At 40.4% G+C, this 142,676-nt stretch overlaps 4 protein-coding genes and 6 long non-coding RNA genes across 31 annotated transcripts in view; 2 read left to right on the forward strand and 8 right to left on the reverse strand.

Annotated features, from left to right (window-relative positions):
• LOC112841680 (uncharacterized) overlaps nt 1-9,731 on the reverse strand; it is a 13,329-nt gene extending 3,598 nt beyond the window's left edge. Inside the window, exon 1 of the mRNA XM_025901448.1 lies at nt 9,367-9,731. Coding sequence (XP_025757233.1) covers nt 9,367-9,469 — 103 coding nt within the window. The 5' untranslated portion in view covers nt 9,470-9,731. The remainder of the gene's footprint in view (nt 1-9,366) is intronic.
• Nucleotides 3,900-7,512, forward strand: LOC112843244 (uncharacterized). The gene is made up of 2 exons (XR_003215461.1): nt 3,900-4,040; nt 7,470-7,512. It is a non-coding gene; the product is annotated as an uncharacterized LOC112843244 (long non-coding RNA).
• A 291-nt stretch (nt 9,732-10,022) lies between the features above and the next one.
• LOC102080846 (uncharacterized) lies at nt 10,023-15,503 on the reverse strand. 4 transcript variants are annotated; one of them, XR_003215448.1, is made up of 8 exons: nt 15,382-15,503; nt 14,681-15,031; nt 14,424-14,462; nt 13,530-13,631; nt 11,904-11,941; nt 11,669-11,824; nt 11,083-11,340; nt 10,023-10,993 (listed from the first exon to the last, which is right to left on the reverse strand). XR_003215448.1 is itself a non-coding variant. In XM_019349379.2 (8 exons), exons 1-7 carry the CDS (start codon nt 15,413-15,415, stop codon nt 11,100-11,102), a joined length of 825 nt encoding a protein of 274 aa, XP_019204924.1. In that variant the 5' UTR covers nt 15,416-15,503; the 3' UTR covers nt 10,023-10,993; nt 11,083-11,099. The 4 variants fall into 4 exon arrangements, 3 of the variants coding, with proteins under 3 accessions (XP_019204924.1, XP_025757244.1, XP_025757243.1); XM_019349379.2 differs by having other exon boundaries at nt 11,083-11,204; XM_025901459.1 differs by having other exon boundaries at nt 10,023-11,204.
• A 21,755-nt stretch (nt 15,504-37,258) lies between these two features.
• Nucleotides 37,259-121,541, reverse strand: LOC106097464 (uncharacterized). Of its 8 annotated transcripts, none has more exons than XR_003215444.1 (7): nt 121,435-121,541; nt 66,830-67,177; nt 66,444-66,602; nt 39,187-39,288; nt 38,399-38,424; nt 38,161-38,316; nt 37,259-37,579 (listed from the first exon to the last, which is right to left on the reverse strand). It is a non-coding gene; the product is annotated as an uncharacterized LOC106097464 (long non-coding RNA). The 8 variants fall into 8 exon arrangements; XR_003215447.1 differs by lacking the exon at nt 121,435-121,541 and adding an exon at nt 67,715-67,797 and having other exon boundaries at nt 67,055-67,177; XR_003215443.1 differs by lacking the exon at nt 121,435-121,541 and adding an exon at nt 67,715-67,797.
• On the reverse strand, nt 41,644-42,683 carry LOC112841739 (uncharacterized). The gene is made up of 2 exons (XR_003215458.1): nt 42,480-42,683; nt 41,644-42,073 (listed from the first exon to the last, which is right to left on the reverse strand). It is a non-coding gene; the product is annotated as an uncharacterized LOC112841739 (long non-coding RNA).
• On the reverse strand, nt 72,116-76,825 carry LOC102081573 (uncharacterized). Of its 10 annotated transcripts, none has more exons than XR_002057564.2 (6): nt 76,468-76,825; nt 75,828-75,904; nt 75,438-75,711; nt 73,877-74,044; nt 73,255-73,350; nt 72,116-72,697 (listed from the first exon to the last, which is right to left on the reverse strand). It is a non-coding gene; the product is annotated as an uncharacterized LOC102081573 (long non-coding RNA). The 10 variants fall into 10 exon arrangements; XR_003215441.1 differs by having other exon boundaries at nt 75,800-75,904; XR_002057566.2 differs by having other exon boundaries at nt 75,828-75,909.
• On the reverse strand, nt 88,197-104,141 carry LOC102081029 (uncharacterized). Of its 3 annotated transcripts, none has more exons than XR_001223700.3 (6): nt 103,937-104,141; nt 102,686-103,015; nt 102,304-102,468; nt 89,221-89,319; nt 88,795-88,832; nt 88,197-88,712 (listed from the first exon to the last, which is right to left on the reverse strand). It is a non-coding gene; the product is annotated as an uncharacterized LOC102081029 (long non-coding RNA). The 3 variants fall into 3 exon arrangements; XR_003215450.1 differs by lacking the exons at nt 102,304-102,468; nt 102,686-103,015; nt 103,937-104,141 and adding exons at nt 90,263-90,421; nt 90,640-90,969; nt 91,891-91,997; XR_003215449.1 differs by lacking the exons at nt 102,304-102,468; nt 102,686-103,015; nt 103,937-104,141 and adding exons at nt 90,257-90,421; nt 90,640-90,969; nt 91,891-91,997.
• Nucleotides 92,719-100,822, reverse strand: LOC109196131 (uncharacterized). The gene is made up of 3 exons (XR_002057587.2): nt 100,710-100,822; nt 100,024-100,064; nt 92,719-93,553 (listed from the first exon to the last, which is right to left on the reverse strand). It is a non-coding gene; the product is annotated as an uncharacterized LOC109196131 (long non-coding RNA).
• LOC112843240 (helicase SWR1) lies at nt 112,220-113,913 on the forward strand. Its single transcript, XM_025901438.1, has 2 exons — nt 112,220-113,351; nt 113,430-113,913. The coding sequence occupies exons 1-2, from the start codon at nt 112,234-112,236 to the stop codon at nt 113,911-113,913; spliced, it is 1,602 nt and encodes a 533-aa protein (XP_025757223.1). The 5' UTR covers nt 112,220-112,233.
• Nucleotides 118,261-120,756, reverse strand: LOC109196121 (uncharacterized). Its single transcript, XM_025901470.1, has 5 exons — nt 120,535-120,756; nt 120,161-120,307; nt 119,324-119,425; nt 118,624-118,661; nt 118,261-118,541 (listed from the first exon to the last, which is right to left on the reverse strand). Exons 1-5 carry the CDS (start codon nt 120,647-120,649, stop codon nt 118,428-118,430), a joined length of 516 nt encoding a protein of 171 aa, XP_025757255.1. The 5' UTR covers nt 120,650-120,756; the 3' UTR covers nt 118,261-118,427.
• Nucleotides 121,542-142,676: the final 21,135 nt, after the last annotated feature.

Here is a 142,676-nt window from a genome sequence, read left to right on the forward strand (position 1 = left end):
GAGAGAAAGTGACAGAAATAAGAAGAGAATTTACTCACTGAGGAAGATGAAGCAGACCAAAGTGTGTTTCATCTCAGAGCTCTGATGATTTAATGCTGCTTCTCTTTAAACCACCTTAATGATGAGGTCACACCCACACAGACAGACAGACAGACAGACAGATACACACACACACACACACACACACACACACACACACACACACACACACACATACACACAAACCTGCTCTGTAACCAGTCGGGGTGAATGATGCGATCTGTGAGGTGGAGCATTTTTATAAATCTTACTTTATGTGGATTTTTGTCATTTTGCCTGCAGCTTGGTGAGCAGTGATGAAGCCTCAAAGAAGGCGTGCAGGCCACTGTTACCGTTGCTCATAATTTAATTCTGCATGTACACATAGTTAGATTTCACACATCTTTGAAGGTTATGAATCTTGTGGTTTTGCCCATATCAGGAGTATAAACCTGCATACACATATTTGGCCACGCTAGTTTTTTTTGTGCAGATCAGAGTGCAGGGCGGTATAGAAATGGGGAAATGAAGTCTGGGGGAGGGTCAGATTGAGCACAGAGACGGGGACGTGTAACCAGGGTAAAAGTCGTCATACAATAATTGGCAGGTTGCTAACCCAGATGTGACCTGATGTCACCGGAGGGAAAGAGGGTTGAAAGAGATCGTGACCAGCCTGTCCATGTACATGTTTTGTACATTGATTGTACAAAACATGTACCAATCATGCTTGTGAGCATGTTACACACCAATCATTGTGCACGTTTGTAAATCTTACTTTACATTTGTGGATCATATCGTACACATTTGCAAACCTTGAGGCAAATTTCTCTCCATATTTAGGCTACATTAGCTAATGTTTCTGACACTATTTAGAGAATTAATTTTTCTTAAAAAGCAAACACTTTATAAGACACAGCCATAGCTGGACTGGCCATCAGGCATACCGGGCGATGGTGATTTTTCATTTTTATGGGCCGACGGGGTTTTGTTTGTTTCTTTTATAACGGTATAAACAATGAAAGGTGGTGGATTGGCCAGATGCTGGCAGATGGGTAAAATAACCCAGTAGTTTGGTGGTGGCTGTGGCGGAGCTTCCACAGAGGCCATCGGGTGGATGAGGGAAAGGGGAGGCAGGAGGAGGAGAGACCCGAGGCGGCCGCCGGTGTTGTGCCAAAAAGTGATTTCCAATGTTTCTGTGTATTTTTTTATATGTAATATCTTTACGTATGTTCGTAAATAGACTTCGGTAAACAGGGTTTACAAAGGGGTTATATATAGAATAAAAAATTAGCTGTTTTTCAAGTATCTTTACAACTCTGTGTTATTGTACTTACAATATAACCAATCCGGTCCTTTATCCCCACTTAAAATATTTTTACAGAAGTATTGTAATATTTGCTGCCATTTCTTCTGTCCTCTTGGCCAGCTTACTCTTACAAAAAACATTTTTAATGTTAATGAAATTTTTTTAACTGCATAAATAAAGGTTATATAAAAGTCACTGCCAAAAACTGATTGCAGCTTCTACCTTGTTACACGAATGTTGTTTGTGACTCAAGATGACTTTATGTCATCCATAAGGGATGCATTTGACATATGTTTCACATATTATAGCCCAACAAGTTACTTATAGCAGTTTAAATACGAGCAATCAGTTTTTGGCAAATACCGGAAATCAGTTTTTGGCAGACAGTCACTTTTTGGCACAACACCGGTCCGAGTGTGAACTGAACTTCAGGTAAGAAGTTATGACCTGCATTCTATCTGGGTCAGATATAAACCAAGTTTAGGTGGAGTTTATTTTCGTTGTGCTGACTTTTTACAGTCAGTTACAATAACTCGTAGACTCAACCAATAAAAAGGCTCTCAAAACAATATATATATGTGAATTTTTGCGCGTAATCATATAATTATTTTTTTACCCCTGGTTTTGTATGTTCATGTTCTGTTCTTTTGTATACTTCATCTGTTTGTATGTTGTATACTCATTGTGTGTTCAATTAAGTTCATTAAAAAAAAATACAATAACTCGTACTGCGTACTAGCTAGCATGACGGAGTTTCTATACAGCTGGGTGGAGCTATGAAGTTAGTCAACTTTATTTCATTCATAAGGTTAGTTAGTAGAGTTGCCAACCGTCCTGTAAAAAACGGAATCCTCGTGTATTCAGGGAAAATATTATACGTTTCTTGGACGCAGTTTCTTCTGTACTTTTACTAGAATGAAAAATACACAAATCTGGAGTTATTCTGTGTCATGGCTGTGTGCAGGCAGGCAGAGAGCAAGGACTCAAGATGCAGGACTCACGGAAGTGAAAGTGAATTCCAAACAAACAGCTTTATTGCAGGAGTTACCGAACAGAAAACTAACTATACTGAAAACCAGAGTGGCATGACGGCAAACAGAACACACAGGGAGTGAGGGCAGAAGACGTTAACGACGCGACACCGAGTAGGGGAAGACACAGGGCGTTTATCAATATGCGTACTTGTGCGTACTTGCGTTCTCGTGTACTCGTGATACGTCATCAGTCGGAGACCAAGTACTGTTCCAATTCGAAGTACGCATCACGCCGAGAACGCGAAAAAGTCCCGGATGTGTTCTCGATCCGCCCATTTTATCGAGCATGCATCGGTGTAGACTTGGGACAGCTATATATCCCAGAATGCATTTCGTCCAAAACTCAACAGCGGACTCCCGGCACATCGCCCCCCCCCCCTCCCCGCCCGCTCGCGGACTTCTCACTACTCAGGTTAAAGAAACTCCAGCAGCTGTCTATAGTATTGAGTGTCCACTAGAATAGAAATAAAAGCGTTCTAACATCTCACCTGCTTGTTTTTATTAAGGTATGTACACGTATGTACATGTATACTATTTTTATTAATAGAGGTTTCACTACTGAGGTTAAAAATGATATATAAGTCACGTAGATCACTTCTAAATGTTAATGTTTGGTTTATTTCAGTGTTTTATTTGTTCCTGAGTAAACCGGTTTGGCTGTGATTAAAGGTAAGCTTCATAACATGTTACTCACAGTTAAATTAGGAGGGGACGGCAGTAAAAACTCCGGACCTGTGATATCATCACGTACGCTGGTACAAATCACGAGTCCGTGCTCGCGTACTTGAGAATTGAGAGACGGCCCACGAGTCCGTGCTCGCGTTCTCGGCGGGTACGTACTCACCGAGCACGCGAGTACGTACTCGCGTACTTGGGCATTGATAAACGGCCACAGACACTAAATACAAGAGGTGAACGGAGCGAAGAGGAAACAGCTGGGAGACACAGCTGAAGCTGATTACACTGACGAGACAGGGAGAGCACAAAGCTGAACGCACTGACATAGGACGCAGACCTACAAAATAAAACAGGAAGCACACGACAGACAGAGACACAGACGCAGACTCATAAGCAGGCATAAAGACATCATGGACAGACAGAGAAGACTAAGCACAGGCAACCTAAACTAAACACGAGGGCAAGATAACGAAACCCAAACCAAAAATAATCATCATCATCATCATCACCAGATAGCTTAAAGAAACAGAATACAATCACAATCAAAACAGCATCACCCGAGAATAAGAACTAATCCATAATGCAGAGATAAACCAAAACCTAAGGAACTCAAAATGCTGGGTTGAACCGACCCAGGACCGTGACATTCTGTCTTTATGCTGTCAGCTGTTTCTTCTTCTCTCATTCTCTCCCCCTCTCTCTCCTGTTGCTACTTCAATCATGAAACTGATCAATTATCAGCTGATCGGCCTTTCTCTCTTGTTTGTTTATTGCCCACTTTGCGTCAGAAAGAGGAAACCAGCGGAGGTCGCGCTAAACAACAGCAGCATGTTTAAGCTTGATCAGCTGTTGTTACACTGATCTTGTAATGACCGTAAACAGGGAGCTAAAATTAATAAAAAAATGGATGGATATAAATAAATTATCATTAAATATAAGTAAAACTAAAGCAATGTTTTTTGGTAATTTAAAATATAATATAGAATTACCAATCATCATTGAAGGTGTACCAATTGCACTGGGCCCCGGTCCGGATGGGCCTGGGCCCCCCTTTCCCTGGCGGGTTGCAGAGTATGGGGGTGCCTACTGGGGTCAGCGGGGGAGCTGGCCCCAGGGAGGGGTCACTTGCCCCTCCCTTCCTTCCCTCCCCATCTCCAGCTGCCTCCCTCTTCCCGCTCCACCACAATCACCCACACATGCAGGGCCTTGGGGTAGGGGTGTGTCACCAGGGTGCAGAGGAGACATCCCCCCCCTCTGTCCCCTTCTGGCTGCCTCTGCCTCAATTTTATCCCACAACTTAGACATTCACATTACTCACACTCTCATTACACATACATATAGGATCTTGGGGGTGGGCACGCTACACGGATTCCAAATTACCATCAGGGTGTACACCTCACCCCTGGCGTCGTTGCCCACCTCTCAATTTTAAATACACGTAGACATTGAGGGCTAGCAGGAGGGGCTATACGCTTACCTGCTGCTCTGGCAGGTAGCTCCATGCCCTCCTGGGTTTTAAATGCACCTTAGAACACACATACATCAACACTACATAAGAGCGGGTGGAGGGAGGTTTGGAGTCTTCCTACACCCCCGTTCTCTGCGGCCTGCTGGAGCGGGGGGGCTAGGAGGAGGAGTTGGCCGTCCGACTGGGGTCTGGAATGTGGGGCCTCCCTGCTGCTGCGGAGTCGGGGCAGTCTGCTTCTCCCCACCGCAGGGAAAAGGGTAACATCACCTGGGTCTGGGCGCAGTTTCCCCCTCCAGGGGCAAGGGTACCTAGACCCGGGGCTTAGAGTACGCTTGGGGAGTGTGATTGTGTGTACAGCGTCTCTTTATGTCCGTCTCCACGTTGGGTGAGTGTTGAGTAATTGTATATGAGAGCATGAGGGTGGGAATAGATGTTTGTATTAGAGATGGACCGATCCGATATTACGTATCGGTATCGGTCCGATACTGACCTAAATTACTGGATCGGATATCGGCGAGAAATAAAAAATGTAATCCGATCCATTAAATATCAAAAAAACACCTCACAAAACTTGCGACACGGCGTAACTCGGCTCATAACCGTAGCACGTAGGAGCAGTGTGCTCACGTGATAGAGCGGCTGTGTGTATTTGTAGCCTGCTACCAAACCAGCATTTCATCTCCGAGGAAGTTATCCCAGAGAGAAGTAAAGCAAGTGTGTAAGTTCATCTCTGAATGTTTGTAAAGCGTTCCCATGTTAAGCTTAACAACCGATATATGGAGCGACTGACTCTCTCTCTCCCTCACCTTCCTGCGGCTACTTCAATCGTGAAACTGCTTAACGATCAGCTGATCGGCTTTTCTGTCGCGAGTCCGTCTCTCTTCTTTGTTTTTGGCCCACTTTGCACCAGAAAGAGGAAACCAGCGGCTGAACAACAGCAGCACGTTTAAGCTTGATAAGCTGTTGTTAGAATTTATTTAATATTACTTTCTACACCAGGATCCTTTTCTACGCAGCTGACGGCTGGTAACTGTGCAGGGGCGGATCTAGCAAAGTGTAGCCAGGGGGGCCGATAGGGCATGAACAGGGAAAAGGGGGCACAAAGACATACTTTTCTTTCTTATTCTCATTTAAAATGCCTAGCTTTTAATAAATAATTATCTGAATCTTACACCCAAAGTTTTAATCTGATTTAAAATGTATAGAAGTCCATTACTGTATATAGTAACTGTTAAGTCTAATATACCCTAGTAAGCAATAGTACTTTTTTCTTTGAGAAGGTACCATCTGTGAATTCTGCAATTCTGTTGAAGAAAGATGTTGAATCTATTTCATTATTCTTGAAAAATAATTTATTTCTGTGCATTTTTTTTTTCACCCTGCATCAAATTAAAGTTGATTACATCGATTAAGCATCATGAGGTGGAGGGTGGGGGGTGGTTCCCTATTTTTTTTTGCTGGGAGTTTGCAACCCTATTAGTTAGGTTGCTTAATATTTCTGCTAAGTACTCTTTAAAATACCAGAATAGGGAGGATTAAGTTTATTAGATTGATCAGTGTTCCTGAACTATGAAATATTTTGGGTGCAGTGTATTTTTTTACATACAGGTATAACAGAATAGCTTTAGTGTTGTTGTTTATTTAAACTTGAGTATGAACTTATACAAAATGCAGCAAGATATTAAAAAAACAGTTTTATTGATTAAAAAACACACTATATCGGATTCATATCGGTATCGGCAGATATCCAAATTTATGATATCGGTATCGGTATCGGACATAAAAAAGTGGTATCGTGCCATCTCTAGTTTGTATCTGTGTGTGCCTGTTTGTCTGTGTCTATATGTCAGGTTGGGTATCAGACGCCACCTCTCTGGGGACATCTCAGGCCCTCCAAGGTTTGGAGGCCCATCTCCCCCCACCACTCCCCCTGCCGGTGGCAGACGCCCTCAGACATCGGTGCGTTGGTGGTTCTTTGTGTCCGGGGGTGGGCGCCCAGGTACCCACCGGCTCACTCCTTGGCGGCTGCTTATCGGGGCCTGGAGCCTGGGGTTCGCTCGGGCCACTTCGGGGATGGGGTGCCCTCGGCCTCTCAGCCCGGGGCTCGGTCACTCAGGCACAGCTGGCTGCCGGCGGAGCTCACGGGCACGTCACTGCAACCCCCCCCGGCTTCTGCTCCGCGGCTGCTGAGTGACCCCTCATCTGGGACTCTCCTCAGCTCTTTCTGGGATAGTGGCGCGGCTGCCCCTCTGTTGGTCTTCCTTGGTCTCTTGTGTTCTGGGGGCCTCTGGATGTCTGGAGTTTTGATCTCCTCCATACCTGCTTCATGCCCTGGAGGACGGGGCAGTGGCCCCCCACACCCTCTAGCAGATCATTACATGAAGGAACCTTTTAAAAACAAGCGCGTTCATGCTCACAGGTGCACACACGGGTGATCACACACACAAACTACACCCTTTTTGGCTCCTACCTCAAAGCACACTGTGCGCTGTCGATCTTACGTGCTCCACAATAATGTTTAATATTTAGTATTTACTGTCATATTCCCATATATCATTGTGATGTTGTTTATTACTCTCGTTTTCTTCTGCTTGCTTTCTTTTTTTCTTTCTCAACAGGTGATCCAGGTGATCGATATATGTATTTTTTGTCTGCTTATTCTGTTGGTTTTTGGTTTTTGCCCTTCTCCCCCGTCCCTCTTCTCAGCTGTTTTTCTTTCCCTCTTTCTTTCTCCCCTTTCTTTCCACCAGTCAAGTCTGTCCCGTATTCAACAAGTGAAAATAAAATAAACAATAAAAGGTGAATCAAATGGACCATTACGGCAAGGCTGGGATGGTCCATTTGGTAAAGTAAATCCGTTGGGCATCTTTCTTCGCCTTTAGACAATAATTCTGATGGCAAAAGAACCAAACGGGACAGGTTAAAAAAAAAAATATAAAAAAAAAAAAAAAAAAAAAAAAAAAAGGTGTACCAATTGATAATGTGAGTGAAAACAAATTTTTGGGAGTCGTAATTGATAACAAAATTTCATGGAAACCCCACGTCAGACACATAAAAACCAAAATTTCCAGAAGCCTCGCAGTTTTGAACAAAGTGAAACCATACCTTGATAAAGATGCACTTCGTACTCTGTACTGTACCCTGGTTCTTCCATATTTCACATATTGTGTGGAAGTGTGGGGAAACACATATAAAAATACAACTAATCCATTAGTTACAGTACAGAAACGAGCACTGCGTATTATTCACAAGGCTGGTTATCTAGATCATACTCACAAACTCTTTCTTCAGGCAAAGTTACTTAAATTCCAGGATCTGGTTAATTACAATACAACCATAATCTTATACAAAGCTTTTAATAAACTTCTACCTGCAAATTTACAAACTATATTTGAAATTCGAGAAAGAGGTTATAATGTGAGAGGCTTCGGAAAATTCAAATTACCCAGAATTCGAACAACCCGTAAAGGTTTTTGTGTGTCTGTATGTGGTGTGAAAATCTGGAACAGTCTGAGTTTACAACTGAAACAATGCAAAAATATTCATAGATTTAAATTCCTCTACAAGCAGTTGGTCTGGTCACAGTATACTCAATAATGGTGTTAGTGTGCTCTGTAATGTCTGTTCTCTTACCATTGCTGGTATAGATTCAAAAAAAAAAAAAAAAAAAAAAAAAAAGGTGTGCGTGTATGTATGTATATATATATGTCCATGTGTGTGTAGATATATATGTATGTATGTATATGTATGATGCTTTGCAACGATGGGCGTAGCTGTGGGAAGCTTATTGTTTTTGTTGATGAGTGAGTATAGGGGTGGGATTTAATAAGTTTTCTTCGTCCCACTCCTTTTCAGGTAATTTTTGTTTGTTTTTTTTTGTTTTGTGCACTTTATGTTCAACATATGTATTTTGTGCCTGAAATGAACAAATAAATGAATGAATGAATGAATGAATTTATTTAATATTAATTTCTCGTATCAGCTGATGTTTGCTGGAGCCACAGCTGTAAAAGCTGCTGGTCATGATATCGGTTAGGTTATCTGGTGAGAGGGAAACATGAAGATGAAACCAGGAGATGTCCTTACTGAATCATCAGAGCTGAACAGGTGATGGAGAAACAGGTTTACCTTTTAGGTCACATGAATGAGTTGAAGGGAAGTTATGAACTGTTTCTGAGAGACAAATAACACCAGGATCCTTTTCTATGTAGCTGACAGCTGGTAACTGTGCAGGGGCGGGTCTAGCAAAGTTTTTGCCAGGGGGCCAGGTAGGGCATTAACAGGGAAAGGGGGGCACAAAGAAATACTTTTCTTTATTATTCTCATTTAAAATGTCTCGCTTTTCTGAATCTTACAACCAGTTTTTATCTGATGTAAAATGTATAGAAATCGTACATATATACCAACAAGACTGTACATCACTGTCACAACAGCGTTTGTTTTCATTCAAAGGCTTTATGGCTTTTCCTATAATACCTGCTTGGCCAGTGTCCTGCAGGTATTATATTAAATAATAATTCCCACTAATGGGTAAATACTCATGGCCACAGGTTCATGAGTGGGAACCCATTAGTTCCATTACCCAGTACCCATTACCCATTAGTGGGAACAGGTACGAGTGCAAATGATTATAAGACAGAAATAAAAACCAGGGACTTTTATCAAACTGAATAACAAATAAAACAAAAATCAAGATTGTCCACGTTCCCCAGAGTCCCTTTAAATGCATTTGTTTTAGTTTGCAACTTTAACTTCCAGGTTTTCCTGAGTTTAACAGAATCAGTTTGGTTGGACGAGGAGATGATTTGTCAGCATAAAAAAGTCTTGGCTTCTCTCTTTGAGTTTGTCTGTTCAGCTGTAACCAGTCGGGGTGAGTGATGCGATCCTACTACAAGGCAGATAAATCCCCGCAGTCTGAGTGTGTGTGCAGGTCTGGATCCTGGAGATCACGCTGGAAGGATCCATCTAGTGGAATCACTGGACTCTCTTCATGGAGCTCATGGCTCAGTAAAACAGCTGACAGAGACACGGAGCATCGTTGATCACATGAAACCGGAACTTGTGCGATTTTAGCGGCTTCTACCGAACATTCATCTGACTGTTAGGGGCCAGCTGATAAACTTCAACAGCTCCGACTCAAGGACAACTTTGATGGAGCTAAACTTCAGCAGACGAGACAGTTTCTGTCTCTAATCACGACCGTGTCAAGTTACTTGGAACAACACGACAAAGAACTTCCTCTAAATTTCCAAAATAAAGGCTCCTGAAGGATTTAGCAGGAAGTGCAGCAAATAACAGTTTCATTTTAGATTACCAATATGTATATCAAAACGGAAATAAAGAATAACTAAGTATTTAACCCAGCCTGTTTCCTGCATGGTTACAAGCTTTGTTCGTTATAATATAATGGCTGTAAGTCCTGCAGGTTCTTGAGATCAATCTGAAGAATTTTCCACTTCTGCTCTGTAAAAAAAGAGAAAATAATTTCTAAAGCAGAATTATGCTGGATTTTTGGGACTTTTATTAAAAAAAATTGCTTGATGAAACAAATATATGTAGGAAACTCAGAAACAGACAAAAAGTCAGTTATTAAGTACTTTTGAAATTAAAATCTTAAACTGACACACAGCAAAAGAACACCCAGGGGATGAAAGCATACGAACACACAGAAAAACAATATTTTTCTTTAAATAAAAAGTTTTACTGGTTCAAGATATTAATTTACAAAACAGATTTTATCACAAGTGAATTTTAAGCTTTCACATACACAGACAAAGTAAAAGGACAAAATTGAAACAACTACAAACAATCATGAGCAGAGGCCTGTCATGTCAGCTGTCATCTGGTTGTAGAACTGAAGAAGCCTCTCGGATGAGACATGAACCATTATCACCAAACTTAAACAAGTCCAATTGCTTTCTTTCAGAGCTCCTTAGATTATAATGACCTGCATGACTGAGAAGCTACACAGACGTGTGAATGGTTGTCTGTCTCTCTGTGTTATCCCTGCGACAGGCTGGTCACCTGTCCAGGTTGTGCTCTGCCTCACACTTTATGGCAGCCGAGAAAAAGGCTCCAGCCCTCTTGCGACCCTGATTTAGTTAAGTTGAAGGGAATGAATGGAGAAAATGTCTAAGACTTTTCTTTTAAATTGTGCATCATAACTTCAATCTGGTGTTCAGACCTTCATCCAGTCACTACTGAAACTCGAGCACTTGAGCACTGTAATGCTGTAAAGTTAAATATTAATAATTGTAGGTATTTCTAAAGTTTTTTTTACATTAGTCTTTTTATTGTGTTTGTTTCAGTCTGACTGATGACAACAGTAACAGGTGACACAGAAGTTTATCTGAGTTCCAGTGGTTTGATTAAAAGACACACTAACATAAAATAGATGAAGTTTGCCACCTGGAGCCTTTTTGCTGACTGCATTTAAGGATCTTGCTCCAGGAACAGCCTGTCAGTCATACCATCATGCCATCTGTTAAACTAAATTAAAAGTAGCTGTAATAAAAACAACTTTCAGTGTAACTGTTTGACAGCAAGTTGTAAAGATGATCATAAACAGAAAAATATACTGTTGTATGGATTCTGTTCATCTGTTAGCCACCAAGGTTCCATCAGCAGCATCACTACTGATGTTTTTGGACAGATGAGGAGGTGAAGCATCTGTGGTGTGGTCGGCAGGGCTGGCATGGACCTGGGGATGAAGTACAAACATAAATTGCATTACCACAGGGGGCGCTGTTGGTGGCACGATAGTGGGAGAAATCCACTTCAGTGTAATCAGCTGCATTCATGTCATCTTCAGTCCTAAAGGAATCAAACTTCAGTCTCTTAAAATATGATGCAAATGAATAAAATGTATACAGATACACTCTGAGAGAAGATAAAATATGTGTACAAGAAAAATTTATGTATGAAATCTTAAAAAACAGTTGCCCTCAGCTTGTTATTAAATAAAGAGTGAACATAATAACTAAAATATCTGTTAAACAAATGCAAAAACATAATTATTAAAGAGCAGCATGTTTAAGAATTAATACTGGCAATCGTATAGAATATCTATCAATGATAACTGATAAATCACTTTAATGCACAAACTGTGATCTAAATCCTAGTTTCTGACCTCAGAGCTTAAAATCAGACCACAGTTTTACTTACTTTGTTCTGAGGAGAGGTGGAGAGGCTGTGGAGGTCTATTGTTTTCATCTCCATGTGGTTGGAGGCTTTTGGTGTAGCATCTGTTGAAAACACTCCTGCAGGAGGTGAGCTGCTCTGTCTGTCCTCCTCTCTGATCTCTTCATATACGTTGTTGCCCTGCAGAAAAACAAACCAGCTGACTGATACAATTCAAGCTGTGATGAAGCTCAGGTGTCTCCCAATTCCTAAAACTCACCTGTGTGATGTCAGCATGCTCAGATTCCACAGGAGGTCCTGAAAAACATCAGAAGATAAACATCTGTCTTTAACCTGAGGAACTACATCTGAAGAACTGAAAGGATCAGACAAACAAGACCAACCAGGGATTAAAGCTAAAGAAAATGGAGCATGCCTATCAATAATGATAACTTGCTTCAACCCGTCTTTTTATTAGACTAATGAAAAACTGATGGTGTTGACAAAGAGGGAGGGGCAGACTGAACCTTAAGGTTACTTAATTCTAAATTTGGACTCAGCAGTCCATCTGAATCTGTCACATCTGTCTGTGCCTTAGACGTGCAGATGTTGTGTAAGTTCTTTGTCATTTTCTTTGTCATGAAAAAATCACAAGCCAAAGTTCAAATCTTTTTATTTTCCTTTCTCAAACTTTTAGTGGCAGGTAACCTTTATTCTTTATTTATTTTGAAAATGTAAGGACACTTGATAGTTGTCTTGGTTATCTGTAGTGTTTTGTAAAGAAGAGCAAAAACTATCAGTCTTCACAGCAGACAACTCTGAGCATGTTGAGCATGTTTAAACTGTAAATAAAATCAATGCAATGATTCACAAAAATAATTGAAAAATATAGAAAATAGAAAAAAATCACTTTTTAAAAATGAGACATTTTTATTTTAAAGTGTCATTAAACACAGTAGCTCATTTTGAATTTGATGTCAGAAAAATGCCTCAAAAAGTTGGTATGAGGGCAACAAAAGGCTTGGACAATAAGCAGTACTGAACATAAACAGCTGGAAAAATAACTCATTTGTAACAGGTCAGTAACATGACTCGGTATAAAAAGAGCATCTTAAAGAGGTGAAGTTTCAAAGAAGTAAAAGAGTCTTCTCTCAGCTAAAGATCAGTTTACATGGACTGAAGCAAAGTAAATGGTAAAATGGCCTGTATTTATATAGCGCCTTAACAGTCCCTAAGGACCCCAAAGCGCTTTACATATCCAGTCATCCACCCATTCACACACTGGTGATGGCAAGCTACATTGTAGCCACAGCCACCCTGAGGCGCACTGACAGAGGCGAGGCTGCCGAACACTGGCGCCAACGGGCCCTCTGACCACCACCAGTAGGCAACGGGTGAAATGTCTTGCCCAAGGACACAACGACCGAGACTGTCCAAGCCAGGGCTCGAACCGGCAACCTTCCAATTACAAGGCGAACTCCGAACTCTTGAGCCACGATCGCCCCACATGATTATGACACCTCTGTCAGTGCGCTCCAGGGTGGCTGTGGCTACAACGTAGCTTGCCATCACCAGTGTGTGAATGTGTGTGTGAATGGGTGAATGACTGGATATGTAAAGTGCTTTGGGGTCCTTAGGGACCAAAGTGGAAAACTGTTCTGTGCTGAGATGAACTGACAGCTGAAATTCTCTTGGATGTTGCATCTGCTGGACTAAAGAGAAGGACTATCCCGTTTATTGTCAGTTCTCAGGTCAAAAGTCTGCATCTCTGATGGTACGGGGATGCATGAGTATCTGTGGAATTGGAAGCTTAAATACCTGAAAAGTGTTTAAGGTTTTAAAAGGTTTAATGGGATGAATCTTCTAAAAACTTAAAAACACCATCGTGTGTTTCCTGTAGCCTCACCTCTGGGTTTAGCGGTCCTCCTCCTCATGTAGAAAATCAACAGAGTTGCTAAAAAGACGGTGATGATAACGACCAGAATCAGACGCACATAAATCAGCACATCTGCAGGAGTTTAATAGAGAAGATTTCTGAAGTATAACATGTATCTTTGGACAGAACACAGTTACTCAGACATTTGTGTGACAAACTGTTTCTCAAGCATGACAGAAAAACCAGAAGAAATGAGTTAAATTTCCTTCTGCATGAACTTATATAATGAAGTAGTTACTCAGAAGCATAGAAAGTATTTATAGTTTCACCAAGTTTTCTGTATTAAGTACCTGCTGTTGTACTTTGTGCTAAAACTTGAGCAGCTCCTCATTCTGCTTCAAACACTCAGTAACAACTACAGCTCCCACAATGCTTTACTCTGTCTGCGTCTGTTACACTGACAGTTGACTAATCACAGTCTATATCTGTCATCTAGCACAGATCTCATGTAGTGCTGCTCTGAGGAAGTCAGCCATGTTCTCTCTCAGCTGCTGACCTGCTGTGGTGGAAACTTATTTATTTAGCTGTTGTGCTTTTTACTGAACTAAACTCACTAAAATGATCAAACTGATCATTTTAGTGAGTTTCAAACTTCACAAAACAGAATTAAAATTTGAGGTACACATGAATTTTGATAAGACAGAAAGAAGTAAAATCCAAAAATATAATGTGAGATTTTTACTGCTTTCCCTTTATTTCTATTTTAATTCCAATACTTTTGTATGTTTACTTTGTTTTACAGTGTTTCTGTTTTACACAGCTCTTAATGTGTCATTCTTGTTTAGTTCTCTGATAAAGACACTCAGACAGTAATGGATCAACACCGCATGTAAATCTGCACACATATAAAAATATATAACGTACCTGAACTTCCAGATGAGGTTGATGAAGATGTGGAGCTTCCTGAAACCATCAGAGTCATAATAAGACCACTTGAAGCAGTTTATATATCTGCATGTGACTGACGTGGTTATGGGCTGTTTGACAGCAGAACTGATGAAACTTGATGTTTCAGATAAATATAACATCTGTAGGTGATTTGAAAGAAAAGTAGCTGCCTTTGAGACGGGAAACTTCTGTCACACCTTCAAAGACAAACACGACTGTTAGCAGAAACTCACCTGCTGTGACAATCAGCTCAAAATCATCCTTCCCATCTGGACTCCAGCCTTTGTCCAAAGAGCACCTGTACCATCCTGAGTCAGACTGTTTCAGCTGTGTGATGCTCACATACAGAGTAGGATATGAGGTAATACTTTTTTCTACATATTTAATGCTGTATCTGCCGTTCTGAGCTGCATCATCAAATGTTTCAACAAGAATGTTTCCATTTTCACATTTTTCCTTACAGAACAGTTTCCTGCTTCGAGAGAAATAAAAGCTGCATTTAACTGTGATGTTTCCTCCTTCCTCTGCTCTGTGGGTCCAAGTTTGTGCTTTGACCAAACCAGTGTTTCCATCCTGAAGTGCTGCTGAAAGGATGAACAATCATTAGTTACAATCTTAACATAGATTAAATGTTACAGGTGATTATTAATTTTAACCGATCACAGAAGTTCAGTTAACTTTATTTTTCTGTTTGTATTTGAGTTTGTCACTGATCACTGTGCTGTTGCTCTTCAGCTCATTAAAAGGTGAAATTGAAACACAGAGTGTTTTTAATCAGCTCTACTATTGTAAGTTTTGCTTTCAAAGAAGAGTAGAGGAAAAGGACTTGATTACAGGTTCAGCGTACAATAACAAGCTACAAATGAAAATAAAATGGAGACAAATAAGACTTAGAAGAGAGAAAGTGACAGAAACAAGAAGAGAATTTACTCACTGAGGAAGATGAAGCAGACCAAAGTGTGTTTCATCTCAGAGCTCTGATGGTTTAATGCTGCTTCTCTTCTTCTTCACTTCAAACCAGGAACTTCTTACTTCTTATAATGATGAGGTCACACCGACCCCGCTCCACACCGACCCCCCTCCACACACACACACACACACACACGCACACACACACACACACACACACACACACACACACAAACCTGCTCTGTAACCAGTCGGGGTGAATGATGTGATCTGTGAGGTGGAGCATTTTTATAAATCTTACTTTATGTGGATTTTTGTCATTTTGCCTGCAGCTTGATGAGCAGTGATGAAGCCTCAAAGAAGGCGTGCAGGCCACTCTTACCGTTGCTCATAGTTTGATTCTGCATGTACACATAGTTAGATTTCACACATCTTTGAAGCTTATGAATCTTATGGTTTTGCCCATATCAGGAGTATAAACCTGCATACACATATTTGGCCACGCTAGTTTTTTTTGTGCAGACCAGAGTGCAAGGCAGTATAGAAATGGGGAAATGAAGTCTGGGTCAAGGTCAGATTGAGCACAGAGACGGGGACGTGTAACCAGGGTAAAAGTCATCATACAGAAATAGCAGAGGCAGGTTGCTAACCCAGATGTCACCTGTTGTTACCTGAGGCAAAGAGGTTTGCAAAGAGGTTGTGACCATCCTGTCCACCAACGAGGGAAGGCCAAGTCTAAACCACAGCTTCTCCCCAACAGTTTTGACCAATCAGATAGAAGCACAATTCCATATATAATCGTGTGTAATGTTAAGTGAGGGTCATTTTCTTTCAGCTGTTGGCTACAGCTAACTGTTTGCGAACTGTAGCTTTTTGACTGAAGGAGAATCCACATACATGTTTTGTACATGGATTGTGCAAAACATGTACAAATCATGCTTGTGAGTCCTCAAAGTTACACACCAATCACTGTGGACTACCTTACTTTTCACTTGTGGATCATATCGTACACATTTGCAAACCTTTCATGCAACTTTCAATCCATATTCAGGCTACATCAGCTAACATGTCTGACACCATTTAGATGTAATGGGGAAGGCTTTAGGACCCAGGGGACCCAATGGAGGATATAAAAGAGGAAGTAGCAGCAGGTGCTCTTCATTCCCACTGACGAGCGGCTGTGAACAATGGTTGTGTGAGTAGGTGAAGAGCCTGAGAAGTTTTAATTGTCTGCTACACAAACAGTTGTTTTAAACCTCTACAGCAGAGGTTCGAGGTACAGGCTGTTTTTCTTTTAGTTCTTTTTTTACATTTGTCGAAATGTATTTGATGTTTATTGTATTTTATGTTTTTAGTAGTGATTTTTAGAAGACAAGCCAAGATAAGCCAGGTGTGCAGCAAACACAGTTGTCTGCTGGAGGTATGTTAACTTAATATATTTGACATTAAAAAAAGTATATTTATGCACTATAATCTAATTTATATTGTATTGCCTCCTGCAGGACAGGCTGCACATGTGAATTTGTCACTGTTTTTTCCTCCTCCTCTTTTTGTTGCGTTTTTTTTGGTTTTAGTAGGGTCACCTTTTAAAACTGTTTTTTATGCCGGGTTTGTTTTTATTTTCAATGGGCTGGTGCAATATTAGTCGGGCAACATGCAATCCCTGAGCTGGGCTCTTACCTTAGGGGAATTAGGTCTTTTAGAGGTGCTCCGTGTGGATTTGCTGTGAACAAGTTTTATTAAGAGTGATTTTAGTGCCACCAATTATTGCCTGGACTAAAACACTTAGTGCATGCGATAAGTGTTCTGTTGGGCTCGTATTTGTTTGGGGTGGATTTCTTTCTTTTAAAGTAACGAGCATCTGGGACCACCGGGGTAGAGCAAGCCCTCAGGTGATAGCTGCATTGCTGGCAGGTTGCACCAATAAAACTATACTGCAGTCGTTAGTGACTTTTTCTCTATTTTGATGTTTTAGGCCTTTTACAAACCCCTTGTGTTCTTTTAAAATAATAAATTTTGACATATTTGACTGATATTGACCCTCTTGTCCCGTTTATTCTGGGCTCGTTCCTGTAAGAGCTTTGGGCCTGAAAGTTTGCACAAGTCGTATAGAGGCCCTTAGCGAACACTCGGTGGCTTTTACTCGCTACATGGAGAACAAATTTGGAAAAAAAAAAAGCAGACACTTTATAAGTCACAGTAATGCCCCCTATTAACAGTCAATCGCAAAGATGTTGCCCGGCAGACTCCCCCGGCACACCATTGCCTGCCGGCAGAGACACTGCAGACATCCTGGAGTCAATTGCGAGGTTGTCCCAGGTGGAGATTTTACACCGGGAATTTAAATCTCTGAGATAATCCCTGGAATTCAGCCAGCAGCAGGTGGAAATGCCTGCTGCTCAAAACGCCACGCTACGGGACTCAGTCAAATCTCTTACTGAGAATGTGACCCAGGTAAACATAGAAAATAAAAAATATAAGACTGTTATCGATCTATCGAGCCTGTAGCATGAGAGATAATCTTGTGTTTTCACCGATGCCGAAGCAACGGTGAAAAGCTTAATTAAAACCCACCTGAAGCTGCCGGAGGACACTGTGAAGAACATCGCTTTTGAAAGAGTGCATGGTATCGGGGCCATGAGGTCAGGGACCGGGAGACCACATCCTATTGTGGCCAAATTTGAACGGACTTCAGCGTGAACGATCAGTTCCCAAAAGAGATCCTGGAACGACGCAAGGTCCTGTTCCCAGTCCGACGTAGCTTCATCCAGAAAGGCTCCTGTGCTGTCATTGCCATGGACCGGCTCTGCGTGGACAGACAGCTCTACCGCGACCCCGGCATCAGTCCGTGGTTGTATTGACTTCACACCAGATAAGAAGCAGCTACACTCACTTATCCACTCACATTCTCTTGCATTAACATCTGTTTAACCTATCAATATCAGTTTGCTAATTCAGTATGATGTCATAGCAGATATAACACCGTCAATGCCTTAATTGGAATGTTTTTTTTTCTTTTTTTGTCGCTCACCCTTCTCCTTGGTTCCTTTCCTTCTCTTTTCTTTCACTGCTTTGAGCACCTGCTCCCCTACTCATCCACAAACAACACCCTCTATTTCTACACATTCGCACAGCATGATCACACACACACACGCTCGGCAGCACATTTACAACAGCCTCACAGCGCACACAGATTTAGAATACGCACACACTCATGCCATGCTTGCTCATATTAGTTAATATGCACACACATAGTCAGACTTATGGAGCATCTCGCCACACATTTTTCTTTTCTCTACTTACAAACAAGTGATGTGTTTCCATTTTTCTTTCACAAATGTGGGGATTAAATTGTGTTAAAATGTACAAAACAGTGATGTCATGTTTTGTGACGAGGACCCAGACACAGAGAGACTTGATGAATTTAAGAATCTTATGATCTAATAAAGAAATTTGCAGACTTGCACAGAGATGGTAAAATTATAATGACTGATAATGGAGATGAAGACAACAGACGAGGAGGACAGGGAGGAACAGGGGTTTAAATGCACCAAGGAGACAGTCAGAGAGAACTCGGGACAACTGGAGACATTTAAGGGACTGACAGAGACAGGAAAGAAGTCTCATGACGAGTAAAGTTTATCTTGCCTGGCTGGGCAGCTCTCTGGGTGCTCAGCACCCTCAAAGCTCTGATCCTAGAATAGCTCCTGCTTAACAAAAAGCTATGTATTGTAAGTATATATGGCCCAAATGTTGATGACCTCTCATTCTTCCATGGTTTTTTTTTTAGTGCACTCTCTGAACACCTAGATTGCACACTTGTTCTTGGGGGCGACCTTAGCCTTGGACTAAAAGCACTGACTGACAGGAAGCACCATGTCCTCCCGTGTTTTAAATGCACTTCAGAACAGCATGCAGCAGCACTACATATGAGCAGGTGGAGGGAGGTATGGGGTCTTGACACATCCCTTTTCTCTTATAGCCATCAGGACGGAGGGGCTGGGAGGAGGAGTTGGCTGTCCGGTTGGGGTCTGGGATGCGGGGCCACCCTGCTACTGCGGAGCCAGGGGCGGTCTGCTTGTCTCCACCCCAGGGGAAAGGGTAACATCACCTGGGTCTAGGTGCAATTTCCTCCTCTGGGGGCGAGGGCACCTGGACCTGGGGTATAGAGTATGTTTGGGGAGTGTGAGTGTGTGTACAGTGTCCATTTCTGTTTGTCTCCACGTTGGGCGAGCACCGAGTATGCGTATATGTGTGCATGAGGGTGGGAATGCACGTTAGTATCTGTGTGTGCCTGTTTGTCTGTGTCTATACTTCAGGTCAGGTCTTAGACTGCACCTCTCTGGGAACATCTCAGGCCCTCCAAAGTATGGAGGCCTATCTCCCCTCACCACACTCCCTGCCGGTGGCTGATGCCCTCAGGCGTCAGTGTGTTGGTGATGCTTGGTGTCCTGGGGTGGGCGCTCAGGTATGTACCGGCTCACTCCCAGGGGCTGCTTGGCAGGACCTGGGTCAGTCTTCGGTCCACTCTGGCGCAGCTGGCTGCCGGCAGAGCCCGCAGGCACGTCACTGCAGCCACCTCTGGCTTTTGCTCCGTGGCTGCTTGGTGAAACCTCGTCTGGGGCTCTCCTCTGATGGTCCTCCTTGGGTTCTCGCACTCTGGGGGCCTCTGTGTGCTGCACACCAACATTCAATATTTAATATTTACTGTTCTTTAGACTTAGCTAGATTATTGCGATGGTCTTGTGCTTATTATGTTGCTCTCTTTTTTGCTGGTTTTCTTTTTTTTTTCTCTCCATAGTTGATCCAGGTGATTTTTTTTTTTTTTTTTTCTAAATGCCCTCTTCCACTGTCCCTCTTCCACTGTCTTTCTTTCTTTCTTTCTTTCTTTCTTTCTTTCTTTCTCCCTTTTCTATCCCCCATTCATGTCTGTCCCGTCTGTAACAACTGAAAATAAAATGAAATAAATAAATAATAATAATTAAGGTGGATCAAATGGACCAATACGGCAAGGCTGTGATGATCCACTTGGTAAGTAAATCCATTGAACCAAATGGGACAGGCACAAAAATAAATAAATAAATAATTGATTCAAGATATTAATTTACAAAACAGATTTTATTATAAGTGAATTTTAAGCTTTTATAGACACAAAGATTATAAAAGGACAAAATTGATAACAACTACAAACAATCATGAGCACAGGCCTGTCATGTAGGCTGTTATTCACATCATATTGACTTTACTGGATCAAATATATCTTATAGGACAACCCCATTAAGCGACAACACCCACTAGGGTTTAAATACCTGGGACTCTTCACCATCTGGGCCCTGTTTCAGAAAGCCGGTTTAGTGCAAACTCTGAGTAAGTATACCCTGAGTTAACGAAAACTCTGGGTTTTCGGTTTCACAAAGCGAGTTTAGATTAATTCTGAGTGAGTTACTATGACGACACACTCCGTGAAGCTAACCTGCCCCCTAGCAGGTTTACTTCAACTAACCCTGACCTTCTCCGCCTCTTTGTCGGAAACCTGACAGTAGGAAGTGTCAGACATGGCGTGCCCCTTCCTTGAAGAGCCAGTAGCTGTTGAAGCCCAAATTCTCCGCAGAGCTCTCCGCCGGGAGAGAGTGATTAGAGCGCGTTTGGACATTTTATCATGTCCTGATGATTTTCTGTGTGAACGTTACCGTTTTTCAGCACAATCGATAATTTATTTGAATAACATCCTCAGGCCTTATATTGCTCATGTGACACATCGCGGACATTCTCTCCGTTCTGTACATATTATTTGTATTGCACTTCGTTTTTTTGCAAACGGGAGCTTTCTGTATAATATTGGTGACGCTGAGCACGTTTCCAAGGCTACCGTCTGTCGGGCAGTCAGGAATGTTACAGTTGCACTGAAACGTCTCCTGTACTCGTTTGTGGTGTTCCCCGGTCATAGACCCACAAGATTTACCAAAGAGGGATTCCACAAAATTGCAGGTATCAGGATGAACAAAACTTAATTCATGATGTGGTGATACTTGAACTACTACTTAGATTTTACATTTATTTTCAGGGTTCCCAGGCGTGATTGGCTGTGTAGATGGCACTCACATTCCATTCTGCTGCTTGAAGTGTTCCATTTCCAAAAAGCATTTTTTTATTTTCTTGATCAAATAGGTCTTGTACAGCTGCTGTACAGGGAGCTATTGAAACACAGAAAATAGCATTGACATTCATAGTACATGCCTACTTAGGTTGGTTGTAAATCAGTGCTGAACATCTTACTGAGGAAAGGTTTGTTGGAGAAGTGGCTGGACCCTCTTCCTCTACATTTTTTATATTTCATTTTTACTTGCTGCCAGGAACGTTTGGGGCCTGTTGGGTTGCACCTGCGCTCACATCACATCACAAAATAAAATATATAAAATAAAAAATAAAATGAAATATAATAAAATAACGTGTTAAATGGGTGGAAATCCCTAGATCAATGTTTAAATTAACACTCACGCATTGACTCTGTCGGCTATGTATTGCCATGCATGCTCCCTTTCTTTTGCAGCTGAGGCTGTGTTACTTTTTTTCCCGCAAAATTTGCATGTTATCGGCATATGCTGCCATCAGAATTTCGGCCTCAAGCGCTGTAAAATACATTGGCCGCGCCTTCTTTCCCTCCGTCTCCATGGTGACTCGCTTAATCTGTGCTCCACTAATCAGGGCTTTATGCGCGCGCTTAACTTGGGGTTAAAGCAACTCCGCGTTGATTGAACTAATTGTTATCAGCCTTTCTGAAACCGAATATTCCGAGTTGGACAGTTCGGGGTTACTCAACCCTGAGTATCATTTTTAACTCTGAGTTTTCTAAACCGGCTTTCTGAAACAGGGCCCTGGTTGTAGAACTGAAGAAATCTCTCAGATGAGAGATGAACCATCGTCACCAAACTTAAACAAGTCCAGCTGCTTTCTTTCTGAGCTCCTTAGATTATAATGACCTGGATGACTGAAGCTACACAGACGTGTGAATGGTTGTCTGTCTCTCTGTGTTATCCCTGCGACAGGCTGGTGACCTGTCCAGGTTGTGCTCTGCCTCTCGCCTTCATGGCAGTTAAGAAAAAGGCTCCAGCCCTCTTGTTAAGTGGAAGGGAATGGATGGATAAAATGTTTAAGACCTTTCTTTCAAATTGTGCATCATAACTTCAATCTGGTGTTCAGACCTTCATCCGGTCTCTGTTGAAACTCGAGCACTTGAGTACTGTAATGCTGTAAAGTTAAGTATTAATAATTTTAGGTATTTTTAAAGTTTTTTTACATTAGAATTTTTTTTTGTCTTTTTGTTGTGTTTGTTTCAGTCTGACTGATGACAACAGTAACAGGTGACACAGAAGTTTATCTGAGTTCCAGTGGTTTGATTAAAATACACACTAATATAAAATAGATGAAGTTTGCCACCTGGAGCCTTTTTGCTGACTGCATTTAAGGATCTTGCTCCAGGAACAGCCTGTCAGTCATACCATCATGCCATCTGTTAAACTAAATTAAAAGTAGCTGTAATAAAAACAACTTTCAGTGTAACTGTTTGACAGCAAGTTGTAAAGATGGTCATAAACAGAAAAATATACTGTTGTATGGATTCTGTTCATCTGTTAGCCACCGAGGTTCCATCAGCAGCATCACTGATGTTTTTGGACAGATGAGGAGGTGAAGCATCTGTGGTGTGGTCGGCAGGGCTGGCATGGACCTGGGGATGAAGTACAAACATAAATTGCATTACCACAGGGGGCGCTGTTGGTGGCACGATAGTGGGAGAAATCCACTTCAGTGTAATCAGCTGCATTCATGTCATCTTCAGTCCTAAAGGAATCAAACTTCAATCTCTTAAAATATGATGTAAATTAATAAAATGTATACAGATACACTCTGAGAGAAGATAAAATATGTGTACAAGAAATATTTATGTATGAAATCTTAAAAATAACCAAACAGTTGCCCTCAGCTTTTTAATAAATTAAGAGTTAACATAATAACTAAAACATCTGTAAAAATAAATATCTGTAAATAAAAGCAAAATTTTTTTAAAAATCAATAGCATAGTGGTCTTTAATCAACGGTCATGAGAATCTGCATAATCATGATGAAGGAACTGACCTCCCAGCCCATTGTTCCTTCAGTGGGCTGGTTTCAGTCATTATGCAAATGTACTGTTTATAAGATTTGGGGAAACCTGCAGTCAGCTGAGACTGAAGAAGTCACTTGGATGAGTGATGAAACGTTTTTCCCACTGAAAACGCTACGTCCAGATGAACAGAATCAACTTGGAGATTTACTTACCTGGATGATTGAGAATGCATCAAGCAATCAATAGCAGCATTTTAAGCATTAATACTGGCAATGGCATAAAATATCTATCAAGGATAACTGATAAATTACTTTAATGCACAAACTGTGATCTAAATCCAAGTTTCTGACCTCAGAGCTTAAAATCAGACCACAGTTTTACTTTGTTCTGAGAAGAGGTGGAGAGGCTGTGGAGGTCTATTGTTTTCATCTCCATCTGGTTGGAGGCTTTTGGTGTAGCATCTGTTGAAAACACTCCTGCAGGAGGTGAGCTGCTCTGTCTGTCCTCCTCTCTGATCTCTTCATATACGTTGTTGCCCTGCAGAAAAACAAACCAGCTGACTGATACAATTCAAGCTGTGATGAAGCTCAGGTGTCTCCCAGTTCCTAAAACTCACCTGTGTGATGTCAGCACGCTCAGATTCCACAGGAGGTCCTGAAAAACATGCAGATCAGAAGATAAACATCTGTCTTTAACCAGAGGAACTACATCTGAAGAACTGAAAGGATCAGACAAAGAGGACCAACGAGGGATTAAAACTAAAGAAAATGGAGCATGCCTGTCAATAATGACAATTCAACAAGTCATTGTTCTTAGTTTCTAATGAAGAACTGACTTTGTTGACAAAGAGGGAAGGACAGACTGATTAGACTGGAGAGACTGTTTTAAATTCTATTTTCAATTTGGTTTGCAAACGCAATATCAATAATGTTGGTCATGTGTAAATTCAAAATAAAAACAATGCAATGATTTGCAAAACTCTTAAACTGATATTTTATTCATTAGAAAATAGAAAAAAATTACTTTTTAAAAAATTAGACATTTTATTTTTGCAATGTCATGAAAGTTCATTTTGAGTTTGGTGTCAGAAAACTGTCTCAAAAAAGTTGGTATGAGGGCAACAAAACAGTAAAATTGCAAAGACTTTGAATATTTCATTGTCTACGATTTCAACAATGTGGAGAAATCTCTGTCCATGAGAAAGCTGAATATCAGTACTGGATGCCTTGATGATCTCATGAGTTCAGGAGGAACTGCAAAAAACCAGGAATGATTCTGTCATAGAAATCACAGCATGGGCTCAGGAACATCTCCAGAAACCACTGTCTGCAGACACAGTTCATCGTGCCACCCACAAATGCAGGTTAAAAGTCCATCGTGCAAAGAAGAAGTCGAATGTGAACATTATCCAGAAACGCAGCCGTCTTCTCTCGGCTAAAGAGTTAAATGGACTGAAGCAAAGTGGAAAACTGTTCTGTGGTGAAATGAATTGAAAGCTGATATTCTCTTCAATGGTGCATCCACTGGACTCATCTGCACCTCTGATGGTACGGGGGTGCATCAGTATCTGTGGAATTAGAAGCTTAAACACCTGAAAAGGCGCCATCAATGCTGGAAGGTGTGTGCAGGTTTTACAGCAACATATGCTCCCATCCAGACGTCTTTTTAAGGGAAGGTCTTATATATAGGTATATTTCATCAAAATAATATTAAACTGCATTCTGTATCTACTACAACAGCCTGGCTTCACTGCCAGCAGTCCAGACCTTTGACCAGCTGAAGACATTTGGAGCATCATGAAACCAAAAACATGACAGAGAAGACCCAGGACTGCTGAGCAGCTCGAATCCTCTAACAGACAAGAACAGGACGACATTCCTAACAGCTAGTCTCCTCAGTCTCCAGATGTTTACAGATGTTGTTAAAAGACGAGGAGACGCTGCACGGTGCGCCAACAAATTCAGAATGAGCTAACAGTTTTCTGAAAATGGTACATTTTCTCAGTTTAAACATTTGATGTAATTTATGTGTTCTATTTGAAGTTTGTGTTTAAAATCTGATGAACTTTATCAGTGTTGTCAGGACATTAATATTTTCTGGACAGAAATCAGTTCCTTATGATATGTATTTCTAAATTTTACTGTTTAATGAGATGAGTCATCTAAATAATTAGAAACACCATCGTGTGTGTTTCCTGTAGCGTCACCTCTGGGTTTAGCGGTCCTCCTCCTCATGTAGAAAATCAACAAAGTTGCTGAAAAGACGGTGATGATAACGACCAGAATCAGACGCACATAAATCAGAACATCTGCAGGAGTTTAACAGAGAAGATTTCTTTTACTCACAGTGTAAACATGTGGCCTCCAGGTCTGTTCATTTAGCAGTAAAGTTGTGCACATACAGAGTAACAAGTTGTGCTGCAGAAGGCAGAAATGTGAAAAAGCTCTGAAACCAAACAGTGACTAATCACAGTCTATATCTGTCATCTAGCACAGATCTCATGTAGTGCTGCTCTGAGGAAGTCAGCCATGTTCTCTGTCAGCTGCTGACCTGCTGTGGTGGAAACTTATTTTTCATTTATTTCTACAGTTTTTCTGTTTCACTTCACTAAAAGATCAGAGTGATTCTTCCACAGCTCTTATTGTGTCATTCTTGTGTCGTTCACTCATTAATAGATCACATGTAAATCTGCACACATATAAAAATCTATAACGTACCTGAACTTCCAGATGAGGTTGATGAAGCTGTGAACAATGAAACCATCAGAGTCATAATAAGACCACTTGAAGCAGTTTATATATCTGCATGTGACTGACGTGGTTATGGGCTGTTTGACAGCAGAACTGATGAAACTTGATGTTTCAGATAAATATAACATCTGTAGGTGATTTGAAAGAAAAGTAGCTGCCTTTGAGACGGGAAACTTCTGTCACACCTTCAGAGACAAACACGACTGTTAGCAGAAACTCACCTTCTGTGACAATCAGCTCAAAATCATCGTTTCCATCTGTCCACAAGACTCTATCCAAAGAGCACCTGTACCATCCTGAGTCAGACTGTTTCAGCTGTGTGATGCTCACATACAGAGTATATGAGAAAAAGCCTTTGTTTTCATATTTAATGCTGTATCTGCCGTTCTGAGCTGCATCATCAGCTGTTTCAACAAGAATGTTTCCTTTTTCACATTTTTCCTTACAGAACAGTTTCCTGCTTCCTGAGGAATAAAAGCTGCATTTAACTGTGATGTTTCCTCCTTCCTCTGCTCTGTGGGTGAGAGTTTGTGCTTTGACCAAACCAGTGTTTCCATCCTGAAGTGCTGCTGAAAGGATGAACAATCATTAGTTACAATCTTACTGTAGATTAAATGTGACAGGTGATTATTAATTTGAACTGATCACAGAAGTTCAGTTAACTTCATTTTTCTGTTTTTATTTGCAAACAGCAAACTTCCTGTTTTATACACGAACACAAAGCATCTGATGTGGAAGATTCAGAGTTTAAGGATTGTGAAAAAGATACAAAAATGAGTTTTGACTTTTATTTTTATTTGCTGACATCATCATTATCATCATCATCATCATTAGCTGTTTCAATGTTTGCATGTGAAGTGAGCGTTTTAGATTACCTGTAATTTGAAAATTTTGTCGTTTAACGAAGAGTAGAGGGAGAGTATTTGATTATAGATTCAATGTGCAATAAAAAGTAAAAATTTCTGGGGACCAAAGCATAGCTGGACTGGCCATCGGGCATACCGGGCATTTGCCCGGTGGGCCGATGGTGATTTTTCGTTTTTATGGGCCGATGATTTTTTATTTTTTTTGGTAACGGTATAAACAATGAAAGGTGGTGGATTGGCCAGATGCTGGCCGGTGTGTAAAAATAACTCAGTTGTTTGGTGGTGGCTATCGCGGAGCTTCCACAGATTCAGTAACATTAGCAAGTGGTGGAGGCCAGCAGGTGGATGAGAGAAAGGGGAGGCAGGAGAAGGAGAGACCCGAGGCAGCCGCCGGTCCGAGTGTCAGGTGAACTGAACTTCAGGTAAGAAGTTATGACCTGCAGTCTATCTGGGTCAGATATAAACCAAGTTTAGGTGGAGTTTATTTTCGTTGTGCTGACTTTTTACAGTCAGTTACAATAACTCGTACTGCGTACTAGCTAGCATGACAGAGTTTCTATACAGCTGGGCGGGTGCTATGATGTTACTGATAGTGAACTTTATTTTGTTCATAAGGTTAGTTAGTAGAGTTGCCAACCGTCCCTTAAAAAGACGGAATCGTCCCGCATTCAGAGAAAATATTAAGCGTTTTGTATTGAGCTGAAAAGGAGCACAGTTTGTCCCGGACTTCAGCTAGGATGGAAAAAGACACAAAGCTGGAGTTATTCTGTCTTTACGCTGCACAGCTGCCTCTTCTTCGCTCATTCTTTCCCCCTCCCTCTCCTGTTTCTACTTCAATGAACACGATCATGAAACTGATCAATGATCAGCTGATCGGCTTTTCTCTCTTGTTTGTTTATCGCCCACTTTGCCCCAGAAAGCCAGAAACCAGTGTCGCGTTAAACAACAGCTGCACGTTTAAGCTTGATCAGCTGTTGTTAGAATTTATTTAATATTAATTTCTAGTATCAGCTGATGTTTGCTGGAGCCACAGCTGTTAAGCTGCTGGTCATGATATCGGTTTGGTTATCTGGTGAGAGGGAAACATGAAGATGAAACCAGGAGATGTCCTTACTGAATCATCAGAGCTGAACAGGTGATGGAGAAACAGGTTTACCTTTTAGGTGACATGAATGAGTTGAAGGGAAGTTATGAACTGTTTCTGAGAGACAAATAACACCAGGATCCTTTTCTACGTAGCTGACAGCTGGTAACTGTGCAGGGGCGGATCTAGCCAAGTTTTGCCAGGGGGCCAGGTAGGGCATTAACAGGGAAAGGGGGGCACAAAGAAATACGTTCTTATTCTCATTTAAAATGTCTCGCTTTTATTAAATAATTATCTGAAGCTTACAACCAAAGTTTTTATCTGACGTAAAATGTATAGAAATCATACATATACCAACAAGACAGTGTACATCACTGTGATAACAGCGTCTGTTTTCATTCAAAGGCTTTATGGCTTTTCCTATAATACCTGGGGGGCCGGTCTCTAGTCAAAATGCCCGGGCCGATTTTTTGTCCCAGTCCAGCCCTGTACCAAAGTAGTGTGAAATAAAAAAAAATTGCAAACTGCATTAATGCCATGTAAACATTTAAAGTCCACACATGCTTGTACATTTCAAGGACTTTTCTTATGCTTTGAATAAGGTTCATGTTTGAGTGACTCATATCCAAACTTCACACTACATTTAACCACAGAAACCAGTAACTATGAGAGAGAAAGAAATGAAGAGTTGATCACAGAAGTTCAGTTAACATCATTTTTCTGTTTTGATATGACTTTGCAAACAGCAAACTTCCTGTTTTATACACGAACACAAAGCATCTGATGTGGAAGATTCAGAGTGAAAAGTTTATGAAAAAGCTACAAAAACTAGCTTTGACTTTTATTTCTCTTAGATGACATCATCAACAGCTTTTTGTATGTATGAGAACTGAGGGAAATGGAGACAATATAAACACACCAGATGATTAGAAAGAAACACCAATAAAATCAGACCAAGGAGACAAGGGGAAGCAAACTAGACACCACCTACACAAGACAAGAGACTATCAAAATAAAACAGGAAGTAACAAACGCAGCGTCAAAGACTAAGACGTGGCAGGAGCTAAATACACAATATGACTGACTGGGGAGACAGAAAGGGAACGCAAAAGTGATAACTAAACATAATCACACAAGCAACCATAAACCAGAAGTACAGAAAATAAAAGTCAGATGCACGAGGAGCAAAGAACAAATATGGAACTCAAACACAAAATTCATCTTAACCAAGAAGGAACCCAAAAGCCAACAGAACAGGAGAACAGAACTATGATACAAAAATAACCAAAAAATGAATCCGAGAAATCCCAAATCATCCCAAAGACTCAAAATGATGACTAGTTTCAAAACTGAGTGATTACCTACAAATAAAAAAAATAAAATGGAGACAAATAAGACTTAGAAGACAGAAAGTGACAGAAATAAGAAGAGAATTTACTCACTGAGGAAGATGAAGCAGACCAAAGTGTGTTTCATCTCAGAGCTCTGATGGTTTAATGCTGCTTCTCTTCTTCTTCACGTCAAACCAGTAACTTCTTACTTCTCTTAATGATGAGGTCACGCCTTCAAACCTCACAGACACACACTCAAAGACAGGGTTTTTTTTTTAAAGTTTCATGTTTAAACACTTTGTCATAACCTCAAAGGTTTTGGTTTCAAAAGTTTCATTTAGTCTCTACAGCAACAGGCTGTGTCCCTTTATTAATCTTAGACTACAGTTTATAGTTATAAGCCAAACAATGCAAGTTCTGCTACAATCTTCCCAGAGACTATTTTCCACATCTTTGTGCCAAAGAAGTTATTCTAATTCTAACTGTAATTCTAATTATGCTGGATTTCTGGAAATTTCATCAAGAACACGCTGTTATTAATTCATATTTCCTTGATGAATCACATATATGTAGAAAAGTCACAAATGGAGGAAAAGTTCATTATGAAGTACTTTTGAAATTAAAGATCTTTGAGCAGCAACAAGTGAACACTGAAGAAAGAAAGGCAGCGTGCAAACAGAGAGAAATACATTTCCTCTCTCCATGAAAAGTTTTATTTGTTCAAGATATTAATTTACAAAACTGATTTTATCATAAGCAAGTTGTATGAGTTTGTAGATACATTTGTACATGTTAATCTTTTTCCATCCTAAGTTCATTTGGTCTGGTTGGTGAGAGGAGAGGATGTAGACTGATTTTCAGGTTTTCCCTTTGGAGGAGTTGAGGAAATTGATCAAAGGAGGAGAAATCACTGGAATAAAAAGACTGCAAGCTATTAGAAATAGAGAAAAAGTGGATAGTCGGTCAGTACTGTTGAGTTCCAAGGAAATAGCTTGCCAGAGAAAGTCATAGTGGGGTACATGAGTTTTAGTGTCCGTGTTTATGTGGCTCCTCCACTCAGGTGCTATGAATGTCAGAGGTTTGGTCACACAGCTAGTGTGTGTAAAGGAAGAGTGCGGTGTGGAAGATGCGGGGGAGAACATATGTCTGGTCAATGTGGCAGTAGTCAGGTTAAGTGTTGCAACTTTGGGGGACCACATGCAGCATCGTATGGTGGGTGCACAGTAAGGAAGCAGGCAGCAGAAGTTCAACAAGTTCGAAGAGAGGAGAGGATATCTTATGCAGAAGCTTTGAGGAGAGTAAATAACAAGGGCAGAAGACCAGATGAGGAACAAGGAATAGGTGATGGAAGAGGGATGGAGGGGAAAGGCAGGAATCACCCTGAAGTCCAAATGGAAAAACTTGTCTTGTTCTTGGCGTATGTTATTAATTGTTCAGAACAAGCCAAAACAAAGACAGGAAAGATCAAAATAATAGTAAAAGCAGCAGCAAAGTTTTTCAATATGAAGGATTTGTCTTGGGAAAAAATACATTCGGATCTTAGTCATGAAGAAGGTACATCAGAGCCACAAGCTATAACTTAATGCTAATTCTTCAATGGAACACTAGGAGCCTAACTGCAAATGGGCAAGAACTGAAGGGCTTTATTTGTGCATTAAATTCGAAGTGATATTATATGTGTACAAGATTGTGTCTAGATTTTGTTATTCAAGGATATTCAAGCATTCGCAAGGACAGGGTGGGTAAAAATAGAGGAGGGCGTGTAATGTTTATTAGGAGTGGGATTAAGTATAGTCAGCTAGACACTACCAGAGCATTTGCAAAAGTTCACAGCACAGAAAATTTAAATACTGCAGAAATCAGGGGAAGAGAAGAAACACAAAGGAAAAATTTGGAGGCCCTACAAGATACGGAGGAACACGAAGGTCTGATAAATATCATGTTTTCAGTAGCAGAGTTAAATGATACATTAATGAAAGTAAGCAATACAACTCCGGGTAGAAATCAGATTAGTTATTGTATGATTAAAAACTTAAGTAACCCTAGTAAGAGTATAAGTTACTCTTACTAGGTAAGTATAAGTTAAATTGTTCAACAAAGTATGGGAAGAAGGTAGGCTACCTGACCAGTGGAAAGAGGCTATTATTGTTCCCATATGTAAGCCAGGAAAGGATCCGGCCTTGGCGGAAAGTTATAGACCAATAGCTTTAACGCCACATTTGGGAAAAATAATGGAAAAGATGGTAAATGAAAGATTAATTTACTTTTTGGAAATTAATAGTAAGATCAAGTATTACCATAGTGGGTTTAGAAAAGGGAGAAGCACAATAGATCCGGCTGTGTGTCTAGAGCATGAAATAAGGCGTGCCCAAGTGAATAAGGAAAGTGTAGCAGCTGTGTTTTTAGAAATGAGTTCAGTACAGGATATGATGTACAGAATGGCACTCCACAAGGAAGTATAGTTAGTCCAGTACTGTTTTCCATAATGATTAATGAGGTGTTTGGTAATATAGATCAGTCAATGGGGGTTTCATTGTTTGCTGATGATGGAGTCATTTGGAAAAGAGGAAGAAACTTACAGTTCACCATGGCTAAAATGCAGCGAGAACTACAAAAGGTGGAGGGTTGGGCTCTGGAATGGGGGTTTAGGTTTTCTGTTACAAAAACAAAATGGATTATTTTTACACATAAGAGAATAAATTACCAGTTGAGTCTCAAGCTATATGGGAATGACATAGAAAAGGTCGATTGCTTTAAATATTTAGGTATTTGGTTTGATGAAAGGCTTACATGGAAAACACACATTGGGAAAATAACTGAGAAATGTAAACAGGTTCTGAATATTTTAAGGTGTTTAAAAGGTAGTGACTGGGGTGCAGATAGGACAGCATTACGAGCTTTATATGTAGGTCTCATTAGGTCAGTTCTGGATTATGGGTGTCTGGTTTATGGTTCAGCAGCTAAAGCTTCGCTAAATGACTTGGGCAAAGTTCAGTATCAAGCTTTGAGGTTGGGTGTGGGGCTGTTAAGACTACTCCAGTGGCCGCTTTGCAAGTGGAAATGGGCGAACAACCATTAGAACTAAGGAGACGTCAAATTGCTTTGACTTACTGGGCAACTTTAAAGGGACATAGTGAAAGTCATATTGCGCAGAGCCCTGTCAAGAACAAGAAAAAGGAAGTGGACAAAGGAGAAGTTTCGGTTGGACAATAGGGAAAGAAGTAAACAAGATGGGAATTAGTGGCAAAGAAATTAGCTGTTAGATAAAAGAATGGGTATTGCGTTTGTTATCCCAGAAATAAGTTTTGTGGTGAGTAAACAAATTACAGATGATTGTGCAGTTTATACTGGGGAGCTTGTAGTGATTTTAATGGCTTTGAACTGGGTGGAGGAAGCACCAATAGGAAGGTATTTGTTTTGCAGCGCGCTAGTGAGTATATGTAATATGTCGTCGGACTCTCGGCAAGATATTGTTTTTGATATACTTCATTTATTGTATGGAGTTAAACCATTGACTGTAGAAAAGATGGATGACGCGACAGCTCCCCAAAAATGAAGCCAAAACGTCTCTATCGCCCCCTGGTGTCTGGCTGCAGTATAGGTCATAAACCCCGCCTCCTTCATGTTAGCGGATGGGACCGGGGTCAGACTAAAATAAATTTATTCTCCTCAGATAATTTTTTTCCAAAGATTTTTTCTTTTGTTATCAATAGTTCTCATCATGCTGATTGATGTCCAGGAAGTCGTCAGTCGTGGTAAACTAGCAAAAAAACTTGAGCAGCCAGGCTACGTAAAAAGTGTAGGGGGGCGTGTTTGCGGTCACGTCCAGCGGGTGTGTGGGCGGGAGCGTTACACAGTCGCTCCACGTCACTACTGCGCAGACTCTGGCTCCAAATTTGCAAGATGGCAGCCTCCACAAGCGGGATATTTTGGCTTCATTTTTGCACAATGGTAGGAGGCGGTGTCGCGTCGTCCATCTTTTCTACAGTCAATGAGTTAAACATAGAGGGATAGAAGTGGATTTCTTATGGATTCCTGCGCATATCGGTGTTGATGGCAATGAACAGGCCGATAAGTTTGCAAAAGGTGCAGCAAGAAGAAGTCATGTAGGTATGACTATAAAATACAGTAAAAGTGAGGTGAAAAGTATAATCAAGGTAAAGTTAAAGAAGTGGCAGGCACAATGGGAGAGAGAAGGGAAAGGCAGATATTATTATAGCATACAGAAAATAGTTGGGCAGTGTAGAAGAAGCTATAGAAGCAGAAGAGAAGAGGATATAATCTCGAGAGTGAGATTTGGTCACACAGCCTTCAGATTTGCGTCACCGCTGTGTCGGTGGAGTTTAATAAACTCAGCCGTTTGCTCCTTGCTATCTAAAATATAACCGGACACTGGCGTAAATTCTCGACCATCTCACACTTCTGTTTAATCAGTTTTCTGTTTGACGTTTATTCAGCTGTGTGAAAACCCCGGAGGAACCCACCCGATGGATTAATAAAGTTTTATTAAATATAATCTAATCTAATAACTTTGATCTCAGCCAAACCGATTCACTCCGGAACAAATAAAACACTGAAAAAAAGCCAAAAAATAACATTTTTAAGTTATCCGAGTGACTTATATACTTATATATTGTGGCGTGTTGGGGGAGCAGCTAGTTCTCTCCCATCATGCCTTGGGACATGTGCTCCTGTTTAGATGTTCTTGTTTTATTGTTTATGGTTACTTGAATGTTGTATTTATACTGCAGTACAAAGTCACTGACAGTTATTGTTTTATAGAATGAATGCAGTACCATAAGTGAGTTCTGTTATGCTGTTATTGACCCTCGAAGCACAGTGTAGCACCAGGAAGTTTTCAATAAAGAGCTCCCCCTACCTACCAGCTTGGGGTCAAACAGCAAGCTCAATCTCTGTGTGAGGCTTATTTGTTAAGATTCCTGTGCATGCCACAATATCATGTTTAATGTGAGTAGTGAAAGACCGCGGGGGTCTGAAAGCGATGTAGCTGGGAGTCCGCTGCTCTCGCTGGCTTGAGTGACCATCGAACCCCCCGGTTATCTCTCGAGCAGGTGGGCAACAGACGTCTCCAAAAATGTCGGAGCGCTTTTGCAAATATACGATGTCTTGATAAACCAAGCAGATATTTGAAGTTCACACAGCTACTTTCTCGCTTGAAAGTATCTTAAAAATTTATTTTGTGACCAAGAAAGATTAATAAGAGTAATATTAAAACTTAGTAAAAAAAGAAAAAAAAAGAACAGACAATCCAAATTAAGTAGCGCAGAGCCGAACCAATCACAGCCGCAGCGTCACATCACGTGACTTGTTATGTACGGCACAAGTGCCAAGCCGCACATGTGTATTTGTTTGGGAAGCAGCCAGCCGCCGTGCCGACCGGGTAATGGAGGAAATGAGTTTGCCGACTAGAGAAAAATCAACCGAGAGCTTGGGTGATCAGGTTACCGAAGAGAACACAGATGACGGTTCCAATGCCGGAGAGATTGTTGAAAGGAAGGGCCAGAGAAGTTCCCTAGTGTGGAGGTATTTCGGCTATTTGAAGTCTGACAAAAAACAGAGTAGTGCGTTTTTTCCCAAGAGTTAGCTGCCTGGCAAAGCGCTACCTGTGCATCCCCGCAACCAGCAGCCCCTCTGAGAGGGTATTTAGTACAGGGGGTAATATTGTGACTTGCCACAGGGCCGCTTTAAAGCCTGAAGCAGTGGATAGACATGTCTTCCTGTCCCGCAACCTGTAGGCTTTTGTCAGACTAAAGTTTTAAATATATATAGTTGCACCTTGGATGTGCACCTAGTATTTAAAGAATGTTCTGTTAGCATCTTTATTTTAAAACTGTTTGAAAAGCTAAGCTATACAACAAGGAGAGATTGAGAATTTCCTTTTAGTTCTCAGTTTATTTGATATTGACAAAAGTTAGTCAATTTTCTCTGTTCTTCTGTAAAACCAACTAAGATTTATTTTTAGAATTAATATTTGGTTTCTAAGTGGAATTGACAATTTAGTGGTCTGTTTTGTTTTTTCTATTTTGCAACTTAAACGCTTTAGCGGCTGCCTTTTGTGTAGTTTGCAATATTTGCCTTTATTTATCTGAAACTGAAGTCTCATATTCCTTTAGTACATCTACCCTGTTGAACTTATTATGGGAAATAAATATTTAAATCAAAACAAGCTGCTGATTATTTCATATTTTACTTGTGAGCAATGGCACATTTAAATCTTACAAATATAGTTATTTGGCTTATATCGTGATATATATCGTTATCGCCTGAAATGAAAAAAACATATCGTGATATGAAAAAATCTTATATTGCCCAGCTCTAGATACACCCGACCCATCCTTCAAATCTGAGGAAAAGGGGGAAGCATTTGTCGGCCGGATTCGAAGGAGTGTATGAATTGCGGCCTCAGGAGGATGCAGCCTACGTTTTCGGACACAGCTAAAGAATCAGAAGAAAGCGCATTGCTAGGACTGATCGGAGCCAAATTTAATTTCAAAAGACTACCTGACTGAAGCATTGATAAAAGCGTGGATTTGTGCAAACTGTGCAAAAAGGAGTTTGCATACCACCGAAGCACTTCAACCTTACAGTACCATTTAAAAACAGAACATGTTGCAGCGAGCACAGAAACTGTGGGACCTGTTAGCGCTAGCTAGTTTTCAGACTCTGATTCAGATGAGGAAGCCCTGTGTAACAGGACCCTGAGTTTGTACAGAGCAGAATCCACCATCAGCGAGACAGACTGCCCTCTGCAGTGGTGGTCCAGTCGAGCAGGGACCCACCCACAGCTTTGATTAGTCCTGCCACTTCTGTCCCATGTGAGAGACCGTTCTCACATGGGACAGAAGTGGCAGTGTTCACATTTTGGACCAATAAGACAGATGGTTCTAAAGAGGAGTTAAAGAGGCCGTCTATGTCCACTGTGAATGACTATCATTGAACAGAGGGGGTGATTTATGAGCTCACCTATCAGTCACCTATAAAGCAGTTTTGAGATCCCTTCCCAGGTCCTTCAATCATAACTCACACCTTGTGTCAGGTGACCTCAGTAGGTCATATGATGGTGTGGAGCAATATATCACAGTGGCTTCACCCCAAATTGTTTTCCACACCTTGGCTCATGTGATGAGGCACATGATCAATAGTGGGCCAATGACCACTAGGATTCAAACACCTGGGATTCTCCACCTCTTGGTCTTTAGAACTGAAGATGAAACATCTTCAAAACGTTTAAGAAGTGCAGTTGCTTTATTTTTCAATATCGTTTGTATGAAGAATCTGAGTCTAAATACTTCCACTGCAGAAGTGACGCAAATGTGTGTATTCTAATGTTTATAAATTGTTTTATAAAAAGAAAATAAAAACCATACACTGTTAAAAGTGCCAATGTTCATGTTTATTTTCATTAAAAACATGTAGATTACTGCATCTCTTCACTTTTTGTCTTCCTTAAAATATATCTTGTTTCCAAGCAGTCTGTTTTCTGCAACAGTTTCACTGAATCTAAGCTACAGGATCATAATAGCAACATGTTTTTATTATGTATCTGTTGAGCTAAATTGTAAGCAGCTGTAATAAAAACAACTTTAACTTTAAGCCTTCATCCTTGATTTTTTCCCCACCCTCATTCTTTTATCTCCTTTTTCTTCTTCTGTTCCTCTGATTTCTTCTCCTGTCTTATACCTGTCTGGCCTTCACCCCCTGTCCGCTCCAACATAATATCCAGAGAGAAAAAAATGAATAATGAAATTAAATAAATAAATAAAACAAAAACATAAAAAGAGGAGCCTACAGAGAGTCTACGGTGCTCCTCTTGGGAAAGCAAATATGTTTGGCACAACAAAGCATTCAGACCATTATTCTGCTGGACAGGTTTAAAAAAAGTACTGATGTAATTCATAGTGAGGTAACAGTAGAGTACAGAGGAGGTGAAGAATCTCTGGTGTGGATGGCAGTACTCAGGTCCACCTGAGGCACTGAGTTGACAACATCAGTTTCTTCACCACAGGGGGCGCTGCTGGTGACAGGAATCTGGGAAAAATGCACTTCAGCGTAGCAGAGGTTATCTGCCTTAAAGAGATAAAGAGGTGAGATCAAACATTAGATTCAAAAATATGTTATGATTAAATAATATTGAGTAGTTAAACTACAAAAAACGAAATCTGAAAACAAACCAATGAAAAAAAAACATTAATTCTCATAAAGCCTCTGCAGTCATCTTTCAAAATACTTTTGTAATAAAAACTGAACATCACACCGTTGACAAATGAAGGATTTACTGAAACCAGAGAGTTTGTATTACTGTCCAACACTTCAGCCAAAACACAATTGTATTAAACACAGATTAATCTGGATTAACTTTAACTTTTGATAGACTTGTTTTCCACCAGAAATGGGGTTTTTTTGTTTTTTTTTTAATCACAGTGAGTATGAAGCTGATATTTATTCAAAAATATAAATTTAAATATGGAAAGGATTTTCTTTGCTCCAAACACAGAGGGAGAACTTTTATTTCTTCGGTCTGTCAGTGGAACATTTAAAAACTTTCCAAACTTTGATCTTTGTGTCTGAGAACAGATGAATTACTTCACTACACAAACAGTTACCTGGTTTATGGCCTCAGCTTAGAATCACACCACAGTTTTACTCACGTTGTTCTGAGCAGAGGTGACGAGGCTGTAGATGCCTCCGCTTTCATCTCCACCTGAACGGGGACCTTTGGGGTAATCATACACTGAAGACACTTCTACAGGAGGTGACCTGCTCGGTATGTCACACTCTCTGATCTCTTCATACAACCTGTTGACCTGCAGCAGGAGAACAAACCAGCTGACAGATACAAAGCAAACAATAATGAAGCTGATGTGTGTCACAGGTGCTAAAACTCACCTCTGTGTCTGTTTCCACAGGAGGTCCTGAAAAACATGCAGGTCAGAAAATAAACATCTGTCTTTAAGACACATTACAGGAAGAAGAACCTGAGGAACTAAACTCAGGAACAATATGAAGAACTACAAATGAACTACAGTTAGATAAGACACATGACTGATAAAGAATCAAAACTATATCAATCAAATCTGCTACAATCAGTTTCTGTTGTGAGTCATAAATGAACATTCGGTGCTCTTTTTACAAACAGACTGAACTTCAAAGGTGAAAACAGCGTGACAGAAACGTCACACCTGACTTAATTCATGCAAACTGGGACATTCTGAGCTGGGACAGGTCAACCATGGTGCCATGTTTTCCTGTGTTTTATGGTTATTTCATAAAACTGTAATTTTGAAGGATTATTTTTGAACATATCCAAGTGAGACTCAGTCTTGGTGATCGTCACCATCAGATCAGTAACACCTTTCAGTCCAACGGTCTGTTTTCACAGCAGCTCTGTCAGTCTGAGATTATCTGGTGTTAACATGATGTAGACACACTGTCATCGTGGTTGTTGTGTGTAAATGTTAATAAAAATTATACTTTGGTAAATAATCTGCTTTAAAAGGTGTTTATGTAGGCAATACACTGAAAAAGGCAGCAGATTATACCGTACATGCTGCGTGTTGACTTTTCTATTCTTTGACAGAATATTTAATCCATGCATGAAAAAATGAAAAAGTAATTTTTAATTTTAGATTAAAAAACTGTGATGAAAACACTGTGTTTGTTTCCTGTAGCCTCACCTCTGGGTTTAGTGGTCTTCCTCTTCGTGTAGAAAATCAGCAGAGCTGCTGATAAGACGACGATCATAACGACCAGAATCAGACCCACATAAATCAGAACATCTGCAGGAGTTTAACAGAGAAGATTTCTTTTACTCACAGTGTAAACATGTGGCCTCCAGGTCTGTTCATGTAGCAGTAAAGTTGTGCACATACAGAGTAACAAGTTGTGCTGCAGAAGGCAGAAATGTGAAAAAGCTCTGAAACCAAACAGTGACTAATCACAGTCTATATCTGTCATCTAGCACAGATCTCATGTAGTGCTGCTCTGAGGAAGTCAGCCATGTTCTCTCTCAGCTGCTGACCTGCTGTGGTGGAAACTTATTTCTCATTTATTTCTATAGTTTTTCTGTTTTACTTCACTAAAAGATCAGAGTGATTCTTCCACAGCTCTTAATGTGTCATTCTTGTGTAGTTCACTCATTAATGGATCTTCACCACATGTAAATCTGCATACATATAAAAATATATAATGTACCTGAACTTCCAGTGGAGGCTGATGAAGGTGTGGAGCTTCCTGAAGTTGAGCTTAAACTCTGTGTTGTTGGTGGTGTGGAGGCTGATGAGAGAAACACTGAAGCTGAAAAAGGTCTCAGAGTCCCGTTTGGTGTTGAAGTGGTTGAAGCTGTGAACAATGAAACCATCAGAGTCATAATAAGACCACTTGAAGCAGTTTATATATCTGCATGTGACTGACGTGGTTATGGGCTGTTTGACAGCAGAACTGATGAAACTTGATGTTTCAGATAAATATAACATCTGTAGGTGATTTGAAAGAAAAGTAGCTGCCTTTGAGACGGGAAACTTCTGTCACACCTTCAGAGACAAACACGACTGTTAGCAGAAACTCACCTTCTGTGATAATCAGCTCAAAATCATCGTTTCCATCTGGACTCAAAATTCTGTCCAAAGAGCACCTGTACCATCCTGAGTCAGACTGTTTCAGCTGTGTGATGCTCACATACAGAGTAGGATATGAGGTAATACTTTTTTCTACATATTTAATGCTGTATCTGCCGTTCTGAGCTGCATCATCAAATGTTTCAACAAGAATGTTTCCATTTTCACATTTTTCCTTACAGAACAGTTTCCTGCTTCGAGAGAAATAAAAGCTGCATTTAACTGTGATGTTTCCTCCTTCCTCTGCTCTGTGGGTGAGAGTTTGTGCTTTGACCAAACCAGTGTTTCCATCCTGAAGTGCTGCTGAAAGGATGAACAATCATTAGTTACAATCTTAACATAGATTAAATGTTACAGGTGATTATTAATTTTAACCGATCACAGAAGTTCAGTTAACTTTATTTTTCTGTTTGTATTTGAGTTTGTCACTGATCACTGTGCTGTTGCTCTTCAGCTCATTAAAAGGTGAAATTGAAACACAGAGTGTTTTTAATCAGCTCTACTACTGTAAGTTTTGCTTTCAAAGAAGAGTAAAATGGTAAATGGCCTGTATTTATATAGCGCTTTTCTAGTCCCTAAGGACCCCAAAGCACTTTACATATCCAGTCATTCACCCATTCACACACTGGTGATGGCAAGCTACGTTGTAGCTTCCTGTTTTATACACGAACACAAAGCATCTGATGTGGAAGATTCAGAGTTTAAGGTTGTGGAAAAGATACAAAAATGAAATTTGACTTTAATTTCTCTTTGACGACATCATCATTATCATCATCATCAGCTGTTTTTATGTTTGCATGTGAAATGTTTTAGATGTGCTGCTAATCATCCAGAGTTTTCAGGTTGTCACCGCTCACTGTGCTGTTGCTCTTCCAGTTTTTAAAAGAAGAAATGAAACAGAGTGTTGTTTCCCTGGGTCTTTTCCTGTGTGTTATGAATAAATATTCTTTTTTTGGTACCGTACTGGTTTTATTTTGTTGTACTTATCCGCGACACCTTAAAGGCCGATCTGTGAAAATATTGTTGGACATAAACCGGTCTGTGGTGCAAAAAAGGTTGGGGACCACTGTCTTATCGGACAACCCCATTAAGCCACGACACCCACTAGGGTTTAAATACCTGGGACTCTTCACCATCTGGTTGTAGAACTGAAGAAATCTCTCGGATGAGAGATGAACCATTGTCACCAAACAAGTCCAATTGCTTTCTTTCAGAGCTCCTTAGATTATAATGACCTGCATGACTGAGAAGCTACACAGACGTGTGAATGGTTGTCTGTCTCTCTGTGTTATCCCTGCGACAGGCTGGTGACCTGTCCAGGTTGTGCTCTGCCTCACACTTTATGGCAACCAAGAAAAAGGCTCCAGCCCTCTTGTTGAAGGGAATGAATGGAGAAAATGTTTAAGACTTTTCTTTTAAATTGTGCATCATAACTTCAATGTGGTGTTCAGACCTTCATCCAGTCTCTACTGAAACTTGAACATTGTAGTACTGTAAAAGGAAATATTTACAAGTGTACATATTTTATTTGTCCTTTTATTGTGTTTGTTTCAGTCTGACTGATGACAACAGTAACAGGTGACACAGAAGTTTATCTGAGTTCCAGTGATTTGATTAAAATACACACTAACATAAAATAGATGAAGTTTGCCACCTGGAGCCTTTTTGCTGACTGCATTTAAGGATCTTGCTCCAGGAACAGCCTGTCAGTCATACCATCATGCCATCTGTTAAACTAAATTAAAAGTAGCTGTAATAAAAAAAACCTTTCAGGGTAAAGTTATAAAGATGGTCATAAACAGATATAAATCAAACAGAAAATATACTGTTGTATGGATTCTGTTCATCTGTTAGCCACCGAGGTTCCATCAGCAGCATCACTACTGATGTTTTTGGACAGATGAGGAGGTGAAGCATCTGTGGTGTGGTCGGCAGGGCTGGCATGTACCTGGGGATGAAGTACAAACATAAATTGCATTACCACAGGGGGCGCTGTTGGTGGCACGACAGTGGGAGAAATCCACTTCAGTGTAATCAGTTGCATTCATGTCATCTTCAGTCCTAAAGGAATCAAACTTCAGTCTCTTAAAATATGATGCAAATGAATAAAAGTGTATACAGATACACTCTGAGAGAAGATAAAATATGTGTACAAGAAAAATTTATAAATGGAATCATAAGAAAAAAAAAAAAAAAAAAAAAAAAAAAAAACCCCAGCATTTTTAAGCATTAATACTGGCAATAGTATAAAAATATCTATCAAGGATAACTGATAAATTAGTTTATGCACAAACTGTGATCTAAATCCTAGTTTCTGACCTCAGAGCTTAAAATCAGACCACAGTTTTACTTACTTTGTTGTGAGGAGAGGTGGAGAGGCTGTAGAGGTCTATTGTTTTCATCTCCATCTGGTTGGAGGCTTTTGGTGTAGCGTACACTAAAGACACTCCTGCAGGAGGTGAACTGCTCTGTCTGTTCACCTCTCTGATCTCTACATATACGTTGTTGTCCTGCAGAAAAACAAACCAGCTGATTGATACAAATCAAGCTGTGATGAAGCTCAGGTGTCTCACAATTCCTAAAACTCACCTGTGTGATGTCAGCACGCTCAGATTCCACAGGAGGTCCTGAAAAACATGCAGATCAGAAGATAAACATCAGTCTTTAACCTGAGGAACTACATCTGAAGAACTGAAAGGATCAGACAAAGAGGACCAATGAGGGATTAAAACTAAAGAAAATGGAGCATGCCTATCAATAATGATAACTTGCTTCAACCAGTGTTTTTATTAGACCCTAATGGAAATCTGATGGTGTCAAAGAGTTGTGTAAGTTCTTTGTTATTTTCTTTGTCATGAAAAAATCATTTTCAAATGTAAGCAAACTTGATAATTGTCTTGGTTATCTGTAGTGTTTTGTAAAGAAGAGCAAAAACGATCAGTCTTCATAGCAGACAACTCTGTTTTAAAATTTATTTTCAATTTAGTTTTCAACAGCAATATCAAGGATGTTGAGCATGTTTAAAATGTAAATAAAAACAAAGCAATGATTCACAAATCTCTTAAAACAGTTTTTTATTCATTAGAAAATAAAAAAAGTCACTTTTTTACAGTTTTTTTGAATTGCTAAAACACTAAACCCTATTGTAAAATCTAAACTGTCAACTATGTAAACTCCAAAAGTTGTCAAAATCTTAAACACTATTCATCTGGTTCGGACACCATTTGCAAATCTGAATCTCCCATTTACCAAACCTCTAAACATAAAACACACTCAGCAGTGTGGTGCACTTGTACCCAGAATGGTGCACACAGGCTACAGAAGTTAAACACAACTAGCATAATGTTTTCATCATTAACACACTACCACTCAAAATTGAAAACACATGTTGCAACCTCTTCTTCTGCTTTTTGCCAGATTGAATACAGCTTCATCCACGAAGATGTATTCATGAGGCCTAACCATTGAGTCAAGCTCAAAGATTCTCTGTACACAACAAACTAATTTTAGTTCTGTAAATGAAATAGCATCATGTATACATGTGCTATGTATACAAGTATACCTATAACTAAATGGTATGTTGTTTAGAATTGAAAGACGGATACATTAGGGTGGAAGAAAATGCATGTGCTCACAACACCAGGAGACACTTATTGTGGATATGGTCCGTCAGAATAATGCAATTTGACTGCATGGAATACAGCAGTGGATTATAGAAGACAACATACATTTCGAATCTAGCAAAAAGGAGAAGAAAAGGTCGCAATGTCATAGGTCAGTGTGCCATTATTGAACTGACTGGCCAGCGTGGTGGAAATGTAACTATCTGTGCTGCCATCAGCAGCTATGGGGTTCTCCACAGTCATGTTACTGTTGAGCCATACAACACCGAACTTCTAGCAACATTCCTGGACGGTCTACGGGATGCTTTGCTTGATTAGAGAGATCGCGAGCAGGCAGAGCATCCCATATCATTTGGGACAATGTGAGCTGTCACCGAGGTCCAAGAATATACAATTGGTTTCACAACGAGCAGCATTTTATCAATGTGTTTCTTCCACCATACTCTCCCTTTCTGAACCCTATTGAGGAGTTTTTCTCAGCATGGAGATGTAAAGTATACGACCGAAACCCTTAAACACAGGAAAATCTACTTCAAGCATTGAATGGGAGCATGTGGTGACATAGGACTGGAAACTTGCCAGCATGCTAAACGGTTCTTTCCTCGTTACCATGCAAGGGCGACCATAGCATGTGATGTGGATGAAGTCCTGTGGCCTGACCCAGCACAGAGGCATGATGCTGAGGCAGAATAAATGATCTGAATATGCTGTAAAAATATATATTTTTTTATGTATATATAACTTTTTTACTGCTGTTCTTTTTTTGTTACAGTTTTTCTCAATTGCTTAAACACATTTCTTGAAACTATTGCCTCGTATTCTCAAAACAGTAAACACAAATCCATAACTTCTCACCCAATTTCCCAAACATCGTATTGTCAGGTCAAAATGAAGCTCTACACTCAAAACTATTCGTCCCTGCTGAAAAACCAAACTTTGCCCACAGACATCACACTCAAGGCCTCAAAAACACACACACGACAACATAGTCATACACATTGGTGCAACAAATGTAAAACAATATTCCCCAGACTGGCTTGTTTCTTGTGGTTCTTCCACTCAAAAACCTTTTCACATGATGAACACAAAAGACGCAACCAGTGTACATACAGTGGCACATTTTTATTCATGTACCATACAGTACAACACACACCAAAAACATTATTCCACCTCAGCATCTTGTCTTTGGTCTGGGTCAGGCCAGAGAATCTCATCCACATCACAGGCTATATTGGCCCTGGCCAGGCAGCGGGGGTAAAATCCTCTTGTGTGCTTGATCCACCCCTGGCATGCATCTACTGATATGTCTAGGCAGGCGTCTTCCATGGCCTGGAGGAGGTGCACACGGACATAAGGTTCTCCATGGTTGTCCATGCCGAAAAATAACTCCTCTATCAGGTTTAGAAAGGGAGAGTATGCAGGCAGAAAGATGTTAGAAAACCTTGGGTTATTGGTAAACCAGTCATGAACCATAGCAGCACGATGGAAGCTGACGTTATCCCAAACAACAACGTAGCGAGGCTGCTCTGGCTGTGCTGGTTCACTGTAGTCCCGCTGCAACATATGTTGTCTCAGACCATCAAGAAAAGAAGGGAGAAGCATAGTGCTATAGGGTCCTAGAATGACATGGCGGTGGAGTATCCCTCGTTGGCTTATGGCTGCGCACATAGTGACATTCCCTCCACGCTGACCAGGGACATTTATAATAGCCCGATGGCCAATTATGTTCCTCCCCCTCCTCCATCTCCATGTCCTCCTCCTCCTCAACCGCTTCCTTTGCATGTCTTTGGATCCATTGTTTCAAACCTGAATGAGCTGACTTTGGCCCTTTTATCTATCCATTAAAGTTTCTGATTGGTGTGGGAGACATTTTGACTCCTAGTGTTTCCACTTCGTTAATTGTGTGCTAATTGAGCTAAAGCTGTGCTGATGTGAGTTAACATTATTGACTGCTAGTGCTTTCTAAGTGACCAGATGGTGTAAGCACTGACAAATGTAGGGATTTGTGTGTAGAGTTTTGCAGTTTCAGTTCAACACATCTGACTCATGTGGTAAAGCAGAGGCATAGTGTTTATAGTTCAGGGAACTGGGTGTGCTCTTTGGAAAGGGGTATTATGGTTTTGAAATTTGGGTTCACAAGATTGGTTATAGTGTTTAAGCAATCGAGAAAAACTGTAAAATGTGAGAAAAAGATTAAATGAATGAATAAATAAATATTATTTTCCTGCTATCCCACAGTGTTTTGTATTTATTTCTGTAGTGTGTAATCGTTGCTAAGTTGTGTTTGCACATTTGTTGGTTTTGTGTGGCTTTGACAGTAGTGGTTAATTTTGAGTAAAGTTAAAATAGTTTTGGGTCAAATGTTTGGTTTTGCAAGACTAGTTAAAGGTTATGTGAATGTAGCTTGAATTTTACAGTTTGTGTTTAGTGTTTTGACACAAAGAGATGAGATTTTAGGAAATGTGTTTTAGCAATACAGAAAAACTAAAATGAGACACTTTTATTTTACAATGTCGTGAAACACAGTAGCTCATTTTGAATTTGATGTCAGAAGAATGCTTCACAAAAGTTGGTATGAGGGCAACAAAAGGCTAGAACAATAAGCATTGCTAAACACAAACAGCTGGAAGAATAACTCATTCGTAACAGGTCAGTAACATGACTCAGTATAAAAAGAGCATCTTAAAGAGGTGAAGTTTCAAAGAAGTAAAAGAGTCTTCTCTCAGCTAAAGATCAATTTACATGGACTGAAGCAAAGTGGAAAACTGTTCTGTGGTGAGATGAACTGACAGCTGAAATTCTCTTGGATGTTGCATCTGCTGGACTAAAGAGAAAGACTATCCAGCTTATTATCAGTGCTCAGGTCAAAAGCCTGCATCTCTGATGGTACGGGGATGCATGAGTACCTGTGGAATTGGAAGCTTAAACACCTGAAAAGGCGCCATCAATGCTGGAAGGTGTGTGCAGGTTTTACAGCAACATATGCTCCCATCCAGACATCTTTTTAAGGGAAGGTCTTATATATAGGTATATTTCATCAACACAATGTTAAACTGCATTCTGTATCTACTACAACAGCCTGGCTTCACTGCCTGCAGTCCAGACCTTTGACCAGCTGAAGACATTTGGAGCATCATGAAACCAAAAACATGACAGAGAAGACCCAGGACTGCTGAGCAGCTAGAATCCTCTAACAGACAAGAACAGGACAACATTCTTCTCCTAGTCTCGTGTGGTGACAGCTAGTCTCCTCAGTCTCCAGATGTTTACAGACTGTTGTTAAAAGACGAGGAGACGCTACACGGTGCGCCATCAAATTCAAAATGAGCTAATAGTTTTCTGAAAATGGTACGTCTTGATGCATGCTCAATCATCCAGGTAAGTAAATCTCCAGAAGTTGATTCTGTTCATCTGGATGTAGCGTTTTCATTTGGAGAAACGTTTCGTCACTCACAGTAGCGTTTTTTGATAGGGGTGACATGGGGGATTGCCCAGGGCGGCATCGTGGTGGGGGCGGCATCACGGGCATTTCTCAAAAAAAATTTGCTCGTACTCATGCTGCCCCGATATCAGCCAGCACATTTTGGAGATGGCATAGGCACCGATCGGTTTTCTGCCGCCCATTTGTTGGGATTAAGGGCGCCCTCCGTTTGCGAGGTGCGCCTGCTGCTTGCGGAACAGGGAGGAGAGGGCAGGGCGGCGGGAAATTCTCTGGCTGGCTGGAGCAGCATCTAATAACCAACTCGCAACATAAAATAAAATAAAATAAAAATAAACCAACAAACACGAAAACACCAGACATTATGATTCAGACTTAAAAACTGTACCGATTTTTATTCGAAAGTTTATAAAGTGAGCGTGAGAGCCCTCGGTGCGCCTGCTTGCTGCTGAAGTCAAAGTAAACTTTATTGTCATCTCCGCTATATACAGTACAGCAGCGGTCCCCAACCTTTTTTGCGCCACGGACCGGTTTATGCCCGACAATATTTTCACGGACCGGCAATAAGGTGTCGCGGATAAATACAACAAAATAAAACTAGTGCCGGTACCGAAAAAAAGAAGATTTATTCATAACACACGTGAAAAGACCCAGGAAAACCGAGTTAACGATAAAACGATAATAAAATAACGCTAAAAACCGATAAAAACCCTGAACACCATACATTTTACACCTGAACCTCAACTCTCGCGGCCCGGTACCAAACGACTCACGGACCGGGTCCGAGGCCCGGGGGTTGGGGACCGCTGCAGTACAGTATATAGAGAGACGAGACGAGGAGGCTCCAGTTACAGCAGAGCAAGTAAACAAACAATAAATATAAGAAGAGTAAGAGCACATTTCATTCATAATGTTGTAAATCAAAGCCCATTATGTATTCATGATTTGAATCCTGGGTTGTGCGAAATCCCAGAAATAAACCCTAGACAAAGCATATCTGTGAACTAAGGTGTAGGTTTATTAGGTTATGTTGTGGTGATCCTCATTTTGGGGGATGGGTGTTCATACTGGAGTGCAAAATTAAAACCAATGGAAGATGGACAAGAAAAGTTCAAAGCCATCAGGTGCTCAGTTTAGAAAAAAGACAAAAGAAGAGGAGGAGAAACGAGCAAAAGATACAGGTAAGCAGATGAGTCATTGGATAATGGCAGGTCATCCTGAAACAATCAGAATCAGAATACTTTATTAATCCCTAAGGAAATTATGTGGGTTACAGTTGCTCCAAGAAGAAATGGTAAAAATAGTAACAGTAACAGACTAAACTCCAAACAATACATTATGTTACAGATTTTACACATTTAGGAAATAGCACTAAAATATACAGATCACTCAGTTATAAATATCAAGAATTAAAAGAGGTGATTATAAATAAATATCAAGAAAATTGACAAGAATATTCCAGAGTAGAAAAGAGCGTGTGAAAAAAGGGTGTAACTATTGCAGTGTTTACAGTGTGTTAGATGGAGGAGTTGTACAGGGAGATGGCCACGGGCAGAAATGGTTTCCTGTGTTGTTCACTGGTGCTTTTTGGTAATCTCAGTCTCTCACTGAACGTGCTCCTGTGACTAGCCAGCATGTCATGGAGTGGGAGGGAGGTGTCATCCCTGATTGTTCTTATCTTGGACAATCATCTACCTCTCAGACACCACCCTAACGGAGTCCAGCTCCATCCCCACAACATTACTGGCCTTGTGGATCAGTTTATTTAGTCTGTTGGCATCTGTGACCCTCAACCTGCTGCCCCAGCATGCAACAACATAGAGGATAGCACTGACCACAACAGAAATACAACAAGATAACATCAATTAGTAGTGATAGTGAAAACTTCTGCCACTTGGCTATGATAGTAAACAGTAGACAGACAGTAGACACTAATGTAGCTTACTGAGTCTTTTGGACTGTGTTCAGCACAATATTAATTAGTCATTGTCAGTTGTTGATTTGTCTTATTCTTATTGTCTGATGAATTATAATGGCTGTTTGTAAGACGTTTGCATATTATGCATACTCTCTCTCTCTTCATATATATGTGTGTGTGTGTTTGTGTGTATGTTTCTCTGGTTAAATTCAGCATCGTTCCAACAACAGTTTTTCCAGTAAAATATGTTTTATATGTATGTACAATCCTTGATATACATATATACACATAGAATATATATATATTTTATATGTGGGTGTGGGGTGGAGGGTACCGGGGGTGGGGGGCGGTTTGGGAGGGCGCGCCAGAGGGGGTGTTCGCCCAGGGCACCAAACAGGCTAGGACCGCCACTGGTCACTCATGCAATACTGGAACGTTAGCATTTTCGTCCGTTTCAATGTGGAAGCACAACTCTGTGAAAACGACTGAAAGTGCTAGTGTGGACCCGGAGCGTTTTCAGACGACAATGCCGTTTTCAAATCCATCCAGGCTAGTGTGGACGTAGCCTGAGACTGAAGAAGTCACTTGGATGAGTGATGAAACGTTTCTCTCACTGAAAACACTATGTCCAGATGAACAGAATCAACTCTTGGAGACTGAAAATGGTACATTTTCTCAGTTTAAACACTTGATACAATTTATGTGTTCTATTTGAATTTTGTGTTCATAATGTGACGAAAATATTATTTTCCCAGTAAATAAACTGCATCATTTTAGAAGTTCTGACAGAATGAATTTGACCCACACGTGGATGCTCCTTTTAGGCATTTCATTGTCATTTTCCTTGTGTTACGCGTGTTGTCAGGACATTAATATTTTCTGGACAGAAACCAGTTCCCTATGATATTCATTTCTAGATTTTCCTGTTAAAAAGTGTTTAAGTTTTTAAAGGGTTTAATGGGATGAATCTTCTAAAGAGTTAAAACACCATTGTGCGTGTTTCCTGTAGCCTCACCTTTGGGTTTAGTGGTCCTCCTCATCATGTAGAAAATCAACAAAGTTGCTAAAAAGATGCTGATGATAACGACCAGAATCAGACGCACATAAATCAGCACATCTGCAGAAGTTTAACAGAGAAGATTTATTTTACTCACAGTGTAAACATGTGGATCAAAGTCGGTTCATTTAGCAGTAAAGTTGTACACATACAGTATAACATGTATTTTTGGATTGAACACAGTTACTCAGACATTTATGTGACAAACTGTTTATCAAGCATGACAGAAAAACCAGAAGAAATTAGTTCAATTTCCTTCCGCATGAAATTATTTAATGAAGTAGTTACTCAGAAGCATAGAAAGTATTTATAGTTTCACCAGGTTTTCTGTATTAAGTACCTGCTGTTGTACTTTCTGTTAAAACTTGAGCAGCTCCTCTTTCTGCTTCAAACACTCAGTAACAACTACAGCTCCCACAATGCTTTCCTCTGTCTGTGTCTGTTACACTGACACTTGTGAAAAAGCTGTGAAACCAAACAGTGACTAATCACAGTCTATATCTGTCATCTAGCACAGATACACAGATACAGAAGTTCATTTAGCAGTTCATATCCCAAGTCCTGTGTATTGTGATCCATATAGTTAAATGTTTTCAGTTCCATTTGACCATATTCTGCAACATTTGACTTTAATTATATTTTTATTTCAATGTTTTTGTACTTTAACTTATTTTAACACAATTGTTCTCTTTTACTTAGAATAGAATAGCCATTTGTTGTGATTGTACATGTACATCAAAATTGTGGAAAACTGATTTTTTTTTAGAAATTTCGAGATCGAGAGCCACTGGGACAAGTCTTGGATGCAGCGGATATGCGTTATCGGCTGATGGATCGAATGGTCAAACAGAGTTGCCGATGGGACAAACGGGATTGGATCATACGGAAAGGGCAAGAAGCGCAAGAGGCAGCGAACAAGAACGATACCAAAACGTTTTATTGAATCGTTCAGGAACTGAGCAAGCGGCAGAGGAGTACCAGTCAAGGGCAAGGACGGTCGCCTCTTAACAACGGCGGAGGAACAAGACCGATGATGGGTCCAACATTTCAAGGAAATCCTGAATCAACCAGCGCCTATGTCGACGATACCCGAAGACACCTTCTGCCCCATGGATGACCTTCCAGTTAATGTTAGTCCAATTACCGTGGCGGAGAAAAAAGCCGCAATTCGGTCCAACCCCTGGGCCCCGGGGTTGGACAAGATTTCGGTCGAGATGTTGAAAAATGGCGGCGACCTTATAGTCGAACAATTTACGGCCGTGCTCAATCGCTGCTGGGACACAACGACAGCTGAGAAAGATTGGAGGAAGGGCGTCATCGTGAAACTGCCGAAGAAGGGTGATCTCGCTGATTGTAACTGGTGTGGGATCTCGCTCCTTTCCGTTCCAGGAAAGGTCCTGTGCTCTGTGCTACTCCGACGTCTTCACTTGACGATCGATCAGCTGCTGCGGGAAGAACAAGCCGGGTTCCGGAATGGACGATCTTGTTCAGAGCAGATTTTTGTGCTACGGACAATAATCGAACAAAGTGCTGAGCTACAGCAATGACTGTCAATCAACTTCATAGACTTTACAGAAGCATTCGACAACGTGCATCGAGAAACGATCTGTAGAATTGCCAGGTCCTACAGCATACCAGAGATGTTCATTAGCCTCCTGAGAAACATCTACTACGAGTCAAGCTGCTGCGTCCGTACAGATAGTGGGATTTCAGACTTGTTTGAGATCAAGACAGGAGTCCGACAAGGCTGCATTATTTTGCCATTCCTGTTTGTGCTGGCTGCGGATTTCATCATTCGACATACCCTGGGGGACGGCGAGCACGGAGTCCAAGGAAATGACGGACGACGACTTGCAGATCTTGATTTCGCGGACGACATTGCGCTGCTCGGATCTACTCAATGTTCCATTTGCGATTTGACCGCCATGCTGGAAAATGAAGTGTCAAAGATCAGACTGTGGATCAGCGCTGCCAAAAGCAAAGTCATGCGGATGGGTTATGCCAGAGTGAATACTCCTTATCATCCAAAGTCTGTTTGTTCAATACGATAGTCGTACCAATGGCTATCTATGCGAGTGAAACATGGAAGTCGACGGCAACAATCACCCGACAACTGAATGTTTTCCAACAGCGCGACCTCCGACGGATTCTCAAGATTCTCAAGATTATCGAGATCATGTTACCAACGAGGAGGTCCTTCAGCGCACTGCCTCATGACCGCTAGCGGACGAGGTATTGAAACGACTATTTCGTCTCGCTGGTAACGTTCTTCGCCAACATCCAGAAAGACTACCGAAGATTGCCATGTTGTGGAGACCCACCCGGGGTTCATGGAGCCGCGGACGACCAAAACAGACGTGGAGATGGTCATTCATTGACGACCTGAAAGCAGTCGATCTTTAATGGGACGAGGCTGAAGATGTGGCTGCAAACCGAGCTCGTTGGTGATCCCTTGCCGCCCAATGCGCCATCCGGCGTAGGAGGAACTAAGTCTAAGTAAGTTAGAAATTACAGAAAGATCAAGAGTTCTTCCTCCACAACCCGGAATTTGTCACTGTTAGGTAGTTCACTGATTAATGGAAGACATGCAAATCTGCATACATATAAAAACATATAACGTACCTGAACTTCCAGAGGAGGCTGATGAAGGTGTGGAGCTTCCTGAAGTTGAGCTTAAACTCTGTGTTGTTGGTGGTGTGGAGGCTGATGAGAGAAACACTGAAGCTGAAAAAGGTCTCAGAGTCCCGTTTGGTGTTGAAGTGGTTGAAGCTGTGAACAATGAAACCATCAGAGTCATAATAAGACCACTTGAAGCAGTTTATATATCTGCATGTGACTGACGTGGTTATGGGCTGTTTGACAGCAGAACTGATGAAACTTGATGTTTCAGATAAATATAACATCTGTAGGTGATTTGAAAGAAAAGTAGCTGCCTTTGAGACGGGAAACTTCTGTCAGACTTTCAAAGACAAACACGACTGTTAGCAGAAACTCACCTTCTGTGACAATCAGCTCAAAATCATCGTTTCCATCTGTCCACCAGGCTCTGCCCAAAGAGCACCTGTACCATCCTGAGTCAGACTGTTTCAACTGTGTGATGCTCACATACAGAGTATCATATGAGGTTATATCTGCTTGTTCATATTTAATGCTGTATCTGCCGTTCTGAGCTGTATCATCAGATGTTTCCACAAGAATGTTTCCATTTTCACATTTTTCCTTACAGAAGAGTTTCCTGCTTCCAGACAAATAAAAGCTGCATTTAACTGTGATGTTTCCTCCTTCCTCTGCTCTGTGGGTGAGAGTTTGTGCTTTGACCAAACCAGTGTTTCCATCCTGAAGTGCTGCTGAAAGGATGAACAATCATTAGTTACAATCTTACTATAGATTCAATGTGACAGGTGATTATTAATTTCATTTTTGAATTTTATTTCTCTTTGATGACATCATCATCATCATCATCATCTGTTTCTATGTGAAATGAGCATTATAGACGTGCTACTAGTTTTGAGTTTGTCATCGCTCACTGTGCTGTTGCTCTTCAGTTCATTAAAAGAAGAAATGAAACACAAAGTGTTGTTTCATCAGCTCTATTAATATAAGTTTGTCTTTCAAAGAAGAGTAGACGAAAAGTATTTGATTACAGATTCAATGTGAATTAAAAAATAAAAATTGTGGAACTGAAATGTTTCCACATCTTGTTTCTTGCAGTTTGCAAATTATTTTTAGTTTCACATCAGTTTGATCCCCATGTTTCGGTGACTCATTTCCAAACTTCACAATATGTTTAGCACAGAAACAGGTAACTGTGAGAGAGAACAAGGAAATGAAAAAGGAAGTTGCAAAACTGACCAAGGATGAACCCAAACATATGCAGAACAGGAGAACAGAACTATAATACAAAAATAACCAAAAAAATGAATGAGAGAAATCCCAAAACATCCCAACAACCCAAAATGATGACAGAAGCAGCTAGTTACAAAACACCAGGGTGTGCACTGAGCCCTCTCCTGTACTCACTCTACACCTACAGCACAGCCGCTACCAACTCCAACATCATTTAGAAGTTTGCGGACGATACAACAGTGGTTGGTCTTTTCACCAAAGGTGATGAGATGGGTTACAGGGATGAGGTCAGCGCCCTGACACACTGGTGTCTCATCCTCAACATCACAAAGACAAAAGAGATGATAGTGACTTCCGGAGGTATAGAGAAGCACATATCCCCATCATCATTAAAGGTGCTGCTGTGAAGAGAGTGAGCAGCTTCCGTTTCCTGTGTGTACATCTGGTGGAGGATCTCATATGGTCAGTTCACACACACAAAAAAAAACAGTGAAGAAGCTGCAGCACCACCTCTTCTTTCTCAGGAGACTAAAGAGATTCGGAATGAGCCCCCACATCCTCAGGACCTTCTACCGCTGTGCCATTGAGAGCAACCTCACTGGATGCATCACCACCTGGTATGGCAACAGCACCGCCTACAACCGTAAAGCTCTCCAGAGAGTGATGCGGTGTTCTGAAAGGATAATTGGAGGTGAGATTCCCTCCCTCCAGGACATCTACAAGAAACGGCGCCTGAGTAAAGCAGGGAGAAGCATTAAACACTCCAGTCACCCCAGTCACGCACTGTTACTGGGGTGACTACTTCCATCAGGCAGGAGGTAATGTTCCAAACCAGCAGACTGAGGGACAGCTTTTTCCATCAGGCCACCAAACTGCTGAACACTTCATAGACACCTCACTGTCACTTACTGAAACTTTGACTCTTATGCACTCCATATTGTACAGTGACAGAAATAAGAAGAGAATTTACTCACTGAGGAAGATGACGCAGACCAAAGTGTGTTTCATCTCAGAGCTCTGATGGCTTAATGCTGCTTCACTTCTTCTTCACTTCAAACGAGGAACTTCTTACTTCTCTTAATGATGAGGTCATGCCTTCAAACCTCAGGATCAGGACAATTTTTATGAAAAGTACATGTTAGATTATTTAAACAATGATCATGTTCAGAGAGCAGTGTCAGTTTCTCTGATCAGTCAGACATTAAAAACTAAACAAGAAACTAAACCAAGAAGAACAATAACAAAATAAACACTCACTAATAACCACATCAAAAAAGTGTTTTTTCATCTCTGAGTGATGTGCTGTAATACTTCTGCTGTGCATGCACAAAGTTTCACAACACACCTTCTAAAGAGCTGCAAACTTCTGTATACATGTACATGTAAGAACTGTGTGTATGTGTTGAGGCAACATGATTGGCTAATATTGACCATTTCAACAGTTCACTGCCGCTTCCCCTTAATTCTCAGCAACAGCATGTTTAGATGAGCGTCAGCTGATCTGCATGGACTGCTGGCTGAGCTTAACTCAGGATAATGTGTTTTAATGTTAAAATAGAGCTTCATGTCATGTGTCATTTAAATAATCGTTCATTTGAAACCATTGTTTCAATCTGCTCTACCATGATGTAGACAGGAAGTGAAATTAAGTAGGGGTCATATTGAAGCAGGAGTATATAAACAGTGTTGTGGAGGTGAAGAGAGTGACAGACAGAATCATGAAATTAAAGCTGGATATTGAAGGTGTGATGATGAGTGTTGTCAGTGAGTTTTCCCCACAGGTTGGATGTCAGTTAGAATAAAGAGAAATTCTGCAGCAAGTATGATTGAGTGTTAAAGAGTGCCACCGGGGGGAGAGAGTGACGACTGATGCAGACTTCAGTGGACAATGAACAGACTTCAAGGGAACAGAGGTGATGAGGACGTGTGGGGTAAGTATGATGTAAAGGAGAGAAATGCATAAAGGGCACACGGTTGTTAATGGTGCGAAAATGATGGAAACGGCTGTAGTGAACACGCTTCAACAAGAGATGACTGATAATATACAGCTGTAGTGCTGAGGGAAACTGCCAAGCAGGAGTTTGATATTTCCTCTGGACAGAACAAAAAAAGACAAGGATACTTGGTGTTGGAATGAGGAACAGCAGAAAGTATTCAAAGGTATACAGGAGTACTGGAAGGCTATGCATACAAAGGGAGACGTGGCAAAGGAAAAGACTTGTATGTGAGGCTGGACACTAAGGAAAGAAAAAAGGACTTGTATTGATTGGCTGTGCAGAGACATAAAGCTGGAACGAATTTTCAGCATGTTAGAGTGATTATGGATAGAGATGAAAATGTAGTGAGAAACTACTGTACTTTCTGGACTTCAGGTGCACCGGATTATCAGGAGCACTGTCGATGAACGGGTCTGTCAGGGACCTGGGCTTGAGCGACCCAGGGTCCCTGAGCAGTTATGGATTTTTTTATATTTTATGAAAATGTGTGTGCACTGTTCTGCTGTCTGGGTTTTTTTCCATATGTGTATGTATAGGGAGGTGTGTGTGTGGGTGTGGCTGTAGCTGGAAGACCGGGTAACAGGCACCGTCAGGGGGTCGTTAGGGAAGCAACGCTTGCGCCAATGGCGCTCCTCACTGCAGCGGGATTCCCGGACTTCCCAACTGCCAGCTGTGGTGAGTAATAAGGACAATTTATCATTTGCAACTTCATCTGTTCGTTGGACGATGAACTGTAAGACTGATAGCACTGAAGCTCAGTTAGCTGCCCGCCCTGAAGCTCAGTCTCCTGCCTAGTCACTAGCCGGCCAGCCTATAGCTCTGTCTGCTGCTCAACTACCTGCTCAATTTCCACCACAAACGTATCTACAGTCAGTAACCCATCCGTCAGCACAGCCAGCTGCAGCCCAGCCGTTATCATAGCCAGCTGTAGCCCAGCCTGTAACACAGCCTGCTGTAGCCCAGCCTGTAATATAGCCTGCTATAGCCCAACCTGTAGCCCGGCCCGTAGCACGACTTGCAGCTCAGCCATTAGCTCTGCACGCAGCTCAGCCATCTGTTCAGCCAGAGGTCTCCATACCTGCTGACCCTGTGTCTGCCTCTGCTGGAGGGTCCGAGGGACCTGCTCAGCCCGACCCAGAGGTCAGCGCACTTGGGGTACCCGCTCAGCCCGCGCCGTAGGTCAGCGCGCCTGGGGGACCCGGTCAGTCCGAGCCGGAGGTCAGCACGCTGGAGGGACAACGTCCATGTCCAGCACGGCCTGCTCGGCCTGCACGTCCACACCCAGCATGGCCTGCACGTCACAAACCACCTGCCATGGTTCACAATAACCCATCAGAGCGGTTATGGAGCAGGCCGCCAGAGATGCAGTGCCGCCACCACTGGACCCGTGGCAGGCCGCCTGAGCTGCAACGCGGCCGCCACTGGACTCCACGTAAACTATTTTGTGGGGACTATTTAGATACTGTTGATGGATGCGCGGTCGGACTTTGAGAGTATGAACCTGGAAGGGTTTTTTTCTTTTGTTTAGTTTGGGAAGGCTCTAGCTCTCCGTGCTAGACCTCCCACCACCCACCCTGGGTTCGTTTGAACTCTGTTTTTGGTTGGTGATTGTTTTTGGGCCTTCGGGAGCGGAACCCTGAGAGGGGGGGTACTGTCAGCGACCTGGGCTTGAGTGGCCCAGGGTCCCTGAGCAGTTGTGGACTTTTTTATATTTTATGAAAATGTGTGTGCACTGTTCTGCTGTCTGGGTTTTTTTTTCCATGTGTGTATGTATAGGGAGGTGTGTGTGGGGGAGTGGCTGTAGCCGGAAGACCACGAGGATGATGCTTAATGGTGTGGTGAAGCCTCCACCGACCCGGGATGATTGAGTGAGACTCCATGTCAGTGTCTTGAGAGCAAAGTCTCAGTCAGTGTCCCGCAGGGGTTGTGTGCCTTGACGGCTGCGTCTATTGTTTCCCCCCAGGAGGAGCATGGGAAGCCTGAGAGCAGCAAGCACTGGGAGTGCAGACACATGGGAGCGGAGAGCACGAAGCAGTTGGGAAGAAGACATGGCACAGGAGTCGGGGGAGAGCACAGGGTTTTTTTGTGTGAACTGTTTACATCACTGTAAATAAACGCAATGCTCATTATTAAGAGTCCTGCATCTGGGTCCTCATTCCCCTCTTCCCAGACAGGGTCTGTTTTCATACATAAAGCGCACCAGATTATAAGGCGCATTAAGCAAAATAAAACAGTCAGATAAGTCAAATTTTACTCAACTCATTCTTCTTGCTTCCTCTGCTTCCATACCATTGATTCATTAATGTTGAATTCTCTCGCAGCTGCTCTATTCCCATGTTGTTGCAGTATATTAATGACTAACCGCGTATAGTGGATGGATTATCTCAGTTGTTCTCCTGACTGAAGTTTGGTCCATTTGCAGCATCTTGCCATGTGATTGCATTTTTCCCTAACCATCGGGAACCCTCATGTTAACTTTTATTAAGTGGAAAAAAAGTTAGCGTTCATCCTCCAGCTTCACTGTGTTTATGTTATGTTAACATAGCTGTGTCACTAGCGATCACGTAGCACATCATTATATATCAGCAAACCCAACTTCAGTAACCCTACAAACGTCACTGCTGTTTAGTTTTCTGTCTTCATTTATGTTGGAAGTGATGGCAAAGCTGTATGTTTTAATTTTTTCAGAAATCTCTCAGTCAGAACATGCTATATCATGTTTAGGTGGAAACTAGCGAGCTAACTTCCTGCTAACTTCCAACTCCATGAAATTTAATAAATCCTGTTTTCATGGATGCCTGGATGTAAAACTTAATTGTTACACCTGGTAAAGCAGCAAGGCTGATCATTTTATTAAAGATGAAAGAATTTAGACAGTTTTTAACTCTCAGTGATGCCGCAGTGTTCGTTTGAATTTGTGACCTGAAACTGATGGAGTTTTGTACCCAGATTACTCCGCGAGGCTCCTGACTACGGAAGCTGTAATGCTCCGCCAATCCATCAAGCGGTGTGGCTTTGTAGCTTACCAAAGTCGTACTAAAATATTTTTTGACAGATTTTTGAGGGCTGTGCACCATTAAAGGATTTTAAGTGCGCCTTACAGTGAGGAAAATAGGGTGATGAAAACAGAGAGCAAGACAGAGGAGGATAGATGGAGGAAAACTAGTGAAAAGCAGAGGACTAGAAAGAAGGAAGTAATGGTACTTGTGGATATACTTACAAAAGAGCCATAAGGCAGGAGGAAAGGGAGAAGAGCACAGAAAAGTTTCATGGATGTAGTGAACAAGGACATGTTGAGTTTTGGTTTGACAGAAGAGGACACGAGCGATAAGGTGAGAAGATGGCAGATTTCTTCTGGTGACTCCTAAAGGGAGCAGCTAAAAGATTGAAAGATTCAGTAAAATTCCCAAGATACAACCACATCAATCAGACATGTTTCCTGCATATCAGTAATTATCATACACTAAAGTTTTAATGAGCTTAGAGGTAAGTATAGATGGCATCTGTCCTGGAAGCATTTTTAAAATTCATGTTTACTTTTAATGAAGCCCACAATGTGGTCGAAATCAAGCCTCATTTACTCATTATTAAAATGTTTTATTACAATATTTCCTCACTGTGGTTGAACACATTTCATCACTTTATGTTGGTCATCATTAAACCATCAAAACTACAGATTGTCAAATTCAAAATCTTCAAAGTCACTCCAATACAACATTAATCATGTGAAATACTTTCAGCTTTAATACAGTACTTTCATACTGTAATATTATGTATAGTATTACAATAAACAGCCAACCTATGTGGAGCAATTCACTTCGGATCCTTTCACACACAGACTGATGGATCACAGTATTTTTTGCATCGTAAGAGGGGCTCTAAGAGAAAGTTATGATGACCAGAGTACGAATGTCACTCTGGCTTCACTCTGTGGACTCCTGCTACTTATATTAATTGTTTTGTTGTTTACATGAAATTGGTTTCAGCTCCATGCATCATGTTATCTGATAAGACCAGCTGCGACCTCAGGATATCAAACATGCCACTGATGTAAGTAATGCAAAAATACACAGTGTTTCGCAGTGGTAAAATTTGCCTTGTCAGTCAGATCATGTTCTTCTTGCTCAGGGTGTTTTTGAGGCTGACATTATATAAACATATGTTAAAAAAAAGAAATTCCCCTCTCGCTCCAGTGGGCGGTCTATCCTTCAAGTTCTGGTCCTCGACCAGAGGCCTGGGAGCTTGAGGGTCCTATGTAGTATCTTAACTATTCCTAGGACTGCGCTGTTCTGGACAGAGATCTCGGATGTTGTTCCTGGGATCTGCTGGAGCCACTCCTAGCTTGGGAGTCACTGCACCTAGTGCTCCGATTACCACTGGGACCACTGTTACCTTCACCCTCCACATTTTCCACAGCTCTTCTCTCACCCCTTGGTACTCCAGCTTCTCATGTTCCTTCTTCTTGTCATTAGGTATTGCTGTGTCTATCATTACAGCCATCTTCTTCTGTTTGTCTACCACCACTATGTCCAGTTGGTTGGCCATCACCATTTTGTCCATCTGTATCTCGAAGTCCCACTGGAACTTAGGTTGGTCATTCTGGACAACCCTAGGGGACATCTCCCATTTTAACCTTGGGACTTCCAGGGCGTCTTTACACAGCCTGCACCTGGGGTCTTGCCTGGGGGTCTTGATGGTTCCTGCTCTTTCTTGGGTTTGGGCTGACGATTGCTCCATTCCATAGTCAGTATCCATAGCCAGTCTTGTCAATGTCAATGTTTTTATTTTATAGTGGGCTCTTTACATTTTGAGAGAAGCCAGCTGAGTCTAATAATAGATTAAATGCCATGTTAAGGCTTTCATTTTCACATGATGAAAGCTTTCATTTTCAGATGATGAGCCATGCAGCTGCTTAGCAGCGTTGTAGTCAGAACATCACATAATTTAGATCTACAGAAATATTTTTTTGTTGCTACTTTGTACATTTAATGATTTAATACATAAGAAGTATAAAGGTAAAAATGATTAACAACATGTTGCTGGAATAACAGTATTTTGATGATGAATCCTTTATTTGTCACTTGCAGCTGTCTGCAGCAAAATTGGACCCCTTCCAACCATTCATACATTACACAAACATCACACTGGGGAGACAGGTCAGAACAGGCAGCATTAAAGAAGTTGCAGTTGTTCTTAATGTCCACCACTGGTCACCAGGTCTATTAATTTCCCGTTGCAAAGCCATATTGCGTTCAATAAACACAGTCTGAATACTCACGGCTTGCCCTTCGTCAATCATGTCAGCCAGCCTTGTGGGGTTTTGAACAGCTGTAACCGCTTTCTTTGTCCTTCGATAAGCCTGGTCCGAGCCAGCTCCGATCAGCCAGAACTCTGTTATCATGGTTCCAAAAAAGGTAGATGTCATTCAGTGTCCTCCATCGAGAGTGTCGCCAGGCACCCGACGCAACCGACCATCGAGTATCCAGCAGCAAACGTCTCTGCAGGACAATCAGGCTCTCCCGAGCCTAGGCTTCTGGTCGAGAGTAGGGTGTCAATTTCGTTAAGGGACCAGTTGATCAAATCAGGTTTTAGAGAGCAAGACTGAGAGTCTCTCTGAAGGTTAGAGTTAGACGAGACTAGACAAGGACATAGAAGCCAAGCAGGAAAGATAAGGGAGGGAGAGGGTGAGAGATGCATCCGCCACTGCCAAGAGAGCTCCCTTATGTAGCAGGTTTTCAGCTAAACATGCCAGTGCACTTCAGACCAGGACAGACCCTAAGACAAACACTAGCTCACCCCAAGGGAAAAAATTTCAAACACAAGCTAATCAATAAATAACAGGAACAAATTACAAACTTGGAAAGCTAGAAAAATACAGGCAATAAATACAACACCTTAGCAACATTGTGTATGGTGTGCAGTGAGTCCATGGAGCATCCACTCCATAAAAGCATGACAAACATAGAAGAGCCACTTCAACAGGACAAGATTCAGATGTACATCTGCACCTTATTCTTTAAAGACGAAAGACATATTTTAAAGAGTGCCAGTGTTCCCATTTAGGACCGAGAAGACAGGTGTTTCTAAAGAGGCCGTCTATGTCCACTGTGAATGACCATCATTGAACAGAGGGGGTGATTTATGAGCTCACCTATCAGCCACCTACAAACCAGTTTTGAGGTCCCTTCCCAGGTCCTTCAATCCTAACTCACACCTTGCATCGGGTGACCTCAGTAGGTCACATGATGGTGTGGAGCAATAAATATGGCTTCACCCTAAATTGTTTTTCACACCTTGGGTCATGTGATGAGGCACATGATCAATAGTGGGCCAATGACCACTAGGATTCAAACACCTGGGATTCTCCACCTCTTTGTCTTTAGAACTGAAGATGAAACATCTTCAAAACGTTTAAGAAGTCCAGTTGCTTTCTTTTTCAGTATCGTTTGTATGAAGAAGCTGAGTCTAAATATTTCCACTGCAGAAGTGAAGCAAATGTGTGTATTCTAATGTTTACAAATTATCTTATAAAAAGAAAATAAAAACCATACACTGTCAAAAATGTCAATGTTCATGTTTATTTTCATTAAAAACATGTAGATTACTGCATCTCTTCACTTTTTGTTTTCCTTAAAATATATCTTGTTTCATAGCAGTCTGTTTTCTGCAATCGTTTCACTAAATTTATCCAGAATCATAAAAGGAACATTTTTAAATTATGTATCTGTTGAACTAAATTAGAAGCAGCTGTAATAAAAACAACTTTAACATTAGGCTATATAACTGCATACTTCATCCTCGATTTTTCCCCCACCCTCATTGTTTTCTCTCGTTTTTCTGTCCCTTTTCTTCTTCTGTTCCTCTGATTTCATCTCCTGTCTTTTACCTGTCTGGCCTTCACCCCCTGTCCGCTCCAACATAATATTCATACAGAAAAAAATGAATAATGAAATTAAATAAATAAATAAAACAAAAACATAAAAAGAGGAGCCTACAGAGAGTCTATGCTGCTCCTCTTGGGAAAGCAAATATGTTTGGCACAACAAAGCATTCAGACCATTATTCTGCTGGACAGGACAGGTTTAAAAAAAGTACTGATGTAATTCATAGTGAGGAAACAGTAGAGTACAGAGGAGGTGAAGAATCTTTGGTGTGGATGGCAGTACTCAGGTCCACCTGAGGCATTGAGTAGACAACATCAGTTGCTTCACCACAGGGGGCGCTGCTGGTGACAGGAATGTGGGAAAACTCCACTTCAGCGTAGCAGAGGTTATCTGCCTTAAAGAGATAAAGAGGTGAGATCAAACATTAGACTCCAAAAATATGTTATGATTAAAAAAAATCTTGAATAGATAAACTGACAAGAAAAAACCCAAAAAAAACCCCATTAATTATCATAAAGCCTCTGAAGTCATCTTTCAAAATACTTTTGCAACAAAAACAACCTTTGATAGACTTGTTTTCCACCAGAAAGGTGTTTATATATATCTATATCTATCTATCTATAGATAGATATAGATATATGTGTGTGTGTGTGTGTGTGTAAATACATATATGATTTGCCTGTCCCATTTGATACTTTAATAATTCAGAATTATTGTCTGGAGGACAAGAAAGATATCCAGTGGATTTATTTTACCCAGTGTATCATTATGGTCCACTTGATTGATCTTTGTTGTTATTATTTATTTAATTATTTATTTTATTTCAAGTTATTACAGACAGGACAGACATGACTGGGGGATAGGAAAGGGAGAAAGAAAGAAAGAAAGAAAGAAAGAAAGAAAGAAAGAGAGAAGACACTAAAAAATCTGCTCGCTCACCTGTTGAAAGGGAAAAAAAAAGAAAACAAGCAAAAAGAGAGCAACACAATAAACACAAGACGACAGCAATAACCTAGATAAGTGTTAACCAACAGTAAATACTAAATATTGAATGTTATTGTGCAGCATGTGACCAACAGGTCACGATGTGCTTCGAGGTAGCAGCCAATAAAGTTTGTGAGCACACCTGTATGTGTGAGCATGCTTGTATTTAAAAAGTTTCTCCATGTAACAGTCTGCTAGAAGGTGTGGGGAGCCATAGCCCCGTCCCCCAGGACATGAGCACGCATGCAGGAGATCCAAACCCCAGACATCCAGAGGCCCCCAGAGCACGAGAGCCCAAGGAGGACCATCCGCAACCGCCCCACCCTCCTGGAAGGAGCTGAGCCACGGGCGCCAGGCCCTGCCAAGCAGCCACCGGGAGTGAGCCAGTACATACCTGAGCGCCCAGCCCCCAACCACTGACGGCTGAGGGCATCTGCCACTGGCAGGGAGTGTGGTGGGGGGAGATAGGCCCCAACACCTGGGGGGACCTGAGATCTTCCCAGAGAGATGGAGTCTAATACCCAACCTGACACACAGACACAAGCATGCATTCCCATCCTCATGCTCACATATACAAATACTTGGCACTCGCCCAACGTGGAGACAAACAGAAACAGACACTGCACACACACTCACACTCCCCAAGCATACTCTACACACCAGGTCCAGGTACCCTCGCCCGCAGAGGGGCAATCCGCCCCTAGACCCAGAATATGTTACCCCTTTTCCCTGGGGTGGAGACAAGCAGACTGCCCCTGCAGCAGCAGGGAAGCCCTGCATCCCAGACCCCGACCAGACAGCCAACTCCTCCTACCAGCCTCTGCCCCGATAACAAAAGAGAACGGCGTGTGAGGTCTATATTTTCAACTCCATCTGACTGGGGGTCTTCGGTGGTGGCATAAACTGAAGACACTTCGACAGGAGGTGACCTGCAGGGTATGTCACACTTTCTAATATCTTCATACAACCTGTTTTCTTCAGCAGGAGAACAAACCAGCTGACAGATACAAACCAAACAATAATGAAGCTGATGTGTGTCGCATTTCCTAAAACTCACCGGCATGTCAGCATACTCTGTTTCCACAGGAGGTCCTGAAAAACATCCAGGTCAGAAAATAAACATGATGAACCTGAGGAACTAAACTCAGGAACAATATGAAGAACTACAAATGAACTACAGTTAGATAAGACACATGACTGATAAAGAATCAAAACCATATCAATCAAATCTGCTACAATCAGTTTCTGTTGTGAGTCATAAATGAACATTCGGTGCTCTTTTTACAAACAGACTGAACTTCAAAAGTGAAAACAGCGTGACAGAAACGTCACACCTGACTTAATTCATGCAAACTGGGACATTCTGAGCTGAGACAGGTCAACCATGGTGCCATGTTTTCCTGTGTTTTATGGTTATTTTATAAAACTGTAATTTTGAAGGATTATTTTTGAACATATCCAAGTGAGACTCTGTCTTGGTGATCGTCACCATCAGATCAGTAACACCTTTCAGTCCAGTGGTCTGTTTTCACAGCAGCTCTGTCAGTCTGAGATTATCTGGTGTTAACATGACGTAGACACACTCTCATCGTGGTGACTGGATCAGAGTTACGCTGATTTTACACAACAAAAGGTGGAAAACGGTGGAAGAGAAAAAATATTTTCTATTTGGTCTTCCTGTATAAATCTTAATGACAATTACACTTTGGTAAATAATCTGCTTTAAAAGGTGTTTATGATGACAATACAATGAATAAGGGAGCATATTATACTGTACATGCTGCGTGTTGACATTTCCGTTGATTGACAGAATATTTAATCCATGCATGAAAAAGTGAGCAAGTAATTTTTACTGTGATGAAAACACTGTGTTTGTTTCATGTAGCCTCACCTCTGGGTTTAGTGGTCCTGCTCTTCAAGTAGAAAATCAGCAGAGCTGCTGATAAGATGACGATCATAACGACCAGAATCAGACCCACATAAATCAGCACATCTGCAGGAGTTTAACAGAGAAGATTTCTTTTACTCACAGTGTAAACATGTGGCCTCCAGGTCTGTTCATGTAGCAGTAAAGTTGTGCACATACAGAGTAATGTGTATTTTTAGATTGAAAACAGTTCCTCAAACATTACCTGAGAAACTGTTTATCAAGCATGACGGAACAATTTTTATTTAAAAACTATTGACTTCAGTTTCCTTCTGCATTAAGTTATTTTATGAAATAGTTATTAAAAAGCATAGAAACTGTTTATTTTTTCACTAAGTTTTCTGCATTGAGCACCTGCTTCTCATTTACAACACTTAAATATCTGAGTGCTTCTTCCACAGCTCTTAATGTGTCATTCTTTTGTAGTTCTCTGATAAAAACACATTAATGAACCCAAAGCCCTTTTCTACTCGGGCACTCATATGACCTGCCTCATTCATCCTCTTGGACAAACACTTTTGTGCTTTCTATCCAACAGTGACACTCTGATAAACACACTGGAATTTGGGATCAAACAACTGGTCTTCCAATTAGTAGATGACATGCTCTACCTCCTGAGTGACAGCCACCCAATATATTGTACCTGATCTTGCATCTTTGGTTTCAGAGGAGGCTGATGAAGGTGTGGAGCTTCCTGAAGTTGAGCTTAAACTCTGTGTTGTTGGTGGTGTGGAGGCTGATGAGAGAAACACTGAAGCTGAAAAAGGTCTCAGAGTCCCGTTTGGTGTTGAAGTGGTTGAAGCTGTGAACAATGAAACCATCAGAGTCATAATAAGACCACTTGAAGCAGTTTATATATCTGCATGTGACTGACGTGGTTATGGGCTGTTTGACAGCAGAACTGATGAAACTTGATGTTTCAGATAAATATAACATCTGTAGGTGATTTGAAAGAAAAGTAGCTGCCTTTGAGACGGGAAACTTCTGTCACACCTTCAAAGACAAACACGACTGTTAGCAGAAACTCACCTGCTGTGACAATCAGCTCAAAATCATCGTTTCCATCTGGACTCAAAATTCTGTCCAAAGAGCACCTGTACCGTCCTGAGTCAGACTGTTTCAGCTGTGTGATGCTCACATACAGAGTATATGACAGAGTATCTGTTTGTTCATATTTAATGCTGTATCTGCCGTTCTGAGCTGCATCATCAGATGTTTCAACAAGAATGTTTCCTTTTTCACATTTTTCCTTACAGAACAGTTTCCTGCTTCCAGACAAATAAAAGCTGCATGCAACTGTGATGTTTCCTCCTTCCTCTGCTCTGCGGGTGAGAGTTTGTGCTTTGACCAAACCAGTGTTTCCATCCTGAAGTGCTGCTGAAAGGATGAACAATCATTAGTTACAATCTTACTGTAGATTAATTTAAAGACAGATGGTTATCACTGTGTTTTTTTTTTCTTCAGTATATAAAATAAAGAATAATTCAGTGTTGTTTCAGGAGCTCTACTAAGATGTTCAGAAGGACAGAGAAAAAAATATTTGATTGCAGACTAAATTTACAATAAAAATTCAAAAAGTCATTTCTGGGGTTAAAAGTAAAATGAAAATGATTTGCACACTGCAGTGATGCAAAAGCAGAAGTTTGTGTAAACATTTAAATTCGACGTATGTTTATATTTCAGGGTTTTATCTTTTTATAACTATTAAAACGTGTCCTTTCTATGAGCTGCATGTTTGAGTGACTCTTTTCCAAACACTCAGTTTAACCACAGAAAGAAATAATTTTTATGAGAGAGAACAAAGAAGTGAAGCAAGTTGTAAAGCCAGCTGATTACCTACAAATGACAATAAAATGGAGACAAATAAGACTTAGAAGACAGAAAGTGACAGAGAGAAGAAGAGAATTTACTCACTGAGGAAGATGAAGCAGACCAAAGTGTGCTTCATCTCAGAGCTCTGATGGTTTAATGCTGCTTCTCTTCTTCTTCACTGCAAACCAGGAACTTCTTACTTCTCTTAATGATGAGGTCACGCCCTCAAACCTCACGCACGCACGCACACACACACACACACACACACACGCACGCACGCACACACAAACACACACACACACACACACACACACTATTGCAACAGTGTTTCTTTATTTAAGTTTCCTGTTTCCTCTCATAACTTAAATCTTTTCCACTTTCAAAGCTTCATTCAGGCTCTAAAGAAACCGACCGCTTGAGGTTTACTAAACTACAATTATACATTATTAGTTATAAACTAGACTTGCTCATTATACTAAAATGCTGTCAGTCCTCCATTTTCATCAGATCAAACAGAACACTACAATCTCTCTAAAGGCTATTTTTCACATCTGCTCTGCAAAAATGTTCTTCACAGAGGCATATCTGGAACTTTTGATCAAAATAATGCACCGTTGTTTAACTATTTGGTCAGTTAAAGACTTTGGAAATTAAAGAGGGGCAGCATGCAAACAAACAATATTTAATATTTCATTTATCAGAAGACTCAGAAATTAAATTTAAATTGTGTATCATAACATCTTTTAATGTTCAGAGATTAATCCATTGTCTACCCAAACTTAAACACAATAATGGAGGAAAGGAAAATATTTACCAAGTGTCTATTTTTGTAGTCATTCTTTTCTTCTTTATTTGAAGTTAATGTATTTTTTATGTAGTGTTGTTTTTATCTGACAAAATTCTGACCAAACAGAATAACCTTATATATATGTTACATTTTTATTTTGCCCGTTCACAAGAAATTGTAACCCCAGGTCAAAAAGATACAAAAGAAGTAGACTATATATATAAGTCATAACAAATATAAATGTATCCTGTCCTCCGCTCAGTTACATAACAACGTGGAGGCAAGGACCTCACAGCACAAGCATACTCCCAGCCTATTATAAGTATGTGTTGCACAAAAGTACAGACATTCTGTACTTACTTAGAAGTACAAATACTACTGTTAAAAAATACTCCAGTAAAAGTTGAAGTACTGATTCAACTTCTTTACTCAAGTAAAAGTAAAAAAGTACAGGCCCTGAAATGTACTCAAAGTAATATAGTAAAAAGTAGCTCTTTGGAGGATGTTTCTATTTTGGTGCAAAGCTAACTGAACCTTGTGCTACAATAACATAATGATAAAATAATATCACTAGATGGGAACACAAACTTTAGTGTCACTTTTTTATATTCTAATCAATGAAAATAAGAGTAAAAATAAAAACTGTATATCCATTTTCTGTTGCCTACATTGTAAAGGTTGACTTTGCCTCTAAACAGGAAAATATGTATAGTGTAGCTGTCGCAGTAAGATATAATTATATTGTTCAAAGCTGAGTATTTACAGTTTTTTCTGATTGCTTAAGCACATTTTTTGTAACTATTGGCTATTTTTGCAAAACTCTACACACAAATAAGAAAACCTGTCACCCAATTATCAAAACATTGTAGTTCTCTTGCAAAAGCGAATACAGCTAGATTAACTCTTCACACCTTCGTAAAAATGGTGTTTTCGTATCAAACAGTACACACAAGCCATCATCTACTAAGCACACAATGCGCCAACTACACACTGATGGTATGAATACAAAACACATCTGATTTTTGCTTTCTCTGTGCACAAGGTAGGCCATGTCAGTTTGAGCTCATACTTTTGTCATAGATCCATAAGCATAGAGGGATCCAAACTTCTGGTACTGGTGTTTATTCACACACATCAAAACAAACACAAGTGTTTATTTCCAAGTACAGGACTATTTGCAATCACCATATTGACTATATGGGTTTCTTGGTCTGCAGTGAACATGCTTCCTCTGCCCCAGCATCTGGTCGTCTAGCAATTCTGTAAAGTAACAATTTCAGTATTTTTACATCTATGGTATTTTTGTGTTTCTCATTAGCATGGCAGTGCTACAGATCTTAGTGCAGAGTGACTGTACTAACCGATTCTGATTTCGAAATGTCCTTATGATGCTTGCTACAGTGTAGCAGCTCGAGTTAGGCTGGACCCGTTGGCCAGCTTCCCCCAGGGTCACTCCATGGTTGATTACATGGTCCACTATTGTAGCTCTGATGTCATCAGCAATTCTATTTCTTACTCTTCTTACCCTTCCTCTCCCCCTCCTCGTCCTCCTCCCCCCCCCTCCTCATCCTCCTCTTGCTCCTCCTTGTCCTTGTTGTCCTCTTCGTCCTACTTCTTCACCTCCACGTCCTGTTCCTCGGCCTCCTCTACTTCTCACTCTTCCTGCTCCCTCCACTGTACTCCACACACAGAGCTTACCTGTATTATAGTGCTTAGGCTGATTGCAAAGTGAACTAATTATCTAAAAAAGTTTTCACATGTGACAGTGTGCCAGACGGTTGGCAAAATAGCATAAATAATGGCCATAAATGTGTATAGTTTTGCTAGGAGTGTGTTGGAAATTTGGTAATTGAGTGTAAGCAGTGAATTGTGCCTACAGTTTTGCAAAGTGTGTGTTACAAAATGGCAAACTGAGTGCAAAGCAGTGTTTGTGCTTTTAGTTTTGCAAACTCAGTGAGTGGTTTTGCTATAAGTATTAATAGTTTTAGAAATTGTGCTATAAGAATCACAGTTAGGGTTTAAGCATTCAGAAAAAACTGTAATGTAATTCCATATGTTGTATTGTTGCCACCTTCTGGTGGACTTGAGTATTGCGCTTTGAGGTGCGCATGGTTTGGACGGATGTTCAATTAAGGCACACATGCCGCCGGTAGGTGAAGGATCAAGCCAGAAAACAAGCTACCTTGTGAATAAGGAGCAAAACATGGAGTGCAATTGCTCCTGAATGTTTGGTAGAAAGGCGCACACGGTACGTTTTTGTTTGGGTTTTAATTTTATTTTGCTGACACAATATCTGTGTTTGCTGGTGAAGACGAGATTAAAATACTGGTTAAACATCAGTTGGAGCATGGCTCTTTATTCTACACTAAACATTAAAAATAACCTTCGGGAGCGGTTACATATGGTCAGGGATTAAAGCTGTGGTTCTCTAAGTGCGAATATGTGGTCGGGTCTGTCGCGCATCATTTACAGTGGTGCTAAAACCCACCACTGGGGCACGGGAGACCCGACCACATGTTCACACTTTTCAGTAGTGATGGCCCGCTTGAAGCTGACGCTCCGGAGCGTGTGTCGAAAAAAACAACACACTGGTTCAGAACCAGTGTCGAGGCTTGCTTCGTTTGGCAAAAGTCACGTGACCAGTGACGTCCGAAGCTTCATTACGCACGTAATTGCTTCGGTACCTGATTCAAATGGAACGAAGTGAATCATTTGCGGGATTTGTGGAGTGTTTTGATGGTGGCAGATAGCGAACCACTGATCATTCTACTGAGAGATTTGGTTCTGTCGTGTGGGAGTATTTTGAGTTGATTCTGGTCGGTGGGTTGTCCAGCTTTGTGTTCTGGCTGTTTGCTTTTGTTTTGTGCATGTTTATTTCATCTGAAAACGGGAAAAACTTAAAATGTCAAAAATCTGCTTTTCATAATATAAATATCATTAAATAACTTTAGAAAAACTTCCATTTGACTCGTAACATTTAATGTTATACAAAGATATATTTTATTTAAAAAAATAATCTTAAAATGTTAGTCTACAAAATGTGCAGCAATTTAATTTATTTATTCTCTTTAGCTGATACACTGTAAAACCTAATAAGTTCACAGAACTCAAAAATTGTTGTGTAACAGATTACACAACAATTTTTTAGTGATGTTTTTAAAAGTTTTAAGTTTAACTAAAATAAAAATTACAGTTGCAGTTGCCTTAAATTACCTCAATGTTAACTTATAAATGTTGATATTCCTCAACTTATAATTGGGGAGTAATAAACTCAAAATGTTCAATATTTTTCAACTTAATTAAGGTGGAAAATACACTCAAAATATTTTACATATTGCAACTCATACGATGTGGGAAATAAACTCAAACTTTTTCATATTTTCTAACTTATAATATGGGAAATAACACTTAAAATCTAATAAATATTTTTAAAATACTGTGGGAAATACATTTACGAATAATTCTAAACTGTTTGCCCAGTAAATTATAATCAGCTAAAAGTGTTAGAAAACATGAAAGTAACAACACTAACAATTTAACAACTTTTTTTATTAAACACAATGTGCTTTTAAAAAGGCACGGATAACGGAGCTCACTCATAAAAAGTGCTTCATAAATAAAACAAAAGAAAGACTCCAAGGGTCTCCATCTCAATTCTAAAATTAAATAACATTTTCAGTATTAACAGCAATTGCAGCTATTAGAACATTGAGGCATTTAACACTTACTGTACCTTGACAGCTGCAGCTCACTTATTTTAAAAATACATAAAAAAATGTACTGGTTTCCACTGCTGTACTTCATAGGTAACAAACATCAAGGCAGTGCATTAAGGTATTAGGCAACAGAACGTTAAACATGAATAGTCCACGAAATGAGCAGTCATTCACTTTAAATTTAAAGTAGAAGAGCCAAATGATTAGGAAAAAAAAAAAAGCTTCCTCAATACGCAGCTCAACAAGTAGTCCATTCTGAGTGATTCACTCATTGAACAAATCATTCTTCAGCATCAGTAGACGCCCTTTCAGTGGTTTGTTGTCCTCAAGGCACATCACAACCTTCTGGATAAATGTGAATGTAAGCTCAAGTTTCTTTGGGTATTGTAGGTCTAGTGCATAGATGTACCCAAAGAGCAGGAGAAATGAGTCAGCCAGATTTGTGGGACCATTCACAAGTATTTCATCCTCAACGACAATGCAGATGCTTTCGGGACTGAAGAGGGCCGAATCAGTAGTGTCACCCGTGACAACTGTCAGCAGAGCCACAGGAGTGTCAGTGAGGTCTGGACCATCTGCTGACTGCAAAACACAAATAATACAAGAATGAGTTCAGCCCCTCAAGGACACAAATCATGCTATTGATTAGAGGTGTGAATCTTCATAAGTCGCACGTTTCTTTTAGGATTATAATGTCAACGATTTAATTTGATACATCATGATGCATTAGAATAATCTTAATTTGGGTTTGGTTTCAAAACATATGTTTAAATAAATGTTTTCAATAATAAATATATGTCAAGATATTTGTTTTTGTTATTTACCAAACATTTCTCTGACCACAACATGGCACCTCCAAAAAAATAGAACACTTGAATTTTAGAAAGGGAGAGAGTTTTTAATCTGTGGATTTGTTTTTGTTTAATAATCTTTCAACTATTTTCATGTTTTCTGGTTTATGCGTAAGAATTTTCTTGCAATCTTATTCAACAACAGTTGATATATGGGAGAAAACAAGTCAGATGAGGACAGTTTTGAACCTCCTTCCTGATATACACCCTGGTTCTCCTTGAGTTCTGAGTGATATATTCGACTGAACAGCTAGGCAAAGGGGTTGATGCTGAGGGCAGTACACTTACATCACAAGTCCTGAATAACGTGGAGGCATCTTCACGCAGGTACACAGGAAGTGCATGAAGGACGAGGACCCATCTTGTATTTACATCACGCTGTTCCTAGATGAACATACAATATCTATTAGAATAGTATTTACACAAATGCAGAGTAAAAACAAAGTGTTGGATAGCCATGTTCTGATTGTCATTGTTATAGATCAGGGGTGTCCAAACTTTTTGTGTAACGGGCTAAAGATGGTAAATTCAGTATTTTGGATAACCGTATTTTTAGTAATACACATTTTAAATTAATAAGTTTCCATTGTAAATACATCAACAACTCACAAAGGAAAAACTTCCAAATGTAAACCAATTTTTACAAAAACTTGTACTTGTAAACAAGTACTTGTAAACAAGTACTTGTTTGGACTTCTTTAAATTGAAGCTGATAAATCTTTTTAACACAACACTTTTTGAAAGGATACATTTTGTCAAGCTGTCCTTCTCCTAAAATGACAACCTTGTATCCATGGCATAATCACTTAATCGTGGGGCACAGTTGAAGCAATTGACACTATGGCTTCTTACAGCTGTGTACAAACCATTTGTTAATGTAATTCTGAATCATGTGAAATGAAAAATTTACCTGAATGTCATAAATTCTCATGAGCTTTGCTAGCTCCTCTGCAATCTTGCCAGTCTTGATGGCCTTGTCTCGGAACAAAGTGATGAGTCTAGGCGTGTGTCTGTCCAGCTCCTTGTAGAATTGAGTGCGCAGGTTAACATTCTTGATTCGGTGGAACTCTGCAACCACCTGTACATGAACAGAAATACACAGAAATGAACAAAGATGAATTAGGAGCAGAAATGTGAATGTATTTTAAAAAGTTCTCAGGTTAGCAAAACCAGAGCAATTCTAGTCAGAACCAAGGCCAAAATAGAAAGTTATTCACCATTCTTTGTAATGTTATCTAAAGGAAATTTAAATAAATAAACTTCTAGAGACTTTGTTTACTGTGAATGGGGAAAAAAAATACGTCACAGAGTGATGTGTTGTCATTTTACATCTGTCATTTGCTTTTTGGTAAATTGTTTGAAAATCTAGACTTTTAAAAACTGGGAGAACAGTAAAGAGACAGACAGACATATATACACACACATCTATCTATCTATCTAATATATATATATATATATATGTATATATGTATATATATATATATATATATATATACATACATATATACATATATACATATATACACACACACAGTGTTGGGGAGTAACGGAATACATGTACCGCCGTTACGTATTCAGAATACAAAATATGAGTAACTGTATTCCGTTACAGTTACCGTTTAAAAAGGTGGTATTCAGAATACAGTTACTTTGTTGAAATAAATGGATTACACGGCGGTACTTCCCTGTTTCATATTGTGGCGGGTCAGGACTGTTTGGGTTTGTTTGACAGCTACGTTCTGTTGTTCCAGGCGGCAGCGTTACGGTTGCCATGGTTACAGGGTGACGCTCTCTCTCTGCGTGTTTCCTGGGTGAGAGAGCGCTTTTTTGTTGTTGTTGTTGTGCTAAGCTAAAAGGCAGAACGCTACAGGCATAGCTCTAAAGCATGTAGCCTGATGGGCAGTGTAGTCCGTGCTGCAGGGAGAATGGACTACCATACCCGTTATGTGTCTGTGAGCGAGGGAGGGAGAGAAAGGAAAAGTCCGAGCTGTCACGGAGCAAAAACGGGAGCTGGAAGCATGTAAATATAATAATAACCACAGCAGCCAAGAAGAGTGCCTGAGGAGCCCATTTGTAAGTAAGCTATTAAGACTCAACTGTACACTGTGTTCGTGTTTTCCTCCGGAAAAAATAAGTTCCGTTGGAACAGCCTTTCAACGCCTCTCTCTGTCTCCCGCAAGCAAAGTTGACCCAGACAACAAAGTAAAGCTAGTTTTCGGCTACCAGCCCGACAGGGAACCGGACGTATTAGCCAGAGGTCCCTTTACTACGTTTCGGAGCCGCGGACCTTCAGTAACAGTAATAAATCTCAGCAATAGGACATTCATGTAGTTGTAAACAGCATGATAATATATTAAGTATTCCAAAGTATTCAGAATACGTTACTCTCATTGAGTAACGTAACGGAATACGTTACAGAATACATATATATATATATATATACACACACATTTTATATTTTATTTTTTTACCTGTGACTCCATAAGTAGGGCTGGCCATCTGTCCACGACGTCTCTCACTAGTGGAGCTCCAACAATTTCTTGGCGACATAGGGCATAGGTTGTGTCCATGAGGACATAGTGAAGGCTAAAGTCCCCATTCAGTCTTGGCTTGAACCTCTCTTGAATTATTTCTTTCAGCTCCTCCACTGACTTTGGTCGCTCAAGTAGAGTAAGTTTCAGGGCGGTGTCTCGTTCAACATACACATGCAGCACATGCTTCTGGGCAGCAGCCATCTTTTGGTTCCTGGAAAAAAAAAAGAAAAAAAAAAACACATTAATTTTTATGGAGAGTAAAGGTGATACAAACAACGTATACAAGTCCATAGCCTCACTTGAACGATGGGAAGTATGGACAGACACCTGCAGGAGTGAGGCAGTTTATTCATGGACCCACTGCCCAGTCTTGACTTGTAGAGCTCGCTTAGTGGAATACCCCTCTAAACTGTTAAAAGGATTTCGAGATTATCTCACAACCACATATTTGAGACTACGAAAAAATACAAACATGTGTCTAATCATGATAACACACTCATGTTGTTTAGCATTGTTCGTTTCATGCTAGCACACACACACATAGCTCTACAGCGTAAACTACTGACTGTGTAACGCAGACACTTATTGAAATAAGTATACTCACAATACGCACGTGCATTACCGGCGAATACGACAACCGGTAGAAACGGACAGTAGAAAGTTTTAGTAGAAAGTTCAAACACATGGAGCTAGAACTGCCACCGTCAACTTCCCGGGCAAGAATACAATGCATTATGGGAAATGTTGTCCCCCACGGAAAACCGCCAAAACGTTACACCGTTGTAATTTGAAATAACATTACGTATTTGTCACATTCGAAAACTTCTAAAATTACAATTACTTGGATTCGAATTTATTTATAACAAACATTCACTGTGCACAAAGTACGAATATATTTCCAGTAAAAAATAAAAAAGACTGTTTATCGAAATTAAATTTAAACATAACAAAAACACGTTAGACTTACCAAATTTAGGGCAGTTGATGAAAAAAATTAAGGTGGTGGTCGTTGTAGGTTGAAGTTGGGGACTCTTAATCCACACGGGCAGGCCAAATCTTCCCCGCATCAAGGTAAATTCAAGATGGCTGACTCAGCTTTCCTGAGGGAGCAACAAGACTCCACCCACCAGAACGTCACTAATATATGCTTCTTAAACTTTTTGAGCGTTCCAAACAAATTAGCTAAAAAATATTGAGCCCTATTCAATTAAAGTTGCATAAAAGCCAACAGAGCTCAATACTTTATAGTTTGCTCAACTACAAAACGACATTTGAGTGTTATGAGCTTATTAGTTATGAGCTAGAACAACTGTTAGGGATTACAGTGTAGTTTGTGCAGCCATAACTGCATCTCTACCAGTTTTTCTGCACTCCAGCCTCTTCTGTGCCATGTGAAGGGATTTTCCTTAAGGCAGGAGAAATTATCTCCACGAAAAGGAACAGATTCAGCCATCGCACAGTGGAACAAATTCTCTTCTCAAATAAAAATGAAAAAGGGTTACGTTAAATGCATCATGGTTTTAATTTGAAAGTTCATAAGCATTTCCCTTTCCATTTCATAATCAATTCTACCCCCAGGTCAAAAATATGTATAGGAAATTTTCCCTAATATAATATTATTTATAAATATACCCGTCTAGCGATTAATTGCACACTCATAAAAATGAGTCATTGGATGAACTCAATTGGATTGATGGCAGGTTTTCCACGTAATACATATATTTTGGTTCAACCAAATCTACATACATCATGACAATTTAATTAAACTGAGTCAGTCGAACACAATTTTTTAAATAAGTTCAAAAGGAAGAAAATTACATTAATAAGATGTGAAAGGTTTTGGTTGGTTCAACTCAATACAATGTCATTTGAGCTAGATTGTCTTCGCATTAAAATGATTTTTTTTAAGTTCAACTAACTATTGAATTATTGAAAAAATAACAAAATGAATTTGTTTTTTCAACTCAATTTTAATCACTTGAATTAACAGCAGAAACAGAATATTTTGTGAATAAACATACATGTCACATGGTCAAATTAACCTTAACAAAATCAAAGTGCTAACAAAAAAGTGCTGTCTTACATTTGAAATGAATATTAAATCTGAAGAGGACACACCTTTGTATTACTAGGCAAGACTGAAAACAAATCTGTCCCCTCAGTATAAAAGAAAATGTATGTTCTTGCTTTTTCAAACTGCAATTTGTAAAATCAGATTTCACTTAATAATCATTGTATACATTTACAGTGACACTTGCAGGTAGCTTTTCAGCAAATCCGCAGTGATAACCTACTAAACATTACAATTCACACCATTGTACACTGAAAAAAAGGGATTGGCCAGCTCTTGGATTTATGTAAGCATCTTGCGTGTATTTAACACAATTGCCTCATGCTTTAACGTTAAGTGTAACTATATAGTGTAGAAACTACATGATATGCAGAGATGCTAGATTAAATTGTTCATATCATGTTCGAGTGAAGTAAGTTAACTTTCAGTCTCGTACGCTTTGGATCGTGGTTTCAGGAAGGCATCCATCTCAGTCAAGTCGAACAGCCGCCTCTACTTTTTTTGGTATACCGAAAAAAGTAAATTGGGTGGTTGTTACATTAAAAAAAGTCTAACTTGTAATTTAAACACAATAATTTCATGTTTCTATGAACGTAATTAAATCATGAAGGATCTGTACGAAATTCAGCAACTTAATTTGTTCTTGTTGAGATGACCTGATACAATCTAGTAAGAATGGTTAGTTGCTGATCTCATGAAATTCACAAGATCACACGAGATGTCAAACTGCAGGAAAATCACTGGGGTTATAAGAGGCAGACAACTACACACACACCACGTGTATGCTATTGCTATTTATTGTGGATTAACCTGTGTGGAATTACAGGGATTATTTTACATAACCATCATCTTTATCATTGCATTAATTATCATTTTATTCAAGTGTTTATTGAAGTTGCTGGCATTATGTTATAATTTGTATTACAGGGGTTATCATAATCAAATATTAACATATTTATTACAGGTGCAGTTATAACCACTTTAAATCGTTGAGTTAAATCTATAATCTTAAAAGCTTATATGCTGAGTATTTTGTTACAGTAAAATAGTGGCTGAGCAAAGGCCTGAATGTAGTCAGCTTCTTGTTGCATTTGAGTTTGCCTAGCAACAGGTGACGCAAAGAGGAGGACAAGTCCATGGGGACCTCACCACCATATTTGGATGGATGCCAGAAAGGGGAACTCCTGTCTCTGCAGTTATCTCTTAAGATTGATCAGTGTCTGTAGAAGAGCCAAATAATGTTCTGTACATGCAAATTATGTGCTTGTAAACGCATGAGGGGGCGTCATAATACCCTGATGTTATAAAAGCAATCTGAAGTGTATTTTTGGTTGGGGATTTACAACTGATGGTTTCCAGTTTACATCTCCCCACGCTGCGTGTATTCATTAAAATCAATTGTTTGAACGGCCTTTTCTGGACTATCATTGTTTTACTCTCGTCCTCAATTTCGGACCCTTAACATTTGGTGCATTGGCCTGGGTTGAGGGGAGAGACACTTGGAGATTGAGACTGAGAGGGTCCAAGGTGCTCAAACAGGCAGACACGAGTCAGTGGTCGAAGTGAGTGGACATAAGCCGGCTTATTGAAAGGTAAGGCACTACCTGTTGAATTATTTCCAAACAGTGCTGAATTGGTTCTGACAAAATTAAAAGTCTACTCACTGAAATTACTGTTAAATGTCTGTTTTGATTTTGGTGAAAATCTCATGAGAATTGAAGTTGAAGTAATGATAATGGAACGTTAAGTAACAGTACTGATTAAAGGAAAAGCAGTTGGACTGCTAAAGAGAATTTAGAATAATAGGTAATTGGGCGTTTTGGGGTTTACACTTCCAATTGGTTATAAGGTTGGACCTGCGTCGGTCATACACTTGTTCTGAGGTGTTGATTGTTGTTTCAAAGTATTACAAATTTCTGTAGAACGGCAGTTGGACTGCTAAGAAGCGCATTTTCTCGGAGTTAACGCTCCGTCCTGGATGACGACGGTTATCCTTGACCTATCGTGAATAGGGTTAGTACGGTTGGTGACCGGGGAGGACTTGGGAATCTCCAAAATAACTAGTGGTTGGACCACTTGACCGTTTGGAACGGTATTTGCGCTTTTTTGGGTAGTAAAGCTTGGAGCTTGGGCGTTGGACGCTTTTAAATTGAGTTAGGGATTTTAGAGATTAGACCAGAGACAGGTTGGACCTGATACTGGGTAATTGACAATAAAAAACTTGGAGTTTGTCCCTTGGAGGGTTAACTTAAAATTGTCTAAATTGTCTAGGTTTTAACAGGCCTAATACTGCAGTTGTAATTATAAAGACGTCTGTGTGAATATATTAAGAGACTTGTCTGAGTCTGTGAGTCAGGCTGGTATTATTTTTAGACTGTGTGTGTGTGTGTGAAAATGCAAATAAGGCAGCTGCAAGGTCTCTAGAGTTTTAGGAAGTTTAGATAGAGACCGTACACTTTGCTGAATGGCTGTGTTTAAGACGCTTATTACAATATTGTAAGTAAAGTTTTTATTTCTTGCCATGACTGTATGACTGTTTGCTGGGTTTTAAGATGGGACATATAAAATGCTGATACTTATGACCGTTATTTGGGGTCTGAAGACTGAAATTGACTTTGAACTAATTTCATTAATAAAGATGTCTGTGAGTGATGTCTCTTTTGGTGTGTTCAAGTAAGATGTTCTAGGATTTCTAGATGGGTTTCGTTTCAGTTTGAGATAATATACACAGTTACAGTTGGGGTTTCTAATGCATTGTTGACTTTGAGTGATACATATAGGTGTAAGTTGTTTGATGTTTGTTGGGCAAAGGAGAACTTTAGAAGACTGTGAGTGGTTTTTCCTTTAGTCCGATGATATATAAGTAGTTAGATTTGACAGACTTGTTTACATTTTGGCTTTATGTTAATATAGGTTGCAACGGGCACAGAGGAAACACAGTACAACATCTTAAGGGTTTAAAATAATAGATAAATGAATGAAGTTTCTTAAGGGTTTTTGTGTGTGTTTTTAGGGATAGTTTTTTGTGGGTTTTTAGGGGGAGTGTGTGTTGGTGGTGTTTGTGTGTGTCAAACGGGAGATAACATGTAAACAGAGGAATTAGAGACTAGAATGTCCTAGAAGGCAATAAAATGCAAATTAAGAAGCTGTGAACTGCTTAAACCACAGTTGGTTTCACAAGTACTGCTGCAAACATTGTTGAATGCGTGTGTTTAAGACGCCATTTATGTTTATTAGAGGGTTATAAATAAAGTTTTGAGTTGCTGTAGTGGATGTATAGTAAGTGACTGAATTCTGATAGATGTATATATTCTGAGCCATGAATGGTGGTGTGTTTTATTTTTCAGTTATGTGTGTGTGGTGAGAAGTTGTGTGTGAGACGATGAGAGGTTTCAGTCTTCTTTTTTCTTTTTTTGACTTGCTCTTTCTGATCATGGAAGGCATGTCCAAGATACTCGTATGAAAGCGTATTTTGAGTGATTTTAACTGTGTGAATGCTGTCAGTATTTGATTTGAATGTCTCTGAATGATTTGTCTGAGTGAGTGAAAAAGGGAGAAGTTTGAGAGAAAAGGCAGTGGGTGTGAGATGATTATGAAAGTATTGTGCGAATGATGTGACAAAAACTGACAAAAATGCAAAAACTTAGTATATTTAAAAGTGTGTGTGTGAGAAGAGGGTGTATTGTTTTTAGACCAAGACCTAGTAAAACTAAAAGAGGGTTTGTAGACTGTAAATATGAAAAAACAAGTGTTTGATTAATTTGTAGAAACAGGAAAGAGAAACAGGAAATACTGTGCTCCTGTGTGTGTAAGAGGAAGGTGTGTGTGTGACTGATGATGTCAGGGGAGCACCCAGAGAAATAGACAGAGTTAAATTCTAAGAAGATGAAGCAAATCGAGGTTTTAAGATAAAAAAATGAATATAATACTAATTGTATGCTCTAGTGTGTCAATACAGGTGGGCGTCTCTCAACGTTGGAACCTTGAGTTCAGCAGCAGAAAAGTAGATTAAAAGAATTGGGAGAATAAGCCAGTTTTTGGCTCGAAATTGTGCGGCTGGATCTCTCACTTTGTCCCTGAAGCGGAGAAGAAGTTCAAAGGACAGTTAATCGCCTGATGAAGACCGATAGAACATCGTGGACTTGAATACAGCAGGCAAACGACAGTGCCACTGATCCATTAACACTGATGACGACTGACGACCAGCAGCAGCATGTAAGAGTAATGCAACATGTACTGTGAAAATACAGGCTGGGCAGTTGAACAGTGGGATAAAGAATTGTGGAAGAGCACTGGACATTGAGTGATATTTTGCCATGCTGGGACTTAATCTGAAAGAAAGACTGTAAAGAAACAGAGAAGAAGACAGCAGCTGAGTTGAGACTGTGTTTGCTTTCAAGGACAAAAACGTACAAAAAAATTCTGCCTCAAGCCTTGAAATCATAGCTTTCCTACATTCGTTAAGTCTGGATTGGTGGCATGGTGGTTAGTGTTGTTGCTCCACAGTAAGAAGAACCTGGGTTCAAATCCACAATCTGGCTAGTTTGCACTGGTTTCTCTCTGGGTATTCTGGTTTCTTCCCACAGTTAAAAGTCATGCAGTTGTTAGAGTTAGGTTAATTGGTGATGCTAAATTACCTGTCAATGTAAGTGCAAATGGTTGTTTGTGATAGACTTGTGAGTTGTCCAGGGTGTACCCTGTTTCATAACCTATCACTTCAGGGTTTTTTCCCAGCCCCCCTACAACCAGGATAAAGACTGGAGGATGGTAGTTGTTGTAGATCCATTCAATTTTTATGTTAACCAGACTCTAGACTTTGTTGAACATTATGTAATATGAAGGCAACATGTAGTATTTAAGTGACCAAGTAGTATTGGGGTAAAAGTTATTGAATAGTGTTGAAATAACATGACAAAATTGTGAAGGATTAAAATATTCCAAGAGCTCAACTTACTTCATCTAAACATGTTTCAATCGCGTTTTATGAACTCAAAATGCACATGTTTATTGAATATGAAAAAGTTGTGTTGATTGAACTCAATTGTTTAAGTTTCTGCCAAAGCAAAACATTTGTGTGCAACCAATGTCCACTATTGAATCAAGTAAATCCAACATGGCCTTTTTTTCAGTGTATGCCAGTCACTGAACATTTTAAACAACCCAACAATACTTGAATACAAAAATAATGTATATATAAAAGGTTTTCATTAAGAACATTTTTGTGTTACCAAAGCAGATGTATTTTAATTTAAAAAAAAATCTCAACTTTACTTCTCTAAAACCAATGACATTCAAACTTTTACAAGCTTATAAAAACGGGAACACCAACTTTAAAAACACTGGAAGACACCAAAGTTGTCCACATTTCTTTTGTGTCTTTGAAAATCCCAAAAGCAATTAAAAAGAAAATGCTGGTTACAACCATTAAACTTTTTTTGAGCTAAATTCCCACAGTCCTTTTATCCATCTATATTACAGTTTTTTCTGAATGCTTAAACCCTAACTGTGATTCTTATAGCACAATTTCTAAAACTATTAATACTTATAGCAAAACCACTCACTGAGTTTGCAAAACTAAAAGCACAAACACTGCTTTGCACTCAGTTTGCCATTTTGTAACACACACTTTGCAAAACTGTAGGCACAATTCACTGCTTACACTCAATTACCAAATTTCCAACACACTCCTAGCAAAACTATACACATTTATGGCCATTATTTATGCTATTTTGCCAACCGTCTGGCACACTGTCACATGTGAAAACTTTTTTAGATAATTAGTTCACTTTGCAATCAGCCTAAGCACTATAATACAGGTAAGCTCTGTGTGTGGAGTACAGTGGAGGGAGCAGGAAGAGTGAGAAGTAGAGGAGGCCGAGGAACAGGACGTGGAGGTGAAGAAGTAGGACGAAGAGGACAACAAGGACAAGGAGGAGCAAGAGGAGGATGAGGAGGGGGGGGGGAGGAGGACGAGGAGGGGGAGAGGAAGGGTAAGAAGAGTAAGAAATAGAATTGCTGATGACATCAGAGCTACAATAGTGGACCATGTAATCAACCATGGAGTGACCCTGGGGGAAGCTGGCCAACGGGTCCAGCCTAACTCGAGCTTCTACACTGTAGCAAGCATCATAAGGACATTTCGAAATCAGAATCGGTTAGTACAGTCACTCTGCACTAAGATCTGTAGCACTGCCATGCTAATGAGAAACACAAAAATACCATAGATGTAAAAATATTTTACAGAATTGCTAGACGACCAGATGCTGGGGCAGAGGAAGCATGTTCACTGCAGACCAAGAAACCCATATAGTCAATATGGTGATTGCAAATAGTCCTGTACTTGGAAATAAACACTTGTGTTTGTTTTGATGTGTGTGAATAAACACCAGTACCAGAAGTTTGGATCCCTCTATGCTTATGGATCTATGACAAAAGTATGAGCTCAAACTGACATGGCCTACCTTGTGCACAGAGAAAGCAAAAGTCAGATGTGTTTTGTATTCATACCATCAGTGTGTAGTTGGCGCATTGTGTGCTTAGTAGATGATGGCTTGTGTGTACTGTTTGATACGAAAACACCATTTTTACGAAGGTGTGAAGAGTTAATCTAGCTGTGTTCGCTTTTGCAAGAGAACTACAATGTTTTGATAATTGGGTGACAGGTTTTCTTATTTGTGTGTAGAGTTTTGCAAAAATAGCCAATAGTTACAAAAAATGTGCTTAAGCAATCAGAAAAAACTGTAGTATAGATTAAGGGTTGCATCACTCACAATAAGATGTTCATCTAAGATGTTCAAACAGAAAAGCAGACAAAAATTGAAAACTTCCATTTTTGGTTTTTTTAAAAAAAGGTCACAGTCTGAAAAAAAGAGATAAAAAGGCCAAAATCAACTTTTGTGCTGGAGTCTTGTTTGCCTAAGCAAACATCTTCATTTTCATTTGCTGCATCTTTGCACTGAGCTTTGGGCCATCCAGATTCATTCAAAAATTCTGACAAAACTCCAAAGTGTACTTGTGGTCATTTGGATAGCTCAGATCAAGTGCATAAATCAGTCCAAAGAAGACGATGAATGCCATGATGACACTACCGAGGCTGTTCATAACTGTAGTACCTTCAATGACAACTCCCACATCCTCTGGCTCCTGAATGCCTTCTCTTGTAATGGTGTAAATACCCATGACAGTTGCTGCAGTGGATCTCAACCGTTCATCCTCAGTGGAGGAGGTCTGAAAAACAGAAACAATACCTTGGTTAAGAAATAGGTTGTTTCAGGGCTCTGTCACTTGGAGGGGAACATATTATGCAAAACTCACTCCCAAACTTCACTGGTTCTCCAGTGCCCTCCCCTACTAACCCCACGACTATCATCGGCCTCTCCTTCCAACGCTTCCCCCTGACGCAGCATTTTCTTATAATCTAGGCGGTAGCGAATAATAAATAAAGAAATCATTTCTAATAATAAATAGGTATGGACGTCACGGGAGTGCGTGTTGTGCTGACTGCAGTTACTCTTACGGCCACATGGTTCACTTTTGGTAGCACCCTCAGTAAACTATAAATTGCTGTTAAAGACACCTCAAAACAATAATTTCTACTATAATATGGCATTATATAATAATAAACACAGAATGCCACATTTTTAGATTATAAAAAGAAAACAGTAAGAATGAAGTTAGCCTTAGGAGATCATCTTTCATTGAGCACATGGCGGCTGGCTAGCTGCTATCAAGCTAGCACAAGCTCCGAGTACTTAAAAGTTGGTGGCTACATAATTTGTCCTCTAAAACAAGGCGCTTTTGAAAAGACCTGTCTATTTGGTAAAAAAAAATAGTATTCCAGCATAGAGGAGAATGGTAGCACCACCAAAAGTTCAAAAAACAACTGTTACAAGCTTCTATGATAAATAGCAGTACTCTACATTCAGCTCATAGAGAAATACACAATTGGTTATATGAAAAATTAATATGTTACCTTAGCTGAAGGTGTAGTTTTATCCAAAAAGTACAGAGAGGCCAAGACCAGCTGCATTCATTTAGGTGATCCTGAAAGAGCGCAAAATCTTCGAAGAGCCTGACCGTTGTGTAACTCAATAACTTTGTGTTGTTGTAACAAAGACTGCTTTGAGAGAAAATAATTTAGGTTCATCACACGAATAATAATTGCAGTAACGCTGGATTGCTACATTTGCGTTGAGTGAGATAAAAAAAAATGTTTCAGCTTAAAGAGGGGCTTGAATTTTTTTCTTTGAGTATACAAATGCGCATGTGCAAAAATGTACTCCCCCTACCCCCAGTGCCCCAACAAACTCATTCATTTTGTGTTCAGAATCAGCCTCTGCTGGTTTAGAATAATTTTAAGTTTACACAAAGAAAACCAAATTAATTTGGTATTTTTTAATTACATTTATGAACAACTAACAAAATTTGTATGTGTTCGTTGAAAGGAGGACCTGAATCTGTTTTTTGAGTGCATAAGTACATGGAGGCTGGACCTCACAGCAGAAGCATACTCCATAATGTGCATTATTATACGTATGTTATATGTAACGTGGTATTTTTCAATTATTGTATTTACCAACATCAAGAAGTCACAAGCAAAGAAAGACCACACCACGGTGCATGTTCAAACCAGGAAAGTTTACTGGTCAAAATTATTTATTAAACAAATAAACTACATTTTTAACACCAAAAAATACGCGTTCAAAGCAACACAACAGAAGCCCAATATAACACAGAATTCCGCTCTGTAGAGTGAGCAATCATTATGAAGGAGTTGGTTTTATTTTGTGGATTCAAGCTGCTCTTCATACTTTTGGCCACCAGATGTCACCAGAGAGGACTGTGTTGAAAAGCTTCGAGTAATGAACCGTTTTTCAATACAAGCTTCAGTGCTTCAGAAAGCTTCATTTGGCCATCACTACTTTTCAGTACACTTCTTTATTGCGGCTGTGGACTTAGACACTCGGCTACAGCCTACACCAGGGGTGGGCAATTCCAGGCCCCGAGGGCCGGTGTCCCTGCAGGTTTTAGATCTCACCTTGGGTCAACACACCTGAATCACATGATTAGTTCGTTACCAGGCCTCTGGAGAACATCAGGACATGTTGAGGAGATAATTTAGCCATTTAAATCAGCTGTGTTGGTTCAAGGACACATGTAAAACCTGCAGGGACACCGGCCCTCGGTGCCCACCCCTGGCCTACACACATCATCAACAACAACAGGCCTAGCTCATTCTGTTTTAAGCCGGTGAGGCGTGATTGCGGATGCTGCTCAGGTGCGTCCGCCCCTCCGCAGCCGCGCCACAGCTCGTCAAAAACCGGCTCGCTGCAGCCACTAAGAGTGAATAGTATTAATCTCTCACTAAATTATGTATTTTTCATCTCTGTTCACAAGTTTCTGGATTTCTTTTTTATAAGACAAAGACTGAACTTTATTTTTCCATGTTTGGAAATGTTCACATTTTGTTGAACTTGTTGCTTTTTTGAAGAAGTGGTGCAGACTAATGAAGCAGTCTTGTGACAAAAGTTACAAATAGTTATTTGAAATGAAAGTTGTTTGTTTAAAACTGAAAAATTACTGAAGGATTCATTTTGAATGACTTTATTATCTAAATAAAGTTGCAGCTAGGCTTGTCTGTCATTGTTTTGTTTAGATGGGGCGTGAAAATATTTCTTCCTGCCATGTGGGGAATGATGTAAGAAGTCTGAGAACCACTGGGTTAAAGTGAGATTTAGCAGGTGGGGAACCCTAAAACTGGTTGTAATGGCTCAGTGTGAGGAAATTAATCATAACTTACAATAATTGCTATTTAGAGCTTCAGTAGATTTTCTTAGTGTACAGGCTGTGATCAGCTGACCTGCTGCTCTTTGTGAATGTACACAACTTAATTCAAACAGATGTCAAGGGATATTTCACGAGTTGTCCTGGCTGGTTTCCATCCTCTACACTGTTTATGCTGTCTGTTTTTCTAGATGGTATATAGTCGGTATGAAGGTGGAATTCAGTGAATGAATCTCAGCATCATGAGCTTAACTTCAGATTCATCTCTGCTAAATTTGATGTGAAACCACAGCCACTGTGCAACAGTCACACACTGTTTTTTACTTTAAGTCCATCACAGTACAGATCCTGCACTAACCTACAGAGGATTTTACTGCAGCCTTTAAACAACACAGTTAATCTACCTCAGTTCGTTTAGCAGCATGTTTCTTAATATGAAAAAAATCATACTGTCACATGTATACAGACCCAACATCTGATTTTAAAACATGAGGACTTACATGTAAGCTTTAAATGAGGAGTCCTTACCTTTAAATCTAACCTCTCTTCTTCCTCACCTGTCCTGTCTTTCTTATTTTTCTCCATCTCTGAGTGAAGTTAGCTCTCTTTTGTTTCTCTCCCTGTGAGATACAGCAGCTGGACCTTTTTTTTTTTTTATCAAGTTAAAACAGTATTTCTACTTAGTTACTTCCCACCTGTAGTAGCACATTATTATATATAATGTATTTTATTTTTTATCTATTATGTCTACAAATGTCAAGAAGTCAAAAGCAAAGGGAGAACACATCATGTCACATATTTATTCATTAAAATTATTTATTAATCAAATAGACATAACATTTCTTTTTCATCCTTCAAAAGTACATGTTCAAAGCACCACAGCGATAGTCCGATATCACACAGAATTGTCACATAATATTAAACAGAAGCTGTTAGCTCAGGTCGAGCGGGTAATCACAATGAAGCAGTTCATATTAAATTGCTCTGCGCTTCATATTTTTGGCCACCAGATGTCACCAAAGAGCACTGTGTCGAAAACCTTCGAGTAATGAACCCTTTTCAATACAAGCTTCAGAAAGTGGCCTGTTGCTATGTCAGCTTGATTCATCCAGACAACTAGTGAATTAGTTTACTGCCCAAAATGCTGCACCGGTCATTGTTTCTGACCTCAGAGTTTAAAATCAAACCATGATTTTATTTACCGTGTTCTGAGGAGCGGTGACGAGGCTGTAATGCTCTTGGTTTTCAACTCCATCTGGTTGCGAGCCTTCGGGGTAGTCATGAACTGAAGACACCCGCACAGGAATTACACTGTTCTGAGTTTCATCCTCTGTGATGTTTCCATAAAGCCAGTTGGCCTGGAGAAAGAGAACAAACTGGCTGATTGATCCTAATCAAGTAGTTATGAAGCTCAGGTCACTCATAACTCCTAAAACCCACCTGTGTGATGTCAGCATGTTCAGTTTTCACAGGAGGTCCTGAAAAACATGCAAAATGCAAACATGCAAAAATTAAACATCTGTATTTAAGTCACATTAAGTCACACAGTAACAGAACCCAAGAACTGAACAGTATGAGGAAAAAGAACTGAAAACATTAAACAATGATTGATTTGAAATAAAATGCAACCAATGACCGTGTCACAGTGCTTTCTGTCCCTTTCAGATTTTCCTGTTACTTTTATTATCAAAGCATACGTGCTTTAACACAATGTGCAGTTAAAAAAAAGTCTGAATAATAAATATTACACAATTTTATTGTAAAGGTTTGGCTTAACATTAAGTTTAGGGTTAATCTCTAGGAAATGAACGTGCATCCCGGTCATGTTGTGGACTGAAGAGATGAATTTGTTTACTACAGGCTCACCTTTTGGTTTATTCTTCCTGTGCTTGTAGAAAATCAGCAAAGCTGCTGATAAGATGGTGATCATAGCGACCAGAATCAGAATCACATGAAGCAGCTTATCTGCAACGTAATAGAACAGATTTTATACTGTTACACTCTAAATATGTGATATGTAGTAAATACATTTTTGAAATAAAGTCTCAGTCATACAACCACCACAGATAAAGACAGAGATACTCTGAGTTACATTTCCTTTTGAATAAAATTATTTTAATGAAGTAAATATTTAAGTTATGGGGGTCCAACATGACATTAAACATTTTTTAAACAAAGGTTTTTGTCCTGTGAATCTGCATTCTTGTTAAAATATTCAATAAAAACTAACTCACATGACGCTTTGCTGCATCTGTTTTACTGTTACTTGTAGGAATTTATAAAATAAACCACAGAGCTGAAATATTTACTTGATCCTGTGTGACTGTTACACTAATTCTTACATAAATACATGGAAAGAAAGCTGAGAAACCACTGAACTCAAATATTGATTGATCACATGTTTGTCTGTCATCAAGACCTCATGTAATGACACTGAAGAAGTCCGCCATGTTTCACTCAGTTTTAGTGTGCATTGGTGAAAAGTTTTAAGTGCTTCTTTCAGACTCTGTCTAATATTTACTGCAGTACATTTATTTTATAACTTCACTTCTTCAGCATAATATTACAAAACATACTCAAATAAATATCAAATTAATAGAAGGAAGTAAAAAAATATAAATATACAAATATAATAAACCTCATCATGAAGCGACTCTAGAAATTTCACTTTTAATAGTTTGATTCTGTTTTAATTTAAATACTTTTTTTCTTTTACTTCTAACAGAGCTGTGTATTTCTACACTGTGGCTGTATCTATTTATACTTTTAGGAATAAATCAGACCGCTTCTTCCACACCTGCTGATGTGACGCTAATAGACATGAATGAGGTGTTTATTTTTTTGACAAACACAGTGACGGATCCACACCCCCCCCACACACACACATGCACATACAATGTACCTGAACCTGCAGCTGTTTGAGGCTGTCTGGAGACTTCAGAGGAGGTTGATGAAGCTGTGAAGCTTCTTGAACTGAAGTTCAAATGCTGTGTTGTTGTTGTTGTGGAGGCCGACAGGAGAAATGTTGATGTTGATAAAGGCTGATTTGGTGTTGAAGTATCTGAAGCTGTGAGCAAGGAAACAATCAGAATAACAATCCTGCTTGAAGCAGGTTTTCTGTCTGCATGTGAGTAATAGGGGTTAATGTGTGTTTACAGCAACTCATTAAACTAAACTTGTAGTGTGAATATGACACATGTAGGTTATTTGAAAGAAAAGTGGGTGTGGTCAGTGAGAAGTTCACATCTTCACGGACATGAATAAGATTTTTTAGCAGAGACTCACCTTCTGTGACAACAATGTTAAAATTGTCTGAATTTGAACCCAAAGTACACATGTACTGTCCCGAGTCAGACTTCTGTAGCTGTGTGATGTTCACATACACAATATTTGATGAAAAATAATTTTTTTCAAATTTAATGCTGTATCTGCCGCTCTGAGCTGTGTAACCAGTTGTTTCAATGAGAACGTTTCCTGTTTCACATTTTTCCTTGCAGAGTGACATCGTGCTTCCAGAGAAATAAATCCGGCATTCAGCTGTGATGTTTCCTCCTTCCACTCCTTCATAGACGGGAGTTTCAGCGTTGGCAAGTCCAGTGTTTCCATCCTGCAGGTCTGTTGAAAACAGGAACAATCAATTACTGTATTACCAACTTCCTCTAAACACTGCAGTTTGATGTTAAATATTTTAATAAATTAAACTGAAAGAGATAATTATTCTCTGTAATTGAGGAGATATCATTTAAAAGTAGTTTGTTTAAATTCAATCTCTTTGTATTTTTCCTTTAAACAAAAACATCCTGCTTCTTCCTGCCATCACACAAGCCATCTGTTGAAGAAAACTCAGCTCAGAGTGAAAAGCTTGAAAACTGACCTTTTATTTGTTTGTGATAAGATCTTGATCTGCTTTGAGGTTTTTGAAATAGTGACTTAATATTCAGAGTTTTCAGCCTGTTAACATTTAAGCTGTGCTGTTCCTCCTGAACTTAATAAAAAGACATAAATAAGGTTGTTGCCTTACAAGCTCTAAATGTGGTTTAGTGGCTTTATAGAGAAGAAAGCAGCTCTCTGAACACAAACGAGCTGCTGTCAGTCTGAATGCAGCTGCTAACCCTCTTCCCTGCCCTCGGTTACCATGGACACCGTCCAGTCAGGAACAAAGTGGATGAGCTTCGTGGGAACATTCACCTCCAGGAGGAGACCGCTGCAGTTTAACTTCCACAGAGACGCGGCTGACAAGCCAAGACCAGGAGGATTTTTTTTAATCAGAGTATTTGGATTACATTTTATTCTGGACCGAAAGCCAAAAGTGACTCGAGGAATGAAAACATACTGTGGGTGAGGTTAGGTAATTCTGTGAAATACGGCGGATGTTGAACGTTTATCAGTATCGATGCGTCCTTTTATCTGCTCCGTGAAAACAGTGGTGGACATTCACTCACAGACAACCGCTGCTTCTGCTTTCCGCACTGTTTCTGATGTAGTGCAAAACCTGCAAACATCTTTATGAATAAGAAATAAGAAGAATTTACTTACAGAGGAAGATGGAGCAGAGCAAAATGTGACAGAGTTTCATCTCGAGGTTCTGACGGCTTAATGTTTAATGCTGCTTCACTTCCTTCTCTGTTTGCAAACCAGGAACTTCAAATTTCGTGGTCCCTCCTTCAAACACATACTCCTCTGCTTTGAGAGGTGTTTTCTACTAGAGACAAAAATTAAGTGTCCGTTTATTTGTTTTTTTGTTTTGTTTTGTTTTGTTTATATTTTCTTGAATTTTCAATTTCGAAATCAAAATTTCCTTGTTTTTTTGTTGTTTCCTAAAACGGAGCGTTTGGAGTTACGAGACGAGTGATTCCAAAAAGTTTAGAAACTTTGAAATGACTTTTATTTTAAATAAAAAACAGACCTTCTAATAGATGAGTTGGGCAGACTGAACATCCATGTACGTCATTTATTTACACTGTGGCTAAAGGATCAAGCCGATATCATGGTAAAATGTGTAATCCACTGTGTCTATTTCACGCTTTGCCTCTTCAAAATGTGAAATGGACACGCATGCAGAAGTTGCATTACCAGCAGGGGGAGTAATATATGTAAAGACACGAAGTTGGTAGCGAGGACAAACGCATGAAGTACATTCGTCCTTAATCATCAGAAAGAAGTTAAGCTAGGCGGCTAATATGCATATACATGTAAATATGTTAATAGCGTCTGTTTAAAGGGTTTCACGTGATTATTTTCATGTTGGCTTCAAACAAAATTTCCCTCTGCTGTTACTGCAACTTCTGCATGCTTGTACATTTCATGTTTTGGAGAGGCAAAGCGCGAAATGGACCCAGTGGAGCGGCGTGTCTATTACTTTCTATTTAATGTATTTATTTTATTTTATTTTATTTTAAGTTATTACAGACAGGACAGACAGACTTGGGAGTAGGAAAATGAGATAGAAAGAAAGGGAGGGAAAGAAAAACAGGGGAGAAGAGGGACAGTGAGAGAAGACACTAAAAAAAATCAAAAAATAAATCTGCTGGATCACCTGTTGAGAGAGAACAAAAAAAGGAAAACAAGCAAAAAGAGAGCAACACAATAAACACGACATCACAGCAATAACTTGGATAACTGTAGGTAACTCTAAATACTAAATATTGAATGTTATTGTGTAGCACGCATGACTGAGAGCACACCAACGTCCGAGGGCATCAGCCACCCCGCAGGGATTGTGGTGAAGCGCCTTGAGGCGACTTTTGTTGTGATTTGGCGCTATATAAATAAAACTGAATTGAATTGAATTGAATTTAGGCCCCCACACCTGGGAGTGCCTGAGGGCGGCGTGTCTATTACATGTTTGGTTGTGATACTGGTTTGATACTGGTTTGTCATCTTCTCCCATGAAGTAATGGGAGAAGATGACATGGATGAGCTTGACATGTGGATTCTAAGAGGTCCATAATCTCGTTCCTGCTTTTACTCCTCTTTGATGATGAAATCTTCATCACTGACCCTGGTAACTTGGTTTAATGGGAAAATGACTGGTATGCTCATGCAGTCATTCAGTTTGACAGGAGTTCATGTCTGAAAACTGGTTATTGTGTCTGAGTGTAGAGTAGGTTTGGTTGTGATCTCTGCTCGCTGTATTGAGACTTTGGTAGGTCGAGTCTTCACATGAGGAGACTGGACGATCGATTTCACTGAGACCAATCTGGGAAAATAAAAATAAAAATAACAAATTGACTGAATTGAGGAGAAAAGACAGAAACACAATGACAGCAATCACATATTAAAGCAGAAGATGATGATGCGCAGCAGGTTCTTAGTGTCAGGATGGAAACAGAAGTTGTGTCTAGTATACAGAGAAGTGGAAGAAGTAAATGTTGAACTTTTGTTAATTTTGGTGCAGCTTGCATCTTTTAATATAAAACAGAGACTAGTGCAGATTTAAATGAAAATGAATCGTATGATTGAAACTAGGGATGCACCGATACCGATACTGGTAAAATGTGTGTGTACTCATACTCTTAAACGTTAACTGATACCATGAACTGATACCAACTTATTTCATGAGTCAGAGAGTGGCTTGTCATTTCTGTTGTAATTTTTTAGATTGGCCGCTAGGGGGACATATCGCTAGGAGGTTAGGTGAGTGAGACTGGCGGCTCCTGTAGCTACGCTAAACAAAATATCAGCAGTGTGGACTTATTTCATAATATGTGAAGATGACAGAAGCAAGGCCGAGTGCAAACTGTGTACTGGTAAGGTGTCCAGGGGAGGGAAGGACAGTACATCGTTCAATACAAGCAATTTAATAAAACATCTGAGGACACATCATGCGCTGGAGTACACCGAGGCTAACGCAAGACGAGAACAGCCACCTTTAACTCGGGTTTTGGAAAAATGTCAAGAGAAAATCCACGGGGAGTTAAAATAACAGAGGCTCTGACTCATTTTATCGCTCTGGATGACCAGCCACTGTCGGTCATGGAAAACGTAGGATTTCGCCGTCTTCTCAGCATACTCCAGCCGCGATATGAGATTCCCAGCCGCCCATACATTACGGACATAATGGTTCCAAAACTTTCAGAAGAGGTAAAAAAAAAAAAAAAACATGTGCATAACCTCATGCAGGAGGTTTCAGCCTTAAGTTTGAATACAGACATTTGCACAAGCAGTGTGTGCCCGATGTCACTCCTCAGTTTAACGGCGCAGTGCATTGATGAGGAGTTTGTCCGTCATCAAGTCACACTACATGCAAAGTCGTTCAGGGGCTGGCACACCAGCCAAACCATCGCAGCTGCTTTCGATAGCATGCTTCAGACCTGGGATATACCGAAGACGTCCGTCCACGTAGTGCTCTGGGACAACGCAAGAATATGATAAAGGCCATGAGTGATGCTGAGCTGCCCAGCCTACCTTGCACTGCTCATACTCTCCATCTGGTTGTTCATGAGGGCCTTCTGTCACAGAGGAGTGTTGCTGATGCAGTGGCAGTTGGCCGCAAAATAGTTGAACATTTTAAACATTCTGCTCTGGCCAGCTCCCGTCTCGAGGACATTCAATTACAGATCAACCAGCCTGCGAAGCGGCTCCAGCAAGACGTTCAGACCCACTGGAACAGCACCTTTTATATGATACAGTCATTAATCGAGCAGAAACAGGCTCTGTGGATATTCGTGTCTGAATAGGGACTCCCTGATACGCTCATGGCTCACCAGTGGACACTGCTGGAGAAGGTGATATCTGTTCTGGGTCCATTGAAGGAGTTAACTCAAAAAGTCAGCTCTTCAGATGCCATGGCTGCAGACATCATTCCAGCCGTCACTGTGCTCCACAGATTTCTAACAAGGGAGACTGATGAGGACCATGGGATCAAAGCAATGAAGGGAACCTTGGCTGCAGCTGTCAGGACACGGTTCACTGATGTGGAGGAAACCCCACTGTATAGTAGAGCTGGGCGATATAAGATTTTTTCATATCACGATATGTTTTTTTCATTTCAGGCAATAACGATATATATCACGATATAAGCCAAATAACTATATTTGTAAGATTTAAATGTGCCGTTGCTCACAAGTAAAATGTGAAATAATTAGCAGCTTGTTTTAATTAAAATATTTATTTCCCATAATAAGTTCAACAGGGTAGATGTACTTAAGGAACATGAGACTTCAGTTTCAGATAAAGGCAAATATTGTAAACTACACAAAAGGCAGCCGCTAAAGCGTTTAAGTTTCAAAATAGAACAAACAAAACAGACTAAATTGTCAATTCCACTTAGAAACAAAATTTTAATTCTAAAAATAAATCTTAGGTCGTTTTACAGAAGAACAGACAAAATTGACTAACTTTTGTCAATATCAAATAAACTGAGAACTAAAAGGAAATTCTCAGGCTACGTCCACACGTACACAGGTATTTTTGAAAACGGAGATTTTCCGTTTTCGTTTTAAAAAATATTCCCGTCCACACGTAAACGCAGAAATGAAGGAAAACGCTGCTAGGAACATGCCAAAGCAACAGGTGGCGATATATTCCTAACCGTGTAGAAATGTTGGCCAATCAGAAGTCTAGAAGCCTCGGTAGGAAATAGTAAACAAAGATGGGGCATAGAAACAGAACCGAGTCGTATGTGTGGAGGGACAGTAACTATGTGTGTATATGTAAGCATTTAAACACTGCAGAGAGTACAATTAACAGTAACAGTATTGTAGAAATTCATTTCACCGAAACAATAACGTGGCGCACAGTGTGACGTCAAAAAAGGCGCACATCTTTGACGCTGCGTTTTCTCCGTTTTTCTCGTCCACACGTAAATGCAAAAACGGAGTTTTCGAAAATATCCACCCTGGCAGGCGTTTTTAGAAATCTCCGTTTTCAGTGACTGAAAACGCCGTTTACGTGTGGACGAAAGGTGCAAACGCATAGAAAAATCTGCGTTTTCAAAAATACCCGGGTACGTGTGGACGTAGCATCAATCTCTCCTTGTTGTATAGCTTAGCTTTTCAAACAGTTTTAACAGTTACTTTAGTCTGACAAAAGCCGAATGACGAATTAGCGCTTTCAGTCAGAGATTGAGCATGCACCGCTTTATTGTATATCCAGACTTGCTTTCGGCACAATTTACAGTGCGCGCTACTCTGTTTTTTGTCAGACTTGAAATAGCCGAAATACCTTCACACTACGGAACTTCTGTGGCCATTCCGTTTGACAATCTCTCCAGCATTGGAACCATCATCTGTTTTTTCTTCGGTAACCTTCGCTCACGCTCTCGGTTGATTTTTCTGTAGTCGGCAAACTCATTTCCTTCATTACCCGGGCAGCCCGGCTGCAAAAACAAATACACATGTGCGCCTTGGCACTTGTGCTGTACGTAACAAGTCATGTGACGTGACGCTGCGGCTGTGATTGGTTCGGCTCTGCGCTACTTAATTTGGATTGGCTGTTATTTTTTTTTTTTTTAAGAGGACAAGAGAGATGAGGTCTATCGCAATAGTTTAATTTTTCTATCGAGAAAAAGTTATTTCGCAATACATATCGTTATCGTTTTATCGCCCAGCTCTACTGTATAGCATCACCGCGCTACTCGATCCCAGGTAAGTGTGTGCCTGTGTGTGTAACTTTGACTGTGTGTGTCTGTGACTGTATGTGTGAATATGACTGTGTATGTAACTGTGTGTGACTGCAAAAAAAAAAGGTAAGCAAACCTATTGTCAGCTAACTTTTTTCATTCTCTGTTTTAGATATAAAAATCGTTTTTCTCCAGCACCACAACTGCTGCAAATGCCAAAGAGATGCTGAAACTTGAGCTGCTAAGGTTGCCCGGAGACAAGCAGGAGGATCATGACCTGAATGAACCACCTTCAAGAAAAGCACACAATGACCAGCCCACTACTAGTCTGGACAGCATGTTTGATGAAATTGCAGATGAGCAGGCATCAGCATTGGTGGGCAGAGCTGCAGTAGGTTCTAGTATAGAGTTAGAGACATACAGTGGCTTGCAAAAGTATTCGGCCCCCTTGAACTTTTCCACATTTTGTCACATTACAGCCACAAACATGAATCAATTTTATTGGAATTCCACGTGAAAGACCAATACAAAGTGGTGTACACTTGAGAAGTGGAACGAAAATCATACATGATTCCAAACATTTTTTACAAATAAATAACTGCAAAGTGGGGTGTGCCTAATTATTCAGCCCCCTGAGTCAATACTTTGTAGAACCACCTTTTGCTGCAATTCCAGCTGCCAGTCTTTTAGGGTATGTCTCTACCAGCTTTGCACATCTACAGACTGAAATCCTTGCCCATTCTTCTTTGCAAAACAGCTCCAGCTCAGTCAGATTAGATGGACAGCGTTTGTGAACAGCAGTTTTCAGATCTTGCCACAGATTCTCGATTGGATTTAGATCGGGACTTTGACTGGGCCATTCTAACACATGGATATGTTTTGTTTTAAACCATTCCATTGTTGCCCTGGCTTTATGTTTAGGGTCGTTGTCCTGCTGGAAGGTGAACCTCCGCCCCAGTCTCAAATCTTTTGCAGACTCCAAGAGGTTTTCTTCCAAGATTGCCCTGTATTTGGCTCCATCCATCTTCCCATCAACTCTGACCAGCTTCCCTGTCCCTGCTGAAGAGAAGCGCCCCCAGAGCATGATGCTGCCACCACCATATTTGACAGTGGGGATGGTGTGTTCAGAGTGATGTGCAGTGTTAGTTTTCCGCCACACATAGCGTTTTGCATTTTGGCCAAAAAGTTCCATTTTGGTCTCATCTGACCAGAGCACCTTCTTCCACATGTTTGCTGTGTCCCCCACATGGCTTGTGGCAACCTGCAAACGGGACTTCTTATGGTTTTCTGTTAACAATGGCTTTCTTCTTGCCACTCTTCCATAAAGGCCAACTTTGTGCAGTGCACGACTAATAGTTGTCCTATGGACAGATTCCCCCACCTGAGCTGTAGATCTCTGCAGCTCGTCCAGAGTCACCATGGGCCTCTTGGCTGCATTTCTGATCAGCGCTGTCCTTGTTCGGCCTGTGAGTTTAGGTGGACGGCCTTGTCTTGGTAGGTTTACAGTTGTGCCACACTCCTTCCATTTCTGAATGATCGCTTGAACAGTGCTCCGTGGGATGTTCAAGGCTTGGGAAATCTTTTTGTAGCCTAAGCCTGCTTTAAATTTCTCAATAACTTTATCCCTGACCTGTCTGGTGTCTAAATCCAATCGAGAATCTGTGGCAAGATCTGAAAACTGCTGTTCACAAACGCTGTCCATCTAATCTGACTGAGCTGGAGCTGTTTTGCAAAGAAGAATGGGCAAGGATTTCAGTCTCTAGATGTGCAAAGCTGGTAGAGACATACCCTAAAAGACTGGTAGCTGTAATTGCAGCAAAAGGTGGTTCTACAAAGTATTGACTCAGGGGGCTGAATAATTACGCACACCCCACTTTGCAGTTATTTATTTGTAAAAAAATGTTTGGAATCATGTATGATTTTCGTTCCTCTTCTCACGTGTACACCATTTTGTATTGGTCTTTCACGTGGAATTCCAATGAAATTGATTCATGTTTGTGGCTGTAATGTGACAAAATGTGGAAAAGTTCAAGGGGGCCGAATACTTTTGCAAGCCACTGTATCCTGGAGAGGCCGCAGTTGTACGAGAAGACAAACCACTACAATACTGCATGGTTGATAAAGTGCGGTTCCCAAACCTGGCTAAACTGGCGGGCAGATACCTTTCAGCACCGAGCACAAGTGTTGATAGTGAAAGGCTGTTCAGCTCAGTGTCACACATTGTGAATGAAAGCAGAAACAGGCTCACAGCTGATCATGCAGAGATGATTCTTTTCATCAAAAAGAACCTGCTCACTTTCCCAAAAACAGCTTAGTTCAGAGGTCACACCATTGCTTGCTGACTGAAGTTTTTTTGTTTGATTAAAATGTGGATACTCTGCAATAGGTGGTTCATTAATGTTATGTGGATCTGAAAGCTAAGGACAGTGCCAAATAGTTCACTGTTCTTTTGTTTGGATATAACGTGGACATTCTGCAATAATTTAACAAAAGTGTTTATTTTATTCTGAAACCTAATTTTTATTTATTTTATTCTGAACAGAAGTGTTTATTTTTCAATCTGAAAGCTGGAGAGAGTCCCAAATAGTTCAGTTATTTTTTTTATTACAATGTGGATACTCTGCAATAGGTTCATTAACGTTATGTCTCTCTGAAAGCTGGAGACAGTGCAAAATACTTTAGTTATTTTGTTTGTTTGTTTACAATGTGGACACTGCAATAATTTAACAGAAATGTTTATTTTTGTGGTCATTTTTATTAATATTTTATTTTTTATCGACAGAGAATAAAATAAAACCTGTCTTCCAATTCATTGCATTTTTTGTGTGTGGTAGAAGTATCGGTTTTTGTACTCAGTATTGGCAAGTACTCAGATCAAAGTATCAGTATCGTATCGGTTTGAAAAAATTGGTATCGTTGCATCCCCAATTGAAGCTGAAATGAAATATTGTTTTAACATTTTCCTATTAGGTCAGCACTTACCAGTTTAAATTCAGAATCCTGAACTTTTTGTAAACCCTGAAATCTCAGTTTGTTTGTTTGTCTTTCCAGCCTGGTACAGATTTTTAAAAGATGACATAGAGAGAAAACAAACAGAGATAAGTCACCTCAGTGTGGTCATATGCTGAGTGTCTCCTGCTGTTCAAACCTGTAGAAACGACAGGTAATAAGTTTCATTAGCTTTACTCACTTATTCTGAAAACGTGTAATACAATTTCAATAAAATGTTGTGTGTCCAGTGCGTGTGCCTGTCCTGTGATACACCCCGAGCATGTCAGCAACCAATCAGTGCCAAGAGAAATATTTTGAATCAAGTTATTACAGTAAAATCAAACTATATTAAAAACTAAAATCAGATGTTAAAAATATTTTTTTTAATTTATTTAAATCAAATCCATACATCCACTTCTCCTTGTCCCGGGAATGCTGAAGCCTATCCCAGCCGTCACAGAGCAAGAGTCGGGGTACACCCTGGACAGCTCTATCAAAGGTGAGTCGCTGACACAGTTTTTATTGTAATTCCTGCACTACTTTTCCTAAATCTTGATTCTGACATATGCCCTCCTCAGGACAAAATCTGAAAAGACTAAAACTAATTCTGAAACTAATAAAACTTAAACTAAAACTAAACATTTTCCAACAATAAAACTTAAACTGAAACCTCGAAATCCACTCTGGAAATTAACTGAAAATAATCTGAATTGAAAACAAACATCAAAATGCAAAAGTACAATAACTCTGTTGTAAATTAACTAACCGTAAAGGTTTTAAATAATGTTTGAAGGTAACTCACCGTTAGAGCCCTCGGCCGTGATTTTGTAGATGAGCAGCAGAACAACAGGCAGCAGAACCACCACCACAGATAAACGTATAACCAGCTCCAAGGACAAACCTGGATGACAGACACACAGACACAAAACTTCAAATACTGCTTTTCACGAGTTTCTCAGAAAAAGACAGATGAAGTGTGGTGACTGGTAAATTCAGTGGGGTTGGTGTTTTTGGATGGACGGACACCTCTCTTCTCTCCTTGCTGTTAGCTGTGAGCTACTTGTGAACAGTCTTTGTAAATAGTAAATTGTACACACTGATCATACACTCACTGCAGACTGGTAGAAGTGAGAGGCTCATTGTTGTGTTAAAGACTTTTTTCTTATGTCTGTTGGTTTTGAGCTTCGCTCTTGTTGGAGGATTGTAACTTGTTTCTCTTTGTGAGGGAATAGTTGTTGTTCTGGGTATGGATCATTTGTCAACTAAATAAACTGCTGCTCAGTGTCTTGAATCTTTCTGTGCTGCTGGACTTGTTTTGGAAATGTGAAGAGTGGGTGAACATAAAGCATGATCTGTGTAGGTTAACAGTAGGATCTGATTAACAGAACAGATTTAACTGTTAGATTTGAAATATGTAATAAATGCATTTTAGCAATAAAGTTGCATGTTTAATTTCTTATTGCATAGTTTTTTTTTTTCACCGAAAGATGAAATAGCATGGACTGATAACATCTGAAGTGGGTCCTTTGGTTTTTTTTAAACTAAAGTTTAAAGTAACCTACACACAACTTTCCTGTGTGACTGTTACACTGATGCTTATATAAATTCATAGAAAGAAATCTTTGTCTGCCATCAAGACCTCATGTAGTGACACTGAAGAAGTCAGCCATGTTCTCAACCAGCTTTTATGTGCAGTGGTGGTAAGTTTTTAAGTGCTTCATTTAGACATTGTGCTCTTTACAGTCCTAGATTTATGTGATAACTTCACTTCTTTCATAACTTTATATTAATTTTACGAAATATATTCCCTCCATCTTCTTCCACTCATCCGGGTAGCAGTGGCAGCAGCCTAAGCAGAGAAACCCAGAACTCCCTCTCCTCGTCCACCTCCTCCAGCTTGTCTGGGGAAACACCAAGGCATTCTCAGGCCAGCTCAGGGAGCTCATTTCAGCTTTTTGTATCTGAGATCTCATTCTTTTGGTCACTACCCACAGCTGACCATAGGTGAGGATCGTAGGGACGTAGATCGATCGGTAAATTCAGAGCTTTGCTTTTACACTCAGCTCTCTCTCACATCAAATACATAATTCAGTTAAAATTATGAAAAGGTTGCCATTAAGAACAATTAACATATTAGAGTTAAAATCCACAAACACAACCTCATCATGGAACGACTCTGGTAATTTTACTTTTGAAACTTTAATTCTATTTTAATGTAAATACTTTTTTGTGTGTATTTCTACACTGTGGCTGTTTCTACTTATACTTGAGGAATAAATCAGACTGCTTCTTCCACACCTGCTGATGTGTCGTTAATAGACATGAATGAGGTTTTTATTTTTTTGATAAACACAGTGACGGATCCACACCCCCACACACATGCACATACGATGTACTTGAACCTGCAGCTGTTTGAGGCTGTCTGGAGACTTCAGAGGAGGTTGATGAAGCTGTGAAGCTTCTTGAACTGAAGTTCAAATGCTGTGTTGTTGTTGTTGTGGAGGCCGACAGGAGAAATGTTGATGTTGATAAAGGCTGATTTGTTGTTGAAGTATCTGAAGCTGTGAACAAAGAAAAATCAGAATAACAATCCTGCTTGAAGCAGGTTTTCTGTCTGCATGTGAGTAATAGGGGTTAATGTGTGTTTACGGCAACTCATTAAACTAAACTTGTAGTGTGAATATGACACATGTAGGTTATTTGAAAGAAAAGTGGATGTGGTCAGTGAGAAGTTCACATCTTCACGGACATGAATAAGATTTTTTAGCAGAGACTCACCTTCTGTGACAACAATGTTAAAATTGCCTGATTTTGAACCCAAAGTACACATGTACTGTCCTGAGTCAGACTTCTGTAGCTGTGTGATGCTCACATACACAATACTTGATGAAAAATATTTTTTTTCAAATTTAATGCTGTATCTGCCGCTCTGAGCTGTGTAACCAGTTGTTTCAATGAGAACGTTTCCTGTTTCACATTTTTCCTTGCAGAGTGACATCGTGCTTCCAGAGAAATAAATCCGGCATTCAGCTGTGATGTTTCCTCCTTCCACTCCTTCATAGACGGGAGTTTCAGCGTTGGCAAGTCCAGTGTTTCCATCCTGCAGGTCTGTTGAAAACAGGAACAATCAATTACTGTATTACCAACTTCCTCTAAACACTGCAGTTTGATGTTAAATATTTTAATAAATTAAACTGAAAGAGATAATTATTCTCTGTAATTGAGGAGATATCATTTAAAAGTGGTTTGTTTAAATTCAATCTCTTTGTATTTTTCCTTTAAACAAAAACATCCTGCTTCTTCCTGCCATCACACAAGCCATCTGTTGAAGAAAACTCAGCTCAGAGTGAAAAGCTTGAAAACTGACCTTTTATTTGTTTGTGATAAGATCTTGATCTGCTTTGAGGTTTTTGAAATAGTGACTTAATATTCAGAGTTTTCAGCCTGTTAACATTTAAGCTGTGCTGTTCCTCCTGAACTTAATAAAAAGACATAAATAAGGTTGTTGCCTTACAAGCTCTAAATGTGGTTTAGTGGCTTTATAGAGAAGAAAGCAGCTCTCTGAACACAAACGAGCTGCTGTCCGTCTGAATGCAGCTGCTAACCCTCTTCCCTGCCCTCGGTTACCATGGACATCGTTCGGTCAGGAACAAAGTGGATGAGCTTCGTGGGAACATTCACCTCCAGGAGGAGACCGCTGCAGTTGAACTTCCACAGAGACGTGGCTGACAAGCCAAGACCAGGAGGATTTTTTTTAATCAGAGTATTTGGATTACATTTTATTCTGGACCGAAAGCCAAAAGTGACTCGAGGAATGAAAACATACTGTGGGTGAGGTTAGGTAATTCTGTGAAATACGGCGGATGTTGAACTTTTATCAGTATCGATGCGTCCTTTTATCTGCTCTGTGAGAACAGTGGTGGACATTCACTCACAGACAACCGCTGCTTCTGCTTTCCGCACTGTTTCTGATGTAGTGCAAAAACTGCAAACATCTTTATGAAAAAGAAATAAGAAGAATTTACTTACAGAGGAAGATGGAGTAGAGCAAAATGTGACAGAGTTTCATCTCGAGGTTCTGACGGCTTAATGTTTAATGCTGCTTCTCTTTCTTCTCTGTTTGCAAACCAGGAACTTCAAATTTCGTGGTCCCTCCTTCAAACACACACTCCTCTGCTTTGAGAGGTGTTTTCTACTAGAGACAAAAAATAAGTGTCCGTTTATTTGTTTTTTTGTTTTTTTTGTTTTGTTTTGTTTATATTATCTTGAATTTTCAATTTCGAAATTAAAATTTTCTTGAAATGTTTTTTGTCGTTTCCTAAAACAGAGTGTTTGGAGTTAATTCATCTCATTTAACTGACTGCAGTTTCTATAAAATCCGTCTGCAACTCACCTACTAAATTTGCAGTGACACTGACACAAAGCTCAACACTGAGGGGCTTCCCATCGATTTTTTATTTTTTATTTTTTTATTACAAAGCTGTATTTAGTCACTTGCCACATGATTAAGTACACCTGTCTAGTGCCTTAATTATTTGATTATTTTTGATTTTATCAGAAATTGTCCAGTACGTCGTTTATCCTTTCAATTTTGGAGAAAGTTATCCCATCCAATTCAACTTATTTTTATTTATATAGCGCTAAATCACAACGCGCTTTATATTGTAAGGTAGACCAAGGGCGTCGATTTGGCATGGACGGAGGGGACATGTCCCCACCAATAATTTGATCGCTTCTTGTAAAAACAAACAAACAACAAACCCGATAGAAAGAAAAAAAAAAGATCTGTCAGCGTCTCAGTCACCCAGCGGTGCAGAAAGAGTTAAATTACGTTCTCTACTGGAGTCCGACCTCATGTGACAAATATGGCCAATGTGATTGGCTGAGCCTTCCAGCAGTGTTGCCAACTTAGCGACTTTGTCGCTATATTTAGCGAGTTTTCAGACCCCCTAGCGACTTTTTTTCTTTAAAAAGTCGCTAAAAAAAGACGTGAAAGCGCGTATCGCTTTTACTCTCAACAAGCAGTGGGTGCTGTAACACAGTCAGTTCTTCTTTTACTCTTTTACTCGTATGCTGTTTTGTGGATCACAAGGTTTAAAACTACTTATAAACACACACACACACACACAAAGTAACTCCACCAGAGTGCCTATTTCGGGTCACTTTTGCCAGTCCAAGCCCGGGTAAAGGAGCAGGGTTGGAATTGTGACATTAAAAAAAACAATAATTGCTAAAAGAAATTTAATTTGTAGTTCTAAATAAACTCTAAATGGATTTAGGACGTTTTTTACTCACTTTATGTCTCTTCCACGATGTTATTTCTCTCTCCAACAACATAGGTTACAATTATATTAGCATGACCAATTATGCAAATTAGGTGATGACGTCATTTAGCGACTTCTAGCGACTTTTAGGACAACCAATAGCGATTTTCCTTACTGAGGAGTTGGCAACACTGCCTTCCAGGGAGCTCTGTTTAGTTTCAGCAGCGGCAAACCTGCGCTGAGAGGAGGACGGCAGCAAAAAACAGGAAGAACGTGCATATAAGAAAGTATTTTTCAAAAGAAACCTGTAAGTCAATTAAAGCCAAGCTCACTCATAAAATGTGTCCGTCATAATAACGTTACAGGCTATTCTAGGCTTTGGCCCACATCAGTCTAAAATTGTATGTAACTGTAACCCAGTGAGTTTACACGACTCAGTAATGCACTACAACATGTTATTGTTAATTTTGATTCATCATTACTCTGTTAATCACAGAGTTGAGCTAAAGTAAATCAATAATAAAGGATAAATAATATAAATATAAAAATAAAACCCCAAAGAGTATATTTAACACCCCCTACTGGTTAGGAGGTAACAAGCCCCGCCTTCCCCTGCTCTGTACCGTCACTTGTGCTCAGACACAGAGAGAGAAGGAGGTGCACGAGACCATCGCTGATTTTCACCGCCAAGCTTGTTGCTGGAAAATAACTATTAACTCGATAAATTGAGCAAATATCCATACTGGAGATCTGCATGGACCTTGGAGGAACGGACCTGATCTGTTGTGAACATTTTGGACTTTGAAACCATCGCGGTGAGTCGGAAGCTGTTAAGCTAACCTTGAAGCTAAAAAGCTAACAAGAAGTTAACGGGAATATAATGGCCCAATTTCAATGTTGTAGATCTGCACGGGTGCGGGTGAAACGGACAAGATCCTCTCTGAGAGTTGAACATTAGAAGCGTGCTGGTGAGTTAAACTGGGACTGGGCGAATCAGGCTAATTGAAAGCTAACTAGCCTAATGCCCATAGCTGTAGCTGACCACGTTTTCACTGTGGGAGAACACACGGGGTTTCTCACGGAGTTCAGCTACTTTGAGCACTCAGCTTGTGTGCTGATGATGGTTTAGTATTACTTGTTGAATATTAAATGCACTAAAATAAGATGATGGGATAAGTTAATTTTGATCTTAAAGGTTATGAATCTATTTTATTTTTTTGTTACATTTGATGCTTGAGCGACATTGTATAGATATCCCTGCATATTCTTATTGTGCCAATGCCTTACCACATACTGTAAAACTACAGCCTGTGGGCTTTTGTATATTTTTTGGTAATTTTATTATGTACATTGAGTGTAATTAACATATTGCTTCATTGCTATGCAGTGCAAAGCAATGCTCCTGTAATTCAGTTAAAGGGGCAGTACTATAAAAAATAATCTACCATAGTTCATGGTTTATTTCTGATAGAAATGTGCACCTTGATGATAGAATAAGCTGATTGTGATTTAAAGATTGCATTCATGATTAAGATGCACTGTAGACTATAGTTAGAAATTAGAATTAATGTTTTGTGCTTGTTTTGTTATAGCACTTACATTATTTACATATGGCCATATATATCATTAGAGTGTGAATTGAATTAGTAATAGCCCTGTTGTTTACAGGCTAGGTTTTTTTGTGGGATCGTGAGACCTGGATTTCTTCCTGACGAGGAAGATGGCGAGCCTTTCCCTTTGAACCGAACCACAGCCATTCCGAGTTGGCCCAGAAGGGCAGGTTGCTCTTCTCTCACGAACAATTGCAACAGTGCGGTAGGACGAAATCGCACCAATCACAGACTTTTGACCTTTTGGATTTGACTCGACTGAACACTGACTATTAAGCCGGCAAGACTGACATATCTGAGCTCAGATAAGATTCTGATTGTTATTATTATTGCTGTCACTGTATATTATCTCGTGTTTTCATTCCTGTTTATGAAGTGCTGTTAACTTGTTGCTAAATAGTTAATACAATTCAAAGCAACTTTACCTGTGGCTCCAGTCATTCTTCTCCACGCAACTCACTTTATCCCTCCTACGAATCTAGCTATTGGCCCATTCTCTTCATCTTATTTTAATATTCCCTACCCTATCCTGTACTTGGCTACAGAAAGTGGCGAGCCAGCCAGGAGGGTTTGCAGAGTTATTAGCCCATCCAAAATTTGATAAAACACTTAAGAGTGCCTGGAGCTTCACAGTGACTTGTTTTTTTTCTCAACTACTGGTACTTTTATGTGTCCTAACAATGGACGTTGTGAAAACAGAGAATGTTAAAGTTCAAAATGCTGTTTTGGTCAGTGGTTTAACTAACACAGACATTGATAAAGAAATAATTGAGTTCTTAGAAGCTTTCGGTCCTGTCAGTAGGCAGATTAAGCTACCAACTGGTGGTCAGATTATTGTGGAGTTTCAACATGAGGCTACTGCTAAAGAACTAGAGAAAAGATATTTGCCTTATGACAGACCTTGCACTGTGAAACCAGAAGTTGTCTATCACATTCGAGACCTAGCCAGTGCGTATAGCATTGAAACCAGCGCATCAGCTACTGTAACTTACCTGTCACAGCTTAAAGATGTGGCAGCACGAAGCAACCGATCGTTTAAAGACCTTTTGATGGATGAACTAGCCAAAATTGGGGAGTCATTGGGAGGGGATGTCCACACAGCTGAGCCTTCCACTGAACAAGAGCCAGTGCCCCACAGTGATGAGGCTGTACCTTCTTCCCCTTTAACACCCAATAGCGACCATTTAAGTGCCTTGAATGATACTCACCCACCTGCAGAGGCCGAGAAACAAACCCCTCAGATTCCCCCCAACATTTTAAGCACACCTGAAGTGCAGCGAGTTATTGTAGAGCACATTGTTAAGAGCAGTGAAGTCGTTCCCCCACCAAACTTGCAACACAGACTGAAACCTTTTTCAGGGAGAGTTCCACATCCTCCTTTCGAAACTGACTATGACACTTGGCGCAGCAGTGTCGAGTTTTGCTTGACTGATCCCTCGCTCACCGAAACTCAAGTTGTGCGAAAGATTGTTGAAAGTCTTTCACCCCCTGCAGCGGACCTGGTGAAAGCTCTTGGGCCAAAAGCAAGCCCCAAAACTTACCTTGAACATCTTGATTCTGCCTACGCAACTGTAGAGGACGGTGACGAACTTTTTGCTCGCTTCTTAAACACCAATCAAAATGGAGGTGAAAAACCCTCACATTACCTGCAAAGATTGCACACAGTGTTAAACCTAGTCATAAAAAGAGACGGAATTGCTTCTAGTGACATCAATAAACAGCTCCTGAGACAATTTTGTAGAGGGTGTTGGGACAGCTCACTGATTACAAACCTTCAACTTGAACAAAAGAAAGATGACCCACCTCATTTTGCGGAGCTACTTCTCCAACTACGCACCGAGGAGGACAAACAGGCAAGTAAAGCAACCCGCATGAAACAACATTTGGGGATCCAAAAGACTCGTGTGTATTCTAATGTGCAAACCACATGCTCTCAAGGTAGGAGCGATTATGAGCATGAAATGGACAGCAATTCGTCTGATCTCCAGAAGCAAATTGCTGACCTCAGGTCTCAAATCGCACAGCTTAGAGCTGACAAGACAGAGAAAAGATCAAAGAAACCTCAAAAGGAAGCAAAAAAGAACACAAGTACCAAAACAAAGGACAAGCCGGAACAGATACCACAAATCGCTGCAGTGTCAGCCAAACCCAAACCTGGATACTGTTTCAAGTGTGGGGAAGATGGTCATATCGCTTCCAGCTGTAGTAATGATCCCAACCCAGCACTAGTAGCAGCTAAAAGGAATGCCCTCAGACAAAAGCAGCGAGACTGGGAAATATCCAGACCAGTCCATGAGTCCTTTAATTTAAACTAGAAGGAGCCCCTGTCGCGGGACAGATGGGTGCTAAATCTGAACAAAGTCCCACTAAGAAAATGACAACAAAAGCCCAATGTGAAACAGCTAATGTTCACTCAGTGACTAAACTTCCCAAAAGACTTGTGGGTAGAAAATGCACAGCCAGAGTTGTTATCAACGGCGTTGAATGTAGTTGCTTGCTCGACTCAGGCTCTCAAGTAACCACTATTGCCAAATCCTTCTATCAAGAACACTTACCTGATCATCCTATAAAACCCATCAGTGATCTCCTAGAGGTCGAAGGTGCGAATGGTCAGACAGTCCCCTACTTGGGATACATTGAGACGAGTATCATGTTCCCCAAAGATCTCGATCAGTCAGAGCTTGAACTATCTACTCTTGCCTTAGTTGTCCCTGACATTCGCTCAAACTCAGACACACCTCTACTAATTGGCACAAATACACTTGACCCCTTATATGAGCATCTTTGTGAGAGCACCTTACCTGACTTTAAGGTACTCCCTTATGGATACCAACAAGTGCTAAAGGCATTAGCATCCAGAAAAAAACAAACAGACAGTGGCAAGATAGGCTTGGTAAAACTTCGAAGTAGAACCCAAGAAGTCCTTCCTGCAAACCAAAAGCTACTACTGGAAGGTTTTATGCATGCAAGTCACGCTAAGCCTGAACAGTGTGCACTTATTGAACAGCCCACTACCGGCTCCCTACCTGGTGGTGTGTTTGTAGATTGTTGCCTTATATCTCTGCCAAAACACGGTCCTTATAAAGTTCCTGTGTTGCTGAGAAACGAGACTAACCACGACATTACATTGCCCACTAACTGTGTAATTGCTGAGTTAGTTGCCCCTGATTGTGTCATGCCATGTCCTGAGCCTGAGAAAGGTGACCAAAAGGTGTCTGCAATGTGTAACTCTCAGCAGCAGACCTCAAACTCAAGGCCTCCTCTCAGTTTCGACTTTGGTGAATCACCACTGTCTGAAGAGTGGAAAGAGAAGATAACTAAAAAGCTAAACAGTTTCTCCGATGTTTTCTCACACAATGATCTTGATTTTGGGCATGCCACACATATAAAACATCACATCAACTTAAAAGACGAAACCCCCTTCAAACAGAGATCTCGCCCGATTCATCCCCATGATTACGAGGCAGTTAAAAAGCACTTACAAGCCCTCTTGGATGCAGGCATAATCAGAGAATCTGAATCTCCATTCTCATCACCGATAGTGGTGGTCCACAAAAAGAATGGTGATGTGCGGTTATGCATTGATTTTCGGAAGCTTAACTTGCAGACCATCCGCGATGCATATGCCCTGCCAAACTTAGAGGAGTCATTTTCTGCTCTTGCAGGATCTCAGTGGTTCTCTGTGATGGACCTTAAGTCAGGGTACTATCAAATCGAAATGTGCGAAGAAGATAAGCCAAAGACAGCCTTCGTGTGCCCCTTCGGCTTCTACGAATTTAATCGTATGCCCCAGGGAATAACAAATGCCCCAAGCACTTTCCAAAGGCTTATGGAAAAGTGTATGAAAGACATCAATCTGAAAGAAGTGTTAGTCTTTTTAGATGATTTGATAGTCTTTTCCAGTTCCCTTGAAGATCATGAGACCCGACTCATTCATGTTCTTGAGCGACTCCGAGAGTACGGGCTCAAACTCTCGCCCGACAAATGTCGTTTCTTCCAAACATCAGTCCGTTATCTAGGCCACATTGTATCTAGAGACGGCGTAAAGACTGACCCTGAAAAAACTGAAGCACTCAAAACCTGGCCGAGACCCCAAACCTTAAAAGAACTCCAATCGTTTCTTGGTTTTACTGGTTATTACCGGAGATTTGTCAAAGATTACTCAAAAATTGTGAAGCCCCTCACCTCCCTCACAGCTGGCTATCCTCCGAGACGAAAGCATTGCAAAAACCCACCCAGTGATCCAAAGTATCTTAACCCCAAAGAACCCTTTGGTGATCGTTGGGGACCAGAGTGCCAGAAATCATTTCAAACGATTATTGAAAAACTCACCACCTCACCAGTCCTTGGGTATGCCGATGCAAAGCTACCTTATCTGGTACACACAGATGCCAGTACAACCGGACTTGGGGCAGCTCTTTATCAAGTGCAGAATGGAACCACACAGGTTATAGCCTATGCAAGTCGTGGTCTATCCCGTAGTGAAGCTAGATACCCCGCCCACAAGTTAGAATTTCTAGCTTTAAAGTGGGCCATAACTGACAAGTTTCATGACTATTTATATGGGAACACATTCACAGTCATCACTGACAATAATCCATTGACTTACCTTCTAACCACAGCAAAGCTTGATGCCACAAGTTATCGCTGGTTGGCTGCATTGTCCACCTATAACTTTGACATTAAGTACAGAGCTGGGAGACAAAATCTTGATGCAGATGGACTATCTAGGAAACCACATGCCAAACCTGAAGACGATCCAGTTTTTACCCAGGAATGTCAGCGCATTGATAAGTTCAGATCCCATCTCTTGTCTTCAGTCAAAGATGTCGAGCTCCAACTTCAATCTGATACCGTGATGGCAGCCTGTCAAAGACATATGGCCATGGACCAGACTGAACCCTCTTGTGCTCTAGTCCAGTCACTTGCCATGTCTGCAGTTGCCATCCCAGACATGTTCCAAGAAGAAGGCATTGATAACAATCTCCTAGCCTTACCCAGATACACCCATACTGATCTTGTCAACCTGCAAAGAAAAGATCCAGCCATTAGTGAAGTCATCAAGCTGCTGGCAGCTGACTCACGTCCACCAGCCAATACTAAGTCAGAGTCTCACGATGTTCTCTTATTGTTAAGGGAGTGGAAACGTCTTGATCTTCAAAATGACTTGCTGTACCGGAAACGCCAGTTGGGGCCAGAGACCTTGTTGCAGTTAGTCCTTCCTGATTCCTTACGCCATACAGTTATGCTTAATCTTCATGACAACATGGGGCATTTAGGGGTCGAACGCACACTGGAACTCATTCGGTCACGTTTCTACTGGCCAAAAATGGCAATTGATGTCGAAAAGAAAGTGAAAGCTTGCGAGAGATGTGTCCGTAGAAAAGCCCTGCCAGATAAGGCTGCTCCTCTGGTAAATATTAAAACTTCTAGGCCCATGGAGCTAGTCTGCATGGACTTCCTCTCAATAGAACCAGACAGTAAAAACACTAAAGACGTCCTAGTGATCACAGATCATTTTACAAAGTATGCTGTGTCCATTCCAACCAAAGACCAGAAAGCCACCACCGTTGCAAAGAACTTATGGGAGAACTTCCTAGTTCATTATGGCTTTCCAGAGCGACTTCATAGCGATCAAGGGAGAGACTTTGAATCGCGTACAATCAAAGAACTGTGCTCTCTGCTCGGTATCCGCAAAGTCCGAACAAGTCCTTATCATCCTCGTGGCAACCCTGTTGAGCGATACAATCGCACGTTACTCAGTATGCTCGGTACCTTGAAAGACACCGAGAAACACCACTGGCGTGACTTTGTAAAACCACTTACTCACGCTTATAACTGTACAAAAAATGATGTAACAGGCTATTCTCCTTATGAGTTAATGTTTGGTAGACAGCCTCGCTTGCCCATTGATATTGCCTTTGGTTTGCCACAACCAAACAAGCCACACGTGACTCACTCTCAATACGTCAAGCAGTTGAAAAGCTACCTCGAACAGAGCTACGAAATAGCCATCAAAAACTCCCAGAAAGTAGCAGACAAAAACAAGAAACGATTTGACAAAATCATCCGTGAATCCACACTAGATGTGGGAGATCAAGTCTTGGTTCGGAATCTCCGCCTGAGAGAGAAGCACAAATTAGCGGACAAATGGGAGCAAACAGTGTATATTGTTACCAAACAAATGGAAAACTTACCAGTATATACTGTAAAACCAGAAAACGGAGATGGACCCAACAGAACGCTCCACAGAGATCTGTTACTTCCCTGTGGATTTCTCTCACCAACAGAGCATGAACCTGAGCAAGTCACAAAAACTAACAGACCACGCACGAGACAAATTTCAGCTTTGGAAGTTGACTCAGACCAAACACTTGAGGAAGAGGAAGATGAGTTTTATTACCCTGAACCTCCACAAGTGAAAGACAGACATTTTTACCAAGTATGTGCCATACCACCAACACAAGGATTCAAACAAAACAAAGATCCTGTAAATGATAACGAACGATCTAATACATTACCGGACATGACAGACTTACCTGGAAAGGAAACTGAGAACGAAACTGAAACATACTTACCTGAGCAGGAAATTGAGAACGAAACTGAAACATACTTACCTGAGCAGGAAACTGAGAACGAAACTGAAACATACTTACCTGATGGCGAAATTGGAAGTTCAACTAACACCAACTTACCTCAAATGGACAGTGAAACAGACCTACCTCCGACAGAACGTGGAAGTGAAGCAAACTTACGACGAAGTGAAAGTGACACAAGCCTACAAAACAACACACCAAGTGAGTCTGAAACAGATACTCGAAAAGACAAAAATGTTTTGTCGACCAGTTTGTCAGATTCACCGTTGTCAGAGAACTCAACTCATCAACTTTCACCTGAAAGACAAGTTGAAAATGATGACGAACCTGACACCTTGCAAACAGAAACACAGATCAGAAGATCTGAAAGAATTCGCCAACCGTCCCAAAGACTCACTTATCCTCAGCTAGGTAACCCACTAGTAACAGTGGTTAAATCACTCTTTCAAGGATTGAACAAAGCTTTCATCGACTCCCTTGCTAATGATGTTGACTATTCCACTAGAACCATGCACGGGGACGTGCATGAGATTTAAGAGGGGAGGATGTAACCCAGTGAGTTTACACGACTCAGTAATGCACTACAACATGTTATTGTTAATTTTGATTCATCATTACTCTGTTAATCACAGAGTTGAGCTAAAGTAAATCAATAATAAAGGATAAATAATATAAATATAAAAATAAAACCCCAAAGAGTATATTTAACACCCCCTACTGGTTAGGAGGTAACAAGCCCCGCCTTCCCCTGCTCTGTACCGTCACTTGTGCTCAGACACAGAGAGAGAAGGAGGTGCACGAGACCATCGCTGATTTTCACCGCCAAGCTTGTTGCTGGAAAATAACTATTAACTCGATAAATTGAGCAAATATCCATACTGGAGATCTGCATGGACCTTGGAGGAACGGACCTGATCTGTTGTGAACATTTTGGACTTTGAAACCATCGCGGTGAGTCGGAAGCTGTTAAGCTAACCTTGAAGCTAAAAAGCTAACAAGAAGTTAACGGGAATATAATGGCCCAATTTCAATGTTGTAGATCTGCACGGGTGCGGGTGAAACGGACAAGATCCTCTCTGAGAGTTGAACATTAGAAGCGTGCTGGTGAGTTAAACTGGGACTGGGCGAATCAGGCTAATTGAAAGCTAACTAGCCTAATGCCCATAGCTGTAGCTGACCACGTTTTCACTGTGGGAGAACACACGGGGTTTCTCACGGAGTTCAGCTACTTTGAGCACTCAGCTTGTGTGCTGATGATGGTTTAGTATTACTTGTTGAATATTAAATGCACTAAAATAAGATGATGGGATAAGTTAATTTTGATCTTAAAGGTTATGAATCTATTTTATTTTTTTGTTACATTTGATGCTTGAGCGACATTGTATAGATATCCCTGCATATTCTTATTGTGCCAATGCCTTACCACATACTGTAAAACTACAGCCTGTGGGCTTTTGTATATTTTTTGGTAATTTTATTATGTACATTGAGTGTAATTAACATATTGCTTCATTGCTATGCAGTGCAAAGCAATGCTCCTGTAATTCAGTTAAAGGGGCAGTACTATAAAAAATAATCTACCATAGTTCATGGTTTATTTCTGATAGAAATGTGCACCTTGATGATAGAATAAGCTGATTGTGATTTAAAGATTGCATTCATGATTAAGATGCACTGTAGACTATAGTTAGAAATTAGAATTAATGTTTTGTGCTTGTTTTGTTATAGCACTTACATTATTTACATATGGCCATATATATCATTAGAGTGTGAATTGAATTAGTAATAGCCCTGTTGTTTACAGGCTAGGTTTTTTTGTGGGATCGTGAGACCTGGATTTCTTCCTGACGAGGAAGATGGCGAGCCTTTCCCTTTGAACCGAACCACAGCCATTCCGAGTTGGCCCAGAAGGGCAGGTTGCTCTTCTCTCACGAACAATTGCAACAGTGCGGTAGGACGAAATCGCACCAATCACAGACTTTTGACCTTTTGGATTTGACTCGACTGAACACTGACTATTAAGCCGGCAAGACTGACATATCTGAGCTCAGATAAGATTCTGATTGTTATTATTATTGCTGTCACTGTATATTATCTCGTGTTTTCATTCCTGTTTATGAAGTGCTGTTAACTTGTTGCTAAATAGTTAATACAATTCAAAGCAACTTTACCTGTGGCTCCAGTCATTCTTCTCCACGCAACTCACTTTATCCCTCCTACGAATCTAGCTATTGGCCCATTCTCTTCATCTTATTTTAATATTCCCTACCCTATCCTGTACTTGGCTACATAACCATGAATAACGTGTTTTGTAAACTAACTGCACAACAGGCAGCACTGTTACTTATCTCAGTCTCAGAGTAGCATTTCTAATTTTGATTGAAACTGTCAGAGAAAACGGCAGCCTCGAGCAAGCCAGGATATTAGTTTACAGAGGCTGTTAAAATTATATGTCTAACGGTAAAATGTTGGTGACACAATAATTTCATCCTAGTGGCACTGACATATTCATAGGGTTAATTTTTGAGACAAAATATCATGAGGTAGTCATGATTTTGTAGTGCAGTTTGCACTACAATTGTTAGGCTGCTGATGTAAATTGATTAGTGTAGATTTGACAATGAATCTGAATTGACATGTCTCACTTTTTATATGGCACGAATCAATGTGTTATTTTATCAGGTGGCAATATGTCCTAGTGCAGTCAGAGGGGAAAAGCCAGGGCCGAAGGTGAGGCACATCAAGCACAGAATAATTTTGTGGTCATCTTAGATGAGTTTTATCGACAAAAACCACCAGTTCATTTAGTGTTCTCTTAGTGCTAATGTATAAGAGAAGTTGGTGTACTATAACTGAAGTAATCGTGTTAAGATAAGATAAGATTCCCTTTCGTTTTGTCACAGCAGAAAGTGGACAGTGCAAAGTTATATAGCAAAAATTAGAATACAAGAATAATATACTGTACACAACTGTACAGAATAGAATAAAATAGTAGAATAAAATAGAATACAAATGTTATATACAACTGAGTAAAAATACAACTTACGTCTTATTGCACATGTGTGTTTGATCAGCTGCAAAAGTCTTTGTTGTGGAGTCTGACAGCAGTGGGGAGGAAAGACCTGCGAAATCGCTCCATCCCACATTCAAGTCCTTAAAGTTATATTCTTTTATTGTCTTGACTGTATTTGAAGCTATTTTTATTTTTGTATGATACCTGATTTATGTGGAATAAAATCAAAGTAAACTAAAGTCTAAAATACTTAGTCATTTGTTTAATAGTAATTTAACATTATATAATTCACATATAAAACTATGAATTGTAATTTTAAACTGTTTAATAGCATGTAGAATAGCATATGTAGGCAAGTATATTTCTTCTTTTTTATCAAGAAGCAAAGACGAAAAGGAGAAAAAAAAAAAAAAAAAAAAAAGAAACAGGGCGGGGTTCGGTGGTTGAAACACCCGTCCCCACCAATGCCAAAACCAAATCTACGCCCTTGAGGTAGGCCCTACAATAATACATTCAGAGAAAAAACCCAACAATCATTTGACCCCCGATTGAGCAAGCAGTGACAGTGGGAAGGAAAAACTCTTTTAACGGGAAGAAACCTGCGGCTGAACCAGGCTCAGGGAGGGGCGGGGCCATCTGCTGCAACCCGTTGGGGTGAGAGAAGGAAGACGGGACAAAAGTCAGCTTAAATCAGTCATGTGATTTGGAGGTGCAGCGTGTCCGTGGACCACAGAGGGTTAATAACACTCACCTTCATTCCATTTCCAGAGTGTAACATCCAACCACCTGTGTGAAATCCGAAATTCCCATGGTGTTTTTCAAAATGTGCTCTGGCACAATCATAAGCATCGCTTGCTACTGAAAACAAGAAAAAAGCCAGTCTGAGCTATGGGCTTAACCATTTGTTAATGGTGGAGGGGGGGGGGGGGGGGGGGGACACTATGCAATATATTCAGTTTTAGCATTTATATTCACTGTTGACTGTAACTACACTCAAAGTGTTAATGCTATCTTATTTTAATGAACAACACTGTCATATGCAAAACTGGGGTGGCAAGAGATCATTTTAGGGTGGCACTTGCCACCCCATGCAACCCTTCTAGATCCGCCCCTGAACCTGGAGCCTTTTTGATGACTACGTCTAAGGACCTCCCTCCAAGAACCTCCCTCCAAGAACAGCATACCTGCTGGCTGATCTAATAACTCTCCATACTCCCTCCTATATGCATCATTTTGTGCAGCTCTTTCACTGAATCTGTCCTACAGAATCACAATAGCAAGAATAGTTTTTCAAACTGGGAAATATTCCAGTTTAAGAAAATGAAAAACAGAATCAATTATCTTTTAAAATAAACTATAAGTAGCTGTAATAAAATAGCTTTAAACTGAGGCTAATTGTTTGTCTGTAGGTGATAAATGTCATAAACTGTTTTATGAACTGTGTTCATCTGTTAGTCACTGAAGTTCCATCAACAGCATCACTGCTGATGTTTTTCAGCAGCAGAGGAGATCTGTGGTGTGGTTGGCAGGGCTGGCATGTGCCTGAAGTCTGGAGGAGACGACACCAGCTGCATCACCACTGGGGGGCGCTGTTGGTGGTGGGAATATGGGAAATCCACTTCAGTGTAATCATCTGCATTCATGTCATCGTTAGTCTGAAGGAAAAGTGACGTCAAACGTCAGAATCTAAATTAAATGATAACGTTGCCCTCAGTGTGTTGATGAAGCAGAAATGAACAAAAATAATGAAAATATCTAAAACACTAATGCAAAACAAATTAACAGCAGCACTAATAGTAATAATAATAATATATAAAAATAATACCAACTAACAACTGAAGAATTTATTATTAGACTCTTTTGAACTAGCTGTACCTAATAAACTGGGACCAGACAGTCTACATTGACTTTGTGCATTCCTCATCATTAATATTAGCTGGCAGAAAGAGATGATATAGTAAAAATCAAAGAGCTTAAAATCAGACCACAGTTTTACTTTGTTGTGAGCAGAGGTGGAGAGGCTGCAGAGGTCTGTGTTTACATCTCCATCTGGTTGGAGGCTTTTGGTGTAGCGTACACTGAAGACACTCCTGCAGGAGGTGAGCTGCTCTGTCTGTCCTCCTCTCTGATCTCTTCACACAACTGGTTGTCCTGCAGAAGGAGATCAAACCAGCTGATTGATACAAATCAAGCTGTGATGAAGCTCAGGTGTCTCACAATTCCTAAAACTCACCTGTGTGATGTCAGCACGCTCAGATTCCACAGGAGGTCCTGAAAAACATGCAGATCAGAAAATAAACATCAGTCTTTAAGACGTGTTCCACCAAGTAGAACCTGAGGATGAAACTCAGGATCAACGATGATAACTGGCAGTAATCAGTTACTGTTCTTAGTCCTGATGCATGTGCCGCCAATATGAACCACAATAACAGCAAACTAAGAACAGTTCCTCTATATTTTTATTTGATTTTATTAAATATCATTTTAGTTAATTTCACTTTTGCAAAGTTTACTAGTTTTAATTTTAGTTAACTCATAACCTTGATGGACACTTTTATCAGGTTGTCTGTTACAGGAGAATTAGACTAACTATGATTATTTTGTTGAGGAAGAATCTCTGAGCCATGTTCTGTTTGGCTTTTCTGTAAATAATCTGATGAAAATGATATTTTCCTACTAAATAAACTGCATCTGTTGACAGACAGAAGCTGATTTCAGGCATTTTCTTTGCATTTTTTTTTTACTGAATCCTGTTAGGACATAAATCTGTTTCCACTGTGACATTATGAGTAATTTCCTACAATGTGTACTGCTAAATGTTTACTATTAAAACTTGTTTAATCAGGTTTAGTCTCCAGGAAATGAATGTGCATTAGTGTGATGAGCTCTGAAGTGATGAAAACACTGATGTCATGTGTTTCCTGTAGCCTCACCTCTGGGTTTAACGGCTCTCCTCTTCATCAGCAAAGATCCTAAAAAGATGCTGATGACAACGACCAGAACCAGCCGCACATAAAGCAGCACATCTGCAAGAGCTTAACAGAGAAGATTTCTTTGACTCACACAGTGTAAACAGTTGTTACAGCAGTGATGGTGTGAACGTGTGTGTGGCTCCTCCTCCTCTACAGGATTTGTCCTCCTCCTTCTGACCTCAGGTGTTTCCTCTCATAATTGTGGGCGGGGCATATAAAGAGGAAAAGCTGGGCTGTTGGGCCATTTGAGGCAGTGTGCGCGATCGTCATCGTGTTGCTCCTGTTGAGTACTGAATTGTTTTTTTTTTTTGTTTTTTTTTTTAAATGAATGAAGTAGTTACTCAGAAGCATAGAAAGTATTTATAGTTTCACCAAGTTTTCTGTATTAAGTACCTGCTGTTGTTCTTTCTGGTAAAACTTGAGCAGCTCCTCATTCTGCTTCAAACACTCAGTAACAACTACAGCTCCCACAATGCTTTACTCTGTCTGCGTCTGTTACACTGACAGTTGTGAAAAAGCTCTGAAACCAAACAGTGACTAATCACAGTCTATATCTGTCATCTAGCACAGATCTCATGTAGTGCTGCTCTGAGGAAGTCAGCCATGTTCTCTCTCAGCTGCTGACCTGCTGTGGTGTAAACTTATTTTTCATTTATTTCTACAGTTTTTCTGTTTTACTTCCCTAAAAGATCAGAGTGATTCTTCCACAGCTCTTAATGTGTCATTCTTGTGTCGTTCACTCATTAATGGATCTTCAACACATGTAAATCTACATACATATAAAAATATATAACGTACCTGAACTTCCAGAGGAGGCTGATGAAGGTGTGGAGCTTCCTGAAGCTGAGCTTAAACTCTGTGTTGTTGGTGGTGTGGAGGCTGATGAGAGAAACACTGAAGCTGAAAAAGGTCTCAGAGTCCCGTTTGGTGTTGAAGTGGTTGAAGCTGTGAACAATGAAACCATCAGAGTCATAATAAGACCACTTGAAGCAGTTTATATATCTGCATGTGACTGACGTGGTTATGGGCTGTTTGACAGCAGAACTGATGAAACTTGATGTTTCAGATAAATATAACATCTGTAGGTGATTTGAAAGAAAAGTAGCTGCCTTTGAGACGGGAAACTTCTGTCACACCTTCAAAGACAAACACGACTGTTAGCAGAAACTCACCTGCTGTGACAATCAGCTCAAAATCATCGTTTCCATCTGGCCTCCAGTCTCTGACCAAAGAGCACCTGTACCGTCCTGAGTCAGACTGGTTCAGCTGTGTGATGCTCACATACATAATATCAGATGAGGTAACACCTTTGTTTTCATATTTAATGCTGTATCTGCCGTTCTGAGCTGCATCATCAGATGTTTCCACAAGAATGTTTCCATTTTCACATTTTTCCTTACAGAACAGTTTCCTGCTTCCTGAGGAATAAAAGCTGCATTTAACTGTGATGTTTCCTCCTTCCTCTGCTCTGTGGGTGAGAGTTTGTGCTTTGACCAAACCAGTGTTTCCATCCTGAAGTGCTGCTGAAAGGATGAACAATCATTAGTTACAATCTTACTATAGATTAAATGTGACAGGTGATTATTAATTTTAACTGATCACAGAAGTTCAGTTAACTTCATTTTTCTGTTTTTATTTGCAAACAGCAAACTTCCTGTTTTATACACGAACACAAAGCATCTGATGTGGAAGATTCAGAGTTTAAGGTTGTGAAAAAGATACAAAAATGAATTTGGACTTTTATTCCTCTTTGATGACATCATCATCATCATCATCATCAGCTCTTTTTATGTTTGCATGTGAAATGTTTTAGATGTGCTGCTAATCATCCAGAGTTTTCAGGTTTTCACCGCTCACTGTGCTGTTGCTCTTCAGCTCATTAAAAGAAGAAATGAAACAGAGTGTTGTTTCATCAGCTCTACTATTATAAGTTTTGCTTTCAAAGAAGAGTAGAGGAAAAGGACTTGATTACAGGTTCAGCGTACAATAACAAGCTACAAATGAAAATAAAATGGAGACAAATAAGACTTAGAAGAGAGAAAGTGACAGAAATAAGAAGAGAATTTACTCACTGAGGAAGATGAAGCAGACCAAAGTGTGTTTCATCTCAGAGCTCTGATGGTTTAATGCTGCTTCTCTTCTTCACTTCAAACCAGGAACTTCTTACTTCTCTTAATGATGAGCACACACACACACACACACACACACACACACACACACACACACACACACACACAACACACACACACACACACACACACACACACACACACACACACACACACACACACACACACACACACACACACACACACACACACACACACACACACACACACACACCACACACACACACACACACACACACACACACACACACACACACACACACACACACACACACACACACACACACACACACACACACACACACACACCCCAGTCGGGGTGAGTGATGCGATCCTCCTACAAGGCAGATAAATCCCCGCAGTCTGAGCGTGTGCAGGTCTGGATCCTGGAGATCACGCTGGAAGGATCCATCTAGTGGAATCACTGGACTCTCTTCATGGAGCTCATGGCTCAGTAAAACAGCTGACAGAGACACGGAGCATCGTTGATCACATGAAACCGGAACTTGTGCGATTTTAGCGGCTTCTACCGAACATTCATCTGACTGTTAGGGGCCAGCTGATAAACTTCAACAGCTCCGACTCAAGGACAACTTTGATGGAGCTAAACTTCAGCAGACGAGACAGTTTCTGTCTCTAATCACGACCGTGTCAAGTTACTTTGGACAACGTGATACAGAATTTCCTGCAAATTTCCAAAATAAAGGCTCCTGTTCAATTAAGCAGCAAGTGGAGCAGATAAAATTCCTTTCTCGAAGACCAGTATGTATATTTAAAAGGAAATAAATGGAAATAAAGAATAACTAGTTATTTAAGCCAGTCTGTTTCCAGCATGGTTATAAGAGGTCTTAGTTATAATTCAATGGCTGTCAGTCTTGCAGATCAAACACAACACTACAATCCTACTAAAGACTATTTTCTACATCTGATCTGTAAAAAGTTGTTTAAAAATAATTTCTGGAACTTTTCTAAAATTCAACATAAAAGTTCTTCACCTACATTTGCTTAATTAAATGTAGAAAAGCAAAAAAATGTTATTGTTTGCTTTTAAAGTCTTAAATGGCCTGGCTCCTATTTACCTGTCAGACCTTCCACACCTGTACACTCCACAAAGGTCTCTCAGATCAACTGACCAGTCACTCCTTGCTGTCCCCATGTCGAGACTGAAACACTGGGGGGACCGAGCTTTTCGCACTTGTTATTTATGGAATTGTCAGGGCTCTGTGTGCGGGCAGGCGGAGATGAGGATCCAATTGCAGGACTCGGACACAGCGACTCAAAAAAACCTCAGCTTTATTGCTGGTGAAAACAAAAACATGAACTGAACTGAACTGAACTGAACTGAACTGAACTGAACTGAACTGAACTGAACTGAACTGAACTGAACTGAACTGAACTGAGACCACTGAGAACTGAAACACACAGGCATAATTCTGAGGGTACAACACGACACTGAGCAAGGGCAAACACAGGGCTAATATACACAGGGAAGTAATCAGGGAATGGAAAACAGGAGGGAGACACAGCTGGGAGAGATTAGGGCTAACGAGACAGGGGGAGCAAAGCTGGACACACTGACAAAAGACATAATCCTTCAAAATAAAACAGGAAACAATACACAAAGACGCAGACTAAGAAACACAGACTTTACACGGGCAGAACTAAACCTAAACCAGAATAAGCTGGAACATACTAAATAATACTAATCATCATCATCATCATCATCATCATCATCATCAGACAATAGATCAAGAAAATAACCAAAAATACAAAATCAAACCAAAACATGAGAACTCAAAATGCTGGGTCAAAACTGACCCAGAACGTGACAGTAATAAGCTGCCTCTCCATATTAGGCTGGCCCCAACACTTGAAATTTTTAAATCGCTTTTAAAAACACACATTTTCTCCAAGGTGTTTTAGGAGTCAGCTTGTAGTAAGTTTTAGTTCTCTTTTGGCTGCTCTCAATCTTTTTTACTTTGTTAATTTTATTTATTGTGTAAATAAAATACTAATGTTGCATTTTACTCATGTTTTAATATTTACTGATTTTTCTTCCATTTATGTATTTATTTTATTGTTATTTAACTTTGTCTGTATAATGTATGGTTTTTGAACTTCTCTGCTTTTTTATCGGAAAGCACACAACCATGTTGTTTTTAAAGTGCTCTATAAATAAAGTTGGATTGGATGAATTAATCAGATATTTGTAGAAACAGTGACAAACAGATGAAAAGTCCATCATGACGTGCTTTAGAAATTAAAACTGAGCAGCAACAAAGGCAGACTCGGGGATGGGAGACTGTCTGTGATCACAGGAACACAAAGAAACAGTTCCTGTTTTAATGGAAGGTTTTATTGCTTCAAGATATTAATTCACCAAAAAGATTTGATCATAAGCAAATATGAATCTTTTGTTGACACAATAAAAGAGCAGAACTGATAAATCCAGAATAATTATGAACAAGCATGACCACAGGCCTATCCCAGCTCTCATTCACATTATATTTACTTTATTGTATCAAATATTAATTAATTAATTAATTAATTAATCAATTAATTTATTTATTTATTTTGGCAACTAAAATTATCACTTCCTTCTCTTCTTAAAGTCTATAAAGAGTTCTTTTACTGATGGCATGAAGTTGGCTTTAATGTTAGTTGTAAGGTCTTGGGGTTGTTACAGCTTCACCTTGATCACAAACTACGCCAATAAAGACATAAAATGATCTATATAACATACAAACATACCTCGCTGGCTGACCCATGCTTTGGGGCAGAAATGAGCACTTTACAGATACTTTTAAGAAACAACTTTCCTTGAATTAAATCAGCTTCTCTTGCTTCAACTTGCCATGCTCACGCATCAACATGGGCGTGCATCTCCCTCAGGTGCACCAGTGGAACCAACATGCAGTACAATATTTCCTACATGAGAATTTTCACAATAAATGACCTAATGGCATATAAAATATGCATAGTGCAAAACAAAATACATTAACTGAAAGTAAGGCAGTAAAACTCCCACCAAATCACAAAACTATTGTGATTTCTACTTAAACACATTATAATAGGAACATGTTTACATTTTAGCATTTATTCTGCTTCTAGCAATAACACAGTTTTGTGTACTGGCCTATCAAGGTACACTGGTTTGACAGTCCTTTTCCCATCCTTATCCAAGGTTGAATCACTGAGCAAAAGCTTAACCTTTCTAATTCTTCCATCTGCACTTGGATATACCTCTGTTACTCTTGCCAATTTCCACTTGTTCCTTGGAGAATTGTCCTCTTGGAGAATAACATTGTCATTCACCTTTGCATTCCTTTTATCTCTTTGCCAGATTTGTCTCTGTTGAAGATTGAGAAGGTATTCCTTTTTCCACCTTGTCCAGAATTCATTGGCCAAAAACTGAACTTGGCGCCATCTCCTTCTTAGGCACAGGTCCTGGCTCACAAATTCGCCAGGAGGAGGTAGAATAACACTGAACTTCATCATGAGAATATGATTCGGTGTAAGAGGCTCTAAATTTGGATCATTTAGGTTCTCTACTGTTAATGGCCTGCTATTCACAATAGCCATGACTTCATAAAGAAACGTTCTGAGTGAGGAACTGTCAAGTCTCTTAGAAGTGTGATCCAGAATAGAAGTTAAACACTTCTAATAGTTCTAATTTGCCTCTCCCAAACACCTCCCATGTGGCTTGAAGAGGGGGTGTTCAGAACAAACTCACATCCGTATTGTTTCAACTGTTCTTTGTCAAAATCCTTTAGTGCATTCAAAAACTCTCCCTTAGCACCCACAAAATTAGTACCTTGGTCACACCTAATTTGTCTTACATGTCCACGAATAGAAATAAAACTACGTAATGCATTCATAAAGGCATCAGTGGTAAGGTCATCCAACATTTCGATATGTATTGCCCTAGAACACATACATATAAAAAAGAAGACCATACCTTTTAAGTTCTTTTCTACCCTTTTTTACATAAAAAGGTCCAAAACAGTCGATTCCACAGTAGGAGAATGGGGGTGTTGCTTCCATTCTATCCTTTGGTAGATCGGACATCCGTTGATCTTGAGTATGTCTCCTGTACTTTCTGCAGGTTGTGCACTTGTAGATGTGAGAAGCAACTGCATTGCTGCATCCTGTGATCCATAGTCCATAGGAGCGCAGCTCGTTGACAGTTATTCCTCTTCCTTGATGCTGCACCTTTTCGTGGTAGTGTTTAATAAGTAAAGATGACACATGACTTGATTTGGGAATAATGGCAGGATGTTTGATATATGGGTGCAGAGTTGCTCTTGTTAAACGTCCTCCCACCCTAAGCACTCCCTGCTCATCAACAAATGGACTTAGGCTGTACAGCTTGTGTGTCTTATCCTTCAGTTGAATGTCCTTTCCTCTAGTTAAGTCCTTGATTTCTTTGCTGAATGTGTTTTCTTGTGCAAGTTTTATTATGAACAGTTCCGCCTTTTGTCTGTCCTCAACACTTGTGTTTTCACCCTTTGTTTGGGCGAGTCCTTTAAAATCCTTCACAAATTTCTGTAGACAAGCAATAGCTTTAACCGCTCTTCTCTAGTCTGAGAATTTGGTGAGATGGTCTAGTATTGTTCTCCTTTCTTCTACTTTGGTGTTGAACACATGTACTGTTTTTAGCTCTGGATCGTTGGACTTGACTTCAGTAAACTTGTCATTTTCAGTGGGTAGCTCGCTTTGCCACAAAAACTCTGGACCTTTAAACCAGTTAGAGTTGAGTAGCTGTTGGACACTGAGTCCTCTTGATGCATGGTCTGCGGGATTACTTTCAGATGGTACATGATGCCACTGTTGTGGGTCTGTGAGTGACCGTATCCTTTGAATCCTATTTGCCACAAACACGTGAAATCTCTTTGCATCATTATTCACGTGTCCCAACACTACCTTGGAATCTGTCCAGAAGTGTTCTTCAAAATCACTTATCTCCAGTTCATTTCTTAACATTGCACTTGTTCTTGCTGCAACTACTGCAGCCGTTAATTCAAGTCTAGGGACAGTAGTGACCTTGGTTGGGGCTACACGTGCCTTTCCCATGACTAGGGCACAATGAATATCACCTTTTGATGTTACTGTTCTTAAATAAATACACCGTCCGTAGCCTGTCACACTAGCGTCTGAAAAATGGTGTAATTCACACTGTGCAACGTCTGTGTTTGCAGGTAAGACACGTCTTTGAACTTTCACCTTTGACAGGTTTTGAAGATCTAGGAGCCAGGATTCCCACTGTGTGCGGAGATCAACTTTCTCTTGACATCTGTTGTCAAGCAGCTGTTGCAGGATTTGCTTTCCTCTTAGGATGAACGGTGCAACAAATCCCAGTGGGTCATACACTGATGCTATTGTGCGCAGGATTCCTCTTCTTGTCATTGGGTGCTCTTTTACGGTTATTCTGAACTGAAACTCATCAGCAGAAACGCACCACTGAACACCAAGTGCCCTTTCCATTAATGGCTCTCTAAGTGCCAGATCTAAATCCTTAATACTTTCGGCACACTCTTCTCTCGGCAATGACTTTATCACATTTTCACTGTTTGATATGAACTTGTGTAATCTTAGTTTACCTGTGCTACACAGTTCTCTTGCCTCTTTGACTAGTTTTATGGCTTCTGCTTCTGACATAACACTAACAAGTCCATCATCTACATAAAAGTTCCTTTGAATGAACCTTACAGTGTTTGGAGTGAACTTTCCCTCACCTTGCGTGGCTAGATGTTTTAACCCAAAGTTGGCACAGCCAGGAGAAGAAGCAGCGCCAAAGAGATGAACCTTCATTTGAAAGACTGAGGGTGGAACGCTTAGGTCACCATGCTCCCACCATAGGAAGCGTAAGTAGTCCTGGTCTTGAGGTGTTACATGGAACTGGTGAAACATGCGTTCCACGTCGCACATTACAGCAACGGAGCCCTTCCTGAACCTACAGAGCACTCCCACCAAAGTGTTTGTGAGGTCAGGCCCTGTAAGCAGGTGCATGTTCAGCGAGGTGTCTTGATATTGTGCAGAGCAGTCAAAGACTACACGTATCTTGCCGGGCTTTTGAGGGTGGTATACCCCATGGTGGGGGATATACCAAACAGGGGTATTACAGAGTTCTTTCTCCGGCACTTTCTCTGCGTCACCACATGCTATCATGTTTGCCATGAAATTTGCATAGTCTGTGTAGTACCTTTGGTCCCTTTTGAATCTGCGTTTGAGACTACTTAAACGTTGCATTGCACTTGGCATGTTATTGGGAAGATTTGGCCTGTCGCTTTTGAAAGGCAGTGGCATTTCATAGTGTCCATCTGGCTTTTGCTTTATTCCTTCTTGTAGCTTTGTAATAAAGCGGACATCTTCTTGCGAAATGCTTGTCTCTTCCACTGCTCTCTCTGTAAAGTCTGATTCAAGTGCTTTGATTACATCTGGAAATGTTACTTCCTTTACTTGTGTCTTGCAGATGTAATGAACCTTATTCTTTAGTTTTGTGGGTGGCTCAGTCTCTGGTATAACTTGTTTTACAATGATGCGGTGACTTACTCCAATTACATCATTACCCGTATCACATGAATCACAGTAGCTTATGATGCTCCAACCCAAATCTGTTCTCTGAGCGTACGGCTGGTTTTCTTCACCACATACGACCTCTCTGGGCATTAAGGCTTGTGTGCAGTTGTACCCTAACAGGAGTCCTATTTCACAGTCCAAAGGGGGGGCAATATGTTCAGTGAGATGCTCCAAATGTGGCCATGCCCTTGCAGTGTCTGGAGTAGGAATATGACTGCGATTAGCGGGTATAAAGTCCCGTGTGTAAACAACTGGTACAGTGAATTTCTTCTTGGAAAACAGTCCTCTTATTTGCAGACCTTCAAGTTTTGTGCAGGGTACAGTGGTTTTCTTGAATGACATTGTAGATAGATTGAGCCTAACTTGAGTTTTGGTTGTGTCCAAGTTATTTGCTACTTCATTAAGAATAAACGAAGAATCACTGTGTGTCCAGCAGAGCGTAGATCAGTACTTCTTTACTTGGCTCATTTTGTGTGGATACGTAGACTGGGACTATTGCAGATGTCTGTGTGTTTTTACTTTCATGAGTCACTCTATTAGATGTGGTCTCATTGACTGTCTTGTGACTGTGTTACCTGATGCTGGGTTTCCTTCAGTTCACTTACTTGTTGCTCTTTATGTGGTTCTTTCTTTGTCTCTTGTCTTTGTCTTTCTTCATGCAGGCATGTAGGATGCCGTTTTGAGCATGTGTTGCATGTCATCTTGTTGCTGCAGTTCTTGGAGAGATGGACACTATTTAAACAGCCAAAACATAATTTTTCACCTTGAATGAATTTGACTCTCTCAGCGACAGGTTTCTCAGTGAATTTACGACACTTGTGTAAGCCGTGTCCTGCTCTTTTACAAAACACACAAGAGACCATGCTTCTTTCAGTAGAGTTAGTTGTGAAAATTTTCGCAGTATCTTGTCTCTTAGGAATGGATGTAGGTTGAGGTTTTGTCTTTGGTTGGTCAAAGTCACTTTGTCTTATGGCTTGGTATGATGTAATGGGATTACATGCAATACTTGCCTCCATTGACAGGAATGTTACAAAGTAACTGAAATGTGGGAATCTTTTGTGCTCCAGCTGGTACTCTGTAGCCTTTCGGTTCCACCTATTACTTAACCAGTCTGGTAGTTTAGCAGCAAGTCTTTGATTCTCAATGCCATCATTGAGGATGTTCAGATTCTCGTTATTAGTCATTGCAGATTGGCAGCTTTGTAAAAAGTCCACAAACTTTCTTAGCTCTGCACTATCCTTTCCTGTGACCTTTGGCCAGGTGTGTAACTTGTCTCTGAAGGCCTTAGCAATGACAAAAGGCTTTCCATAACGTTCATTGAGCATATTCCATGCTGCCTCATATGAATCTCCAGAGCCAATCAGGCTCTGGAATAGGCAGTCTATTAGCTGACATAGCTTCTGCCAAAACCTTTACAAGCTCACCTGTGCTCTCATAAGTGACATTTAACTCTCTTCGTGGTTGTAAGGGTTGATTAGCAGTATTCTTGGACTCTATTACCTGTAAGTTTGCAGGATTTAGAGTAAGTCTTTCTTGCTTTACTGAAACGTAGTCTTCCTCATAAACTTGTAGTTTTGCCTGTGCTGCTTTGAGTCCTTTCAAATTTTCCAATCTGCAGCCTTTGTGGCTTCATACTCTGCTGCAGGTTCTTGTATTTTGGAGGAGGAACCATTAGAGAGAACTGTATTGGCTTTAAATGGACTATGAACTGAGACACTAACAGAGCTAGAGCATGTAAATATAGAGGCTGCATCAGGCCATTCAATCTCCTCTTGAGTTTCTCCTTTAATGTGACATTTGATGTTTTGCAAAACTACTGTAGTCACTGATGTGCATTTGTCTAGCTTGGAACGCATATCGTGAGGTGGTCCATCCATTGCTCTGTATTCATCATAAATATCATTAAGCTCGGCTGCTTCTCTTTGTACAACGTTCATGTGACCTTCAAGAATGTCAGGTGGATCTCCTTTTATAACAGATTTTTTTGCCACTTTGATTAATGCTTTCCATCTGTCATAAATACTGTCAAAGCGACGTTGCAGCCCTTGTAACCTTTCTTTATGGAATTCTTTTCCTTTTTCTATGAGCATGCGAGGCCTTTCACTTCTACGTTGCTCTATTTGCACTGTTTGCTCTAAAGAGCTTTCATCCACTTGCCTTGCAGCTTGTTCTGCACTGGGAACTTCAATTTCTGTCTCATTTGTGTCTGACAATTTGTTTTTCTTGTAATGCACTTATTTGTTGATGCAAAATCTCCTTTTAACTTGACTTGAGTAATGAATTGTGAACTTGGGTGCATTAATTCCCTTCTTGCTAACTTGTGATGCTGTTGTTGTCAGGCTTAACACGGTTCCTTATTGTTTCTCCCTCCTTGTGTCATCTTTCCAAACATGAACTTTAATGTCTGGCTTCTGGACGTCTTTATGAAGAAGCAACTGTGAGCCTGTGTGTCCATTAACATTTGCAGCAGCTTGGTCCTTGGTGCATTGGCACGATGTCACCACCAGGGGGCCCGGAATCATGCAGGTCCAAGTTCGACTATCACTTCTACCTCTTCTTAAAGTCTATAAAGAGTCCTTTTACTGATGGCATGAAGTTGGCTTTAATGTTAGTTGTAAGGTCTTGGGGTTGTTACAGCTTCACCTTGATCACAAACTACGCCACCGTCGAACTAAAACATAACATAAAATTCAATGAAATAGTGATCTATATAACATACAAACATACCTCGCTGGCTGACCCATGCTTTGAGGCAGAAATGAGCACTTTACAGATACTTTTAAGAAACAACTTTCTTTGAATTAAATCAGCTTCTCTTGCTTCAACTTGCCATGCTCACACATCAACATGGGCGTGCATCTCCCTCAGGTGCACCAGTGGAACCAACATGCAGTACAATATTTCCTACATGAGAATTTTCACAATAAATGACCTAATGGCATATAAAATATGCATAGTGCAAAACAAAATACATTAATTGAAAGTAAGGCAGTAAAAAAAATGTTTCAGACTTCTTTTAAATTTATTCTCATCATAACTTGAATCATTTGGTTTTCAGACCTTCATCCAGTCTCTTCTGACACGTGAGCTGTAATGCTGTGAAGGGAAACATTTACCAAGTGTTTATCTTCACTTTATTGTTTTTACAATAGAAATTATTTCCATGTTAAATTCCTTGTGTCTGATTTGACAACACAGACAGGTGACACAGCAGTGTAGCTGAGTTCCAGTGGTTTAGTTTAAATACACATCATCATAAATAGTTGAGCACATGCAAAGTCAGCCACCTGGAGCCTTTTTCATGACAGCATTTAAGGACCTCCCTCCAAGAACAGCCTACCTGCTGGCTGATCTAATAACTCTCCATACTCCCTCCTATATGCATCATTTTGTGCAACTCTTTCACTGAATCTGTCTGACAGAATCACAATAGCAAGAATAGTTTTTCAAAGTGGGAAATATTCCAGTTTGAGAAAATGACAAACAGAATCAACTATCTGTTAAACTAAATTATAAGTAGCTGTAATAAAAAAGCTTTAAACTGAGGCTAATTGTTTGTCTGTAGGTGATAAATGTCATAAACTGTTTTATGAACTGTGTTCATCTGTTAGTCACTGAGGTTCCATCAACAGCATCACTGCTGATGTTTTTCAGCAGCAGAGGAGATCTGTGGTGTGGTTGGCAGGGCTGGCATGTGCCTGAAGCCTGGAGGAGACGACATCAGCTGCATCACCACTGGGGGGCGCTGTTGGTGGTGGGAATATGGGAAATCCACTTCAGCATAATCAACTCCATTCATGTCATCGTTAGTCTGACATCAAACTTCAGACTCTAAATTAAATGATAAAGTTACCCTCAGGGTGTTGATGAAGCAGAAATGAACAAAATAATGAAAATATCTAAAACAGTAATGCAAAACAAATCAAGTGTAGCATAAATAATAATAATAATAATAATAATAATAAAAATAGTACTTTATAACAACTGAAGAATTTATTATTAGACTGTTTTGAACTAGCTGTACCTAATAAACTGGGACCAGAGAGTCCACATTGACTTTGTGCATTCACACAGTGTAAACAGTTATTACAGCAGTGGTGATGTGAGTGTGTGTGGTCTTATCTCTCTCCTCCTCCTCCCTCTGACCTCAGGTGTTTCCTCTCATAATTGTGGGCGGGGCATATACAGAGGATGAGGAGGAGAGTAAACTGAGCTGTTGGGCAATTTGAGGCAATTTGCCCGCTCGTAATCGTGTTACTCATATTGACGAGGGTGTCCACATAATGTCTTTTGTGCAGATGTGCACTGGACTCAATATTAACACAGAGTAACATGTATTTTTGGACTGAACACAGTTACTTAGACATTTATGTGACAAACTGTTTGTCAAACATCACAGAAAATGATGATTTTCAGTGTTTTGATTCTGGTTCTGTTTTGGTTAAGTCCTAAAGTAGACGTGATTTTGAACTGTTGTAGTCCTGTTTTAATTCCCAATCAGTTCTGGGTCTGGTTGAATTGGGGTTTAGTCCTCGTGTCTTGATACAGCCCTGATTTTGTTCTGCCTTGTTGCTAGTTTAAGGTTTCCTGCATATGTGATATATATATTTTTCCAATATGAAGTTAATGTTTTTTGAACAAAACTGATGCCTCTGATAAGTACCATAATATAAATAAAGAACACCACAGATCCTATAATCTGATTTCTGTCTTTTGGTTTATTAAAAAGTGAAGCGCCACACACTAATTTGTGTCATTATCCAGATGTACATAAGCATGATTACACAGTTACACAATCATACCAAAACTCCATCCTGATAGTTTCCACTTTCTTATTTGTATCAGACATACTGAGACAATATTTGGGATAAATAACCATGAAAACAATTTATTTATTCAGTTTAGAGGTTTACACATCACATCATTATAATCATTGAGCCTGTTTCACTTGAATCATCCACTTGATGGCGCAGTAGAGCAAATGAGTCCTCACAGTGCTTCGAACCATGAGTTGACCAGTTGGATGGAAAGCTTCAGTTCATCACGAGGCTTCATCTCACCATCACTAAATGCAGGCGTAGTCAGGAAGCGTTCAGTGTGTATAGTTTATTCTGCCGGCCTCCCAGGTGCAAAAAAGATTATTTACAAAGAAAATAAAAAACTGACTTAATTCAAAACAAAACAAAAATCTATATACAAAACACAAGCGGCTGAGCCAGTCTGCATGTTACCCTCACTGTAACATCTCACAGAAAGCCCAGGCTCCTTCAAGCTCGGGTCCTCTACCAGAGGCCTGGGAGCTTGAGGGTCCTGCGCAGTATCTTAGCTGTTCCCAGGACTGCGCTCTTCTGGACAGAGATCTCCGATGTTGTTCCCGGGATCTGCTGGAGCCACTCGCCTAGCTTGGGAGTCACTGCACCTAGTGCTCCGATTACCACGGGGACCACCGTTACCTTCACCCTCCACATCCTCTCGAGCTCTTCTCTGAGCCCTTGGTATTTCTCCAGCTTCTCGTGTTCCTTCTTTCTGATGTTGCTGTCATTCGGAACCGCTACATCGATCACTACGGCCGTCTTCTTCTGTTTGTCTACCACCACTATGTCCGGTTGGTTAGCCACCACCATTTTGTCCGTCTGTATCTGGAAGTCCCACAGGATCTTAGCTCGGTCATTCTCCATCACCCTTGGGGGCTTCTCCCATTTTGACCTCGGAACTTCCAGGCCATATTCGGCACAGATGTTCCTGTACACTATGCCGGCCACTTGGTCATGGCGTTCCATGTATGCCTTGCCTGCTAGCATCTTGCACCCTGCTGTTATGTGCTGGATTGTCTCTGGGGCATCTTTACACAGCCTGCACCTGGGGTCTTGCCTGGTGTGGTAGACCCCAGCCATTATGGATCTTGTGCTCAGAGCTTGTTCTTGTGCTGCCATGATTAGTGCCTCTGTGCTGTCTTTCAGTCCAGCTTTGTCCAGCCACTGGTAGGATTTCTGGATATCAGCCACCTCCTCTATCTGCCGGTGGTACATACCGTGCAGGGGCCTGTCCTTCCATGATGGTTCCTCGTCGCCCTCCTCTTTCTTGGGTTTCTGCTGCCTGAGGTATTCACTGAGCACTCGGTCAGTTGGGGCCATCTTCCAATCAATCAATCAATCAATCAATCAATCAATCAATCAATCAATCAATCAATCAATCAATCAATCAATCAATCAATCAAAGCTTTATTCGTCACATGCAGGTTGCCCTGCAGTGAAATGGGACCCCCCCAACCTTACACATACAACACAGACATTACATGGGGATCCCGGTCGGAGATTGGTAGCATTAGAGAAAAACATTGAAATGTACATTACAATGGGAAAGTACAAGAGGAAAAAAAGAGACCCCTACTCATGCTGTGCTTCCATGGTAGGACAGCATGAGAACAGGAAACAAAAAAACTCCTCTGCACAAAAAGCACATGAATGTTCACAGCACAACATTATGAAGGACATGACAAGCCACGGGGATGGGTGGGGGGTGAGGAGTTATCCGAAGCGAACACAGCAGCCGCCCTGCAAAGCGCTATCATTCCAGCGCGGCACATAGACCCGCCGTGTTCCCCCGCAGGAAACAAGCATCGAAGGCGTTTGGAAAGGGATAGGGATCAGTGTTTGCTTATCAGTGTAAGTGTATGTGTATGCGTGTCCATAGTTCAGCGGAGACAGTGTCCTTCGCCCTGCCAGGCTAAGTAAACAGTCTACCAGCCAACCCAGGTGGCCTTGCATGGGATGGGAAGGAACAGTCACAACATAGTCGGTATCAGGGATTGTTTTTGATCGGCTCCAGCCAATGTATTCTTGGATGTTCGTTGTCTCATCCTGGACTGTGGTGCTGACACTCACCAGTCCCCGGCCCCCTTCCTTCCGCTTAGCATACAGCCTCAGGGTGCTGGACTTGGGGTGAAACCCTCCATGCATGGTAAGGAGCTTTCTTGTCTTTATGTCAGTGGCTTCTATCTCCTCCTTTGGCCAACTTATTATACCAGCTGGGTACCTGATCACGGGCAGGGCGTAGGTGTTGATGGCCCGGATCTTGTTCTTACCGTTCAGCTGACTCCTCAGGACTTGCCTGACCCTCTGCAGGTACTTGGTGGTTGCAGCTTTCCTAGCTGCCTCTTCATGGTTCCCATTCGCCTGCGGGATCCCCAGGTACTTGTAACTGTCCTCTATGTCTGGAATGTTGCCTTCTGGTAGTTCAATCCCCTCAGTTCTGAGTACCTTCCCTCTCTTTGTTACCATCCGACTACACTTCTCCAGCCCGAATGACATCCCGATGTCATTGCTGTATAGCCTGGTAGTGTGGATCAGTGAATCGATGTCTCGTTCACTCTTGGCATACAGCTTGATGTCATCCATGTACAAGAGGTGGCTGACAACTGCTCCGTTCTGTAGTTGGTATCTGTAGCCAGTCTTGTTAATGATCTCACTGAGGGGGTTCAGGCCTATGCAGAACAGCAGTGGGGACAGAGCATCTCCTTGGTAGATCCCGCACTTGATGGTGACTTGTGCTATGGGCTTGGAGTTGGCCTCTAGTGTTGTACGCCACATCCCCATTGAGTTCCTGATGAAGGCTCTTAGGGTCCTGTTGATCTTGTACAATTCTAGGCATTCCAGTATCCAGCTGTGGGGCATTGAGTCATAGGCCTTCTTGTAATCAATCCAGGCAGTGCACAGGTTGGTCAGCCTGGTCTTGCAGTCTCGGCTGACTGCTCTGTCTACCAGTAGCTGGTGTTTTGCGCCTCTGGTATTCTTGCCCATCCCTTTCTGTGCCCCCCTCATGTATTGACCCATGTGCCTGTTCATCTTAGCCGATATGATGCCTGACAGGAGCTTCCATGTAGTACTGAGGCAAGTTATTGGTCGGTAGGTGGATGGGACCGGTCCCTTCTTGGGGTCCTTGGGGATCCGACCTTCGGTTAGCCATTCCGGGTGTCTCTCGTCAACTAGCAGCTGGTTCATTTGTGCTGCCAGCTCGTGGAGTGCAGTCAGCTTCTTCAGCCAGTAGGCGTGAACCATGTCGGGGCCTGGTGCTGTCCAAGGCATACTGGAGACCCTTTCTTGGAAATCTGCCACTGTGATGGTTACTGGACCCTGTTCAGGGAGGTCACTATGGTCTGCCCTCAGATCCACTAGCCACTGACCATTGCCGTTATGGGTTACGTCCTTCTCCCATATGCTCTTCCAGTATTGCTCCGTCTCCAGCCTTGGTGGTGCTGTTCTCTTATTGTTCCCTTGCCACTGAGAGTACACCTTTGCTGGTTCTGTGGAGAACAGCTGGTTTATTCTCCTCCCTTCTATCTCTCTGGTGTACCTGCTCAAGCGGCTGGCCAAGGCTGTGAGTCTTTGCTTGGCAGTTTCCAAGGCCTCAGGTATGGACAGCTTGCTGTACTTCTTAGGCACCTTCTTCATTGTGCCTTTCTGCAACTCCGATAGTTGGCTGACCTCCCTCCGTGCTACCTTGATTTTAGCCTCTAGCCTCTTTCTCCATGGAGGGTACAACCAAGCATCTCGCTGATCACTGCTGCCGTATTGTAGATCAGCTTGTTAGTCTCGCTAATCGTGGCTGTAGGTATCGTCTGTAGCATCTAACCTCTGCTAGATGATGTTAATGCAGCAGAGGGTACTTCACATAATCTTGGTAACCGGCTACGGGGGGTCCAGGTTTCAAGCTTGGCTATGATCCTAACTTTCAGGTCAGTTGCTCTCGCACTCAACTCTCCTATCGCACTTGGGGCTTGGTACCCAATCTCAAAATGTGTAACTTGTGTAAATATTTTTTACAAACACTAATGTTTTTTTACACACACACACAAATTCTCATCTATCATTGCACAAACATAAAATTTTCAGATATTTTGGTTTACAAGGTTACAAAACTCAGTCAACAACTACGCATTTGATTTACAAGTAAAAAATATTTATGACCAAAACAACCACATCCAAAGTGTTTTTGCATCTGTGAATTTTGCCATGATACTTCTGCTGTGCATGCACAAAGTTTCACAACACAGCTTCTAAAGAGCTGCAAACCTCTGTATACATGTACATGTAAGAACTGCGTACATGTGTTGAGGCTACATGGTTGCCTAATATTGACCATTTCAACAATTCATTGTCTCTTCCCCTTAATTCTCTGCAACAGCATGTTTAGATGAGCTTCAGCTGATCTGCATGGACTGCTGGCTGAGCTTAACTCAGGATAATGTGTTTTAATGTTAAAATAGAGCTTCATGTCATGTGTCATTTAAATAATCGTTCATTTGAAACCATTGTTTCAATCTGCTCTACCATGATGTAGACAGGAAGTGAAATTAAGTAGGGGTCATATTGAAGCAGGAGTATATAAACAGTGTTGTGGAGATGAAGAGAGTGACAACAGGGAACAGAGGTGATGAGGAAGTGTGGGGTAAGTATGATGTAAAGGAGGGAAATGCAGAAGTGCACAGGGTTGTTAATGGTGTGAAAATGATGGAAACGGCTGTAAACATGTTCACATGAGGGTCTATGGGGACGGACTCACTTTGGAGAAGATGGCGCCGAGTGTCATGGCACGCCGTCTCCCGGTCCCGAAATGTTTCTTATTTATGCTCTTAGTGGTGTCCCTGCTAGTTTTAAAAACCCACTCTTTGTTGGTTTATGAGCGACAGATGCTGCTTAATATCCGTGACTCACTACCGAAGTTTCCCAGCGTTAACGAGCAATGTGGAGGACTCCCGCCGCCGCTGGTGTCGATACCGGAGGAACTGCACCGCTGCGATCCCCCTTGGACTCCTTCGAAGCGAAAGCGCTGGATAAATGGACGTAGGCGTGGAACGCGCTCTGGGAAGCGTGTTCGGGTTAGAGCTCGCATGCGGTGGGCTTTCACCATCAGCGACCCTGGCTGTTTAGGACCTTATTCTGGCCTCAAACAGCGTTGCCTTCTTCCTGTTTACCCGCTACGCCGACGGGATGCGAGGGAAGGTGGAGTGAATATAAATAATCTACAACTGCTGCCTGCCACCACAGATGGACAGAGAATTAATTTAGCTCTCTTAAACACAAGATCGGTATCAAATAAAACTCATGTTCTTCGAGACTTTTTCGATACGTATAAATTGGATATCATGCTCCTAACCGAGACATGGCTGCGCGTTGGGGAAGTGGCACCCTTGTTAGATCTGTGCCCCACTGATGCCAGCTTTTTCAGCTCCCACAGGTTGTCTGGGAGGGGAGGCGGGGTAGCCTCTATCATCAAAAGCTGTTTTAAATGCAAACAGATACAAAGTCCTGGTGTTTTTACCTCATTTGAGTCCCAACTCCTGATCTTAAACTGTCCTGTGGTTCTAATTATAGTCATCTATCGTCCACCTAAATATAATGATTTGTTTATCTCGGAATTCTCAGACTTCTTGACATGTTTTATTGTTCACTATGAAAGGATTCTTATAGTAGGGGACTTTAATATCCATTTGTGCTGTGAGGATAAACCCCTGGTCAAAGATTTCTTAAATATAATTGACTCCTTGAATTTTACACAACTGATGTCTGGGCCAACACGTATGGGCCACACCCTAGATCTTGTCTTAGGTTATGGACTGAATATATCGATGACTGAAAACTGTCTTCTACCTATTTTAGACCACTCAGCAATTTTATTTGATATTCTAATCCCTAAATCTCCAGCTTTTGAGAGGGGAAAACTGCCCCTCAGATCATCTCGTTTTATTAGCCCCGAGGCATTGCTTGGAGTTAAACTACATCTACCTGAGGTGTTGGACCCCATTTTTACCCAGGGGTTATGTGTGGACTCTTTGACTGTGAACTTAAATAATACACTTCTTGAGCTACTGGATTCTGTTGCTCCCGTGAAGAAGCTAAAATGTCAAAAAAAGAACCCTATGCCTTGGCTAAACGAGGAGCTCTTGAATCTAAGGAGAAACTGTAGAAAAGCAGAGCGTCACTGGAGATCTTCCAGATTAGAAGTATTTCTTCGGGCTTGGAAGGACTCCCTGACTTCTTTCCAATCAGCGATGTCGACAGCGAAAGCAAATTACTTCTCAAATCTTATCATGAGTCATAAACATAATTCAAAACTATTATTTAACACAGTATCACAACTTACAGAGAGCAAGTCAACTCTCTGCTGTTCTAACTTGATGGCTCATGATTTTCTTGTGTTTTTCAGTGATAGGGCGGACACACTTAGGAATCAGATTACTCCTTCCTCAGGTAGTTTGTCAGACTACTCAGATGTCTTGCCTGTTGCTGCTGATAAACTGTTCTCTGATTTTAAGGTCATTTCTCTGTCTGAATTAACCAAGGTTGTAAAAGCAGCTCGTAGTACAACCTGTTCATTGGATCCTTTACCAGCCTGGGCTATAAAAGAACTGTGGTCAGCATTAGGACCCTACATTCTGTTTCTTCTAAATATTTCATTGATGACTGGAGTCTTCCCTGAATGTTATAAATCAGCTGTGGTAGTACCAATCTTGAAAAAGCCTGGACTAGATGTTGACATGGTTGCAAACTATAGACCCATCTCACATCTGTCTTTCTTGTCTAAAGTCTTTGAAAAAGTGGTTTTTAAGCAGCTCACTGAGCATTTGTCAACAAACAATTTGTTTGAACCATTTCAGTCTGCTTTTAGACCAAATCACTCCACAGAAACAGCTTTACTAAAAGTGGTGAATGACCTGCTGGTACATGCAGACAATGATCGCACTTCAGTTTTATTACTGCTGGACCTAAGTGCCGCATTTGACACTGTTGATCACGGCATTTTATTGGATAGGCTTGAACATTTTATTGGAATTACAGGGAATGTTTTATCATGGCTGAGATCTTACCTGTCAGGGAGGTCTCAGACTGTTAATTTTAATAATGTTCTTTCTGAGACCTGTGTGGTGAGGCATGGGGTCCCTCAGGGCTCTGTGCTTGGACCACTGCTGTTCTCTATGTATCTGTCGCCTCTTGGTGTTCTTTTACGTTCTTTTAAAGTAACCTTTCATTGTTATGCTGACGACCTGCAGCTCTATGTTCCTCTAATAATTGGAAATTGTACTGAAATCTCTAATTTGGAATCTTGTCTATCAGCAATTAAGGGCTGGTTATCGGATAATTCCCTGTGCTTAAATACTGATAAAACAGAGTTGATGGTCATTGGACCGCCTAAATTTCAGCACTCGTCCCAAAATTTTACCCTGAGAATTGATGATAGGGTCATAACTTGTAGAGACAAAGTAAAAAATTTGGGCGTGTGGTTTGACACGGTGCTCTCTTTTGAGTCTCATATAAAAGAAATAACAAAAACCGCCTTTTATCACTTGAGGAACATAGCTAGAATTAGACAAGTTTTGTCAAACGATACTGCAGAGATTCTTGTTCATGCATTTGTGTCCTCACGCATTGATTACTGTAATGCTCTTTTCTCAGGGCTACCAAAGAAAAGTTTTAAAGGTCTACAGATGGTGCAAAACGCAGCTGCTCGTATTTTAACAAGAACTGGAAAATTCGAACATATTAGCCCTGTTTTATACTCTCTTCATTGGCTACCTTGTCCGGTTCGAGCTGATTTTAAAGTCCTGTTGCTCACTTACAAGGCTTTAAATGGATTAGCATCTTCATATCTCTCTGACCTTTTACACCGGTATATTCCATCCCGTGCTCTCCGATCTCAGGACTCTGGTCTTTTAAAAGTTCCTAAAGCCAGGAAAAAGAAAATTGGAGAGCGTGCTTTTTCTTTTCGTGCCCCGGTTTTGTGGAATAACCTCCCTCAAGATATTAGGCAGGCATGCTCTGTTGAGGTTTTTAAAGCTAAGCTGAAGACACACTTGTTTACCTTATCCTACATGTCTTAACTCTATGGCTTTTAGGTTTTAAATGTTTTCTTCTTTTTATTTTGTTCTTAATTTCTCTTTTTTATTTCTGTTCTTAACTTGTACTGTGTCTCCTATCTGTATTGTTATGTATTACTTTTAAACCCTTTTAATTTCAAACAGTTGTACAGCACTTTGCTTGAAGGTGCTTTATAAATAAAGTTATTATTATTATTATTATTATTATTATTATTATTATTATTATTATTATTAGTGAACACGCTTCAACAAGAGATGACTGATAATATACAGCTGTAGTGCTGAGGGAAACTGCCAAACAGGAGTTTGATATTTCCTCTGGACAAAGATAAAAAAAAAAAAAGACAAGGAGAAAAGTGGCAAAGAAAAGGACTAGTGAGTTGTATGTGAGCATGCTTAATGTGGGCTGGACATTAAGGAAAGAAAAAAGGAATTGTATTGATTGGCTGTGCAGAGACATAAAGCTTGAAAGAATTTTCAGCAGTGATTATGGATAGAGATGGAAATGTAGTGAGAAACTAATGAAAACAGAGAGCGAGACAGAGGAGGATAGATGGTGGAAAGCCAGCAAAAAGCAGAGGACTAGAAAGAAGGAAGTAAGGGTATAGTGTATATACTAGACAAAAGAGCCATAAGGCAGGAGGAAAGGGAGAAGACCACAGCGAAGATTCATGGATGTAGTGAACAAGGACATGTAGAGTTTTGGTGTGAGAGAGGAGGATGCTAGAGATAAGGTGAGAAGGAGGCAGATGATTTGCTCTGGTGACTCCTAAAGGGAGCAGATAAAATATTGAAAGATTCAGTAAAATTCTTGAGATACAACCAGATCAGATGTTTCCTGCATATCAGAAATTATCATACAGTAAAGTTTTAATGAGCCTAGAGGTAAGTATAGATGGCATCTGTCCTGGAAGCATTTTAAAAAAATCATGTTTACTTTTAATGAAGCCCACAATGTGGTCGAAATCAAGCCTCATTTACTCATTATTAAAATGTTTTATTACAATATTTCCTCACTGTGGTTGAACACATTTCATCACTTTATGTTGGTCAGTATTAGACATCAAACATCAAAACTACAAATTGTCAAATTCAAAATGTTTGAAAGTCACTTCAATACAACATTAGTGAAATGCTTTTAGTTTTAACACAGTATTATTATACTGTAATGATATGTGTAGTATTACAATAAACAGCTATGTGGAGCAATTCACATCCTTTCACACACAGACTGATGCATCACAGTATTTTTTGCATCATTTTAAGAAGGCCTCTATGAGAAAATTGTGATGACCAAAGTACGAATGTGACTCTGCCTTCACTCTGTGGACCGATGTCCTGCCACTAACATTATTGTTCTTGTTGTTCACAGGAAATTGGTTTTAGTTGCCTGCCTTATACTATCTGATAAGACCAGGTGCGACCTCAACAAACAGGAAGTCAAACATGCCATTGATGTAAGTAATGCAAACATACAGTAGTAAAATTTGCCTTTGTCAGTCAGATCATCTTCCTCTTGCTCAGGGTGTTTGTGAGTCAATCGAACATGAAAAATTGAAGCACAAGGTCCTGACATGTTTCACACCAAGCTAAAGAAGCTAGCTGTACTCAATAAGCACCTGGCAGCACAAATGAACAAGCTGCTAATGGATGAGACAAACCCAGAGTCCTGGGATCAGACAGTCCTGATCCCAGGACTGCAGAAGGGATGGGTCCCATCCAGCTACCAACC

The sequence above is a fragment of the Oreochromis niloticus genome, linkage group LG20 (genome assembly GCF_001858045.2).
Source record: "Oreochromis niloticus isolate F11D_XX linkage group LG20, O_niloticus_UMD_NMBU, whole genome shotgun sequence".
NCBI classification, from domain to species: Eukaryota; Metazoa; Chordata; class Actinopteri; order Cichliformes; family Cichlidae; genus Oreochromis; species Oreochromis niloticus.

Coding starts and splice junctions, on each gene's coding strand:
- LOC102080846 (XM_025901458.1), bottom strand. CDS start 15,415: ATGAAACACACTTTGGTCTGCTTCATCTTCCTCA. Junction 13,632..14,423: donor AACCTCATCTGGAAGTTCAG/GTACGTTATATA, acceptor AAACTCCTGCAG/ATGTGCTGATTTATGTGCGT. Junction 11,942..13,529: donor GAGGACCGCTAAACCCAGAG/GTGAGGCTACAG, acceptor GATGTTTTTCAG/GACCTCCTGTGGAATCTGAG.
- LOC109196121 (XM_025901470.1), bottom strand. CDS start 120,649: ATGTATGTGAGCATCACACAGCTGAACCAGTCTGACTCAGGACGGTAC. Junction 120,308..120,534: donor TGAGCTGATTGTCACAGCAG/GTGAGTTTCTGC, acceptor CATTGTTCACAG/CTTCAACCACTTCAACACCA. Junction 118,542..118,623: donor AGCGTGCTGACATCACACAG/GTGAGTTTTAGG, acceptor CTCCTTCTGCAG/GACAACCAGTTGTGTGAAGA.
- LOC112843240 (XM_025901438.1), top strand. CDS start 112,234: ATGGACTTCCTCTCAATAGAACCAGACAGTAAAAACACTAAAGACGTC. Junction 113,352..113,429: donor ACTGAGAACGAAACTGAAAC/ATACTTACCTGA, acceptor CGAAACTGAAAC/ATACTTACCTGATGGCGAAA.